The sequence below is a fragment of the Centroberyx gerrardi genome, chromosome 5 (genome assembly GCF_048128805.1).
Source record: "Centroberyx gerrardi isolate f3 chromosome 5, fCenGer3.hap1.cur.20231027, whole genome shotgun sequence".
NCBI lineage: Eukaryota > Metazoa > Chordata > Actinopteri > Beryciformes > Berycidae > Centroberyx > Centroberyx gerrardi.
In genome coordinates, this window is record NC_136001.1 from 28,944,471 (window position 1) to 29,088,649 (window position 144,179).

At 42.4% G+C, this 144,179-nt stretch overlaps 4 protein-coding genes across 4 annotated transcripts; all 4 read right to left on the reverse strand.

Annotated features, from left to right (window-relative positions):
• Window positions 1-4,762: 4,762 nt before the first annotated feature.
• bhlhe40 (basic helix-loop-helix family, member e40) lies at window positions 4,763-8,580 on the reverse strand. The gene is made up of 5 exons (XM_071922963.2): window positions 8,187-8,580; window positions 7,984-8,047; window positions 7,740-7,847; window positions 7,160-7,283; window positions 4,763-6,982 (listed from the first exon to the last, which is right to left on the reverse strand). The coding sequence occupies exons 1-5, from the start codon at window positions 8,261-8,263 to the stop codon at window positions 6,120-6,122; spliced, it is 1,236 nt and encodes a 411-aa protein (XP_071779064.1). The 5' UTR covers window positions 8,264-8,580; the 3' UTR covers window positions 4,763-6,119.
• A 4,380-nt stretch (window positions 8,581-12,960) lies between these two features.
• On the reverse strand, window positions 12,961-100,070 carry itpr1b (inositol 1,4,5-trisphosphate receptor, type 1b). The gene is made up of 57 exons (XM_078283845.1): window positions 99,979-100,070; window positions 96,431-96,501; window positions 85,982-86,097; window positions 85,685-85,771; window positions 84,257-84,415; window positions 82,377-82,475; window positions 81,150-81,233; window positions 80,684-80,830; window positions 80,462-80,557; window positions 80,177-80,221; window positions 79,192-79,346; window positions 76,172-76,271; window positions 75,930-76,090; window positions 75,603-75,744; window positions 75,352-75,510; window positions 75,091-75,263; window positions 74,475-74,594; window positions 74,196-74,387; window positions 73,478-73,729; window positions 73,237-73,378; window positions 72,991-73,144; window positions 72,178-72,371; window positions 71,963-72,089; window positions 71,804-71,858; window positions 71,521-71,686; window positions 71,181-71,348; window positions 70,901-70,945; window positions 70,678-70,815; window positions 70,269-70,394; window positions 69,766-69,966; window positions 69,058-69,309; window positions 68,536-68,661; window positions 68,190-68,318; window positions 66,762-66,882; window positions 66,446-66,630; window positions 64,000-64,148; window positions 61,916-62,027; window positions 52,357-52,490; window positions 50,500-50,677; window positions 41,950-42,133; window positions 41,064-41,326; window positions 39,651-39,851; window positions 38,769-38,879; window positions 37,845-37,940; window positions 37,640-37,774; window positions 36,983-37,090; window positions 36,205-36,397; window positions 33,535-33,657; window positions 28,304-28,479; window positions 27,858-28,022; window positions 26,880-27,069; window positions 26,272-26,364; window positions 25,102-25,250; window positions 24,219-24,384; window positions 22,906-23,066; window positions 16,113-16,274; window positions 12,961-14,358 (listed from the first exon to the last, which is right to left on the reverse strand). The coding sequence occupies exons 1-57, from the start codon at window positions 100,068-100,070 to the stop codon at window positions 14,272-14,274; spliced, it is 8,115 nt and encodes a 2,704-aa protein (XP_078139971.1). The 3' UTR covers window positions 12,961-14,271.
• Window positions 100,071-113,182: 13,112 nt separating this feature from the next.
• Window positions 113,183-116,749, reverse strand: setmar (SET domain and mariner transposase fusion gene). Its single transcript, XM_071922988.2, has 2 exons — window positions 116,624-116,749; window positions 113,183-113,980 (listed from the first exon to the last, which is right to left on the reverse strand). Exons 1-2 carry the CDS (start codon window positions 116,726-116,728, stop codon window positions 113,183-113,185), a joined length of 903 nt encoding a protein of 300 aa, XP_071779089.2. The 5' UTR covers window positions 116,729-116,749.
• A 14,503-nt stretch (window positions 116,750-131,252) lies between these two features.
• On the reverse strand, window positions 131,253-133,695 carry lrrn1 (leucine rich repeat neuronal 1). The gene has a single exon (XM_071922975.2). The coding sequence runs from the start codon at window positions 133,657-133,659 to the stop codon at window positions 131,506-131,508; it is 2,154 nt and encodes a 717-aa protein (XP_071779076.2). The 5' UTR covers window positions 133,660-133,695; the 3' UTR covers window positions 131,253-131,505.
• Between the last annotated feature and the right edge of the window lie 10,484 nt (window positions 133,696-144,179).

Here is a 144,179-nt window from a genome sequence, read left to right on the forward strand (position 1 = left end):
TTGGAACCCAGTCTCTCATCAATGACAATTTTATTTGTTGCCTCTTTTACATTTATATCCGTCCCACATCCTGTCCAGGCTCAATGATCAATTCCCTGCCACAGTCTGTGGCAGCTACATCCTGATAAGACACTTAGCCAAGTGTAGATGTCTGAAAACAGAAACGATCTAAATGAAGAGATCCATTCAAATTATGGTCATGTGTAGCTCAATGTTTAGTGTGTGGCACCAACACTGCTGGGCTTAGAGGTTAGTTAGGTTAATTCCAACTGTAGTCACCCATAGTTAAAATGTACACAGGGATTTGTTCTAAAGCACTTTGGAAAGAAAAGTGTCCAGCAGATATATATGTTGCATTATATCAATATGGGCAATTCAATTTCCTAAACAAAGCAGATGAAAATCCAATCTGCATTGAAGGCATTTCTAAATGTGAAAGCATTGTAGTGACTCAAGTTATGACAGAGAGAAGGTGCAGCTATCATAAAACAGCCATAAAAACTACAATTCAGTGGCCTTGACTGGTTCCACATCCTTTATTCATTTTACCAGGAAGTTTCTCTTTTACAAGGCAGACCTGGCCAAGAGGAAGCACTAACTAGTAAAACTAATAAAAAACTTAAAAATACTTAAATAAACTTAAATAAAAACATTTAAACACAAACACCACACAAGTGACAAATATAAAACAATGACATTTAAAAGATGAAATGGAAATAAAACCTACCAAGTGACACATAATGTAGTGTGATGAAAAAAAATTGCAGCCTGAAATATGAACAGCTTTCAGTGACAATGCCCATTAATTTCCTTTTCACATCAGCCAATGACATGAGTGACTCAAGTTTGAGAGTTCTTCTTCTCTCATTCCAGGACCATGGACCAAAATAAAACAAACTCTCCTTGGCACCTTCTGTACACACACTTGGTATTTTGCAACAGTGCCATCTGTTGTATCGAAGATTGTGCCTTGGACGTAAATAACATTTTAGAATTAATGTACATAGGCAATTTGCCTATGTTGTTGCACCCTACGAGCAGCAAGTGATTTCCAATCAACCAAACTATAAGGTACACAATGATGGGTCCTACCTAGATTTGTAACACATCACAAAGCAGCATCGTATAGTGAGTCAAGTTTGGACAAAGTAGATAGATAGTAAAAAATAAATGGTATCACCATAATCAAACTGTGGCAGGAATAGACCAGAAGCCAGCTGTTTACATGAAGCCACAGAGAAACATGATTTAAACTGGAAAAAAAAAGCCAAGTGTGAACTTATGATAAGCAACTTACTTGTTGCTTATGAGGTTAGAAGCCTTTGTACAGCTGGCAGTGAACATCATTGCCTTTGTCTTATTTGTCCTATTTTTGGCCCACAGTATCAAAGGCTTTGGTACGGTCTATAAACAGAGCTGCACATGCTTGTTTTTTTATCAGTGGCTGCTTTTGTGTCATCCAGGACTTTCAAAGTAGCAGCCAGTCACGGTACTATGGTTTGCTCTAAAACCAGACTGCACTTAATTTAAGACATTGTGATTATACAGATAGTTTTTCATTTGAGCAGAGACTAAAGCTTCCATTGTCTCAGCTAAAAGATCAAAGCTCTGTTGCCACTCCCTGTGAGGTGGAGCACAGGCGAGGCACAGGAACCGCTCCAAACTGCCTGAGACAGTTAACAGCCTCTCTACGCAGAAGCTGACAGATGTTGGCAGCAGCCTCAGCCTTCTTCCCCTGGACACTGCTTGGATCCTGGTAGGTGGCCATGTCCAGGAGATTATACAGCCCACTCCTCAGATGAAAGCTTTGGTTCCTCCAGGAGAAGGTTCAGAACATTCTCCTGCTTGTGAAGGCTCTGCTGTGGGTCGCTCTGAAGTAAAGAGTTATGAGAGGTGTTGTCTTTCTCCACTAGGGGGCAGGAGTGAACATCTCAAACCTTGGTGAAACACTAATACTATACTACTGCATCTATTGCTGCTACTTCCACTACTACTACTACCACCACTACTAGTGGTACTGCTGCTGCTACTACTCCTACCACTATTTCCATTATTACTACTGCTACAGCTACTGCTGGTGTTACTACTAGTACTACTACTACTACTACTACTACTAATAATAATAATAGTAGTAAGAAATATTCATATACCACATGTCAAAAGTGCACAAGCACATCAAGTGCTTTACAAATGACAAAACAACAAAAACAAGAACAGTAAAAAAAAAATATATCCACTATGAATCAAACGTTATGACAAAAGAATCATACATAAGAAACAAAATCAGGTAGAAAAAAATGATATAAAAAAAGACTTTCTAATTGTAATAATGACAATAATGTGGCAATCTCCATAGGGCATTTCAGGTTTGATACTTGCTTAAGCCATAAAGTCCAGTAGGTGGCGGTACATGTCCATAGATGGAGTCTATGTGCCACATACTGTACATAAAGCCTCATGTTGCCAAATCAGTGCTCTCTTCAATAGTTTCACAATTGAATGTTATTCTCTGCATAAATAGCTGCATAACACTGTGATGAAAGTTTATATTATAGTGACATTTAAATACTTTAAGTGATTGTACATTATACTGTATTCCCAGGCTGACTTTTTCTTCTGTTTCTAAAAACTCAATATTTTTAATGAAGCAAAATGACAGACACACACTGTAAAAAAACGTAATTTTTATTAAGTACTACTAGTGTCTTCTGCCCCTGGACTGTTTGGTCTTCGGGGGGATTTGAAGAACAGGCCCTCATCGTTCAGACATGCTGTAATGAAGCTCAAACTCCCCTGTTACTTTCTTTCTGTTCCTGGTTTGGAAACTCTATCACTGTGACCAGAGGGAGAATAGCAGCTGAACTACTGCAGCAGAGACACCAAGACATTCATTGGGGATAGAAGACTTGATTACTATGGGGTGCTGGCGCCTCGCAGATTATAGGCTCAGTATGAGTGGCTGGGTGGGAGAATTCATCATCTGAAGAAAGCCGAAAGTGCATCAATAAACATGACTTGTTTTTGTTGTATATTAAATTTATATATTGAGTGACAATTCTTGGCCAGATCTCTCTTTTTAATCTACAGATGATCCACTCTATACCACCATGCTACATTTCAAGATGCTGATTTACTGTAATGCGTCTCCTTGGAATTGTGGAATCAATCATTGGCAGCTGTAGTTTGTTTCTATGTGGAAAAAGCCTACAGCGTCAGTTCCCAGCGCTCCAAACAAATGAATAAGTATATGGTAAACAAACAAATAAAAAATAGATCTACCACTCACCTGAGTCAAACAATCAATTAAACAACTCATCAATCACCTTCCCTCTAAGATTCATCTCATCTTTTCTTATCTTGTCTTTCCACATTTTAGATGGGGGGAAAAGAGAAGGCCAATGTGATTATTACTGCTCAGAAGAGACTAATGACTGAACTATATTAGTGTAGGACAGTGGCTGCCAAGCTGAGGTCCGGGGACCCCCAGTGGTCCTTGAGGGGGTTCCAGAGGGTCCACAGCAGTATGAGCAGTCGTTTATAATCTCCATTATTTCATTCAAACTGAGTAAAATGATAAGATGTATGCCGATTACCGTTTTTTGATCACAGGTTTCACTGCCCCCTCCCCACCTACAGTATGGACAGTTATGTAATTCTGCTGCATTATTACTAACAATAAAAATCGTACAAATTCCTTGACATGGAAATGTTTGGGATTCAGCACATGGGTAATGGCTGTAAAAACAACACAAGGTGGCGTTGCTGCTGTATTTTTGAGCTCATCAGTGCTGTGCAGACCCCTGCCGGGAGTAATTCTCAAGATACTGAAATTATTTGACTGATCTGCAGACCAAATGACAATACATCTTTTTAATCAGAGGAAAAGGAAAACTACCATTCCAACTTTTGTTTTACTATACACATTTCATATTAATTTTTTTTTTGCATGGGCCTTTTTTATTCTTATTTTCATTAAAACTGCAGTGTTACTACCACAGGAACAACACTCAAACAAGCTGCAGAATGTGGGTGGAGACTGGCCTTCCATATCATTAAAAATGAAAGTAAATCAAAGTCATAAATCTGTAACGCGTTTTCCCCCCCACAACCTCAAATACCATTTCCATCCACTGTGGAGTCCTCAAGTTGCCAAACACTTTTTCTGCACCTCCCCAGAACACTTTCAATATTATTAAAACAGCTACAATATAGTACGAAAACTGTGCAAACCGTGTAAGTTTTCTAAACCACAGTATCGACCAAAATGTCTTTAAAGTTAACCATGTTCATATTGGCGCGTTTCTACTTTAAGTATACATTTTTATAAAAATTTGTGAAAAACAAGAATATCTGACATCTACTTTCTAAACTGATATTGTGGATTGCAGTTATTATTACGTAGTACATGGTAATTATTAAAGTATTTAGTAAGCATAATCTCCTTGTGCATGTTTAATCCTAAATTTGACTAGCTAATATATACCATAAAAGATGGCATAAAAAAATTACCAAAAGTGAATTTATTTTCCTTCAAATTCACTAAAATGGTGCCAAAATGCAGCTTCATTCGATGTATAATCCCTTAGAAATCTTTTCTAAATTGAAATGTTTAGAGCTTGTAATCTAAGACATGCTATTGATTTACACAGGCGCTGCTGCTTTACGGGTTATGTAAGTGTTATGTAAGTATGTGTTGTTATGAGGAGCTGTCAGGTCGGCTGGCTACAACACGTTTAAGCCATCAGGCAGAGAAACACAAACGTTCATTTCCACAGGGAAAAAAGCTTTATTAATATTTTAATATATATCAACAATACTTTATAGACAAAATATGTACAACAAAACAACCTTGTGTTACATCTCAAAATAAAAATCCCAAGTACCTCTTCCTATACAAAACTATTATTTTTGTTTTCAACATTACATTCACTCTCTTCTCTTTGTCACAGACACAAGATTTAAAGCAAATACATTTAAAACATCTGCCATCGTTGTGTCTGCTTTAAACGAGTAAAGGCAACAGCATGAACTAAGATCAGGCTTAACTTGACCGGGAATTTAGGGGCATGATGCAAACCAGGGTGAGCATAACGCTATGTACACGTTCTCTTGGCATACAGCAAATGACGGCCTCAAACTCCCTCTAGTAGCAATGCAAATACACTCAGTGGGTCACGTATCAAAAATAGAGATGTACAAGTAGTATAAACAAAATAATTACAAGACATTACTTCACAGGAACTCCATCTAGTTGCACAAATAGTAATCTGTCACAAACTGAAATCTAAAAAGCATGTATGGCCGCATCACTCTTCCAATAGACATGAGTGACGCGCCTCGTATGGTGACAACGCCCTGAATTCTTTGAACATTAATGAACAGTTGTGTCCATTTAGCTGCAAGGTAGTTGATGGGTGAAAGGAGCGATGTATTTTATGACATCTCTGGCCGGCATTAACCAGACATTTATTTGGTAACATTCTAGTCTAAAGAATGTGGTCTGTTGCAGTTACAGGAGCGACAAATGCACAACAGGTAGATCCTCCAGTCATGGATCTACAGCAGGTAATAATTCAAGCAGCATCTACAGGGGGCTTTTGTTCAATCTTTACATTCATTACAGACCGGTGTGTGTGCAAAGGGTAGGTCCGAATGGTTGGGAATGGGTGGGGTGGGGGCGATCTGCGCATCACATTCTGGATTTACCTCTGACATTCAACACTAAGTGCAGAGAAGCCAAGCCTCGCAAAAACTCCACTCGCAATCTCTTGCGCTCTCATCCTTATCCTTTGAGTTGACCATCGTCACAGTGTTTCTGAGCCGTTCAACGGGCGATCTGTGAGCCTTCACGTGGGCAGCGCCTCAGGGTGCCCCCAACTGTCCCCTTTCAGTGTATGAGGAGCTGAGGATAAAGGGTGGTGACCACTGGGGTTCTGTGTGGGAGTCAGTGTTCGTTCTCAGCAAGAGCGAGAAAGATCTGATGGGGCCAAACAACTGCTGCGGTGTTGGAGGGATACCAGTGCTTTGTGTTTGCCTACCCTCCCCTAGATGCTTTCCAGTGGGTCAGCCATTCAATCCCTAACATTCAGAGGGCAGGATTCAAACAGAGATAAAACTGTTTAGTCTTTGGTTTCCAAGTTCAACGGGGGAACCTGCTTTAAAGCTTGGAGAAGAGCGGGTGAGTCCATGGGGGTGTGGTGGGGTACTGGGGAACCTGCCCTAGGGGACATCACCAGAGATGAGGGCAGAGTCTCTGGAGGCAAGCTAGCTGCAGAGGCACTCATGCCCGGGTACATAATGGGCATGCCGCCGGGATACCAGCATTTCTCCAGCATGGGCAGATACGCTGCGGCCGCTGCGGCCGCGGGGGGGATGAGGTAGAAGGGCATGCAAAATGGGGGTTGGTTGGGGGAGAAGCTCATGTAGCCGCCGGGACCTCCCGCCATTTGCCCGGAGAGAGCCTCGTCGTCCGAGGAGTCGGACCTGGACTTCTTGGCCTGGGGCTCGTCGCCCTCCTGCTTGATGCCGTCGCCCGTCCTCTCGGACGCAGCGTGCTTGAGCTCCCCTCCCTTGCTGTGGTATTCTGGCCGCTGAGCTTTGGGGTCACGCTTTTCGTGTTCCCCCCCATAGCCGCTGTCAGTGTCCGTGTCACTGCCGCTCTGCTCGCTCATCCCGTGGGGATAAGTCCTTTGAATGACAGGCACACAGTTCTTGGCGTGGCCCTCGGAAGCCCTGGGCGGTTGCCCGGCGGGTTTCTCCTGCTTCTCGGGAGCTCTGTGGACGGGCTCCTCGGGGGGCGGGCTGACGCGATGCTGCAGGACCTCAGCTGCTACCTTGTGGATGTGGCTGATGACGTGGGAGGGGGTCAGGTCCCTGCTGCTCTCCTGGCTGGCCAGGTACTGGAGGACCTCCTTTGCGCACAAGTGGAAGCCGGAGCGGAACATCTCCTCGTTGCTCTCCGCGCTATCGCCCTGATCGCCTGCTGGATTAAAAATGCAAGCTTAAACATCATGTTGATCTTTACTGCAGTTAGTTCTGATAAATCCAACAGAGCTCTCAATAGCTCAGTCTGTTGATGATAAACACAATCTAATGATAAACGATAATACGCTGCTTGTCTGTATTTTATTTCTATATTGTACCATTTTATCAAACTTACTGATTTGCAGGCCATTCTGTAGTGCGATAATTTTCTGCTGCTGTTGTTCCAGAAGAGTACTCAGGGCTTTGACATGCTTCAGAGTGAGTTCCAGCACCACGGCTTTCTCCAAATGACCCAGCGTCTAAAACAGGAAGACCTTCGATAAGCATGTTGATCTTTCTTATGTAACACATTCTGCAGCTGAACAGAGGACAAGCCTCTAACGCCCGGGAAGCCAGGCAATGCGCACACACACACACACACAAAAACACAAAAAAACACAACAATAACTAACGTAATATAAAACTTGTTCGAATTTAGACCAATATTTTAAGCGACATAGGCCAATACATTTTTTAACATTTAAAAAAAATTAAAAATAATTTTAATTCAATAATTTGCCATCCGTTTCGCCCTTTTAGAAAGCACAAAGCGTGTAACAATTTTTGAAAACAATTTTTTTTTTAGACTCCGAAACACAGCTTAACTCAATCCAAAGCCTGAAGCAAGGGGCAAACAAACTGTTCAGCAGAACCATGTGGCGTCTCAGATTCTGTGGCTCCGGCCACACATGCCATATGTAGAAGATAATACTCACTGTGAGCTTAAGATGTTCTGGCAACAAATCCTTCAGCTGGGCAATGCATTCGTTGATTCTGTCACGTCTTTTCTTTTCAATCAGTCTGTGTGGCAACTTGTAAGTCTCCTAAAGAGGGATGAAATGTTGTCAGTGAAATCCAGGCTAATAGTTTAATTTGATGAATTGGGCCCTAAATATGGTAAATAGCAGTGGTATTTGTTAAGACACAATGTAAAAATAGAGTAAGTTAACTTTAATTTACCTTGCTGTCATCCCCGCGCTTCATGCCCCTCCTGGGTTTGTACACATACATAGGAAAATCCATTCTTTGGGGAGAAGAAGATAGTCAGTTAGTCATTTGTTTGGTTATTTTAGGATTTAGTATAAAGTGCTTTAGAAAAATAGAATAGAATAGAATAGAACAGAATAGAATAGAATATTAGAGAAAATAAATGTTCTTCTTACCCTTGCATGTCTGCTATATCCAGCGAAGGGTGTTTTGGCATACAAGGAGGTGGTTGCGCACTGGTAATCCTCTCCATTTCGCTCAACTGTGAAACCCGATAACTCAGTTAAAATATCCTTCAAATGTTCAAAATACGCCTTGGCAGTCGCACTTCAAAAGCGAGACCCCAAAAAAAACAAACAAAGTATCTCCTGTCGGTATTGTCGTGTCCAATGTATCCTCCCACTGTGGTGGAGTGAGCTCGGCACGGCGCGCTGTGTGTTGTCACCCCAAGGTCCGGTCTCGGCACTACAGTGTAGAGAGGTTCCACGCCCGCCTGAATGTGTGAGAGCTGGGTGGGTTTTGACTACGTGTTAAATAAACCCTGTGACTGCAGGCACGTCTCTCGGCTGGAGACAGACCCGGCTCCGTCACATGAGCCTCACGTGTTGGACGGTGCTTTCAACGCCTCGCCCTCACCCTCCTCCTCCTCCCTTCTCACCCCCCCTCCTCCTCCTCCTCCCTCGACTTGGTGGAGTACAACCCATTTCTGTAGTACAACCCCCCCCCCCCCCCCCCCCCTCCCGCCTCCCTCCACCGGGGCCGAGTCCCGTGTACCACCATGCTCCGGCTCTCAGGGCGGAACGTGCGAGCCGACCGTGTTTACATAGACAGAAAGTAGGGCAAAAATTCCCTCGTCAACTGTTATTATGCGGTAAAAGCTTGTTAACTTTTTTAAATTGCGAAATACATCAGTGTAGCCTATAAGACGAGGTCACAACTGACAACATAAATACCAACAACAAACAAATAATAGCCTGATACTGCAAGTAGGCTATAGCTTATTGGCACATTCACATCCCGGTTTAGGCTATGAGGTATGGATGGATAGGCTTAGGCTATAGCCCTTGTAATCCTATAATAATTTTTTGAAGGTTATGCTATACAAATATCACATACAAATATAAGTTTATATAGCCTATGTGATACCATAGGAAATATGTGTAATACCATAGGACGTATATAATATACGATAAGGCCAGTGTAAACTCAATACTGAGTGCCACATACACACTCTAAGTCCCTATAGGAATATTGTAGTGATTTGTCATTAGGTCCAATAACAATACAGCAACAAAAACAACAACAACAACAACAACAACAACTGCTATAGCCTACTACTAATAAAAATATTAATAGGCCTAATATCTGGTTTCGACTATAAGATATGAATAGGCTGTAGGAGCGAAGTGGATTTTTCTTATTTATTGGTCTCTGCATAGTTTAATTTTGTTTATTTTTAGCAGAAGTGCATAGATAAGGTTACTACAGTTTGTTGGCACTGACCAGGCTTTCATAAACAAGACGAGCCTCCAGGCAGATCAGAACCTGATATCAAATCGCGTCAAATAATGAGCACGGCTTTCAATAAATTGTAATGACATATGTTACAATGTGGGCAATCATTTATCAGTGTTTCGGCACCGTTGTCTTACATGTGTCATGCGCTCGGAGTGGAGTGGACACCGTGTTATTTCATACTGTACCCATTTGCTGTTGCACGTGCACCTGCAGCGGGATGAGTCTGTCGCTGTAGCAGATCGGTTTGTTGATACCGGCTGTACCGGGCTGTCACGTTGAGCTCCTCATGGCCGAGGCAACCGAGGAGGAGCAGATCCCTGCCGCTGACGTCACCCACGCACACAACCGAGAGCGCCCGCCTGGCCGGTTACACCCGCCGACGTCCCCAGCGGAGACTATAGATAGAAACGGAGGTCCAGCGGAGTTCCAACCCGGAAGCGAGGGAACGGGAAAAGGAAGAGAAGAAAAACACACTTTTCCTCACCTTCTTCGACTCAGTCTGCCATGTATTTTGAGTCTCGGTGGAACGTGTACCATAATAAAAGTGTTGACATTCAACATATCTTCCTGTTTATCAGACAACTGCACGGCTATAAAAAAAAATAAGTGACATGATTCAGGGTCAGCAAATGCAAACAGGCCATGAATATCGCCAGTTGTAACATTTTGAAGACAAAACAATAGCAAACAAGCTAACGCTAGCACTAGCATTTGGTGAGGTTTTGTCTCTTTCCTGCAGCCGGTTTTAAAAATGCCAAACAGTTGCTGTGCACCTGTCTGCTGTGATACAAGAAACTCCGTGGGAGGATATGCTTTATCACACATGATGCGACTAGCTTTCGTTATCCGTAGTTAGCCAATTAGCATATGTGGTTTTTAATTTTTTTTTTTCCACAAGTGGGTTTTTAAAGGCTATGCATTTGTTTCTCAAAAAATAAAAGCGAAATATGACAGAGGACAAGACAAAAATGTCGTTATTATTGTTGGACTACAGGAAAAGTAATAACAGCCTCAGTAGGAACAGGAAAAAAAACATGAATTTGAACCTTTCTTCTTCTTTCAATTCTTTTTTTTTTTTTTACAGTCTATGATTTGAACATAGGCGTTAATAATGGGGTGTCTCCTCATATTGTGTCTGCCTCCCCCCTCTGTGTCTATCTATTCTTGAGAGCTGTGGGCACTACTATAAATAGTAGGCTAAACGCAATTACAAGCACTTTCATGGCTCCAGCAGAGCAGCTTATAACAGGGTGAATTAAGTCTAAAAACAGATTTCTCTGGTGCTACAGGAGTAGGACAGATGTTCCCAAACGTTTTCTTATCAATGGCTGCCAAATAAGATACTGTAGCCATCAAGGCAGGGACCAGCATTAGATAATATTTTGTTTTATATCCCCATCTGATAATATTGTTGTTGTTGGAGGATATGATACAGACAACTGCACTGTAGACTATGTGTGAAGATAATAATAATAATTGATTACATTTATATAGCGCTTTTCTAAGTACTCAAAGCGCTTCACATATCGGGGGGGGGGGGGGACTCAACTCATCCACCACCGGTGTAGCACCCACCTGGGTGATGCACGGCACCCACCTGGGTGATGCACAGCAGTCAGTTTGCGCCAGAGTGCTCACCACACATCAGCTATCTCAGTGGAGAGTAGAGGACTGAAAGAGCCAATTAGGTAACGAGGGATGATTAGGTGGCCATGATGGAAGGAAGGCCTGTTTTTTGGGGGAATTTTGCCAGGGCACCGGGGTTACACCCCTACTCTTGCGATGAGTGCCGATGGGATCTTTATTGACCACGGAGTCAGGACCTCGGTTTAACGTCTCATCCGAAAGACGGTGCTCACTCACAGGACAGAGTCCCTGTCTCTGCCCTGGGGCATTGGGGATATTATTCATGAGGTCAGAGGGAAGAGCACCTCCTTCTACTCCTCCAACACCACTTCCAGCACCAGGTGGTCTCCCATCCAAGGACAAACCACAGCCAGACCTGCTTAGCAGCCCAGACAAGCTAGCGATGTGATGCAGGAGCTATGGTGCTGGCAAATATAATACTGATACTGAGATAATACTGATAAAACCTCTGATCTGAACAGTCATTGTTCTAGCTGGTCTTGTGTTCAAATCAAATAATAGAGATATCATTCCATTCCAACAAAACCCCAATTCTAAAGTGCAGTGTTGTGTGTACATTATGAGTCCAATCTGTTTTGGCAGGTGATCCCACATTATGCCTATTTTCATATCAAACTGTTTAAATGTAAGGTTATAGTGTAAAATTAGTAATTTTCAAGGGCAGGAATCACGGTGCTCTTATGAACTGATCTATAACTGATGGACAATGACTCTAATTGGCCCAACAGGCATTGACAACAATTTGTCATTTAAAGACAATCATCAGATACTATTAAATCTGTTTAGTTTGAGGAAAAAAAATATCAAGGAACCCCATAACAGGGGCTCACACATGAGGTTCTGACCCTTAATTTAGGAAAGCCTGTGTTTGACTATGTAGCTAATTGGGGATAATCAGTGCAAAGGCCTATTGTTTCATAATGGCTGTTTGAGACTGAAAGACAGATAAGCATCAGCTCAGTCTATTTGAAGACTAACAGAGCTCAGTGAACTCTCGGTATGCAGGGAATCTTTCAGGAAAGCCCCCAATTAATCAGGATGTGCAATTTTAATTCCGCCCAATTACACACATTCCCCTTGTGTGGCAGACAGCATTTGTTAGTTTCAGTCTTGCATGCCTACTTCCAGTTGACAAAGCTGGTTTCTCTGAAAGCTAAAAACTAATTCAAGACTTGGCCTAGTTTCATTTTTCAATTGTCTGAACAGCAAAACTGTGGTCAAACTCCTATAGTCTGAAACAGGCTGAAGAAATAATAGCTGGCATTTAGCTGGAGCTAAAATCTCACTCATTTCCTACTGAAACCTCCACATGCAACCCATCTTACCTCCATTTTCTGATATTGAGAATTTATTCATTTATTTATTTTTTTACTGTATCTTTCGGGGAAAAAATCCTATAGGTGATATTTACACACTGCTTATGGAGCCTTACTAACTTTATAGGTCTATATAATGAATTGAAAATGGCACAACACCAGAACAGAAAGCATGGGGCACGAGTCATTCTAAATTCACCGTCTACTATCAGTCTGTGACAGCAAAGCAGGACTTTTGAATTGGGGGTAGGATAAACTATCATACATTCTACCAACAAAACACATTATTCAAGAATGTAGGCCCTCATATATACAAGCAATAAAACTGCAGTTTGAGGGGTTTAATATATTATATTATGTATATAATATATTGTGTAGTGTGGTGCCAAAAACTCAGTACATGAAGTAAAGGATAATTACATTGATTTTAATAAATAATTCTACTTTAATATACAAATTGACAGTGCTTAGATTTTTAATTATTAATCTGAACATTGACTTTAAGTAACACTTTTTTCCCCCCATGTCATTTTTCTATACAAAAGCAATGATATAAGCAACAAACCTTATGTACACATAAATATAATACAAAAAAAAAAAAATTAAAGCCATTTTCTAACAAAATAATTGAAAACCAACTTCTATACATGACATGAACATAAAAGACAGTCTCTATGCACAAGTAACAAATATGTATCAACCTCTAAATTAAAAGGACAAAAACAGGCACAAATGGAACAAGTCTGCTGCAATACAAGAGAAATCTGGGAAATGATGAGAATGATATTTATTACAATACAACTCCTGAGCAAATTATAATAGCATGACTGATACTGAATAAATTATAGGTTTGACTGACAAGCAAAACATCCTAAATGTCTTTTAGATCCCAATTAAATAAGAAAGCAAATTTATCATAAAATAAGTTAGCATTGTGATATGACACCGTTGGATTTACATAGGTGAAAGAAAACTATATATCTGTATATATTGCTCTCACACAGTATGCTATCTCTATCAAGTGCATTTAAGACTCGAGCAGTATGCACATTTCCAAGAAATAAAACAAGTCAAATTAAAAACAAGTTAAATTAAGAAGGCCAGCATATTAATTATTATCTCTATATTTGCTTAAGTAAAGACAAAACCAACAACTCCCTATTTTACCCAATGCCAACCGGACAAAACAAAAAACAGAACAGTCCAAACAAAAAAAACACTGGCTCACGCTATCAAATAAGATATGATTTACGGAACTTAACGACGAGGTTGCATATTTAAGTTTGGATATTGCACAACATACAAAAATAAGACATTAAATACTGCTTGTTATACCAGAAATATAAATACAAAAAAAAACCCAAACAAACAAACAAAAAAAAAACAACAACAACTTTGAATGGGACTTATTCTTCCTGTCCAGTCAGCTCCGTTGTGTTTCAAGTTCACCCAGTAAAGGCCATGTATTGAGAAATCCAATTCATTTCTACATAGAAAACATTTGGCACCAATCCCAACTGGACCGAACAGAACGGGGTGGGTGGGTGTTACTCTCTGGAGTAATACCTGCGTGGGGTAGACTAGCTACATATCGCATTATGACTACCTATGATCGAGTGTTTCCCTACCGTTACATGTTACACTCACACTCAGTAGAGGCTACAGTATACATGATGTGAAACCTCTGAGTAAGGACTCTGTACTCTGTCCGCTATGCAAACACAAAGCCGGCGCTGAGGTGCTTCGGGGCCGTGTGGAGGAGCTGGAGCAGACGATGACCCTATGCAGGCTGCTGGGGGTTGACGTTCATGTGCTGAGGATGTCCTAACAGGCCAATCCGCTGCTTCTGCTTCCTCTGTTCTGTCATCTGAGGGCCACACACAGGACAGACATTTTGTTTTAGCATCCTTGTCTTAAATCAAACTCACTCACAGTACCTGTACCTCTGTTGATGTGCGTGTCCTCTTCCACTGGACTATAGGTCAGCGTTGGCTATTACAGTCCTACTCAGTTTGTGTTTCGTTTTGCCATATTTCTAGTTTAGAGAAACTAACAAACGCTGTGCAAACACTGCACAGTACTGAACTGAAAATAGATTCATCTGAAATCTTGCCGCTCCACTCATCCAGAATGCCGTCTCCTCTGACGAAAGCTGCAGTATACATATTACTAATACTGAAACTCCGTCAAAAGAAATTTCAGCGATCAAGCAAAGCCATCAGTCATAACACAAACGTTAACCTTTATACCAACAAGAAAAAGTATGGTGTTTCTGTTAAGTATTAAACCCATTACCTGAAGATGGTGCTTTGCACCTCAACACTGAAACACAACAATATCAAGAGTGAGAAGAAAGAGTGGTCCTGTAATGAGTGTTCTAATAGAAATAATTCTGCGTAGAAGAACGTGATGAAAAAAAATATTAAAACACACGAAATGTCCAAACAGTGCCCAGACAGTGTTTGAAGTCAGTTACCAGTAGAATGCTGGCCTTCTTTACACCATGATTAACTAATTAAGTCAATTTTCTTTGGAATGATGTAACAGAGAGGACCCTTGTCTGGCCTTGTTGTTCAGACAAGTTTCTTGTTTGTGCTCGAGTCCGAATGCCACAGGGCAAAGCCAAGATCCTTCCAGACAACACAAAGAAACAGAAGGTGGCCATTTGGGAAAGGAATTAAGTAAAATGAATACAATTTTAGATATATCTATGCAATTGTACCTTGGAGGGAGTTGCGTCTTACACAACTGAGTAGACTCTTAACCAATAAAAATGCAAACCATATAAACCCATAATCTGGAGTAAAGTGTGACTGATACTACTGTGCCCTTCAAAGCATTCGGCAACACAATAATCGTTTCCCCCTGTCTGGGTCAAAATGTCTCAATAACATTCACTTCCTCATAGATACTTCTCATTTCAACAGTAGAGCCATTTTTACAATTCTGTTTACTAGAAACAGCGGACAGTCACACTTCAGCAATTTAAGTGCAGAAGATAGCATTTATAGATAATTATTTATGGGATCTGTAAACTAGCTAAAATAAAATAGATTCAAAACTCAACGTTGGCAGCAATTATAGTTAAACGACTTGATAAAAGAGTTAAATACATGCATTTAAAAGGACCAAACTCTTTTAAAATAATACTCATAATTAGGAGGCAAACTATCCCACTAGCCAGTCTGATCAAAACCAAATAATTATATTATAATGTATTAATTAATTATAATGTATGCTTTTCTAAATACCTCAAAGTGCTTTATTTATTAAAAAAAACCAAAAACGTTCCCGTTCCAACTAACGGGGCCACAATGAAGTCCATGCAAACTCAATATGGGTCCTTGCTTAATGACGCAAACAGAATCAGGTTGAACGCCTCATGAGCTGTGTTGAACTATGACTCATTGCCTTCTGCATTTAGTAAGCTCTACATCTAAAGGGCAAAGAACGGCAAACAAACATACGCTGAGCAACATTTGCTTCCACGTCAACACCAAACTTGCCTCTTATTGTTCTGACGAAATCAAAAACGTCAAAATGTATCTTTGACCAAATGAAGCGCCCACCTGATGAAACGGTCTTTGAGCTCCTTCAGTAGTTTAGTTTAGTTTCACCGACCTGTTCTTTGAGCTCGGTCAGCTGGCCCGACAGGTTGGACACCAGCTTCATAGTGGACTCCAGTTTCTCCTGCAGGCTTCTGATCTCGTTCTGCTCCCCGTCTGCATCGCTGCTGACCAGGGACATGGCCCTCATCCGGGGGAACCAGTCCAGGTTGTGTTCCTGGGTCAACAGAAGTCTGGATGGTTATGATCAGTACATGTCTCAAAGCATGAAACAAATTAATTATTATTGAAATATTTATGATGTTCCTTTTATGTTTTTATTTGTGGAAAGCTGTGCATTTCTAGGAAACTCAAATTTTTCCTTTTTTTTTTATTTTTTATCAAGCTCTCCTCTTTCTAAATTTATTTTCTCAGCTAAATTGGTCAAATCCTTCAATTCTGTGGACAATGCCTTACACATTACATTAACTCAGAATGACATCAAGCATGCGCTACTGCCAACGACTTGGCAGACCAAGCTCTCTTTGACTTGTGTTTTTCATCATAATCCCTGTTTTGTCTCTTTGCCTGTTTACACTGATATCAAGCCTATTCTAAAAGCGTAATCAAACCAATCTTTGAGGGACTTTCCATATTAGAATCACATGGGAGTTCATGGCACTCTTGAAATCACTGTTCACAAATAGTCCAACTTACAGTATGTGTGATCATGTTTAGTCTCATGAGACAATACCTGCCGTTTAATCCTGCCGTTACAATAAAACTGAGAAACTTACAAAGACCTGTAGACTAAGATGGAAGAACAAACTTCCTCCTTTGATTATACATGCAACGCTGAGATACACACACGGCTCTTGAACGCTCCAGTGAGCTACAAGCAACCACGGGTGCATAAATATGACCCTGTAACCACAAGTTGAATACAGGCGTCCTAGCCACAGCACCTGAGCTGTCTCATACCTCTAATGTAGTAATGGGAAGGAACTGAGCTTGTGTGCTGTCGCTTGTTGTGTCGTCTACGCTTTTGTCTTATTCAAGAGTGCTGTGGACTCTCTGGGAAGGCATTCACCCTCAGAGGAAGCTGCAGGCCTTGCTAACATGCATGACACTTGTAACAATGGCGCCCTGACCCAAATCACATGGCTGAGTTCAGCTTTTCAGTCAGGGTTGTTCAGTCAGGGTTGTTACAATTATGTGTGGTATGCGCTTCTCTTGGGGTCGGAGGGTAAATATAACAGATCAGAATAAATTGGTTAGTCTCACTCCTTTGGTACAAATACTGTACTTCATTTAATTTAATTTACTTAATTTAAGAGTGTTCTCTTTAATTAGTCTGATGGAAATTACAGCATCTACTATACTGAGAGGTACACTAGTCATGGGGTCCAGACTGGGAAGTGATTCATCCTGAGAAGAAGCTACAGTATTTGCTAGCATGAACAACACCTTTACCACTTGCATTGGCACACTGTAGTGCTTTGAGGCAAACAAGAAACATTAGTCATCTGAAATGACATTTAGGTTTTATCAGTTCTTTTACAGCTCTGACGTAATTGTCACACTGCTGTCAGAATGGAAGGACGGATGAATTGCCAGTGAATGCTCTTTTAATGCACAACTTTAATGTCACAGTAAAATGGCGTTTTGAGAACATCTTGTAACGTGGCATATTTCCGGTTGACACAGGATGTTGGGGCGGGACGTGATGCGGGGAGGGATCGGTCAAAAGTGACCGACTGTGTAAACCAATGGGAGAGCAGTATCTGTAAGGGAGACAAAGGCAGTTTTACATGATGGGAGGGGCGGAGGGGGGGACTTTTGAAAAATCTGTGATGATAGTATTGTTAATGTTCGCCTACTGGTGTGTGATAAAGCAACCACTAAAAATACATTGTTTTCCAGGAAGGAAAGTAATGTGGTTTTGATATAAAATTGTGAGAAAATAAAAATGTTATGCCACATATTGTTAAATGGGTGTATGTTGACATGAAAAAAAAATAGTTAACAATGTGAAAAAGTCATTTTTCATTTCATTGTGACTTCAATTCAAGAACTTTTTTTAAACTTTCTTCCAATTCAAGAACTTTTTTTAAACTTTCTTCCAATTCAAGAACTTTTTTCAAGAACAATTTTGTACATAGGCGAAAGAGTGACAGTGACATGAAACGCAGGAGCCACCGAGTGGGTTGTGCTCCAACAGGCATGCGGCCAAAGGCCACTCGGCTGAATTCTTTCACCCCTCTATCTCCTCCAGCACTAGGCCACCACATGCCAATGTTATTGTGCACTGTCTGAACCTGTCTGCAAATAAGCCAAGGTCATGTGAATGTGTTTATCTTGAACTCCTTTTCAACACAAACACACCCCAGATGCTGTCACCGCCATGTGCCCTCACTCACCGGTGTTAAAGCATTAGCATAACCAGCAGCTCTAACGCTCTGAATGAATGGGAGGATGCAGCATAATACCTGGGGCTGGTGCCTAGCGACAGCAGAAGTGCTGAAGAACTGGGCTGGAAAGTTCCCGAGGTTTCAGTGGTTGAGTTTGAGACGTGGGAGCAAGTGCGGTGGCCACAGCGCACCACAAACCAGTCCTGGGTCAGACAGCAGCCCGAGGGGAATCACACAACACTAAGATAATGAGCAGCACGTACTCATTCTGAAAGGAGGAGAGGACTGCTGTGTGCAGGTTCCACTTCCTGAATGCAAAGAGACACAGGCTGTGTTTACCTATTCTACTTTCTGCCCCCCCTCCCTGCCTACTGTATCTGATCACAGTTCAGTTTTTACTCAATATGACTTACTTGAACATGTTGGATGTTTTTAACCTTTTAACCTGCACCATTCAGTATGTGTACTATAACACTATATTGTAATAGTTGAAGACATAGAGTAAAAATTGACAGTTTTTTGTCATTGGTAGATTTTCCATTTGTCTAATATAAAACCAGCACAAGTGTGCTACTCAATCATAAAATTAACTTGCTGCAATCAGTTACAGATTAAACTAGAAGGGCACTCGGAGAGCACAGACCTCTGCCAAGGTTCGTGCTATTATTGCTTGTTCGTTAGTCGTTAGCTCCAAAATGTAATGGGTTCTTCCTTGGCCCATGCTACACCCTTCCACAAAGTTTCATGAAAATCGGGCCAGTAGTTTTTCCGTAATCCTGCTAACAGACAAACAAACAAACAAACAAACGGCACCGAAAACATAACCTCCTTGGCGGAGGTAATAATTATCGATGTGATATTTTTTGAAACAGCATTCTGACAATAGTATCTTTTGCACTCAATTCTGTTAATATCCCATGCCCAAAGATGGGTAAAGCATGACAAAAGTCAGTTCCCCATTTTGGAGTCTGTCTACCAGCTAAGGCACACGTGTGTTTGTTTGACAACTCTGTCATCAGCAGCCCGCCCCCCTTTCCATCCTCAGTGTTTACAAATGAAAGCACTTCCAGTAAACTGAGAAGTGCTGTCACGACTTAAGACTCCACCTCACTCCGGTTCAATGGAAATGACGGAAGTACATTTTTCATTATTAAAACCGCACGGGCCATGACAGAGAAACAGGATGTGCTGTGGTTTACACAGCAACAGAAAACGTCACAGTCATGCCACAAGCCACCTGACAAGTTAGCAGCCCACTCCTTCTACAGATATGCAAATATAATGCCACAAAAAAAAAAAATCATGCATCAAAACAGACTTGGAAAATTCTTAAAGATTATAGTGTGGTAATGGACGTTCAAAGTCAACTCGTGGAGCTGGGGTACCTTGTAGTGTTGGACGCAGTAATAATGAGGGCAAGGGTGTGTGCTACCGCTGAACTGAACCAAGCAGCATCCATTTATGCCTTAGACCTGACACTTCAGCCAGAGCCCTCCACCATTGACGTCAGTCCCAGTCATTGTCAGAGTAGTCTGACTTCTACGCCCCCTGCTCTCCTCTGCCGCTTCTGTCACATTACTGCGGCATCAAGTGAATCGAAACATGGTGGGAGAGAAGGTGTACAGATTGAAGGGCTTTCAAATCAAATGTCTAACGTAATAATCAAGATCCACTGTGAGAGAATTTTGTGATGAACTGCATTATAGAAATACAGAAAAAATATGAAAAAATGCTGCACCGTGACAGACGCATTTCACCTATAATACATCTGAGCTCTATTTTGTCCTAGCCTTTTCATTCATTGGCCCAAAAAGACTTTTGCAATGGTCACAGACATTCAGTTGAATATATTTTGTTATTTAGTTAATTTTATTTGACTTCTCTATTTATTGTGGTTTGTGTCCCTTAGCGTGGCTTTATGCCATGCGGCTTTTATCTTTATTTTCATCATTTCAAATCTGTGCAAGACTGATATGTTTGAGATTCTGCACATGAGTCGGCTTTGATTTTTGGAGAAATGTCTCTTTTAGTACTTTTAAGTTAAAACGATAAGATGAGGCTTGATTGATCCCTGTTGGGGAATTAGGTCATTGTAGCAGCAAAAGTCAAATTGAATGCAATTACACACATAGAATATAAAATAAGCAATACAAGGAGAAATAAAATAAAATGTAAATAATAATTGTGTAGCTATATAAATGTATGCTGGTGTCAATTTAAACACATTAAGTAAACTGTATTGGTGGGAAATATGGGGAAAAAGTATGGACTGCTAACATGTATTGATTTAGTTACAGTTACAATTGCTCACTCAAATATTAATTACTAAATTACAAATGTATAATAATATAAAAATATTAGTATCTATAATATATTGTATGAAATAGTGGAACCATTCTGAAAATATCCTGAATATATGCAGAATATATGACTGATGAATTCATATATTCTGAACTGATGAATTTCCTGCACTGGGTGCAGTTTCATGAAACCGTAGTCAACGGGCCATCTCCTGATTACCCTTGAATTCAATTGAACTGTATGAAATTTGTGTGGAAAAAAATATTCTGTGCATGTAAATATGTATATATGTTTATATTGGCAGCTTGAGTATCAGCTGATGACTGTTTAATTTAAGGACAAAATATAATCTCCATGCCATTGGATTGTAATAAATATCTAATTAGTGGGAAGAAGGTCTGTAAAAACTGGAAACTTTGTAGACAACTCAGCTAGCTACAACAGGCATCAAACAGTTGCATGTGAAGCTGAGAGCCAGAGAGATGACTGGGTCAGCTGATGGGTCAACGGGGTCTTTCACACCATGTGTACCTCCCTGCTCGGGGTTCCCTTAAACCCGATGGCCATAACGTGCCCATGACAAGCTGATTTTGGCTCAGTAGGGTGTAAGGTTAAAGGGAGAGAGGATGGGGGTGGTTAATCCCCAATCAGGTGGTTCCTCACAAGACTGAGCGTAGCTTGCTGCAGATCAAGGCGAAAGTCTATGAACTGGCCCAAATAGCACCTAAATTGTGTCAACCGACAGCAGTGTAAGTGCGTCAGGAAAGTAACCACTTCTGAAGTAGGGGCTTTCCTCTGGCAGTTAAAAAGCTCTCTCTAATGGCTCAAAAGTTAAAGACAGCACAACAGTCATGGCTTAATTTCTCCACTAACTTATTTTTGCATGGTAAATTTCCCCAGAGGTCCTCTGGTTGCGTCAACCATGATATAATAAGCCCTCTTGCTGGAGAAATATAATTGATGTAATGCTCATTTTTTGTGTTTGTCAAACACAAGCAAATCTTTACTAATAAGGATTCAAATTGTTTTACATGAATAAAAATGTATTTATAACTTGCATCACTTATTGATTTAATTGGACTTTAAAAAAAAACCATGTATTAATTACAATTGCCCTCTGGTGTGACTGTCTAAGGTAATGTTTCTGAACTTCAAACATAACATCAAATAAATTTGCAAATAAAAGAAAAAAATAATTTAAAAAATCTGACTTCTGTAAGTATAACACATAAGCCTATTTCAAAGAATGACAATCTCAAGGGCAATTCAAATGATATCTAAATATTTCTAGGTATGTTTTTTGATGACTCATTGTCAATAATTTATTTCACTCAAACCCTAACCCTGTGATTTAATAAAACAGGTCCAGAGTAGCTACTGGAATAAACACCGACTAGCAGACATAGGTGAGGCATCCTCACAATGCTGCTCAACAGCAATCATGAGGTCTGGCCATCATTATGCAACGTGCAGACCTGTGTGTGTGTGTGTGTGTGTGTGTGTGTGTATATGTGTGTGTGCATGTGTGTGTGTGTCCAATGATTAAGGCAAGGCATGGCTGCTTTGGGGGATTAACACATACCATGCCAGCGGCAGGTTCTGTCTGAATGTTAATTCTCCATTCACAAAGCTGACCGATAATACTTTGGAAGGATTCAAGGTCACAAAGGCAGGGGTTACATAATGCAGTTCTGGTACTTTGGGGTAGATGAGGACAAGATTTACTGACAATTGTTGGTGCGCAGAAACAAAAAAGGCCAAAGTAATCAGCTCTGTCCAAACCCATATAACCCTCATCACTAAAGTCACAAAGCACCCGCAGTGTTGTTCAGGAGTTAAGGTTAACCTCAGTAAAGACTGCAATAGTGCCTGACAAAGTCTTGCACACTGTTGCTGCATGCATCATCATTATGAGGCATGCATGAATCATTATCTATATGAATTTCCTCGGCAGGGGAGATGAGAGAATTGATCAAAGCCAATAAACTGAACTGAACAATAAACAAGACATAAAATGAACTTATGCTCTCCCTGTTACACCCACCAATAACAACATCAAGCCCTGCACTGCTCATTTGCAGGACAAAGCCTGTGGTTGGACGTAGGATGTTTGAGCAGTCAAAATGCAAAAGGCATTTTGGATGACAACATTCTTACCCTGATCATCTCGGCCACGTAGCTCTCGGGGCCAGTGTACTCCGTCGAGTCCTTCACCTTCACCAGGACGATGAAGAACAGGTAGTGCCACATGTTGTGCTCCACTTTGATGTGCTCTTCAAAGGTCACGGTCTTATTGTCAAACTTGTCCCTCTCCAAACCTGGGAAAGAAGGGATACAATGCCGTGCAAGAGACACACACACACACACACACACACACACACACACACACACACACACACAAAAATATTGCTATTATTCAACAGGATGTAACTGTTTTTTGTGAAAGTGAAGAAATACCCTTGGTGTGGCAACAATGACTTCATCCTTCTACTTAGTGATTGTTGTGACCTTAGTAAGGATGACTGAATGACAAAACCAAGAGGAAGTCGGGTCATGAGGGAATGGACAGAGCAAACGTCAGAGGTAGAACTGGCTAAAAATATTCACACATTGCATGTCTTCAGTTCAGTATAAAAGCTTTCAGTATAAAAGCTTCCAGATGTCAATTCATTCACACCTAATAGAGACCTGTGATCCATATATCGGCCCACCATGCATTTCCAATAGAGGAATAACCAACTAGATAGCAATACCTAACACAGACCAGGAATGACCAGAAATGACCAATGACAGATAAGGTGCAATGCCAATAAGTGACACTATGTTCCACTGAGGGAGGAGGTTAATGTCTGAGGGAGTGTACAGTCTAACATGGTCAAGACCCATATGGCAACAGGAAGAAACACTCCTCCTCCACAGCAGCACCTGCCATGACTAACCAGCCATTCTGGGAAGAGGAGGCGTTTCGTTGTTTACACTACCCAGAAAAACAGCCCCCATTTTGCAAGGCGCCCTGATGCGAAGCTGCAACACAGCAGTCGCACGCTCATACAGAAGCAGGTTCAGACCAGACCACTCCTTTGCTTTCTTCATCATCTGCAAACCTTGACATTCTCGCCTACTGCAGGCCTGATACTATACAGCACTGTACCAATAATCAATTATAGCTTTGATTTGGTTGCACTTAAGGCATTTCTGCTTTATTAAATATTATCAAGTGAAGAGTACTATGCGGTGAAGATGGGGCAAAGAGACGGAAAAACATTCGTCAAAGGTCATGAGTCAGATTCACATAATATTGACAGCACATAGTGTGTGCCTTAACCTGTTGAGCAGCCAGAATGGCTCTGATTGATCATTAGTGGAGTAGAAATGGATAGAAAATATGACCAAGGCACCAATCCAAATGGCTTAGAAGGGTTTCACCTTGCAGGACAATATGGAAAGTGCATCGCTGTCTGATCCCTCACCGCAAATAAAACATGTTGTCTTCAGGACTTCCTCCTTCTTCTGCTTCTCACTCCTCAGGTCGGCGAACGTATCGATGATGACACCAAAGATGAGGTTGAGGACAATAATGATGACCATGAAGAAGAAGAGCAGGTCGTAGATCACTCTGGCCGCGAACAAGGGCTCCTGTTGAAGCCGAGGCGAGAATACATGTGAGAAATGGCAGAAGACACATCCGCAGGTGATTGATAACAGTCAAAAAAAACAACAAAACAGATTAAGACGCCTGGGTACAATGTTCTGGGTAACAATCTTATCACACCAGCAACACCTAGGCCCTTTAGTCTGTGTGGCCTTGCCTCGCCATAATATTTATGCACCCTGCCCTCACTGTAGCGGTCACGTTGCTGATCTAATGCACATGTTCTGGCACTGTCCAGGCCTGTCTTCTTTCTGGAGAAGTATCTTCAATGCTTTTTGTGCCACGTTTGGAGTTATGACGGCCCCTGACCCAATGTGTGACCTCTTTGGCCTCCCAGCAGAGGATCCCCATATCTCTTTACCACACAGCGCCCATGTGATCATAGCTTTCACTACACTCCTTCTGATGTAGAACCAACCATGACCTCTATCATTTGCCCATTGTGTCCTAGATGTTGTGTACTTCTTATTGCCTTCATTAAAACATTTTTTAGATAGTTTAGATAGTTTATCGTTTCTCTGTATATGGGTGGGGGAGATGTCCAAATTTTGTGTACTTCCTGGACTATAATTTTGTGAACCAAAAAAAAAACAATAAAGGATTGCTTTGGAGGTTGAATGATAGTGGTTTTTCACACTCTCAATCTAGACTTGTAATCGGGTGTGTTTTCTCCCTTGCTGTGGTGTCCCTGTTGTTTGTACCTCCTTGGATGGCTTCCGCAGGACGTCCCCGACACCTCCTCCACTCCTCAGGCCGTGACTCAGGACTGTGACGATGCACATGAGCAGGGAGTCACACGATCGCTCCTTGTCCTCGATCACAACCGCTGATGGCTGGATGGCAAGGGCAGCTATGGAGTGACACCAACATGTTAACTGTCACATAGTCATTTGCTGTACACAGCGAATGCAAAGCCCCGTCTGCACAGTCGGCCGCATTCCCATTTCTCTCCAACAATGCCGTTAAACCTAAATTTATCACAGCAGAGGCCAGCGAGAACTATCTTAAAACACAACTGCTCTAAAACTAGCAGAATTTAGGTCTATACTACAGAGACACTATACATTTGAACCCATATTTCATCATGAAGAATCTATTATCCATTTATTGGATCAGCCTGCTTCATAGAAGACACTGAGAATTTTCCCAAACCATCCCCACAAAAACAAGTCACCAGACCAGCATAATTAGCCAGCCTGGTAGTGATGGATAAGTACGCCTAGGCGAGGTCAGGCCTCAGACAGTTTGAAGAAGTCAACAAGGTTGGCTGATCACATTAAGGCAGTGCATGGATTCATCTGTGAGTGGAGTGTTTTCCATGGAGGTCAGTAGGTTTGCTAGAACTCGTTGTTTGCGGTGGGAATCCCCCTGCACCCTCGCTGAGTGCACCCATCGACCTGCTTGTGCCTGATGGTAATTAATCCCTGACCTTTGCACCCTGGGCCCCTAGATCAGGTCTTAGCCCTGGTCCCTCTAGACACATGAGGAGTCTAAGCCCCCAGTGTGTCACCCAGATCCCCGCAAGCCCCCGGTTAGCCCAGCCAGGTCTAATTCCCATAACCACCCGGCCGCCCAGATTTGCAGCTCACTGGGACTCTGGGAAGAATCTCCTCCGGCAGAGTCAGAGGTCTATGGGGACAAAAAGACCTTCATGCCCTTGTGCATACGACCATGCAGATACACAGACACAAACACACACACACACAAAACACTTTGGAATCTCTTCACACACATGCATGCACAAACACGTGGATTCAGACTCAAAAGAACCCTTTAACCCTCTCCCTTAACCTCCACCCCACTCACACACACACACATACATCCAGAAACACACACACACACAAAGTCACCTTTCACACTTGTCTACCTACCATCCACCATAGTCTCTGCTGAACAGTTCTCCCCGTTTTCCTTTTGACACACTCCACCAGAGAAGAACTCTCCCATCATACTGGCTCCATGCTCTACCCACGGGGAACACAAGATATGAGAAGGAACTGAATTTGAAAGTAGGACATTGTTTTTATTTTTTATTTCGTTTGGCAAATAAGCTCTTTCTACTACTTGCCATTGCGCAATGATAGAATTGGTAACAGTTACACCTATGTGTGTCTGGTATTTATTTTGTTTTTCACAGTGCACACATAGAATGATGCTACAAGCTAGCTTTGCATCATCTCAAAAGCAAAGGCATGTGCACTAAACTGGACACACAAAGGAGAAACCTGTACCAGTCTTCTCTTGGCACTACAGTGGGTTGAATCAAAGAGCTTATTTTTCCAATAAGATGGTGTATTCCTTAAATAGAGAGAACATCTTCACTTTGACGCCATGTATTTTCACAGCCATCCAGTGCAACTTTGCGCTGCAGAAAAACATACCGCCTTTCAGTCTGGGCTTGGCAGTCAGGGCCAGGGAGTGCGGCTGATTTATGTTCATTCCAGTTAGGGAATGAGAAGAGACCTGTAGTCGAACGTACCTAGTGTTTTGTTGGGTATCCTGTCCACGGCCAGGATGAAGTCGTCCTTGAAGAAGATGTAGCCCACGATGGAGAAGAGGTAGACGAGGATGAGAGCCAGCACGGCTGTCAGAACGATGGAGCGGCCGTTGCGCGTTACGCTCTTTATCACGTTCAGCAGCGTCTCTTCTCGGTACACCAGGTCAAAGAGCTGAGGCACAGGAAAAGAAGAAGAGTTCAGAGTTTATGTGTGTGGTAAACTAGTGTGTGTAAAGGAGAGAAGTGTGTTTGTAGAAGTGAGCATGGTTGGTTTATATGTATAAAGGCCACGGTTAACTTGGACAGAAATGAATTTTGGCAGGTTCGTATGGACAAAAGCAGACGTTTGCAGAAAAAAAACTAAGCACTGCATTAGCTTCGGACTCCACAGTAACTAGTCGAATTCTTCGCAAGGCAGCCATTTGTATTTGGTCTAAAATATCACGTAACTGGTTGTGGAGCCTTGTGAAAGAGCGTCTGGGTTTTCTTTTCCGGATCATTACCTTTGTTTACCTCTCTGTACTAACATCTTGTGGTGAACTCTTTCAAAATGAATCCTTTGGAGGCTCGGCTTGCTGAGCTTGTTAGAGGATATCTGCACCTTTTATAACTGATCAAACGGCTTCTGAATCCTCATATTCCCTCAGCCGCCTTTGTCGCTCTTTCACCACAGCCATTGTTGTTGTTGTTGTTCTGAGTTTTTGTCACCGCTATTTCTAGCTTCCCTATAGTTGCGATTACCTCTTTAGTCTTCATGTGCCTCCACTGGCTTGGAGTGTAAATACACGAACAGTATGAAGCCACAATGAGTATACACAATGTATGCAGCCATTTTTCAACTGCGTTTCTGTTTCAGGCAAGTTCGACTTCGCTGTTAGAATACCGCCACCTTTACTGAGTATGCCTATGTGCTTATGTATATGTGGATTACATTGTGTGTGTGTGTGTGTGTGTGCTCACCAGCAGGCTGTAAAAGAAGACGTGGACAAAGACCCCCAGGCTGCAGATGATCAGGTAGAGGAGGTGATATAGGAACTCTACATCCATGATCATTGCTTTGTAGCCCCGGGTGAAGGTTCCCCGGTTCCCCACGAAGCTCATTAGGAAGATAACCTTATTACACACCTGAAGAACAAGGGACATCATAGAAACATAATGTAGACACCGAAGACATCTCATGATACATGTTCAAAGTGAGAATGAAAGTCTGACACCTTGTATCGTCGTCATATTCAAATGCTCACTGATGAGAACACCTAGAACTTTTACAGTTAGAGTTTAAGCAGATGTGGTTGACAACCAAACACCTACCCGACACCTAACAGCTACGAGTGACACTGAACCTGGGGCTGAGGGCGCAGGGGGCTGCCTTGAAAAACCCTGTAACCAGAGGGTCACATACTCACATTGAAAGCCCCCAGCAGGAGGAGGGTGGGCTCCAGACCTACAGAGAAGATTAGACGCAAGATAGTGGAGGCAATGAGCGCCCGGATGCCGTGGGGCTGAGGCAAGATGATGACAATAGCCAGGGACACCAGCATGGCCGTCCACAGCAGGGCAGACAGATGGGGCTCCAGGGTACCTGAGGAGGAAAGAGAGGAATGAAGAGGAGTAAGGGCGTGTATGAGGGAGAGGTGTGAACCCTTTCATTGAATCAATGCTGATATTGTCCACCTGTCCTCTATGCCTGTGTGCTATCAAACTTCATCATGGTTATACAGCACAAATCATGTCTTTGTGTTCTTTATTGAACAGTATCTAATTTATAAAAACGAGATAAAGCAGGTAAAAGGTCAATTCTTTTTCTAGGAAAATGTTATCTATGAATCTTCACACCTTGGTTACAAATTTTCACACAGCTCCCACAACCCTCTTTGCATATTCAGAAAGAACTGTGGCATGATCACCATAAATGTACAGTTTTACAGTACTCAGCAACTGCATGCTGATCATGTGTGCTCTTGCTTCATTCAGTTACACACATGCCTGGGAACTGCCCAGTACAACCACAGTCTTCCACCGGTGGCCACAGATCAGCTCCACTGGAGCAGTGAGAGATGCAGTGCCATGATAAGAGTAGTTTTTAGGGAGGAGGCAGGATTTGTTATCGACTCGCCATGCTTCTCTAACATTTAGGCCGGCATCGCCCCAATAAGACAACTTTAAACAAAACAGGGTTGCGCCATTTCATGCCATCATGATATAAAGGTAAACCGAAGTCAGTCAAAGGAACAAGCTGACGTGTCCAGCAATTGCCCTAAAATATTCAATCCTCTAATGAGACAAAGCAGGCAGAGCTCTTTGTCTGTGTGTGTGTGTGTGTGTGTGAGTGTGTGTGAGTGTGTGTATGCGCATGTGTGTTTGTTTTTACATAACAGCAAGTGCAACACATTAATCATTGTAGCTCAGTGAGGCATTATCATGAGCTCACCAGGCACCAACTCGATGCCAAGTCCCAACCTGCACGTAGTGGAAGGGCAACATTACTTTGTTAATGTTAATTTAACTCCTGTGTGCGTGAACACCTGTGCATTTGTCAAGTTGGAAATGAGGTCAGTCAGGTTTTCTGTCCTCTGAGGCACCAAGGATGATACTTTGACCGCCTCCCTCTGCTCCCCCACCCCCTCCCCTTCTGAGGCCTTCTCCTCCTCGCCTCTCCGCGCGGAGATCACATGACAGGTACTCGTTACGTAACCCCGGTCGGCTAAAAATACACTTGGCTCCAGCTAAATTCACGAGGCATGGTCCAACAGTGATCCTGGGTTCTGCAGCCTAACGGGGCGCGTGGACTTGGCAGCCAAGCCAGACACGGCACGACATCACACACCTACTGTCTTAAGGCCATTCATCTCTCTTACTAGCTTATTCTGCAGCGATGAGAGAATGAGAGACTGATCTTTCACTCTTCCCTTACACCAAAACAATTTCTCAGTAAATTTTACAGTCTCTTGCTTGGCTGTACAGTGAAAAAGTGAGAATTTCACTCTGTGCACTGACAGGTGGCACACACTGACGCAGCTCTACTGTCTGCTCTTTCTTGCATGGTCACATTCAATCAGGGCCTGTGGGAGGGTGGAGGTCCTGGCACTATGAGTACATGCTGGTCCGGGTTTACAAATACACCTCTCGGGATAGGCTGACTTGGACCAGACCCTGCAGAAGGTGTGCAGCCGGGGCTATTTAAGGTGCTTATTCCTTGGACTTCAGCACATCTGCCCAACACTTGGCAAAGTTCCCAAGTGCAGCCTTTCTTCTAACAAATCACCTCGAGGAAATATCCAAAGTCGGTCATGTGAATGAGTCATGCACCTGCTGCAATACTGTTTAAGGTGATTTTATGGTTAAATTGTGTCTGCGCAGGCTGCCAATGAAGCAATCCTTTTACAGCTATAAAAAAGTTCTCAATGTCAAACTTTCATGGAATACCTGGCATGCCCCAGGTAAAGTTCACTGGAGGACTTCAGTTAATTTCAGGTTTACAAGCAGTTGGCTTGAATATTAACAACAAACACCTGAGCTTGTAAGCATCCAGACCAAAGAAAAATGTGTGTGTGTATGTATCTGTGTGTGTGTGTGTGTGTGTGTGTGTGTGTGTGTGTGTTAAATATTCACCATTGAGCAATAACAGTGGCAGGATTTTTTTTTTTTATTCACATGATAACTGGCTTGATTTTGAAGCCGACATCACTTCCCCCATCTCGCACCGACTGACATGTCCTGGAATGAACTGCTAAGCTCTCGAGAGACCTTTGACACTGGAAACCACATGAAAGTTTCTAGCACTAAGCTAACAACTTCTTTTTTTTCTCCTCTATACAGCTCTGAGGAAGTTCAAACAAAAGGGACTTCGCCGCTTGACCCCAGACAGAACAATTGAAAGTTTATGCGAGTCACAATGTGTGTCTTCTCTCTGCAACTCTGCACTGGAACAATGGAGGCCTTAATGGCTGTGGCTTTTCACATCACCACAAATACTGCCCTCAAGGAGAACTGAGAAAGGAATGAGAGACAGCAAAACAAACAGAAAACTGAAAGTGCATGTAAAAACACGCTCAATTCTGTCACTCATGCCTTTGGTTTGTGCAAAAACTTCCTCACATGCAGGTATTGGCATTTTTATTAACATCCTTTGAATGATGAGATTCATACCTCTGAAACAATCTGTTTGGCCTTGTGACCCAGCATCAGACAGATTTTCTTGACCTTAAGCTGTAAATTTGGGCCACATGATAGAGCCAGATTGACCAGGGGTTAATAGGGCCAAGCTGGATCACAGGATGGGGGGGTGGGGGGGTCAAACATGTGGATCCCACAGAGAGGGTGAGTTACTTCTGTTTTTCATCCAAGCCATTCCTGGTAAAGTGTGGTCAGTTCCTATTGTCTGCACTTAATGTTAGAAAGTTGTTCAGGTACTTGTTCTTTATATTCATTAAACTATATTTTGATATTACATTAAAATCTGAGTTTTCCATGTTGGCTACTTTGTGGCATGTAGTTTAGATATTTATTGCAAAGGGTTCTTGTCAAAAAAATGTATTGTGGAATGCAAATGTCAGCAAAGTTGATCAGAGATCATAGTCTCTAACACATTAATGTTTCTCATCCTAAACACTAACTTGAGAGTCCATGGCTGCTATGCTCTGAGTAGACTTTACTGTAGCCATGTTGGTTGGATGTCAGCGTGTAGCAGTTTTGATGTGGTTAAACTACACTTTCACAATTGCTACAGTTTGACAAACATTATTGAACTGCAGTTTAACTTCAGTGTTAAATACTTAGTAGCTGGGTAAACTTAATTTTCACAGTGGTTTCCCCAGCACTGTTGATGCTTAGCTGCAGACTATTCAGAGCTGTAAAGGATGGAGTGCTAGAGATTACATAAGAGAGAAGTGAAGTAAGAGGCCTCACAAGTATCAGCCTTGTTATCAGGCAGGTGTCACTTTCCACGGTATCCCAAACACCGCAGACAGCGGCATGGTGTTATGTTTCCTGCTAGCAAATCTGGGGTGACCACAGCATACAAGTCTGCACACACACACACACACACACACCCAATTAACAGGAGTGATAAACATGGAGGAGAAGACGACTCAAAGCCGTGACCAGTGTGAGAATGAGTATTGGAATCTGGTAACATATTAAGTCATCATGTCGAGTCGAGCACAAAAAAGGTATCAATAAACAGGTCAGGACCTCATTGAGAGCAAATCCGATTGGGCCTTTTGTGTCCGTATTGAGTTCAAAATCCGAACCGTCGGCTTATATTTCATTCTCAGCACACCTCCACTTGTGGTGAAACTGACTTTGGTTAGACGAGGTGTGAGGCTACACCCAAACCACAGGCACTGGGAGGACAGAATGTTCTCCAAGAGACATCAGCACTCTCACAGTATAACAAAGACCGGCTGAGTGACTCTTTACACAGGGCCGATCTGGTAAAAGTCAAATTCAGACTGCCATCTTATTGTTTGACATGTAGAAAAAACATATTATCTTAGTGTGTGTATGCGTTGTCACACTACACTCACTGAGCACTTAATTAGGAACACCTTACTAATACCGGGTAGGTATCAGCTTTCAGCTCGGTGTCAACCGGCTCCCAAAGTGACATCCGCCTCGAGGTTCGACGCGTTGTGCGTTCTGAGATGCTTTTCTGCTCACCACAGTAGTAAAGAGGTTATCTGAGTTACCGTCGCCTTTCTGTCAGCTTGAACCAGTCTGGCCATTCTCCTCTGACCTCTCTCATCAACAAGGCGTTTCCGTCCGCAGAACTGCCGCTCACTGGATGTTTTTTGTTTTTCGCACCATTCTGTGTAACCTCTAGAGACTGTTGTGCGTGAAAATCCCAGGAGATCAGCAGTTTCAGAAATACTCAAACCAGCCCGTCTGGCAGCAACAACCATGCCACGGTCAAAGACACTGAGATCAAATTTTTTCCCCATTCTGATGCTTGATGTGAACGTTAACTGAAGCTGCTGACCTGTATCTGCATGATCTTATGCATTGCACTGCTGCCACATGACCGTCTGAATGGATAATTGCATGAATAAGCAGGTGTACAGGTGTTCCTAATAAAGTGCTCGGTGAGTGTATAGCTATGGGGTAACATTCCACTTACTCATCTAGTAAACTGCATGAAGTGGATTATTTAAGATCTACTACTGTAGAAAAAAACTACTGTAATCTTTGCAAACATGCTATAGGCCAAGTAATCCTCAATATGAGCAAATAAGCATGAGTTTGTCAAATGACTGTAACAACTTACGGTATGGCAGAGTGGAATCACAAGACCTACGGGAAGGGAAACAGCTTAACAGCATTGACCCAATTTCTTATTCAGCTTTCCAGTACAGGTTTGCGATAATGTATAATATGTACTGTAATGCCTCCCACCCCATTCCTGCCCCTGCTTGAACAGTCTCCGTTTTGTGTCACTCGCTCCCATTTCCTGTTTTGTAATAGTCACACTCACTGCATTAACTTCAGCACACGTACAGAGAGAGAGAGAGAGAGAGAGAGATCACAATCTGCCCCCCTTAAACTTAACACAGTCTGCTGATTCTTCATGTGGGGAGGGGCTGAAGGGAGGAGAAGGAAGCAGGGAGAGTTGAAAAGGTGAAGACGTTAGCCGACTGACCTCCGCGGATACCCTCCAGAGGGTAGAAGAAGGCCACAAGCAGGTTCATGAGCACGGCCAGATTGAAGGAGATGCTGCTCCAGAAGGACATGTTCCTGGAGCACCAGTACAGGATGGGCTGGGCTGGAGGACAGGAGGGTGAAGCAGGGTAACAGAGGTCATTGTACTGTCATCCAGAACAGAGAGAGCAGCGGCACTCAATCATGCGTTCACCTCTACGTCTACTGCGCAATAATACACCAGAAAGCAGTCACAGAACACATCACTTTACGGGGGAAATGACACACACCATGACTGATCATTGTTTTACACCAAAGAGGAGGAAAATGCAGAGGTTTTGTGCTAGAAAATAAATTTGAAAATCATTTTAGTCCAAGCTAAGACAAATACCTCCAAAAAAAAAGTAGGAAATTAGAAAATTGGTAGTCAATGGATGCACACTTTCTTTCATGTTTGATATTGGTTAATTGATATTGGCTTCATATCTTTCATTTCATAGAAAATTAACCCCAGTGGCACAAGTCTTAGCATTTTCCTCCAGAGCAGCAGAATTTTTCTCCGCCATTTTTTTTTTACCAGTTGTGTGTCATTTCAGTCATTTGAGACATGTGACAAATTTGGGGTTAAAACACAAATTAACCGAGGAGAGTAAAAACAGGTGCAGTCTGTGTGGTTTTAAGTACCATAAAAACCACCAAAACTGTAAACAAAGGATTAAACTTAAACCTATATAAGGATGCAAAACCAACTGTCATGCACATTATACAGACACTACATGATTTTATAGATTTAAGAGAATACTAATTGCTAGAAGCACGAGAACATGCATGCATACCCTTGTGCGTGCGCGTGCACACACACACACACACACACACACACACACACCCCCCCTACGCAGACATTGGTCAGGAGATCAGTGTCATCATGGCCAATGCTATTTTTGAGCCAGGCTGTTCATTAGAAAAGAAGAACTGAGGGTGGGGACTTTTAGCAACAGAAGTCACCACATTTGTGACTAGTAGTTAGTACCAACGGAACAACATAGTCTCCGGCTGTGCTGATTCATTCAGATAAGAGAGAGGCAGTGTTGTCACGTGTTAACATAGTACACACAGACCACCTCCTGCGGGCCTGGCCGAGGGACAGGACACAACATGCTCCCATTAAGGAGACAAAGAGAGCAGTCACACTTAACAGCAATGGCTGGGGGAGAGGCAGCTGGGGGGTCAACAGGGACATGCCCTGCTGCAGGGGAAACTAGAATAGGGTTTCAGCCTGCGCCACTAGGGGATATGACATTAGTGCAAAACAAAAGGTTAAAATCAGGAGGACTCATCATGAGATTACTCTGTGTGATTTCACTTCACATGACATTTTAGGATTCTCTCTCTCAACGGCTCATTAGGATTTGTTCCTCTTCCCTCTACATGGCTACCGCTGTGCCACATGGTGCTAATAGACCTGGTTGTCTTATCTTGGCTTCCTCCTCCTGGACACACACCTGTGGCTCAGTGCTGCCCTGGGAGCTCCCCACCTCTGTTACCCTGCCTTGATTTCTCTCCAGCAGGGCTGTGCCATGCCAAAAGTAAAGAATGTGTAGACTACTGGACTGAGAATGACCTCAAACTGGCAGGTAGCTGGAGCAAGCCGGGCTGACCCATTAATCTCATAAAGACTGGGGACAGTGTTTGGGCTGTCCTGGTTGCTCAGTTGGCGAAGGCGCATACGACTTTTGGGACAACCTGGGTTTGAATCCAGCCCAGGACCTTCGTCGCGTGTCATCCCCTTCTCTTTCCCATCTTTCCTGTCTGTCTACACTGTTGACCGTCCAATAAAGCAGAAATGCCAAAATATAAACTTTTAAAAAAAGGACTGGGGACAGACTAACCCTCACCAGGCTCACCAAGTCTAAGAGCAGCTCAGTTGCTCACCCACCTATCTATACTGCTGTTCTTCCGGACCAAACCTAACATTCTCCCTCGCTCCATGACCAAACAGGACTGTAGCCAGACAGGCCATGTAAAGTCATGTGTTCTGCTCAGGGTAGAAAACAAGTCATTCCAATTGTGTTCCATTTCTATGGTAAGGTAATCACTTGGACACAACCTCTCAAACCCCAGTTGATCAATTTGTCACACTAGCAAGGTTCCTTACTGCCACTTCACTTTTGTTTCAAGAAAGAAAAAAATATGGGGAGCTGACTCCCTATGCTCCTTTAAAATATGTGGACAAAGAGAGAACAGTAACGGTGTGTGCATTCCAAAGAAAATAAATATTTTTGTATGGGCTTGCAGCATATGCAAATTGAAAACATCTATCATGCTAATAATACACTAAGCCACACATACACATACCTGACATCGCTCTCATTTCAACCTTATAGAGCATATAATTATAGCACATCTTAGCCTTTAATTATCTTATGCTATAATCTAATTAAAATAAGTTAATAAGTTGCTTATCAAGGTTTACATGCCTTCTCCAGTTCCATCCCTCCAGGGTTCAGAGTTAAGGGAGAACAGTATGTGTGCATGTCCCATACAGGGAGAGTCCTGAGGGGCCTGGAGGGATTCCAGGAGAAGGCGTGTAAAGCAGGCACTAAGATATAGAGAGGTAAGGAGAAGGACGCACAGGGAACTGTGTTTGCGTTACCAGTAGCCTCTTGAGTACCTCGCAGCTTCTTCTGCCAGTTCATCTCATTGAAGAGGTCCTCAGAGCGCAGGAAGAAGTCATTGATCTTGCTGCCTTGCTCATCCCGCTCTGTGGTGTAGTAGACACGCAGCTTGGACTCTTGGGTGAGGAACTCGCAGATGTTGGGCACAGGAAAGACTATCTGCTCCATGGTGCGATCCAGCCGTACAATCTGGACACAACCACAGCAGCAGCCACCCATCACACACCCTCTGTCACTGGGCTGGGCAGATAACCCTAGGCCCTGCACTGACTTCTATAAGGCCCTGTGTTTACAGATTATGTGCAACTAGGGTGCCTCATAAAGCGGCCTCACTAGTTATTTGGCATTGGTATCAAATTTACCTTGCAATATCAATAGCAGGTCTGTTTGCTTTGCAAAGGCGGCTGATAAACTGAATCAATAACTTCTTGTTTTACATTTTTCAGCACTGTAAACAACCAGCATTCTTTCTTCTCTTTGAGCACACACGAGAGAACGTGCAAACATGCCAAGGATGCTTGTCATTCTGGCAAAGTTCACTATGAGACTCAAAAGCAGGCCAAGAAAAACACTGACTATCACATGCCTATGGTCAACACCAATACCAAAAGATATGTTGCAATCCTTTCAAGTTAACATGGAAGTGATAAAAAAGGATCTCAGATAAAAAAAACAACAACAAAAAAAAAACCCAACACAATACAGGAAAGGAAACTGGCAGGGGCAGATCCAAAATGGCAGAGTCCAGTTGGAGCAGGGGCCCCAACAACTGACCTCAATCTGAGCTGTGTGTTTGGCATAGAACTCCAGGGCCTCATCACCTTCCCCGTAGGTCCCTCCTGGCTTCAGCATAGCCTGCAGTTCCTTGTTGTGGCGGGCTAACTGAAATGACAACACCATCAAATCAATGATAAACAAATCAATGAGAGATAATCATCAGCTTCAACAAAGATAATGATTTCTCTCACTGTCAGACAGGTTCACTCGGTGTGTGCAAAACTACCAGATAAACAATTTAACCTTATCGGTATTTTACAGCAAGGTACAGCACATGCCACGAGTTATTTTCTGTCTTTAGATGGAAGATACACAGTTCATTCACCCACAAGGCTGCAGGGCGTGATGGCTTTGGATTGACAGTGGATGTTACATAACTATAATTGTTGTTAACCTAGATCACGGTTTGAAGAGACACCCTGCTATTGAGCAGTGCACAGCCTGAGGGTTGAAAAAGAGGAGATGAGTGCAGCATGGCAGGTCTCTGATATAACGCCTTTAGGAAGCATAGGAAATGGCACATAAGAGTGACATAAGAGTGAGGCCATTGAAAATCTATTGGCCACGTATGCTATGTGGTCATGCATGCCCTACAGCATTTGCTCATGGGTGTGTCTGTCTCCATACCAATGTTACGGATAGCTGGTAGCTTACTTGATGTGCCAAGATGTAGATGTTATGACCAACATTGCGTGGAGAAGCAGAGTGCTCTTCCTCCCCATCCTCACCATCCTCGGGTGCCTCCACCTCTATCTCACCCTGCATGTAAGCCTTCTTGATCACTTCCACCTGCAAGAACGCAGACTGTCAGATAATGTTCTCTTAATGCGGTGCAATGTTTGGGTGCCGCCATACACACCAGCTCTTTAGGCCTCATGTTGTAGAGTATCCTCTCAGCGTTCTCACTGTCGTGGCGACTCTCCATAATGGCGAGGAGAAGCTTGGAGGCATTGTTCTAGGAGAAAATGAGATGATGATGGAGTAAGCATTCATTTAGTTTTGCTACCTGCTTAATCTTTTTCAGGGTGGCAGAATAAACAACTACTTTGATATTCAATATCCCAGACTGCAGGGGGTCAATATATCCATCCTGACCATTAAAGGAAAAATCCTCTTCTACTGTTGCATATCATCAATTTGTGATGTCCAATGTATTCCCAGAGTTATTTTGTGATGAAGTGTTGTAATGTACTCTTTTGGTGAACCCACTTTGCTTCACCTTGTCTCGTCTACCTCTACTTCAGTTAATTATTTCCTATGTTTCCCAGAATGCCTTGTGACAACCCCCAAGGAAGGGGCATCCAATCACAGGTGGGTGTATGGGCATATAAATATAGCTAACTAGCAAACTAGTTTGTGAACATTGTGGCGTGTCTATGATCGCGGCTGCATCCCGAACTCAAAACTCAACTTGTGGCTGCATTGCATGCTGGTCTATTGAGGCTACTGTCGGTGGAGAAATTGGTCTCTCTGCCTCTTCTATAATGGATTTCTCCCTGTAAGGTTGTTGAACGTCAGTGCAAAATGGTGAGTCTAGAAAGAAGCCCTCGCTCTTTGATTCCGAGGGACTGACACCAAAACCGTTGATGTTTTAGATCGTTGTCATTTTGCCAAACAACAAAATGGGCCCAGAAATACAAGTTCTATCGCCAATAGCTGTTTTGTTTCCTTTTTTTTAACAATGTTAAATTATCTTAGGGTGGATTTTTCCTTAAAAGCACAGAATAAAATAAAAATAAAATTTCTATTTATAGAAATAAACAGAAATTGATAATGTTCTCACTTTGAGTTCCAGAACCAGGTCCATCCTCTTCTTGCCAAGGGGGTTGATGTCATTGAGGATGAGAGCGATGATGATGTCAATACCGTTGCATTCATGAGTGGCGATGCAGTTCTGAGGAAGACAAATGAAGGAAATGGAAAGGAAAAGGAAAATCATTTTAACCAGTGTCATAATTATTGTTAAGAGACGCAAGTTAAAATATCTCCTTCTTAGCTGGAATTAAATGAGGACAAATTTGTTTAGTCTGAGAGTTTACTTTCTAGCACTGTTTAAGGGGATTGAAATTAACTCTAAAACTCATTCCAGCACAGCTACTGTACTTAGCCAGTTGCATGTTTAGTCATGCCAGTTTCACACTTGCCACAAAACGACCCCACAGCAGCAGGAACAGAGGGTGCCACCATCATGTGAGGAGACCAAACAATGCTAATCCGCCTTAAAGAACAAACACAGGCACGGTGCCCGGAGGAGGCTGGGGTTACACTGTTGAAGGAGGAGCAGCAACTACACAGCGTGGCCTCAATGTGGGTGCTGAGACTTAACTAGAGCTGGGCTTGTAGAAAAACATGTACAGGCCTAATTACAGTGCTGCCTAACAAGACCACCCCCACAATTACTGAAATGAACTGAGGATAATTTGATACGGTGTCAAAAGAAACAGCATTTAAACATGCAAATGAAAGAAAAGCTTTATACAGGTGAGTGAAGTTCAACACAAATACAAACTTGAGTGGTGCTACTGTATAATCAACTAGAGGAGGATGATGGCACAAAACGAATCAAGAGAAAAACTATGTGAAATACAAGTGTGTGTTAGCTTGCAGGCATTGTTTGGTGTTTGGTGTGTGTGTGTGTGTGTGTGTGTGTGTACATGTGTATCACCTGGTTCTCATGACAGGGGCCTTGGCAGTACTCGGTCAGACTCTCCACAGTCTGGTTGATGAGACCTACATTCTTCTCGTTGATGTAGAGCCCCAGCAGCCCCAGACCTCCTGTGGTGCTGCCGCAGATACAGTCCAGGAACTGCAGCGTCTCACATACCAGATTATAGTTGTTCTTGTTGTTCTGGTTGCGCAGAAAGTTCTGGAGAAGGATGGAGATAAAATGGGAAAAATAAGGGAAAAATATGACTCACTATGTGCATATCCCTCCCTCTCAGGACTCACGTGTTATTCCCATGTCCTTGGATAGTCCAGTGTACCTTTGTCAACATAACAAGTCTCCCTCAAAGCTGCAAACAAAGGAGCCAAGACTTTGAGACTTGACTGTGAGCAGATCTCCCGCAGAGTGAAAACATGGGCATATTTTCAGGTAAAAAAAAAAAAAAACAACCTCTATGAGTCTAAAAATTCAACCAATGCAGCATCAGCACATGTCTCTTGATGTAATAGCTGGTTTGAGTCTTTCTCTCCTCCTGTTTTTAGCTTTGGGAGACAGTTGTCCTTGTTCAAGGTAACAATAACAAATGTGGATTCAGTTTTTGGATGGAATTTTCCTTCCATGTAAGCATTTTAAATAAGACAAATTAACAAGAGTTTCATTTGGCTCAGGGTCTGGACAGACATTTGGTACCAAAACTGCTACTTCTACTTCTACTGGGGGAACACTGCACAAATGTTCCCCCTCAGTCTCTCTTCTTCTTTCTCCTGAGGGAGAAGGTAAATGCAACTTGGACACTTGACCAGATGAGAACTAAATATATCACATCCTCACTTGTGTTGGCTTATGCTACTCTTGTCTTCTTTTTAAGCCTTCCAGCCTATACAGTAGCCAGCTACTGAAGTGATAGGCCATGTCTTTAGCAATGTATATAAACATCTCAATGAACTGATTATCTGAGCTGCATGGCTAGCAGTAAATCAATATGACCAACCCACGCCGGGCCAGGATGGGTGAGCCAGAGTGATTCAGCAGCCAGTCAGCTATCTTTTAATGAGGCCCTGCCCCGGCTGTGTGTACAAACAAAGTCAATGTAAGAGGGAAGTCTACTGTCTGGGCTGCTGGAGTTGGTCATTGCCAAACACCATCACACCCCTCATAATGAAACCAGACCAAGACATACCAGATATGGAAACAGCTGCATCAGGATGTTTCGCGTGTTGCCTATTTTCGACATGGTTTCATTTCTGTATAACAGAGTCGGGTGATGGAAATTCACAGCGCAGGTCAGGAAATGTTAGCGTGCCATGGGCAAGGGGAGGGGAGATTTTAGGCAAGCCAAAAGCCCTAGATTACAGCGACAATAAACATTTCAGTTTCTCCTTCTCTGGAGCGCCCCCTGGTGTTATGGCTGACCTGAAGCTCCCTGTTGTGGTTCTCACAGAGCAGCTGCATGAGGCGCAGGATGGGCTGCATGATGGTGATGATGACGCTCATCTCGCCTTCCTCCTGGCCCTTGTCGGCGGTGGGGACGGTGGCCCCCTCGGCCGCCGCCTGGTGCTCCTCGGCCTCGGCCTCGCGGCGGTACGTTGTGAAGGCCTTCTTGGTGACGGCGGAGGCCTCCACTAGCTGCTCCTTCACCTCCTCGGTCACCACCGCCACCACTGGCACGTCTTTCACTGGCCACCGAAATGGGAGAGTATATCAAACGCGTACCAGAGGAGATAATACACCGTTTTACATAGTGACACTGCAAAAAATGTCATTTATTCTTGTGTTGAGCCGTAAAATCATATTTTTTCATGCAAAGCGTCTTGTTTCAGGAATTTGCTGGAATTTTCCTAAAGCAGCATTATCTTGATTCCAGTGGAAAGATCTGCCTTATTTCAAGAAACTGTCATCTGATTCAAGAAAATTCTCACAACTGCAAGAAACTGCATTGGAAACAGGTGAAATGATCTCACCCCATTTTTTTCACTTGTGTTAAGCAAAAAAGGATTTTACAACTCAACACTACATTAAATAATTTGTTAAGAATTTTCTGCATTTTTTCTGCAATGTTTTCTGCAATGTTCAAACTCACAGTTACAGAAAAGGCAGAAATGTAAGATGTGGCCGTTTCAGTTTTCACATAAAGGGCATTTAGACACTGGGTAGGGACTACGACTTTCATAAGGGCCACATGCCATGTACACATTAGGTGACAGATGTTTACATTTATTGGTGTCATGAGTGAATTCCCTGAACATACGACCCAGCACTTGCTTTTGCAGCCTCTGACCCAAACCCCCTGGCCCCTAACCTTTCTTGCGTGCCGGTGTGTCTTTGTCAGGTGGCTCCTCATCCTTCTTCTTGCTGCCCAGGTCACTGGTATTGACCGTCACAGTGGCTTTGATCTCCTGCTGGGCCAGTTTCATGCGCTCATAAAACACCTTGAAGAATTTCTCTGACTTGTTGTCGCCCGTCAAACGGTGGAAGAATGACCGCTGGAGATAAGAAAAACAAAAATACAATGTAAGGTGTTCTTTTTTCCTCTCATCTATATTCCAGTGTGTTTTATGCTTCTGTGCATTTTAATGAACAGTTACTTGTTGGCAGCATCAGACACAGAAGCTTGCACAACTAGCTGCCTTCTCACCATTTACTGTGAAGTGGAACATATAATATGCATCAACATGTTACCAGCAACGTTACTTTCAAAACTCACATCGGGCATGGAACAAGGCTTTTCCCAAACTACTCAAAAGACACTTGTTAGTTATTTTGTGTGCAGAGCTGTACTGTTCTTGTGGCCATTTCTTATTATTGCCTGTCGCTCCAAGCAGTGTTGAGAGCCAGAGGTTCTGTTTGAAGCGGAGTTACATAAGCCTCGTCTCTCAATGCCAGGAAAACAAGCTGAAGGGCCTCGCTGTGCTCACCTGATTTTACACCATCTGCTCTCTGCCCCCCCCCCCGGGCACAACGCGGCTCTGGCACCCTGAGGACTACATGGCGCTCAGCATTTACACACAGACAAGCAGGAGCAAAGACAAAGACACAAGGTTTGGGATCTGCATGCACCCACACATGCACCTACACACACTCCCACACAGACAACACATGCATGCACATACAAACACACCTAGCCACCTACGCGCCCAGCCACACAACCAGCTACAGACACACATGCACATGCACACATATAGGGCTGGATATCATTTTGGTTCCAGTACCAGTGCCAAAGCAATACTTTTTCAGGACTTTTCATGAGGCAACCAAGTAAGTAATGTGAGTAAGCACAGCATACAGGGGCTTTTATTTTGAAGTTCAGCTTCCATGTGGCAGATATGTTTACACGAGGGAATGATTTTAGCTAGTACACACACTTTATTGTTTTTACATCGTCATGAATACATTGCGGGGGGAGAGCGACAAGACCCACACGCACCATCCTGGTAATTTAAAGTAACTCTATAAGCAGTCGTTTTCGCCGAGAGACGCATTTTGTAATTAGCCAGTGTGTAGATGTCAGACCCAATGGGAGGTGTAGCTTGCGTAGCATTCCATGGGGCTGAAGAAGCTATAATATAGGCCATGTCTACTTAAATCGGTGCAAGCTCTGTTTTAGCTAGCATTAGCTTGATTGCTAAAAACAGACACACACACACACTCACACGGGTGTGCATACATGGAAGCATTCACACATGCAGGCAAACAGACACAAACACACACACACACACACACACACACACACACACACACACACACACACACAAACAAACAGTTGTGCAAACATGAAAGCATTCACATGACAGAGCTTTGTCTCACTTTCTCTGTAATAAAAACAAATTTAGGTCATGGCAGGAAATTGTAGATTTCTACTTTTATGAACTTTGCAACTATGCAACAAAAGTGTTTGCTTTGCTTCCTCAAGAGTAGGGTAACAAACTATTTAGATTCCAGGGGTTTGGCTCCTGTGAAGTGGAGGAGAGGCCTGGAGCTGGACAACACAAAGGGCAATGTTGTTTTAAAGCTTTGGGATTTGCATGCATGGAGCTGTTGGTTTTTTTTGCAACAGGCTGGTATATCCTGTGCCATTTTTCCTCTTGACAATCCCTCCTTACATAAGACCTGTAATCAGCTGAGTGGTTACAGTGAGGGCACACTGCGCCTCAGCTCAAACACTGTTACATCAGCCCATAGAGGGCGGGTGGTGGGGGGAGAGGGAGGGAGGGAGGGAGGGAGAGGAGAGAGAGGGAGAAGAGGAGGAAAATCCTGCCCTACTTTTCAGTGCCAGGACAGCACGAAGTGAGTGTGTGGTGTGAGAGGGAGGGGGGGGGGGGGGAGGGGGGGGGGGAGAGGGCAGAAAGTGGGAGGAGGGGTAGGGGGGGATTCGAGTTATTGCATACATAGATTTCTGGGGCAGTTTTGAAAGCCTGTTACATAACTCTCTTTCCAGGTTCAGCTCAACTCTGTCAGGTTTCTGAGAGAGGGGAGGGACATGCAAACAGTAACACAATCTATACAAGTACAGCGCACAACACTAAGAAGACATAGAAACTCTATCACTAGAAACTAGCACTGAGAACCTCTGCAGGGTCACCTAAGTAAATATAAGTTGTTTTCCTTCTCTCTTTTATGCAACACTGTCTGCTCGCTTGTTTTTCAAACTGCATTTTGAGCTGTTAACATAATGTTGTTGACGAGATGGCGTCATTCATTGATAGTGATGTGATTAAGAGTCAGCAGCAGGCTTATGCAAGCAGGCCAACTTCCCCAGACAGAGACAGCAGCTCCGGGATAGCGGCTTTATAACATTACTATGTTCAAATGATGGGGCCTCATGACCATGGTCATAAAAAAACAATTTCATCTCCAGTCCGAAGGGAATCATTTTGTCAACACCTGACTGCCATATGACAATGTGCAGCAAAACAACAAGAAGCCCAGTGGGCAAAGGGAACAGCTTGCAACAACTCCTGCCCTGTGCTCTGTCTGCATAGGATCAGGTGGAGATGACAAAACACTGAAGAAATCACATTTTGGCTTACTAATGAAACAAAGTCAAAGTGCACACGTACTTTCACATGTTTGGGCTCCAGACCAGAGGCAAGCAAATTCTTCGATGCTTGGTCAACGGTCAAGTGAGCGCACAGGGCCGGTCACGTGTCCCATGCTGCACTCTAGCAGTACACCGCTGCATTGGAGGGTTTGTGTTTGTTTTGAACATATTTCCTAGTAAAGCTGATAAAAGATCACATAAAGCGATAGGATAGAAAGCTAAGATGTACTATCTGACATAAGGACACGGGTCCAGATAACAACTGTGACAACTACCGCTTTCAGTAATGAGTAGCAAACACCTGTTACAACAGCCCCCACACTACCCCTCCCAGAATGAATCAACTGCCGATTCATTCTTTCAAAGAAAATGGCCAGCCAGCCAGTTAGCATCAGCTTGTCCCTCTGAGGCAGCTTAGCCCTCTACATGTCCCACTGCAGAGCCATTAAGCCTCCTGGGAGCTCTGCTGGGGCGGTCAGTCATGTACTGTACATTACAGCAGCTTAGGCCCACTCCTGTCTCCCACTCCACAGAGTCAACATGGTGGGACAGAGGGGCCTCCTTCCAGGTTAGTCTGCGTTCCTGCTTTTCTCTCCTTTCCCCGTCAGCTGCCACCCCGGCTCTTGGCATCAACAAGGGCCAGTTATGTAAGATCTATTTATACCGCCAGCTCCCTCTTTCTCTTCAGCCCTCTCCCGCCTTTCCCTCCTGACACCTCGGTGAGTGACAAAGCCATCTCTGTGCTTATTGGAGGGCTTCTGTGGCGTACTGTGCCACCACCCAGTTGGTAACCACGGAGATCTGCTCTTTCAAGCTACGACAGACAGGCAGATAGGAGCTCCAAGTGGAAGTGAAATACACGTGAGCTTGTGTTCTGGAGAATCTGCAGACGACAAGCAATGTCTTGGACTGTCTTCAACTGACTTTAAAAACAACAACAACAACAAAAATATGCATATATTGATCTGGCTGAAAAACTGCACTGGCTAGACCGAGATGAAAAATAAGTCAACTTCCAGAGGGACTGTGGACTGATAGCTTAGGTGTGATTACAGATTCCCCCTGTCCCCATCTTTGCTGTTAGAAAGAGAATGGGTATGTTGACGCTGATGGCTGGAATCTTATTTTGCAGCGCAGGCTTTTAAAAGCTTTCCAAGAGGTAGCTAAAGAGTGAACATGACACTAGCGGTGGTGGGGGGTAAATCATATAGTACTTGGAAGTGGGTGTTGGCAACAGCGTGCTGCAGCATGCCTATTGAGTAAGAGCGGTGGCACCTGTTTGCCTCTGTGACAGTTTAGGGTCTGAGGTCACGGGGAGAGTGTTGGCTGGATACATGGAGGGTTGGGAGGAGTGGAGCTGCTGCCGAGACAGCCTCAGCTCTTACATAACACACACAAACACACTCTCTCTAGGGGCTGTTTTTAGAATAAGCTCGCTAGCCTCCATGGATAGTCTGGTGGAGTGTGTGTGTGCATGTGTGTAGAGACTGTATAGATGAGTATGCATGACTGTTTTTTTATTTTAAGATATTTATGCTACATGTCTGCTTATGCGACAGCAGTGGTGCCACTAGTTGCTGTTTCTCCATCAGTTATGCTAAACAACAATCCAGGGTGTGTTTGTGTGTGTGTGTGTGTGTGTTTGTCACGCAACAAATATGTTATCTGGTCCATGAAGATCCACACAGACTTAGGCTATTTCTGTCAAGTTATGTGGGTCAGTAGCTAATGTTTGACAGAGTTGCGTGCCGTTGCATAGGTAGTGACAGGTGCACAGTGTGACCAAGGTCCCTGCTAAATGACAGGCATGGCCATTCATTCCAGGATTCTTCCTCTTCTAAGTCCAAATCTGCAATGTCATTATGTTAGCCCCTGTTGAAACACTGTCACCACACTACTGGCATTGTTTATGTTTTTTGTTTTTTATAATTTGAAGTGAAACATGATTCTCAAATTGACGGACAGTATGTGACGCAGCTAATAAACACATTTTGAGGCTATGGAGGGTTGGTTTACACCGGTAATAGTTGTAGTCTTTCAAGTAAAACAGACCTGTATCTTGAGTTATGTAATGTTATGAGAGTTGCAAAATACGTCAAACTTTTCAAGAGTCTATGTGAATATTGCTAAAATTTATATGGCTAAATCGATTCAGGACTGAGTGTCCAGAGGAACCAAAAAATCCAAGAGACAAATTTCATTATTTGATGTTGAGACATAACCAGGATAGATAGACTGTGGCAACAGTTTCCGCCCTTATATCCTACATTATGTCTTTTGAATAATCCCATATATGTTTTGCCATGAAATAAGCATGGCCTTGTAATGCCTAAAATAGGCTTGACACTGATGTGGTTTGTTTCATTTGGTAACATGACTGACAACAGGACACAGGCATTTTTGGGCTAAAAAGCAAATATGGAGAATGCATCGGAAACATTTCGTTTTCATACTTTACTCTGATGATTGTGTCAGTGATGCACCTCACCAGTACACAATCAAACCTTTAGATAACTCTACAGTATTGGCACTGCTGAGAGAAGGGGAGAACCATGGACATTATGTGTGCAGGGTGGTGAGGAAGCAGAAAACCCCTTTTCTCTCAACACACACAACAGACAGCGGAGATCATCTGTCCGCCGGCTATGCTTCAGCCTTTATCCATACCACCCATCAAACAGGTTACCACATACAAACACCTGGGGGTTTGGGTTGACTCTACCATGCCCTGGAGCAATAATGTGGAATATATCAGAGGAGAATTCACTTTCTGTGTAGTTTAAGGTCTTTTGGGCCAAGTAAGCAAATACTGACTCTATTTTTCTCTACCATCCAGAGCATCATGCTGCATGGGTGTACTGTGTGGTTTAAAGGTGCAATAAGTTAGATTTTTACTGCACCATAGCACAAAATGACCCCATCAACCCCACCATTTTGGAACAACTCAGTTTTAATATCTGTATTTAGTCTATATATTATATTTATGTTCTTTAACTGTATGACTGTCACCGTTTTGGACACTAAGTTCTATGAAAATGGACAATAAAGTGCAATTTTGTTAGATAAATGTGTGAGCAAACCTGAGCTGTAGTCTGCTGTGACAGCTATGAAATTAAGTTCTCCAGCTAGGAAGAGTATTCTGGCGTGACTGCGGTGCGCAGCAGTCTCTGCCCACTACTGGGGCTGTAGTGGCCAACAGCGTGGGCATGAGCTTCCAACACAGACAGGCCTGAAAGCCTTCTAGACAGTACAGGCAGCAACATCTCTAATTGAAGATCCTCACCTCGCTCTGACCTGGCTGGCTGGCTGGCTGGCCTGAAGCAAACTCAGGTAGACCGGGCATAATAATGATCAGGAATCAAAAGGCTTGCCTGTTTTCCTTGTGCTATTCCTAAATAGTTCGCGAATGGAGAAATGTTGTTTGTGGCTGCAAAGGGCGTGACTGACAACCCAACGAATGCAATTATGTGGATTAAAAAAAGGATAAACAAGAAATGGCCCGATTCCGTAAGTCGGTTCGCAAATCTTTCCTGTTCTTCGCCTGATGTTGCAGTATGCGGCGCCATGGGAAAGTCCCTAGTTAGTATGGCTAGCAGATAAACATCCCTGGGGAGGGAAGCAGCGGTGGCCTATTCAGTGTTACCCTTACGCATCATATAGGGAACCGGCCTGAATAAGGCTGGTAGGACTGCGAGCTGACCCATTTCTTTTTGTATTCACTATCACACTTAGCCTTTCCCTCAGGGCTGCCACATCCAGCTCATCCTGCCCAGCTAGCACAGAGCTCTGGGCCCTGGATGGATTCATTCTGAAGCCACCTAAATCCCTCGGTCTCCCTCCCTTACTTACTCTTTCCCAGAAAATTTGTTGGCTAGGCTACGACCCTGGATTACCTCGAAAACAAACAAACAAAGTGCTTGGAGAAATCTGCGGGCATGTTTTTGTCCTGCTTTTCATTTGGATAACAAGAACCCTTCTGTCCTAAAAGGGGGGCAGGCAGCCCATCGTTATGTAAGACAGGGAAATGTGATGCATCTGCTGATATGTTGTAAATTCACTCTGGACCATACATGATCCTTCAACAAAGCTCACTTGTCCCTGTACCATGCCAGAGGAGGAGAAAAACACCTAAGTGAAATTCTGAAACAAGCAGCTCCTTTATAATTGTGCCTCCTCCTTGTTTAAGCGAATAATAAAGTGCCCTGCCCATCAGGTTCACTAGCAGGCAGCTTACCTTTGATGTTTTCTCTACCGGCATAATCTACCTTAAAATCCAAAACAGGAATACTGCATTGTTAGGAGTCAGAGGTAGAACTTCGGTCACTTACTGTAAATCCTCTCATTAAATTACTTAGTGCTACAAAGAAAGTCAGGTAGGCAAATGGCTTCAGTGTTATTTTCCAATATAGCACAATCACTGTGACTAATAGCAGTAATTCCAAAGCTGAATACTCTGTCGCACTCCACTGTGAGAGAAACAAAAAAGGACCCTTGCCTGGGCTTGGCAACCCAAAAAACACAGATGACTTTGCAAATATTAACAACTGCCTGGGGTGAGCAAAAACAAAAAACAAACAAAAAAGGCCCACACCCAGTAGAAATGCATGCCACTGGCTACTTTCAGCAGCGGACACAGGGCTTCTTCACCCTGCCCTGACCTCAGGTCAATCAGCACATCAAACAACAGTTATGTCACTGAGTCAGATGGGGTGATCTGTCGTAAGGGGAGCTGCAGGGAGCACTAGGGAGTGGCTGCTCTGCACGTAGCCCAGAAGGCTACTGAAATCTATAGGATTTCTCCTGAGGCTGACAGGGGGCTGTGCCTTTTATTGCCCCCTTTCCACCAGCAAAGCATGACCCAGTTACGAACCCAGTTGGAATGTTGGGAGGCCCGACGCTCTGGGCGTTATGCACCCAGGCAGGGAGGTAGGCAGCCTCTTATGTAACAGGAGTCATGTGAGTGCCTTTGTGCACACTCTGGGAAGTCAGGTCTTGTCAGGTAGCGACACTATGCAAATAGGAGGCCATTATGCAACGGGCCTGTTTACGCAAGAGCACACATACACAGACCACACAAACCAAAATACGCAGATACATGGCCCATAAGCAGCATACACACTCACACGCATGCAAACACACGAGCACACAGATGCACACACGCATGCACACACACCCACACCACCCTGCCAAGCTGGGATAATGCAGTTGCCCTGCAAACAGAGCAGCTCCCTCCCCTCTCAACCTTGCTGTGAGGTTAGCAAAGAGTTGCGTTGCCGTAGCAACCCCTGGCTGGCTGTGGGGAGGCGATGACGTGCTTGGCTGCAGAGCTTGGACCTCTCCCAGCAGACTACTGTTCCTCTTCCTCTCTGACTTGCCTTCCTGCTCTCCCTCCATGACCCAAACTCACTTTCCCTTTTTCTGGGATGCAACTCAAAATGCCAGTGAGTTCAAACTCCTCAGGATGGTTTCTGCGCTGCATATGAAGGCTAGCCTGGAGAATGTGCCCAAGCTGCTATATACTGACAACTGAACATCTCTCATTTTCTCATTTGGAAGACATGCTCTGTCACTTCATTTTTTTCTGTTGCAACCACTTAAGCTGCAGGGTAATAACCTCAATTCTTCACACCACAGCTTCGAAGCCCTGAGATAATATCTACTTGTTGAGATTCTGCTCATGCCTTTCTAAAGGGAGTGCTTTTACTAGTTCCATTCATTTGCAGGCTAGACATGTGAGCGTGGCTCCTCATTAACACTTTCCACCCACCCTCTCGTGCGCTGTGTGCTCTTGAACCCACTGCCCCCACCTACCTGGATGACGGTGTTCCCACCCTCCAGCAGTGCGATGGCCAATAGGATGCTCTCCTGGAAGATCCGGTCGCTGGTAGCATTCATGATAAGGTCGATGACCAGATCGGAGGCCCCCTCCTTATCCAGGTGGCACTGGACCTCTGCCAGGCTCAGCTCCCCTCGACCTCCAACCCCAGAGCTGACAACTGGCCACAGAGCAGGGCAGTTAAGAAATGATCATCATCTGCCTCGGTACTTATGCATTCATCCTCCAGCTGCATGAGAGAAAAATTGAGGCTGGCCACAATCTGTTATCATATTTAATTATTAAATGCATAATTTAGGAGTTTGGCTTTTTCCATCATATTATATATGCCGTTTGGTGGATGCTTTTATCCAGTGCCTTACAGAACCATCGGTGCATGCATATTTAGTGTGTGTGGCCACAGTGGGAATGAAACCCTTAACCCAGGCAGTGTGAGTGTTAGTTAGAGCAGTGTAACCAATAAGTATTTCAATTTCAGTAATAATATTACAGTTACCAATCAAAAAAAATAAAAAATAAAAAAAAGTTGAAAAAGAAATGATCACGCTTCAGATTCCTGAAGGTAAGAGAGGATGAAGTCATAATTTTTTGGTGGTGTAAAGGAAAAGTAAGTAGCGTAAGGAATTACTGCTCTGAGAGAATAATAAGTAGTACTTTTAAACTAATGAATCATGGAAAATAAATTACTTTTGAGTAAAGAGCCCAGAACTGGTTTACAAGAATTGTATTATGTTACGAGAAGTTGCATGCGATGCAGGAACTGGGATACAGAGGAACCACAGGTATCATTCCTCTCCATTCAGCCAGATGGATAACAATATAACACTGCATATATCTCTAATCCATGGATGTATGTAACCTCCTACTGCTGCTGCCGGCTCCTACAGCCACCCATGGAGGCAGTGGTGAGATAACAGCCCCCATCGGAGCCGTCTCTGGCTGGGTGAGCCGGTGCATCAACAACCCATCCCAGTCTGGATGGAGCACGGCTCTCTGGTCGCCTGGCAACAACACGGCCTACGTTAGGCTGAGGAGAGAGCCTGTATGCTCAGCAACAGAGCCGGGGTCCAAGGGCTTAACGGAGGACAAGGCCATGGCCATGAATAAGAACTTATTATTTTTTCTACCCTCTGAAGCGCTAGAAATGAAGAATGAGTCATATCTGTGATTAGAGCCAGGGAGCAACTCACTGGAATGACAGTTATAAATGTCAGTTATCAACAATCCAGTGTATTTGTGAATGTCAGTCAGGACTGAGCGAAGACTGAGAGACGGATGGATGGAGAGAACACTTTTTACAACGCATGTCTACACGCCAGAATACCATGCACATTTGCACATCATGTATATTGCTCTAAATTCACAAATCTGCTTTCCTCTGATTCACATATCCCTCCAATTGTTAGACTGCATATATAGATACTTTTATAATCCTTCCATACATTTCATACTGCACACATATTGATGTTCCACCAATTTCATACTACATATATGTATTATTTTTGTGATATTTTTCATATTATTGCTATGCTGCACTCATCTCACCTTTGCCTGAATAAGTCATACTGCTGTTGTTTTGCACACCCTAATAATTCTGTAATCCAAACTTCCCACTCAAGCATTCTACTTAACATGTGTTGAAACTGTCAATTGCATACAGTATGTTTATATTACCCCAATTTGTTATATTCTTGCTTACATTTTATTTATGTTTATATTGTATTTTTTCCTGTGCTGTATCCCATTACTTTTTGCTGCCACAGTGTCATTAACGTTTTATCTCATCTTATCTTTATGAACATAAACACACAGACACACAGATGTAGGTACACACACCTGTAGGAGATTTCCCCTGTGCTGGAGAAGTGACCGGACCGTTGCTGAAAGTCGTGAGACTATCTCTCCTCCCGCCAGGTTTGAAGTTCCCATAGTATCGATTGACCAAAATCTGTCGGAGGGCTTCTCCCTATCAAAGATAGTGGATGTTAGGAGATGAAGTCCCAATACAGTTATCATGACACAGGAGCACAGCTGGAACCCAATATCAATGTTATTGAGCCAATGTTACAAGGTTACAAAAATTTGCTGTAACAGCTGATGTCCTTTTAGACCTGCCTAAGAGAATCCGAAGATATAAATGACTGCACTGAAGGTATTATATAAATCTAGCAGTAAAGAAAATAAATAATACACAAAACTAGTAAAAAGAAATGTTATTCTGCTTCTCTTATCAGTGCTACTGAAAGAGTTTGCATGATCCATTGTGAACTTTCACCTTTGCTCTTCAGCAGCCTTGAAACCTAATAAGGTTCTCCTCCTTAGACCGAGTGAGTAAGCTTAGTCAAAACAACACACGCCATCTTCTTATTTGACCTTTGCCCTCTGACCTCAGGCATTGCTGAATAAGCCTGTTCAAAGGCCACACTGCGCCCCAGAGATGACCCCTCCCATCTCCACACATGCTGACACTCACTGGACCCACTGTTGCCCCCGTATTGGTCTGGTGTAAATCAATGCTACCCTCCAGGTCGACCTGGACCAAACACATCATGCGCCGTCAAAAACCGTCGTCAACACTGACACTTGATGTGCATCTGTTGAACTATCTCACGTGTTACACATCAATACCCTCACCAGTGGCCTGTAAGTAAGAGAGACATCCTGTCAGTGAGCGGCCATGCTGTGGAAGCAGTGTGACTGTGAGCGCACCAGCACAGCCAGTTGTCAATCAATAAGGAGCGGGCCTGGACCGGACCAGGCCAAACTCAGATTGCTCAGTACCTACCCTCCTTTGATCCTCCAGTTGCTTCTGCGGCTGGTTGGGATCAAGCTCCTTAAACGTGAGGTGAGTTAGCAGAAAGCAATAAAATAAGAATAAAAAGAAACAAATCAAATAAAAGAAGTTGTAAAGGAAATTTGGAAAACAAAGTAGAAAAGAAAATAGGGTGTTAATACAGTGCAAATTAGTCACTTTACTAGCATGCAGGGGAATTGGGGGCAAATTGCATCATGCAGTTAATAGAGGGAAGTGGTTGTGTCAAGGTAGACGTGGGGTAGGGTCGAAGTCATGCAAGGCTCCATGCGGGGGAAAACGTTTGTGTCTTTATAACACATCAAATACCAAAAAGTGGTTCACTGACGATAAATAAAAAGAGCTTATTTCAAACTCATTCATAAAGTCTACATTTCAACATCACCGTTTGTTCTTCAACTTCAAAATGAGATATAAAAACTCTGACTACTCCGCTGCCCACTCTTGACATTTTGGGTAATTTCAAACACAGGTACACTTTGGCATGTGGTGACTCCCTCATTACTTTACAGTCAGAGTGGCTAAAGAAACCATGCTAATTATATAAGAGGACGACAGGCTGCCAGAGGGGGAGAAACACAAGCCATGAGAGTGGGCATGAAAAAAAAAGCCCTGCCCAGGTTACATAATGGAGCTGTGCACTACTGACACACTGTAAGCACTCATGTTCCAATCTGGCATGGAAAAACACCTCACCCATGACTCCAAACCCCCCCACACTGAAAGAAGGTCAGGAAATTGGACTTCACTCAAAAACCGAGGGGTGGACAGAAAGATGAATGGAGGGAGGGAGGGAGGGGAAGGACGGGTGAATGGATGAGTGGGAGGCAGGACAAAAACACGGGTCAATACGTAGCATAAGTTCCACAGAGGGAAAAATATGCGTGCATTTTGGTGTGTGGACCCACCAAAGAGGAAATGTGGGGACGGGTTTTGACTCTTATCCATCTAGATAAGCGAGGGACGTGTAAGACGGAACGCAAGTGTAATGGAATGGAGCTAGTAGGTAGATAGGACGCATGATCTCTGATCAGCAGTGACCCATATTGATGTGCCAATATGGGTCTTGAACACACCTCGGGTGGGACTTCAGGCTCAGGTGGAGGTGCCAGCTGATTGGAAATAAAAGGTTGTTGTTAGTCAAGGTTTGAAGATGTCAAATTAGTCATGTTGTCGCTGCCTTTCAGGACTCCAAAGAGCAGCGTCCTCCCTGAACACCCTACAGTAGCTAATGAAATACTGATACTCCAGGCTTCTAGTTACTGATGCAGCAGTGCCTGGCCCTCCTCTCTGTGCATCTGCCAGTCATGTGCACAACTGCACATCAGAAAAGTGCATGATAAGCCAGGGCAGAGAGAAAGTGAACAAAGGGAAACAAAACATGCTGCTATCTGACATCTTGGTGATGATAGCTGGCTCACAGTATATATGAACTTTGGCTTTACTTTGGTGTGTCGTAGTGTCCGTGTGTCTTCATGGAGCTAGCCATATGGCACATTATGGATGACAAGCACCATTAACCTACTTGCAGTAGGAAAGTAGCTTTGCTTTGGGTCAAGTGGTTGTAATGTGGTGTGGATTAGTTTAAAACGAGAAACTATTTTGTGGGTGTGTGTACAAAAAAAATCTACCTAGTGCCTACACCATATATGCTTGGCTGCCGAAGACCGACTTAGCTATTTAAAAGTGATATGTGTAGCATTTTTTGTTTCGCAAAATGAAGACCACATTTCCCGTAAAACCTCTTGCTTCCTGTTGCAAAGAGGATGTTGTTACTTGACCCCCATACTCCTCCCTGCCGTTGCTCCGAGTTTTCAAGAGCAAAAAGAAGAATTAGAGCTGATAACAGTGTTGATAAAGCCAATATGCATTCTGACCAGGTAAGCCAACATGAAGTTGAAACTATTCAGTTAGAATAGTGGAACTGGAATAAACTTGTGTATTACTTGCAAAGCAAAATGGTTCCTGTTTTGTGCTGTAAAGTAATCCAGCAAAATCTGTGTGTATAGAGGACAGTACAGGCTGTCCATCTTGTGATTGATTGTCTTGTTTGTAATTACATTAATGTCTTAAAATGAATGTGGTAATGATTTATTAATGTTAAAATGCTACATGTACCCTGTGATTCATACCGATGTACAGCTTGGTGCTGCTCCGTTAATAATGAGGGGGCAACTGAGTGTAGACTTTGTAGACTCATACAAAGTTTGTCTGAACTTTTAGATCCAAAATCTAAATGAGTTTGATATAACAGTAGCGACGCCCATCGCAAACCTCAAATTGCACCCTTATCAGTCACCTTTTCCATCTTTTCTATTCTTTAGAGAGCTGCACAGTGATGGAAAATCACAGAGTAGGATGCAGGACAAATACTTCTCTCTTCTCTGTGGCTAGATGAGACAGGAGTGAATGTTGACTAATACTGACAGAGCTGTCATGGGGCATAAATATAACATATGTCAAAGCTCAATTTCAGTGCTATTCCCAAAGTTAGGGGGCTCAACAAAGCAGGTTCTAACATGCAGGAAAAGGAGGTTAAAAATAGAATATAAAGAATTTATATATAGAATATAAAACAAAATAAAAGCTTAGATAAAGCTTAGTGGTCTGCAGTAGTCATTGGCAGGTCTGCTATAGATACAGTTCATGCTTTAAAAATAAATAAATAAAAACACATGCAAAATTGACAACCAAAAAATGGTCCATAAATGAAAACACTGAGCAACTCAGCTGACACATTAAGACTAAGTCACTGACATTGATATTCAGATTTGTCGTTGTCCTCCAGTGGATTAAGACATTTAAATTCCAGTGGCTTGGGGAAATAAACAACTTACTGAACTGAGAGAGCTCATAAAAACGCATAAATAATAATCACTAACTCACTGGTGTTGAGGGGACAGCGAAATTGAATAGTACAAGGCGAAACCCACTGTGGGGATATGTCTCCCTCAGTAAGCCAGTCATGGTGGTTTAGGCTGATTAATTGTGCAACTGGACAGGAATTTCCCTCTATCAAGCCCCTGTTCACGTCAACACACTGATTTCCACAGAAAAAGTGATGATGCATGCAAATGAGGCTACAGTCGAGAACCCTCTCTAAAGTCTTCTAATTCAATTCAAATGTAATCGAGGTACGTCGGAGTCTGACGCGCGTGGCGGAGCATGACAATCATCATGTGAATAATCTGACCTCATTTGCTACCTTAACTGCTGTAAACAGCCTGTGTTTTTCTCATATATTATATGTTGCATCAGCTGGACAGCTGGACCCTGTGACTGCCAACATCAGTTCCACTTTTCCCAGAGTGCCTGAGAAAACCTCCACAGTGGCAACGCCAGGCATTTAAATACAATGGAGTATAAAGGCATATGGGAAAAAGGAGGCTGTTGAGGTCAGTGAATTGACCAGTGGTAGAAAAATGATCATATTCCTCTGTGGAATTTGCACCTGTTTTGGGGGGCCTGCATCCGGGGTGCCAGCAGTCACTCCTTCCTTCTGCTTAGAATTACATAACCTGGCGCCCCGACACCTCCCCGCCACAGTGCCGCCACCTCAACCCTCACACACACACACACACACACACACACATAGTATTCTATCCCTGCCCTGATCAACCCCACCCCACCTCACCAGGGAAAAGATAGAGGAAACAGGTAATCAGACAATCAAAAGAAATGGAGTCTTCAGGGAGAGAGACAGAGGGACGGTTTGTATAGCTCTCCTCTGACAATGAGAACTTGGCACTCGGCCCTGCAACGGCTGCAGACCTCAAACAGTTAACAGGTGTTGTGTTGGGTTAAGTGCACACCCGCCCCCCCAACGACAACCACCCAACCCTCCCCAGGCCCGCTCTCTAGCCCGCGCCGGCCAGGACGAGGCACGGCACTGCCAGTGTCTCCTGCAAAACATCTCCGCTGCACTTTTATTGGCAATTACCACTGAAGGTCACGCATCAGCGGAGAGTCTGAAATTCCAGGGAAAAAAAAAAAAAACCACAAGAGAAGATCGTTGGTTCTTATGTAACCGCTGCCTGAGAGCTGGCTGGAGCCCAAGAATCGTGCAGCATTAAGGTAGGGAAACTGGGACAGTGCTGCGTGGTCCTGGGGAACGTCTGCAGCTCCCCCTGTAGGCCGAGACGGAAAAGGCAGCCCGGAGTCTCCTCACCTCACCCGCAGGAGCAGGCAAGGGGATAGACGAGGACAAGCAGAGACCGACTGAGGCTGTTTGGCTGATGGGAGTGGCAGCGCTGCGTGAGTTGCAGACTGGCAAAGTTAGAGAAAACCAGAGAGCGGAGGAGAGAGGAAAGCATGGTAAAGAAAGTGAGATGGGGAAAAGGATAATAAGATATGTAAAGGGAAAGACAGAAAGACAACCCCCCCCCCCCCCCCCCCGAAACATCACATCCTTTAAAAAGAAACAAAAGAAACAAAGAAAAGACAAATAGGAGAAAGAAGGAACAGAGGAAAGCAATACAGAATTAAGAAAATCATGGGGGAGTAAAAGAGAGCGAGTACAAGTCCAGTGAATGTACCGAGGCAGGTGGTGGCAGTAGTAGTGGGTCAGAACAATGAGGAGATTGAGATCGGCTGGCACTAACACAAACGGTGAGCGAGCTGGAGAGACGCATTCACACACACACACACACACACACACACACACACACACACAGACTGCCATACTCTCCCAGCATAGAAATCATCTCCCTTACATAACCCAGGCACAAAACCCATCGCCATATTATCTCAGCAAACCCGATTACATCACCGCTATATGAGCGAGACATCATCTCCGTCTGACCCCATCAACCCCTCGCCGTCTCTCAAACGAGGGAACACGCGTGCACATGAGGGACGGCACATGAACGCACACGCCAAATGATGCGATCCAAGCTTCGCGACGAGGATCGTGGGCGGTGTCGCCTCTTGGCTCACATTTTGCCTAAGTTCTATTTCTGGAAGAATTAAATAACCTCTGCTAATAGGCGGATTGTCATTCCTCTCTCACATCACTCTGCCTGGATGTGCGCGCACATAAAAACCCACCCAACGGACAGACGGGGCACGCCGGGTGAGAAACCACCAGAGGCACGGCGGGGTCAATCTAACAGTAGTATAACTGACAGCTGCATCCACTCCTAGAGACATGTAGGGGGTGGGGTGGCTCTCCCGTAGCGGTAGGTCAGATGGGAGCAGCGGGCTAAACGCTGCTGTTGAGGGGAAGTTGGGGCTTTGGCCTGCCTCAGGGCTGCCAGAGACACACTAGACCACTGGGGGGCCCTCCTGCATACACACACGTGCTGCCAGCCATCGGTTAGGCGTGTGTGTGCGTGCGTGTGTGTGTGTGAGTGTGAGAGAGATAGAAAGAGAGACAGCATGTGTTGGCGGGGTTGAGGGAGTATGTGTACATTCTTGAGATACTACATATGGGAGGAGCGGGTGAAACAACAAAGCGCTCGTCTCTGAGAACAGTCCTGTTTTTGTGGAAGCTGGGGATTTCCATGACTGAGATACAGCATGTAAGGAGGGAGGGAAAGAGGGAGGGAGGGAGGGAGAGAGAGAGAGAGAGAGAGAGAGAGAGAGAGAGAGAGAGAGAGAGAGAGAGAGAGAGAGAGAGAGAGAGAGAGAGAGAGAGGAAAGACTGAAAGACTCAGAGCATGTCTATTCCTTTCCTGTGGAAAGACCCTTTTGGACAGTTTCTCCATTTCCCCAACCAATATCACTGTTTACTTCCCTCACACTCACTCACCACACTCTTGATTCAGATATTGTACTGTCTGCCTGTTCATCACTCTCCAGTGTTATTTTCCTGCTGGCTCACATATTCATAATAATGATAATATATCGGTATATTTAATAAAATATTCATATAGCTCTTGGTTTTGCTCTAACCACGTGCTTCCTCCCAGTAGTCCTGGCTAAATGACTGAATCCATTTAATCAGAGAATATAAAGAGTAAGCATCCAAGAGAACTCAAATCACCGACATATCACTCTACCTTATCTTTCAGTATTAGGCTGTAAACCAATTTGTGCTATGCTGACCAAGGTTATTTTAGTAAACTAAAAGACAAAAGACAAAAACCAAAAACTAGGTGTTAAAAAACATTGTCGTAAACTAAAATGAAAATAAAAAACGACACAAACGTATGTGAATATGTGTTTGTATTGCACAATACCTTTTGAACTTCTATCATTACACCTTTAAAAATACCACCCTCACTAAAAATACTGCAACTAGAACTGAAACTAAAACTTTGTAAAACTTAAAAACTCAACAAAAACTACCAAACCCACGCTGAAAACTAAAATTAAACTGAAATTGAAGGAAAAAAAAGAAACCCTAACCCAAAAAAAACAAAAAAACAAACGGAAACAAATGGAAAATCCCAATCTATAATATCACTGGTGCTGACAGTGATGAAGGAATGAATAATTATTACGCAACCTCCAGCGACTGTAAACAGATTTGAGCGGGACAGGTGTCCTGCGGAATTTCTCATCAGTCAAAATGTGATGCCTCTTTAGTCCCACCCATATGGCAAAGTCGCCCCTATTCCCTGAGAGGGCCACTCACAATCACAAACCGGAGAGGGGACATCTGTTTTCTCCACTTCCTCTAGGCCACAGGTCATTGCCACACGGACAGCATGCACACCACCACACACAGTCCAGCCCCTGTGGTCTAAGGGCGATATTCAGTTTCTAGTGCTGCATATATGGAGTCGCCCCAGCTATATATACACTCACACCTGCTCTTGCAAACGTGGCAAAGGGCTCAGGAGAAGAATACTCTCCCTGACCACCATCCATCAAAAGGGAGCTGCGCGGCATATACGCTACCCCACACCCCCCCCCCTCACCCCCTCTCTCTCTTCCAAGCTTCCCATAACTGACATATCCAGTGCCTACGTTTCCAGATACAAGCCAACACACCCCAAAGGAATATGACTAAGCCATGTTCAGATCTGTGTGTCAGTATGTCACTGGCCAAAAGGAAATAAAGTGCAATTATTTGTTGAGTAACGCTAGTCTCATAAAAGGACTTTTACGAGTTGTACAACTGTTTTGATACAAACAGTCGTAAAAAAGGAGTCACAAAAAGTAAACCTCCAATCTGGTAAGACTTTGTAGTGGTTAAGTGCAATAACGCTGTTTGCTTTGCCTGAATTCTTCAGTATACTGAATATACTCAATTGAAAAGGATCCTTAATCTGAACGTTAGGACAGGGCTCTAATTCCTAATAACTAACTAGTTCCTTTACTTAAACAGTGCACTCCAATATGTGTGCTTAAAGTACACAAGCACAGAAAGCCACAAAAGACAGACACATTGCATTTTAGTGAAAAATAACGAGAGCTAGACATGCTACAGGTGAACTACATTTTGACATGGAGAATAGGAGGAGTTCTTACAGGCACGCTACAGAAAGAAGGATGGATCAAGCTGCTGACAGATGTCACAACAGAGAAGGTGATGCTGGAAAGTCTACTTGCAGCACAGGCACATCTACGCTACTAGTGGAAGACAGAAATCAAATGTAATAAGAGTAGTAAGGAAAATGATCAACCTCAGCCACATCCATTTCATCATCAAAGGCAATCAGCTGGAAGAGAAAAAGTATAGGGAGCAGAGAGTTAGTAGAGCTAGATTAGTGAGATACAGCTCGGCTTGTCAGAAATGTACACACACACACACACGCACACACCGTGTCAAGTTAGTGAAAACAGTGAAATGACAGCGTGTTAAAGCCCCAAGCCAGAAAAAAATTTGGCCATATACATTTTAGGTGTATACATTTACATTTTAGGAGTTTGAATTTGGGATTTTCAACTTCCACAAGCCTCTGTAGCAAACCTTTTAAAGCATACATGTAAAACTCACAAGTAGCTCAAAAGCTCTGTCTGTCAGTTTGAAAGAGAAAAATGTCATGAATTAAAACATAAAGAAAGCCAATAGCGGGTTGACAGCATTTCAAACAGGTGGAGCCATACTGCCATTGTGGATTGAGGCTTTAAAACGCTGGTCAGAAAACAAGCTGATAGAGTTGGATCTATTAATTTGAGATTAGTACAAGAGGCCATTGAATGGTGTGTAAAATGGTGTGTATTAGTGAGGAAGTTGCAGCATGCTTGTGTTGTTAATAGTCCCAGTTGATGTCCATTACTTAGATCATTTGGATTCAGGATATTCTGTATTTTGGGTGGAAAGCAGTGAGGGAATCTATTTTTCTTAAGTATGTGCCAACATTTGCCAATAATAAAACAGGACACAACGCAACAGAGCATTTAGAAACTCCCCTGGTTACAGTAACTTCAAATGACAGACTAAATAACACAAAGACCGTTTCCTTTTAGTGTGCCAAATGGGTTCCAGGGGTGACCAAGGAGAGGTCAGCCTCTTATATCATTTTGACCCCTTTTACCCCCTCAGCCCTGCACTAAACTCTGCGCAGTGGGACGGGGCAACTGTCTCCTGACATGTCATGACACGGTTTCAACTCTTGGTACACCCATGTGTGGAGGGACCTTGGGGAAGAGTACAGGTAGATGATGTGAAACAGGAACAGAGGAGGTACCTTCTCCCCATAGCCCCGGTCTTTGGTCATCATTTCCCTCAGGGTCTGCAGGACTTTGATACACAGACGCTCCTCATTCTCCTCCAGTAACTGCTTGGTGTGTTTGATCAGTCTGGTCGGGGAAGAGAGAGAAGCGTCAGTAGATATAATTGAGTACAGGAAGACAGCGACTCTCCTAACACTCTACCACCAGTGATCACACCTCTAATCCTATATGATTATCACATTTCCATCCTGCAATGCTTCTCCTCTAGCCCCAAACACGCATATAGCATATTTAAATGTGTTGATAGCCTTGGTAAGACTGTTCGCTTTCAATGGCCTGGTCTAAAAACTTTCCTTAATGCACTGAGCTTCTATACCTTTTCTTTAATAAAACTCCATTACAATGCTGCTCATCCACTCCTTTGTTTTACCTCAGCAGACCTTGCAATTCCCAACAATATATATAAGTAGTGTTCAGAACATACCCAAAATATACCCAATAATAATGTGCAGCGCAGCGCCATGCAATGAAGGAATAATATCCCATCCCTGCTTCAGATGTTTGTGCTATTTGAAAAAATAAGCTTAAGGAACTTGCTTGCCTTAATATAACCATTCAACACTGTGATGTCAACATTCAACATTGTAAAATAGAACAACAAATTTTAGTTTACACAAGGTATACAGGGGTCGATTAGTGCATTGGAGATCATGCACTACTGAGGCATAAGAATCCAAATACATTCAAGCGTCCCTCAATTTAGGTCGAGGGGTCCGGGAAACGTGCTGTCCTAATTTCCCCGGCAGATCTCTTTACCCATCAGAGAACTCTGTAAGGAGCCTGCTGAGTCCCCACTGATTCCCCGGTGCTGTGCGTCAGTGTCCTAACTGAGAGAGAGCTGGTGCAGGTTCACGTGCCATTCCACAAGCTAATCCCCTGTGGCAGCCCTGAGTAGTAGGCTAATCCCCGCAACAATAACGGCTGCAAGTGTCCAGCCACGTCTCCCGTAATCCAACCTGAGGCAACTTATCAGGCACAACATAACACAGATTTTGCATGTGTGCATGCGTGCCTACGTGCGTGCAACACATGTGAGAGTGACGCCCTGGGTCGCTGTTAAGACTTCGGGGTAGGGGTGGGCGATATGGCCCTAAAATAATATCACGATATTTCAGGGTATTTCTGCGATAACGATATTCTTGACGATATGTCAAAATACTGAAAAATATTTTATTATTCATTTCAAGAACACACAATTGCAACAAAATAAGTGTTATAGTTTTGTATGTCAGCATAAACAAAACAGTTTGCCCTCAAATATTCAGTAAAAACTAAAAAATAATCTCTCAGTTATTTTGTCTGCTTGGTTTTGAACTCACAGTAGCTGTTGAGCTCTCCTCGCGGGATTTCGTACTGAACCGGGTGCTTCTGCTTGAGGGGGTGAAATAAGTTTGATGTATTGCCCCCTTTTGTTGTTACAGTCTTCTTGCACTGCTTACATATTACCGTGGTTTGTTGTACATCTGCTCTTTTGTAACCAAACCACTTCCACACTACTGAAGTCGCTCCCCTTTTTGGAATTAACTCCTCCACCGTGGAGCTGCTTTCAGCCATGCTTGTTGTTGCTGTGCGTAACGCACGTAACGTACGTCACACCGTTACGCAGCGTAGCGGTGTGACGTCAACAAGTCGGAATATTGCCATTATCACGATATTAATTTTTTTTATCATATTAAAAATTATACCGGTATTATCATGAACGATACGATATGGCACACCCCTACTTCGGGGTACATCCTGCTCATTTACTGTACTCCGCTAGTGCAGTACAGAGAATAAGCCCACAGCTTTTGTGCATACGCTGCCACAAAGCTGATATTCTGACAAATCTGCCATTCAGTAAAAAAACAAAAGCTTGAAAAGTCCCAAAGATTTATTTGGTCAAGGTGGCCATTATTTCTCAAATCTAAAACAAACTCAGAATCACACATCTAAGACATCTTATTGATCATATACATATTAACAATCTCAGTGTTGATTATTTAATCTTAGGGAGGAGGAAGACTACTTGAAGCCGAGTTGTGTGGTTTAAACGTACTTTGATATGAATCCTCCGCTCTCGCACTTCTTGCGAGCTTCTGTGTTCTCGGGGAAGAGCAGCTCTGGACGATGCAGGACGTCCACCAGCACTGAGAGCTCAGCTTGGACCAGCGGCCTCAGACGGTCCTCCAGGGCCGACACTATGTCCTGCAGAGCACAGAGACATACAACCAGAGCTAAGACAGAGGATGAAAAACTGTATTTTCACTAGAGGACCAACTGTTTGGGAGCGATTCTTGGAAATGGTTAACAGGTACTGTTTGAAAAGTTAAAAGCCTTTATTTTACATTGGCAACCTGAAAAGTTAAAACCGACCAACGCAGTACAGCTCGAATGAGTCTTCATCAGATTAAGCCCAAGTCCCTCTTTGGTTTTTCATGTTTTCTTTTTGCTTTTTTTTTTTTACCACAGGTATTACACAGTATTTAAAATGCTAAAGTCCCTCAGCCATCTCAGTTTATTATTATTATCCTAAAGTGTCAAAACACAGCAGACATTTCAAGAAGATAATACCAAAATTTTTGAATAAACACTTAGCAGCCCCATTGAAAATTGAAAGAATCTCTTGAGATGAATGTGTTGAAACTATACAAATTACTCACAACAGTAACTAATTGTACATCATATTGATATATTATTAGATGCAGTTGACTTAGAACCAACTAGTTATAATCTATCAATTTATGAAGAAAATTGCTTACATATCTTATTTCTTAATGAGGAATCATGCTTACTTACATTTTCCTCTGACTTAAATTTGGTATATAGGTGGTTGTAACCCTATTTTTAAGAATGTATTACCTCATTGAAGTACAAGTAAAATCCTGATTTGAAGTGTATTGTCAGGGAAATTTCAAAATGGTTTTCAAAAGGTTCAACCAATTTTATTATCACTTGTTACAACCCAAAATGAAATCAACCAATTTGATACATGCTGGTTAAAAATGTACATCCAAACAAATAGATAAACCACCTCAGTATAATGTATAGTTGGATGTTTTAAGATGAAAAATAGCATGTCTTAAGTAGTGCATTTACTACAACCATATTAATACCGAATTAGTTCCCTATCTTGGGTCATCTAAATTTGGACTGTCTTGCCGCAGTTAAGTTTTGCAGAAATATTTGTATGCAGGGACCAAGCAATACAACTAGACTGTTACTCAAAGGTCTAACATTACTCCTCTGGCAACTGAGCCTCTGACTTGGACTTTTAAAATCAATTGTACATGTATCTAAATGGGTTATTTCACCCAAGAAATCCAACCGCTGGCAAACTCAAAAGCATCCCCACGATTGCTTCATGAATGAATGGAAGAAGAGCAGAAGTTGACATATCCAGTTCCCCAGACACGACATCAAACAAAACAAAACAAAACATGTGTAAGGTGTCTATGAGCTGTGGCCACAAGGTCCCACTTCTCTACGCACTCCCTGGTGATGCATAGTGTTGAAATATGCAAATCAGTAAAGTTGCATCATCGAAGTCTGCTGGTGTTGATTTTAGTATTGTGTGGGCTATCTGCTGAGGGGGAGAATGGGACACTATAAAGTGTAGAAGTACGCATTTAGATAAATTCACAATAAATCAATGCCAGATAAACAAAGGACTGGCGAGGATGACAGGTTTAGGAATCACATTGTTCTCCTTTCTGGGAACGGGCTGGTTAATATGGAACCAACTCAGACCTAAACCTAAAGAGGATTCTTGAACGAGGCTGGTCTCATAATTATTTATTTCCCAAGAAGATTATTCACCATTCAGTCAAAGCAAACCATTTCCTGTGTAAGAAGCGATAACAGTTGAAGTCAACCAGCCAGGTCAAAGAATGTCCAGACTTCCAGTGAACACTGAGTCATGGGTTACTAGAAAATGAGGCGTATGCAGCTGCTAGAGCCATTAATAACAACAAGTTTTTTTCCCAGAGAGTGACTGGGAACCATTTCTACAGTATTTTGTTCGCCCTATTTGTTACCGAAAGCATGAACTCACAGCATATTGCTCATTATTTGTCTTATTCACTCAACCATTTTTGTCCACGTAATGATATCAGGTGGGTGGTGACAATGGATCAGGCTGCGTCCGTCCGTCCGATACCTCAGACAACACAGGTCCGATTTTGGCAAAGCTTGGAGGGATGATGCATTTTTGCGCTGTGTTCAAGCATTTAAAAAGTAACACTGATTGGCCTAATGAGAGTGATATAATTAAAGTTTAAAAGTTTAAACTCAAACACAATATCTCAGATACTACTCTAATTTTGACAGACCTTGGAGGGATGATGCCTTTTGACACTGTGTTCTGGCGTTGATTGATTGGCCTGATGGAAGCGCTATTATTAATTTAAAGCTCAAAATTTCACTTTGAAACTTTGAAAGGCCCCAACTTCTACACTATTCAATTGACATAATTGTATCTGAATTTTAACAAACTTGAGCCTGACCTGTAGCCTCTCTATGATGTTGCGGTAGTCCTTGGAGGTGGTCAGGCCGGAGTCTCGTCGGGACGTGTTCTTGGCCGACAGCCTCCAGTTCAGGATGCTTTTCTGCACAACATTATTGGACTTGACAAACAGGTTGTTCACCTGACTGTCCAGGTCCACTGGGATGGCAATGGCTCTGCTCTTAGCTGGGTGGAAGGAAGGATGTAAATGTTTCTATTATATAGTCTGAATATGTGCCAGAATGTCCTAATATGAAAACATCCATGAAAGAAGCTTATTCCAGCAGGAGGTGGGCAGTGTTAGTGTGATATCTTACCCACGTCTGAGAGGACTTTGATGCAGGCCTCCACCGAGGCCTTCTGAAGAGGGTTGAGCCAATTACAGTGGTAAACCCTGAACACCCCCTGCAGCAGCTGGACAAACACCGGCTGGCGAGTCTACAAGACAGAGAAAAAAAGAAAAATAAGGAGTGACACAATGAGAGAGAGGGAGAGAAGGAAAAGAAAACACATACAGTATAGAATAAATAGAGGAGATAAACATGTGAATAAGAATTAAACAACCAGTAAGGTGACTATCAAACTCCCTGACTAGCTCTTGAACCCACATACCCCAATGTGTGCCAGACTTTTCAAGGGTACTATTACACCTAGAGTGGAAGGGTCTACAGCTTCAGGTCCAGTAAGCCAGTTGGTTATGTGCATATTCAGTCCCAACAAAGCATATCAGACCAGTGTTTTAACAGCGGTTACGGATTCATCTCTACCACCACGACCAATGAATTCTATCAGCTGGCCGCAGCCCTTGAGTACAATAAATACCTCAGTTATCTTTCCAAGAATGGCGGCCTGTTATGAGAGACAGAGGGTTGTGACGTCATCATGTATTGGAACACTTCATTAAACAGAATTCTCAGAATGTGCAAAGGGTTACATCAAAATCAGGGATTTCTAACGGAGCCAACTTAAAACACAACACCCATAAAAGGCACAACAGGGTCTAGGGTGATGTGTGCAACACTAAACCACAAATTCACTGTTTGAAAATCTATGGAAGATAGTGGTCACGATGTATAGGGAAAGTAGTGGGCTGCAGGACACCAGTAAACCAAGGTCTTTCAAACTAATAACTAGAGTGCCCATGGTGTGTCAGTGCATCATCTGCGCCACATCCCAGCAAGACCTTGTGCAACACACCCACAGATCTGGGAACAACAGAGTCTGTGTGCTGACTAAGCTATGAAAAAGTGAAAACCCACACAGTGAGGATCGGCTACTTCTTAACAATCACAGTCTGTCGATAAGGAACACACCCAAGGGTTGGGAAACCAAACGTGGGGGAGCGTCACCGCTACTTACATACAAACGGCGAGCCATCTACACAGAGGGAAGAATGTCATATTTACAGCACGTATCTGTGAGGAGGGTTTCTTTCCTTAAGATATCTAAACAATTGTCAAACAAATAAATGAACTATCGATTCAAGATTGTAAATGCCAATTGTGAGACCATTTTGTCGCTGTTGGGAAAACCCATGTGTCTCCAAAATGTCAACTTTTAAGGAAAAGCTTTGTTTTTAGCTTGACCGTCATGTATTTTTGAGTTTATACAATGATTTTGAAAGGTTTTCATCAGAACAAGGGTCAGTGGAGAAAATTGGAGATACATGGTCTTCACGGGACAACAGCAATTTGCTTTAAGGTTTATTATATATAGCTCAAATGCTACGCTACAGTTCACATTACCTGCAGACTGGTGCTCTGGTCAGAGAAGGGAGAGCTGAAGAAACATGTGACGATGCTCATGACTGTCTCCGTTACATAACCCTCCAGCATGGTATCTGCATGCTTCCTGTCACTGGTGTTGTTGCACACCTAGGCAAGGACAGAAAAGGGGTTAGCATGATGCACAGTCACTGGATCACACTTCCCGTTTCTTATGTGGGCGACAGGTAAAAAAATGCTCACCCCACGCTGTGTTGGCATAATCATCCAAACCCATGACATAATATCCACATTTAATTCAAAAGAGCATTCTCTATCTATCGATCCCCCTGTCTTACTGTGAGATGCCGCGGGCAATTTGTCTTACCCTGCAAATGTCCACCAGGAAATTCTCAAACAGCTTCCACATATGGTTGGAGGTGTAGATCTCCTTCATCTCCACCTCCGTGTCCACATAGCAGTGGTTTAGGAAGTTGATATAGGCAATCTTCACCTGGAGAGAATGAGAGCAGAAAGGTGTAGACATACAACACTAATGAAGCCTTTTTATCAATGATGGACAGCATCTTGCTCTCAAACACCCAAACATCAATTTCCAAAACAAGTACCAAAAGTACCAAAACAATTTCAACCATAATTGTGGTGTCTGAAACTATGAACATGCAAGATGTATACATTTGGTGTCATTAGAGAGAGATATTTGTATTGTGATTTAAACGCAGTCTACATGACAAACACTGTAATACAGAAGACAAGAGCTTCTCTGTCTATATAATAGACAGCTTCTTTGTGAGTACACACACACACATACATACACACACACCTACACAGACCCCTCTCTGATCCCTATCAGCTTTCTTCAGTACACAAAACCGCTCATTATCCTTACTTCAGGAATACAGTCTTCGTGGGTGACCACCCGAACAATATCGTCCAGCGGCAGCAGGGAGTTGCACTTGATCTCGGTGTACACATTCTTGCCCTCGGTGCAGACGGCCAGCAGCTCCACCAGGTGGATGTGGTACATCAGAGGGCTGTTTTCATCCATGCGGTCCCGCTCCGAACGCATCATCTGGACCAGCGTCTGGAAGGAGGCTCGATCGTTGTAGAAGACCAGGACATCCTCACCTGAGTTCACCAGCTGAGTGGGGGAGAGTCACAGAGAGAGAGAGCTGTTATCACCAAAACATCTAGTTAGTATTGCAGTGCATCTCTTTCTGTTTGCATTAGTATTACCAGTACATCTCTTTCCATTTGTATCACCAGTATACTGTATTTCTTTGTTTCCATTAGTATCGCCAGTATTTTTTTTCTGTTGCCACTATCATCATAGTACAGTTCTTTCTGTTTCCATTAGTATCATCAGTACACCTCTTGCTTCTACTATTAGTATCCCAATTCCATCTCTTTCTGTTTCCATTAGTATCACTGTATCACTGTCACCTGTTTCTGCTTCTGTTAGCATTACCATTACATCTCTTTCTCCTTTCGTTAGTATTACCAGCACATCTTGTTCTGCTTCTATTAGTATTACCAATACATTTCTTTCTGCTGGCAAAAAGAGCATAAAATGACCCTACAGGTCATGGAGCCCCACCTCAGCCATGACAATGTCCTGACACTTCTTGATAAACTTGTTCTCCGCCTTGACAATGGTCTGCAGGAACTTGAGATACTGGACATGTCGACCGTGGGTCTCAGTACAGTGGACAAAGTGCTGAACCACACGCTCATTGATCTCACTGCATAGCTGGAAGTTATTCATGAAGATATGCTGCATGGTGACTGCCTCCAAGATCTGAGAGAAAGGAAGAGAAGGGACGAGGTCCAGCATATCAGTGTAGACACAAAACGACACCTTCTCATCCATAACGACTAATAGCAAAATGGCATTAATTAAGTCATTGATTGACAAAATAGTAACATAGACTGGATAGATTCTTACAGACACTGAGTGAATTTCAGATGTGTTTTCCCAAAATGGATACACAGTGTTTTTGAAATTAAACTCTAATTATGGGCTTAGAATAGCGGTGAACTGCTGGATTTTTCAGGTTTGATCAATCCCAGGAATATCCTTAGAATACCTACAGTACTTACCCCTGGGTTAAGAAACAGGTTGATATGCTTGTGGAGAAGAGCCTGGTTCTGCTGGTTCCCAGCACAGAAATTCTGCAGGAACTCATGAGCCAGCTTCATGATCTCCTGCATGCGGACATCCTCACCCTAGTGCATATAACACAGCATCATACTTAGGAATGCTTTTCAGAAAAACAAGGTACTTATAAAAAACCTACCACCACTACTACTACTACTATTACTACGAATAATAATAACAATAATACTAATTATAAAAGCAATAAAGATTACAATCTTTATATAGCACTTTTCCAAACAAAAATTCAAAATTGTGTTTTACAAGAGGTAAAAGTGCAAATGTACGAAAGCTAAATGGTGCTTTATAAAATCGTTCTGCTCATTTTGCATGTGATACAATATCTGATTGCACCTTCTCATACGGGATCTGCAGGAGCTCCAGCACCACACTGTGAGCTCCCATGTTCCTCAGCAGCCTCTGCTGCTGTTTCTTGCTCTTCTTCCCCGAGGCTCCCTCCTGAACACACAGCTTACTGAGACGCAGCAGGATCTGAACACACACACAGGAGGAGGATTTTAATTACAGCCAACACAGCATCACAAACAAAATACGATGAAAATACAAATTAGTGTACCTCCTTTACAACCCTGTAGTTGTAACTGCTGGTGCTTTCTGTCTTCTTTTTGTCTGAACCACATGAATCACCCTGTAAACCAACAGAGACCAAGGAAGTTTTGTAGAAATATGAATAATCAGGAAAAATGAGACATAGTGTGTGCTTTGTAGCAGTACCCTGGTGTAGGCTATGTCACAGCATATTCATTTTATAATTATTTTATATATATAACTTTTCTTCTTCACTTGTTTACCAAATGTAGTTTGTTTTTTCTTTTTGTTCAGTGATATGGTACTACCTTATTTTTGTTGTCAGACTCTGAAGGTCCATCCCCATCTATCCCATCTTCTCCTTGCCTCTTGTAGACCCACAGTTCAGATTTCTCCACAATGGAACGCAGTTGGTCCAGATCTGACTTGATCTGCTTGTAGTTGTCCACATCCTGACTGGTCACCAGGAGCTGGACCTGAGGTTAAGAGAATGGGTGGACATTTGCACAAGCTGGAACTTAAACTTAATCTCAGGCATCGTTGATTTTCTTGGTTTCTAGTGTTACACTGAAATGTGTACTTATGATTACAAGCCCATGTTTGTACATGATGAGACATTAAAATGTGTTCCAGCATGTTGGGGCCTACTTGTTTGAAGGCCATGAGGACCTCCTGCCTCTGGCTGAAGTGTCTGAAGAGCAGGTGGAGCGCTCCAGACACCAGGGGAGGGTAGTCATGCATGGTCAGGTGGAGCAGGACCCTTAGGAAGGTACGACCACCGTGATCGTCCAGGTCCAATGGAGTGTTCTCCTCACTGAAAGGAGAGGACCAGAAATTACTTAAACTTAAACTTAACAGCAGCTTGTGAGGCATTGCTTCAAGCCTTTGTTAGGCACTGACTAAAGCTTTGGTGAGACCACCAATGGATTACCTTCCTCCAAAGATCCCCTCAGCCTGCTCCTCAATGTTCTCAAAGTCAAGATTTCCTAGAGGTAGTTAAAGCAATTCTTTGAATGACATTTCATTTATTTTTTCCAACATTTATGTGGGAAAAAATACTTATAGAGCGTCTTCATGCCAGGCATCTGACCTGTCACATTGTTGGTTCCATCCTGACTGGCAGTGTTGTCTGCTTGTGGGTTGCTCTCATCAAACTCACGCTTGAAAATACAGAGCAGGCAGGAGATCCTGTAGTCTAGCCGTACATTCAAAATGAACTGCAGGAAAAGAAAACACAAAGTTACAATACAGACAAAAAGGATAGGTCTTCAGTTTCAAAGATGTATCACTTTCCTCATGACCTACCTGTAGAATCTCAATGATCTTGAGCTTAGTGTCCATGACCATGATGTCTTCTCTCTCTGGCTCAATCTGGGTTTTGACCACATCTCCCTCCGGCTGATGAGTTGGTGTGGTGGGCAGGAAGCCGCCTCCTCGCAGGACGACCTGGGTCATCAGCTCCCCCACTCCATGAATGGACTTCATCACATTACTGCCAGCTACATACAGAGAGAGACCCATAACAACCGCGTTCACATAGAAACTTCACATTACCAATGCTTGTCATGCTCACTGAGTGAGCTACCTAGGTACTTGTAACATATTGTGTGTGATAATTTGACATCTTTATACTTTGGATGTGAAATGCCACAATGAATGAATTATCAGTTATAAACAGCACCAGCACAAAAGTATTTGGACAGATTAAGACTTTGTAGGATCTCTGAAGTTTTGGATGCACTTGTATGAGGATTTAGATGTGATGGTTGGCTAAATGAGAAGTGAACAAAGGTCTGATAATCAATCTCTCTTTATTATCATGCTCCGGCTCTGAGAACTTCAAGATTGGCATGATTAACTTTGACAATTTTTTATCCTTACTAATTTTCCTGTAGAATTCAATAGAAAATTAGCAGGGAAATTAGAAGGGTGGGGGGGAAAAAACCCTGCTAAAATTATTGATGACAATCTTGAAGCCCTGCAGAAGATGTATGATAATTTCACATCGTAAGTAATAAGAGTATGGAGCGAAAACATCTGTCCACATACATCATCAAATAAAGGCCTCCTCTCCTCACTGAAGTACAATAAGCTAAGACTACAGAGTTGGATGTTAACCTTTGTTTTCCTCTTCCTTCTCCATCTTGTTGATAGGGTATATGGTGCTGACATGCACACAGTCCAAAATGTTCAGTAAGATCTTTGTCAGTCGAAGCAGGTCGCTGAAGTTGTAGAAACCAAAGTAGATGAGGTTCCTTGCCAGGTTCACTACCTATAGACAAGAAAGATCACAGCCATGCTTTATAATTTATTTAAACGTATGTGAATTCTTATCTCTTCACGCTATTTCCAAGGAAACGGTACCTCAAAGGTGAGCTTGTTTTTCTCCTTGTCAGAGAAGGGAATGTTTTGTGACACCACCTCTCTCAGGTAGTTCTCCACAAAATCCATGGTGAGGCAGAAACGCTCTTTGATCTCATCTCTGGTGGTTCCATCATTGTCATAGCTAGGAAGATCAGACGAGAATCACATATAAGAGACGCACACTGACATCTTTGGAACTGTAATGCCAGTAAACCAAAAAACATCCCTGAGCAGAACTCACTCATCAATAGCGATCTTTGAGGGAATCTCAGACCAAAGACGGGCATATTTGACGGGTGTGACCTGCTCCTGGGGATCGCGGTCCACGTGCATGTGCAGCATCATGCGGCAGAACGAGGCCCGCAGGTCATATGGCAGGTCCTCATCAGACATACAGCGCAGGATCAGATCCACGTCCAGCTGACCGGAGATCTTATTGATGGCCAGGTACTGGCGGTCCAGACACATCCTGGCAAAGAGGTTCAGCTGGTACCTGTGAGAAAACATCATTTTGTGAGCTTGGAATTATAAGGTTCTATCTGTCTTTTTTATCCAAACTGAATTATCCACATATTCATGATCCTTGAATGCTACTTTATACTTGTGTGGTGTTATTATTCTTTTTTAAAGAGCCTTTTGAGCTTAAATATTAAAAAAGATAGACAGTTTGTAACAGTTTTGCCAGACGGTATCTCAAATCTTTGATGCTCAACTGCACTCCACCCAGACAGAACCTTATAATTCAAAGCTCACAATTTACTATTGGGACTTGATATCTGGGTGTCTTGGATTTTACTGCTGTAGACTTTATTTTGATGAAACACTCCCTTCAGTCTAACATTGAGGAACCAGACTAATCTGATCTTTGAGCTTGTACGCAACAATGTGCATACTTGATATCTAACCCATATTTTCATATGGCCTCAGAACTAATGTGCAAACAATTGAAGACATCTGACCTGTAGTAGCTGACCACCTCCTGGTCCTCCTTCTGGCCCTCCTTGGCATCCTGGGCCAGCTCTCTGATGCTCTTACTGCGGATCTCCTTACAGTTGTCCTTCCAGAACAGCCACACCTCCTCCTCATCCTCTGCCTCCACTGGATTCTCTCCATTTACTGTCGTCTCAATCTCAAACCTCGACAGGACCAGTCTGGTGAACAGCACAAAGAAATGATTTTCATAATGTTCATTTGAGCTGAACAGAAATTCTAAAAATGAAGCAAGGTGAGGCGCTAACTTGGTTTCAATGAGGATGTCAGCATTGGTTGGGTCCAGCACTGCGTTACAGATGAGCTCCTGGGTCACAGGGATGGACTTGTTCATGGACACACACAGATCTGACAGGTAGTCCAGGAACCTGGGGGCGGACAACAAAACATACAACATTCTCTATGGGCACTGGAGAGAGAGCTTAGGGACATACAGTTATTCTGGCTTTGTAGCCTGTATTTGCCTGAATGTATAAAAATCCTATGATGGGTACTACAGAAAGCTGATGCCTAGTTTTGCACCCATGTCCCCTCTACCAATATCATTACTCTTCAAACTGTGAAGGCCCTCTTTATTCAGACTTCTGGATCCGCCTGTTTCCCATGTCATTAACAACACTTGACAGGACTTAAACTCAACAGCAGCACACACTAACTGTCAGCAAATTACCTGCAGTGCCAAGGTCGCACACAAACAGTTCCACTCATACTACTCTGCATAAATTTGAATACATTTACATATATTTACATCGCTTAGGAGCTGTTAGACAAACAAATCTGACCCAGCTGCCCAGAACTCACAGCCCTTCCTTCTATGCCAATTTATGATGGCAGCCAAGGCCTGTCTCTTCCTGTGAGTCTCACCTGGGCTCGCGGTTCTTCCTCACTAGAGTGACAAATGTGTCTATCTCAGCAGCAGTGATATGCTTCTCCAGCAGCTTGCGATTGTTATGGAGCAGAGCGGTTATTGTGTCCTCTGCCAACACGTCGTAGCCTATCTGCTTCTGCATGAAGCGGAACTGCTTTGCTATGTACTCCTGTAAAGGGAAGGAGAGCGAGGATCATCACTGCAAGGATAAGGTCAAAGGTACCTGAAGTTGGAGTGGAGTTATTACGCCCACCCACCTGGTTTTTCCTGTAATCCTGCTGAGAGTGGCGTAACACTCGGTAGCAAAGCCTGCAAATGTGCCTAAAAGGAGCATGGCGCTGGTCTCCGAGCTCTTCCAGTCGCAGCATGGGACCATCTCCACTGTCTGTGAAAGGGGCTTGGAGAAGTTTGAATATCTGCAATGGCAATGGAGAATTTTAACACCCAACTTTGTGGATAACCATGAACTGTAAAAGAGTTCATAAAAAGCCTGAGGTTTAAGGCCTACCTGCTTGAGGATATTCTGTTCTCTCATGAGTTTCTGTCTCTCTCTGTTGGGCTTATTAACCATGATCTCCAGGACGTCCTGCCCGCTGTTGGGGATGTCCACCACAAAGAACACTAGGTCCTCCAGGAGCTTGGTCACAAACCTGGAGAGTATAGAGCCCTAGATGTAAGTCCACACCTATAACTCATAGTTGGAGACTACCTTAAAAACAGGGCATCTCTCTGAGTTTTCCTTCAACTGATTAGATGATTACAACAAAGTACCAAATAACACATAATAATGTAGTATGTAAAGGGCCTGCAGTCGGTACTTCCTTCCCACACATACCTCCTTTCATTTTGTGTGATGGTACCCTTTTCCAGTTTGCCAGCAATGGACGCCAACACTTTACTCGCATCATTAGCAAAGTCTAAATCACGCACTTCTGCTGGCGGCACCGGTACGATGGCAAAAGCCTCTTTATCTTCTTTTACTGCTGATGTTCCGATCTGGAAAAATGAAATTTTACAGTAAGTGTTTAGATAACCTCAGTCACGCTGTACTTCTTGATATAACCATCAACTACTCACCCGTAACATAACAGGCTTCTCTTCCTCTTTGTCAATGGGGTTGTTTGTACTGTGAACCCATGTGTTGGTACACAAGTGCCTTAGCCTCACATAGGAGCTCCTAAAAGTAACAGAAGCAAGCACAAAGACGATAAGCTAAAAAGGCACTGTGGGATGAGACGAGGCAAGGGTGACCAAGTGCGCAGAGAATCTGACCTGTGACAGAGAGGTCACAGGTTTGACCCCTGCAATAGCCAATATGGCCATTAACAGCTGTTTGTCCTATCAAAGTGTCCTTTAGCAAGACACTGAACCAAGACCTGCCCCGCTCATTATAAGTAATTCTGGATAAACAATGTAATGTAATATTATTTATCTTGAAATAATAATAAGTCCAAGTTCACATTAATTTACTGATACACAGAAGAGGTCTTACAAGACAAATGGTGAGGTAAAAATGAAATTCACGCAAATTACAAAATTGCTTAGATCATTTAAATCCTTTCCCATTGGTACATATTTTATCTGTCACAAAGGTTTTAAATGGTCATGTGTGTTTGTACAAAGATAAGATGAAATGCATGTTGGTGTATGCTGCTATCGCTGTCAGCTATCACTGTTATCAACTTAATGCTTAATCAGATTTAACAAAAATATGTAAACAAAGCTCTGTGGGTAGTGAAGAAATTGCTTATAATGGCTTCTCCAGCTAACAGGTATTGCTTTTTGAGGCTTAGCTACTTTAATCCATGAGCAGCCTCAATAGCAACAGGGCTTGGCATGGTCACCGGTAGCTTAGCCAGTAGTGACCAGTACAGTATCATCCCTGCTCTTCCATGAAGTAAAGACTGAGCCAGCCACATCTCCCATGCACAAAGCACCCAAACCCCCTCGTGCGTGTGTGTAAGTCAGTGTGTGTACACCTTTAACACGGACAGCAGACACTGGCCATATTCTTGGCAGGCGTTATGTAACCGCCCACTGACGCTAACAGGCTTACCTTTGTGTACAGGTTCTCTCAGGCATTAATTAGTCTCATGGCTAGAGTTTGTCTATGTCCCTGAGATGCAGGGTTATTTCAGGTAGGGGGGGGAGGCGCTAGCAATAGTAGCCTGCAGCATGCAGGCACGCACCTGACGACGTGACACAATGGAGGCTTTGACACAAGGGGGAGAGGCTGCTCTTATCTGATGGTGTGGTGACAGGGACAAACACACAATTGTAATTTTAGCCCTACACATGCCCTCTCATACGATACTGTCAACATGAAGAAAAGACGGAACAAAACAGAGCCTCGATATAGATGCATAGTTAGTTCAAATATAGATGCACACTGGCATGCCATAAGCACACTCTGACAAAGCACCCACTTTCATCCACATAAGGACAATCTTTCGTTGACAAAATATTATATAACGTTTTACACTTAATATGCAACTAAAACGAGTTTTATGCCACATTTGCTGTTGTCAAAATATTTCGCTACATCAAATCTGTATGTCAGCATGACTGTCATTTTCAACTAACTTGGCAGTAAAGAGCAGATGACCTGAGGAGAAATGTATCTCCCAGATGATGTCTCTGTATGGAGGCGTATATGCAGTGTTTATGCAACATCTGGCATGTGGTTTTAGCTTGGGGATATGACAGGGTCCTCCTTACATGGCATGTTGCAATGTTTTTCCCCTGTGCCTACTATCCATGCGTACTTTCAGTCTGATTACCATGGTTTCCTGTTTCAAGCCATAATGGGACTTTCCTGGCTCCCCTTGGCTGGTATCATACCATCTAATGGTGACCAGACGATATGAGCCACACACATACACACACACACACACACACACACATACACACACACACACACACACACACACACACACACACACACACACACACACGCATCATACATTGACAAACAAACAAACAAACACAGAAAATACAGTGAGAAAAGAAAAAAAAAAACCCGAAAGCCTAAATGAAATTTTTTTTTAGAATAATTGAAAGCACATGACAAGCTAGCTTTATAGGGACTTTCCATTTTAGTGAGATGATGTTTTAGGAAAAATGACAAAACTGAATCCATACTATTGTATGAAGTCTGCATCAAAGCTAAAAATCAAATAATATATGAAAATGAATATGTGAGCATCTGCCCAATGAAAATGTCCAGCAATAACACCTGCTAGGTGCTTCTTCTCCCAGCTGAGAGCCAGTGTCAATCAAACAGCAGTCTCGGCAACAATCTCCCATTTGAATGTCCATAAGTGTCAATAAGTGACCAGAACCAACGGGCCTTTGCTTACAGCTCCCAACCCAAGCAAGCCCTCATTACCCGATTTCCCACTGTTGTTCCCAATATTCCCATAACTCTTCACATTAAAGGGCTTTGAGGTGAATGTCCACTGCCCTTACAGTGTGTTTTGTCCCGTTTTAAAATGACCGTTTTTTTACTAAAACTCTTGACATCAGACATTGACATCACTCCTTGTTGACAAGGTTGATAAAAACTTGCTGATGATGGGATGATTCATGTTCGTCATTCGAAATATTTCACCCAACATTCCCCACAACCCTGATGTGATTTTTTGTCACTGACGAGCAGAGAGCTGCTTCTCCTTGAGACAGTTTGCTATTTGACCTTTATATGTACATATCAGGCCTTAGCTGCGCATATCGCAGGTCTTGGGGGTGTTTGTTAGCTGATGGTCCTGATATTTGGCAGCCTTGGATGTGTTCACAATCTTGCTGTCAGAGGCTCACAGGCTTCAGGCCTATCCAAAAAAGCGGCAAACAACAAGCCAAATTCTTTTCATTCTCTGCAGCAGGTAGATGGGCCGTGGGGTGGAGATACACGTTTTGTTTCCTCATATGTCCTTAAGTCGTGTCAACCTCTGTGAGATATTTGAATCCCACAAGAATGTGGCAGCTTCACATGACACATTCCAGGCATGTGTGAGTATGTGTGCGTGTATGTAGTAGTTCATGTCATGCTATTACTGTAGTTCACATGTTGTCCTCTAAAGGTAAGATTGCCGTCATACCTGGGCACCATGGAGTCCCCCCCTCTCAGGGTGGTAGGGTCCAGCTCAAAGATGGAGGAGATGTCCATGCCGTCAGGAACAGGCACCAGGGTGTACATGACTTTCTCCTGGGGGGCCCGCAGACGAGCTCGCAGCGCTTCGTGATCGGCATCCAGCTAGAACAAAAGATACAGTGGGAGGGGAGCGCCCCATTGGCCACAAACTGCAGTGAAGTATATAGAAACAAAGTAAACGGAAACCACTGACAAAATACACCAGTGGTTCTAAACCATGTGTCATTGAGGCCCAGTATATGCAGGTTTTCATTTTAACCAATCATTATAGCAGCTGACTTCACTTAGTTGCTTCTCTGTGGTTGAAGTTGTGCAAATCATTGAAATCAGCTGCAATACTGACTAGGGACTGTTGGGCCTCGATGGCACATGGTTGAGAGCCACTGAAATACACCACATCCCCATTAGGCACAACAACCTCAGTAATACTTTATACAACATTGCCATCTATTGGTGGTTTCCAATGGGACATGCATCAGCTGGATGATGGCATGATGACACCCTGTGGTAATCTACTGTTACTACACCGCTACTTCTCAGACAAATCTAGTGAGAGTATCTTTTTTTTTTTTTAATAAGGCACGTGCAACTCAAATGAAAAGTGGTCTTTATGATAAAGGATGCTTATCTTAAGACCAGAAGGAGAAACTGGACAGAATAGACAGCGGCAAAGATTGTATGACCCAGGTGCAGACATGACAAATTAAGTCTTTTTGCTAGGTTTAATAAGGTCAGCTTTCATGCAATTTGCAGAACTGTAGCCAAGTCAAGATAGTATTTGACAGTACCTGGAAATTAAAGGGTGTAAAGTCCACCACCTAGAGGAGAAAGCAAAGACCCAGCACAGAATTGAACAGATTAGATCAATAGCAGCGGGGCAAATAGGGTGACACTGCTAAGCACACGGGGGGATGGAGCTCAGGTTGACTTACCGAGGATCGCTGCTCAGCGCTCTCCTCCTCAAAGTCTGGATTCACCTGGGAAAGACACCCGCATGTAAAATAGCTTCTCTACTACATCATTAATTGGACGCGGGATGATTTCACATTGTGTTCACCCCACTGTGCATAACTTAATCTGTCTACAGCAGATGGCTCCAGGCAGATTTTAACTGGACTTAATGCATGCATATAAAAACCCATGAACAGTACACATGGGTATAGAACTGCAACAGTGTGAGAAAAGGAGGGGAAGAGGGCCACACACACCTCACCCACCTCAGCAGCCAGGTAGCACCCTGTGGCCAAGTGTTTGAACCTGAACAGGCTGTTCCAGTAGCCTGCCCCTCCCCTACACGGGTCATGGTGGACCACCTGGAAATGACAACAGACATAGAAAGGATGGCTTGAATACATACATTTTGAGAAACACAGAGTCATCAGCAAGAGCCGCACACCAAAAAAGCAAATTAGGAAACCTTAACAACATGTTGTGCTCACCTCTACTTCCCAGAGTGCTTTGCTGCTGGTGGCAGAGGTGGCAGACTGGCGGCCTGTTGTCCTCAGAAAAACATACTGCTTCTTCCTGTGGTCGTCACAAGTGAGGAACTTCTCCTGCTCTGCATGGAACAACCGCACTACATCACCCTGCCATTACACACACACACATGCACACACACACACACATACACAGTGTATCATCAGTAGAAAGTAAAGACAATGAAATATTTTTATTGTCATTTTTATTCTCTCTCCTTTGATTGTGTTTGATTGTTTTATATCTTGTACAATGTGTTTTTCATGTTTTTCTACATTTTACTATAAATGCTTTACTATTCTACAGTTTTATGTGTTTTTATTTTTCTATTATCCTACTGTGAAGCATTTTGCAACCACAGTTTAGGTACTATATAAATAAAGTGAATTACTATACGTTGATTTCATACATAGACTTAAGGGTACCTACCCCTTTTAGTATGGTTTCCTTGTTGTCACTCCATTTCATGAATAGAACAACTTTCCAGCTGGTGTTGCAGTTTACAGAATTCACCTGAAAGGCAGAGGAGAAGTCTATTAATAGAGCATGCAGAGAGAAAATGTAAATGATGTGACTTATCTGTAAGTTTTATGTCCAGTATCAGCAAAACCAACAAGCTTCTCTTAAAGTCCTACTGTGTGGCCGTATGCACAGGCTGGCTGATAGAGGTTATTATGGCCTCTAAGTTTGTAAGTCATTTGTCTTTATGGTGATGAAACTTTTTAGAGGAGGACAATTATTGCTGGTATGAACTGTTTTATATTAGTAGATGGATCGGTCAGCAAGCCAAGTCAGTTTGGCTATTCACAAAATTATCACCATGAGTCATTACTACTGCCTGTTTAGACTGCTTAAGATCTGGATGAATCCCAACCAGCCTTGGCATTCTGTAGAGATTGCATTATCCTTATCTAAGGTGTCAAACCTTTCTTTGATAAGCAATAAAATGATAATATTATTCCACATGGGGCTCCTTTACTCCAAATGAATTCTCTGTATGCTATCAAGTAAACAGGATCCAAGGAGTATTTTAGGATCTAAAGAATATTATTCCATTCCAAGGTTGCTCCTGTATTTTTATTTTCTGGTTTTAGCATCGAAGAGACTGACTATGTGAGGTTATGTGTGTACATGTATATCAATATGTGTATACATCTATGCAAGCTCTTTCTTTGCAGCTCTATATATGCACATGTACTTTATTTTTTTTATGCATTTATGCATGTGTACTTTATACATTAAATGGATAGCCTTTCTGGTCCATCATGAAGCAGAAGTCTTTTGAGTCTGCCAAAGAAGGATTTGCCTCAGTGTTTTGGTTGTTGAGATTTTACCTTGTGCAAGTCAAAGTGACATTTACAATTACTACTACAAATGCTAACAATTTAGTGCTGTAAGCTATATATTTTTTTTTTGTGGGAAAAAAACATCATACAGTGAGTAAAATAAGCTGTGAATTATGCTTTATCCACAGTGTCTACGATACTGTATGGTGTTTACCAGTTTCCTTGTGTTTGTCAGAATCTGTAAAATACTGGAAGCTTAGCCCGAATTTTCAGAATCCAGTTTGAAGAAGTGAAAGTGGAACCTGTCTCACGTAGCATTTACTCTACAGCTGTATGTAAAGCAACCGGCGCAGATGAAGTGTTCATGTACCTCATTGCATCCTGGGTTGTCAACTAGCTGGTGGCTGCTGGCATGCAGGGGCTGCCCAGCGTTCACAGGGTTAAGGACCACTTTATCTCCAATCACCACCTGGAGAAACAACATAAATACACCGGATATATTACATTCAAATGATTATGTGTTTACGCACACACAAACACAGACACACACGCACACATAGAGTAAGTCTGCCAGAGTGTGCATCTCTCCACATTGGCCCCAGGGGAACTGTTGCCGTTACAGACAGGAACTGATACATTAGTGCAGTTTTGTCCTTCAAGATAAACATCTTTAAATACAGACTCGGCGGCTGGCACTCGTCCAGCTTGGGGCGATAGAACATCTTGGGACTGGAACATCGAGATGAAATCCTGCTGCTCTGAAGGAGACTTTGTGGGACTGAACTTAATTTAAATTTCTGTCCATAGCCGTGTGACTTCACAGCATATCAGCAAGTGTTCAAATGTTCCAAATCTTAAAGTCTGGTGATTACGATACAGATGTGTTAGGTTGGCAGATTTGATTACATCGGATCATGCTAGCCACCCAATAAGCACTAGGGGGCATACTGGACCATGTCCTGTGTGAAGAGAATTGGATTAGACGGAGAGTGTCACTAACTAGCCCTGACCCTGGGCATCACTCACTATACCGACTATAATTGTGTACCATTACATTTTCTTCATCAAGTCTTCATAATGTTGGCTTAACTAGTCTACTCCACAGCACATAAATGAATATGTGTTGGCATAAGCAGCAAGAATCAATAGAAAAGCTTTGGTCTAATCATCACCAGGTAAGGTTAGGTAATAGTTAAGTTAGGTTGGGAGTGCCTGGAAATTGCAATGGGTGGGGAGTACGGACTGGAGACTGAGTTCTGAAGGCCAGAAATCTCAGCGCCTGGCAAAGCGATCATTGAGTCATTGGTATTGATCAACAACCCTATCAACACCCCATAAATATATTATGGGCATTTCGTATTGGTCTACAGATGTGTTATTTCATAACATGGCCACAGTAAAACTCTTACTCCTCCCTTAGCTCTGGCTGGATATTTGTCTTTACCCAGTGCTGCAAAAACTTGCTGCATTAGTCCTTAAGTTTCCATAAATGGCTTGTTAGCATTCCTCATTAAACCAAGGAGAGCAAGCTCGACCCTAACCCTAACTAAAATTCAAAATGTCAAGGTATCCCTTAGGGTGCGTTCACACCAAACATGTTTGTGTGAGTGGTTTATTGGAACCCTTTAGTTTGGTTCGTTTGGGCCGATGAGAAAAATGTGTTGCAGTGTGTTGCAGTGTAGTTTGTAAGAAGTGAGAATGTAATCTGAACCAACTACAGGGAACAGTCCCAAAACGTGCACTTTTAATGAGACGGATGGTGACATCTGATGGCAGCAGTTCCTCATGCTTGGAAAGCCTAGCATAACAAAATGAAGCAAAGGCAAACCACTGTTTCTTCACGTGTTTTCAACTGGTATGAGGATCAGAGAAGGCAATTACGCCAAAGAGCGCAGACATGTGACTTTTGTTTACTAGTCCTGATTCACTTGTAATTGAGCAGTGTGAACCTAAACAAACCCAATGCAAAAATGCAACAAAGTGGGGCGTCCCGGTGACGCGTACCATGTAAATGTGACGTTCTGGGTTCACATCTGGCCCAGGACCTTTATCGCATGTCATCCCTCTCTCTCTCCCAGTCTTTCATGTGTCTCTCTACTTTGAACTACCTAATGAAAATGTAACAAAGTAAACTTTTCCACTATGGCTCGGACCAAAGCAAACAAACTGTAGGTGTGATCGCACCCATAGTATCTCCTATTAACTGCAACTGACTTTGACCCCACAGCCAGCTCAGGGCCCTCTACCCACACTGTCTCCCAGGGACCGCAGCTTGTAGAAGGGCTGGATGTAGAACCAAGACCCCTCGTTGCCAGCTGAGTCCAGAGTCACCCTCATGGCATTCTTCTCCAACAGCGCAGGTAGACGCTTGTTCACCGTCAGGTACTTATTGCTTTTCAAGTGCAACAACTGTTGGCAAAACCAGAAACATAGTTGCATGGTTACAAGAAACATAGTTACAAACAATGACATAATGCAGCCAAATGACAACATAAGCTAAATATACTATATTCAATAATTGCTGAAATGTCTGCATAGAATGTTTTATATATTTATTTTTATATGTAGTAAAGCTATACCTTTATATGTAAAGGTATGCAAATATTTTGTTTTATTGTAATATGATGGAGGAAAGTATTACATTAGTTAGAAGGCACATAAAGACGTAAATATGTCAAAGACTGGCACAACAGGACTCAAGGGAATGATGCACTTGAAACTATGCATCTCCCACTGTTTTCTGGCTTGATTTCTCCTCTAAATTATTGGAGTACTTTAAATCTCTTGTCCATACATGCTTCTCATGACCTCTGTTGCAGCTCAGTTTCACCCGCTTAATCAACTGTTCCCAGACCTGCCAAAAATAATATATTACTAACTAATACCTTAAGACTGGCATCACACAGTAGAAGCTCCACATAGTTCTGAGACACACAGCTGGCACTTAATCCTACAAAGTAATATATGGTCTTAGAATTAGTGAATGCCCAATGCACAGCAGAGTGGACCTGATGAAACTCTGAGTTCGCTTCTCTGTATTAGTTGGTGACACGTTTACGATATAATAAAGAGCCTGTTTACAGACTTCTGGTGTGGGCTGGATTATTCACATATTTTGGGCAATATATGGTCTTGTTTTCCCACCCATAAAATGACACACTTCTATTTAATCCACTTTGTTTTCTCTGTAATATCTCTGTAATATCTCTGTGAATATTTCAAGAATAATGTGGCAAAGATAGACCACCCTTAAAAGATGACCACTAAAAACTTTCCCGAAATCTGTCATGCATTTCCCATGGCAAACCAGGATCCCATTAGTTAAATTATTACTGCAATGACTATGCAATGATTCATGGCCACTGAGACACCCTATATGCAGTTACCCCCTTGTGACCGTCACAGAGCGGCCCGCATGACCATTCTTGGTCGTTTCAGAAGCCACATAATCTCATGTCTGTGTGCAAACCATTCCTGGTCAAATGAGCAAAGAATGATAAGGCTCTTATAACAGACTGCCTTGTAGAAGAGCTTTGTTCTGTAACTATTATTTAAAACTCGCCGCTGATGAAACATCCATAGCTAACTTTATCAAACAGACAGCGTCATATGGTGCCAGATATGGCCACAGCTCTGCTGACCTAGATAGCTTATCGCTTAGGTTCCTCCTTCCCATACCTGAATGACATTTCCATACTGGATGACCGATCCCAGCAGCTTACGGTTTTCGGACTCATTCTGCTTCTTCTCCAAATCAGCAGCATGCTAAAACATGGAGCAGGAGACACAGATGCTCAAGAATACACTCAACCATTAGAGTACAGTCGTCTTCATAAAATACTGGTTTTGCAATGTGAACAGATTTCCTATTCCTACACAACAGAGATTGTAGCTCTGTGCAACCAATACACTAATCTTGGTTTCACCACAACAAAAGTCAAAGAGCCACCAAACTAAGGTGAGGAAGACACTTACATGGAGTTTATTGAGGAGGACTGTGTCAGTGGTGCTGTTGCCTCCCGGTTTCGCCGCCTTCCAGAACTGTTTCTGTGCTGAGTATCTGTTCATAGGACACAGTTTGAAAAGGCAGTCTGGGGAACAAAAAGAAGGAGAGAGAAAGGTGAGGAGCCAAACCTCAGTATTCAATAATAGTGCTTGCCTCCACAGTAACCTGCACCACATAGAGGTCCTGCTTAAAGGAATGCAGCACGTTTTTGGGAGATTGGTCCGTTGGCCCAAACATAGACACCAAAGTCATCTATGTGTCCCTGGTAGATCATTCACTTCAGCACTCCACGCCAACTCTTTAGCATCCACTATGTTGAGTGATAGTAGACCAGTACAGCCCACACTGACCGGGTCTCTGCAGCCACGGCTTTACCCAAATTCTGGTTTCGTGTTTGTATATTTTGCAGACAGTGCATATTAATCCATGTTGCATTAATGTGCATATTAATACATATTGATTAATGTTGGATCACGCAATTTCCCACGAGATTAGAGGGCCCGATGTCACTGATGTTTCAGGAGTCAGCAGGATAATCTCAGTTATTTTGTAAGTGCATGATACCCCATCCTTGCCTAATCGTCTAGTTCCCAGCCTAACACATTTTTATTACTAAAAGGTCAGCCTTCTTACTTTGGATCAGGGGTGGAATTTGAAATTACTAGTTGCCCGGTATAAATAATGAAATATAGACCGATCACGCTCTCAAGTTACATACATGCAAAAAAATCACAAGTTTGTGTAAATTTCATATTTTATTATTACTAGATCAGTATAAGTAATGTAATGTCTAAGTTTAACAGTTCAGCTACTTCCATCTGCTACTACAGATGAGTCACTTCCATCTACAGATGGGTCAATCTCCCTACAACTTGGTGTATTCCTTTAATACTTTGGGGAAACACACCCCGTCATAAAAGTAGCCAAGGAGAAAAAGTGATGAATTGAATGGTGAAATTGTGACTCTAAAGAGAGTAAAGATAATCCATGCAACAAGATGTTTTAATTCTCTCTAGTTATTAGATTAATCTGGTCAGACTGAGTGACTGGTACAAGAAGGATGTGATCATGCATTGACCGCTGTGTGTTTCGCGCTCCATCCTCATCCTATTCCATGGCTTCATGTATACATGCTATCTGCTAGCTACTACAGGGGACCTGGTAAGCTGTAACTGTGGTATAAATAGCCACACTGGCAGGCTCTGTTGGAAATGCGGCCAACTCGACTGTGTCCAGGGATTAGCCGTCATAGGGCGCTGGGTGGAAGAGAAGGATGGATAAGCGGCACAGGAGGAGGAGAGGAGGAAAGGAAGGGAGGAGGCCAGGGACCCCTTACGGAGAAAATGGGGCAGTGGGAGAGCAGGGATGCATCTATGTGACAGAGATCAGCAAATGGGTTTAGGGTTTAGGGAGAGAAGGAGAAAAGAAACTAGGATGAATGTGTATTGTAGTGGGACTGGGTGTTTTGTCAAAGGTAATCATACAAAACTTGACAAAACTGACAGGTGAAGTGATGAGGGGATTATGTTAGTTAATTTATGTGAAGATGATAAGGAATACAGGCATGCATATTGAACAATAATACATTATATTTTCAGTTATTCACACAATTTAACATAAAGATGAAAACAAACAAACGTCCAGACATATTTTCATGGTTTACAAATGGTACCACAGGAAAGGGAAATGTTCCCTTTGATTAACGTCAACTATATATTTACACATCCAATCTCAATGCCATGTAGCCAATAGCTAATCCTGTGGTGCATCCTCACAGACGCATCAACAGACTGTCAGCACTGACCAACACACAAAGTCCAGCTGTTATTGAGGTGCTCCGTACCGAGCACCTAAAAACCTATTAGGCGTCTTTGACTTGTTCTAGCTGAGTGTTTATTACTAATGAGGCCCTGCGTTGTTCACGGCATGCACTGTGGAAGAAACTCTTATACTAACGAGCTAGTTGTGCAAGAATGGAACGCCTGTCATTACATCATTGGTACAGGTGAAACTATATAGCAATAAACAATCAAATGAACCATCAAAGGAAGATAAGATTAAGAGAGATATTTTGACAAACCCAGTTTGAAGTCATTGTTAGCAGCAAGAGGCCTAGCCACAGAGCTCGCCGTTACAACCGTCAGCTAACTCTGGAGTCAATATTTTCTGCGGGTCCAAGTACTACTGTATGTAAGAAACAAATTATATATAGGTCCAAATCGCCGAACTTATCCTTTAATGGATTTCAGTCAGACAACTCCAACAACTTATGGCATCTAGGCTCTGATCGTCCCCCCTGGGGGAAACCTAGAAATAAGAGCCTACAGGTGGATGCTGGGGTGGAGGTGAGCAGCAGCAATAACTGAGCAGCGGTGATCGGCAATATGAGCAGCGTAGCGTCGGCATAGACAACGCTAGCGAGAGTGAGCAAGTGCATTTTGCAGCTTAAATAGACGGCCTTATAGAGAGGGGCGCTGGATATGAGTTGCAAAGAGTAGTGTGTATCGTGTCAGCAGCGTGACTCAAGTCTGCCTGAACTAGCTTCGCTTTTTAGGTTCTCAAATTCTTTTACCATCTAAAGATTAGGATGCTGTGTGAAGGAATGCAATTCACATTGTCAAATATTTTCTGTCATCATCAGAGGATTTGTGTCAACAGGTCAAACATTTCAAATACCACCCATTCTTCTCCCATTTCACCAAGAAGTGACTGTACCATTACAGGTGTCACACTTTCCAGTTCCACAGTGGGATTACTGATTTCTGCTAGAGCAATCTACATACATTCAAGCTCTGCTAGAGCAATCAACCTGCACGCACACACACACACACACACACACACACACAGACACACACAGACACACACAGACACACACAGACACAATAAGGCAATTACCATTTCATGTCATAGTATCAGCCTCTCAGAGATCAGAGAGGAAGAAGCAAAGTTTAAAATGTTGTGCTAAAGCTCCCTGGAAACCAGGCCTTTTAAACAGCTTAAGTAGGCTATTAATACTTGACAGGGATCTTAGGACTTAACCCTGGCACACTTTGTCTCTGCACACTTTGTCTCTGCTGATGTGCCGTCGTTCCGGCTTCAACAACCTGGAGAAGAGGTGAGACCAGGAGAGGTGAGAGAGGTGAGACCAGGAGAGGACGGAATGATGTCCAGACTGGAATCCATGGGAGTGCATCAGGGTGAAACAGTATACGCTGCACTAAGTATGTGATGATGACGTAGGCCTACCGTTGCTTTTTAATGTACTTCATACTTCATCAACTTTACCTCTAGCCTTTCCCCTATGAGTCAATCTGCGATGCAAATTCCAGTCTCTGTGTTATTAAAATGGCAGAGACCTTGAAAATGATGATTACACAGGTGAACTTGACCAAAAACCAGCCTTGCAAAGCCAAAGAGAAATAACTGCATGAGTAGTAAAACTGGAAACAATGTACTGTTGGTGCAGAACTGTGTGTGGGTTTTTGATATGAAATCTATCAAAACCTAATCATGACCTTTGACCTTTAAAGGGGCACAGACCACTCAAGAGCTTTCGTCATTTAAAAATGAAAAAAATCCAACGTCATAAAATGAGTTTGTTTATGGAGCAAATGAATGGAGAATTATTTTCTCAGTGATCAGAACTCAAGCCCTTTGGAGTATTTCTTACGTGTGAAAAAAAGGCTGCATTTCTACAATACGTGTTTTTAAGTGGCTTCATATATTTTTAAAAGCTGCATTGCACAAAAGATGCAGGAAGTGGTGTCAGGCATGTCGGCCGGCCTCGTGAACGTGTTCACATAAGAGAAAAATCCTGTAGTGCTAAACTAGCTGATGCTAACGATTTAAAAATGTGTCCAAAAAAAAAAAACTCCATCCTCAGCACGGAGGGATATGTACTGACATTTTCACAATAGAGAGAAGTAAGCTTGCTAATTAGAGCAGCGATCTGGCATAAATGCATAGTGAAGAGGTGATATATCACAGTGCAAAATCCTGTAGTAATACTAATACTGCTGTGTTATTCACTTTTTGGCTTGAGAATGAGAACAAGGCTTTTTAGCCTTCGTGAGTTAAAATCACTCACTCACTGTACCATCCTCCATCATTGAGCAGTTGAATATGCGAGTAGGTGTGGGGGTGCAAGTTAATTGCTGAGTTAGTGGTATTGAGCCACAAAAACATGAAATCCCGACAGATACGTATAGCATTTTGTGCTATGGGGCAGTAAAAAGTACTGTGCGATAGCAGTGGCATTTTTAGTTTAGTCAGTGTCATTCTGCAGCTAGCTGTATGGTGCTACACCACAGCTTTGCATATTATTTGAATAGCTCAGTTAGGACGTGACAAGATCACACCCTTCCTTTGCGTCCTCAAATGGAAATGCAGCGCACCGTGTTCAAATCCATAAAACACCATTGCCTAACTGTAGTTTACGTCATCTGGTCTAGAGCACTTAATATAAGGGGTATAAGGACTGGCGGATGTCTATCTGGACTGGGAGCCAGCAAGTAATAGCATTGCCCTTGCACCTTCACTGCATGAATCCAAACAAACATCATTTTAATAGCAGAGAATAGCTGCATGACATGCTCATCCAAGGCACCGATCAGTAACATCCCAGGGAGCATTGGTCAAGAGGGCGGGAACACTGATCGACAGGCCTGCTGATCTTTTGTTCTAGTGCAGGTTAGTCCCACTAGAAGTGCACAGAGATCACCTCCATCACATTATACAATGTATTGGCAAGACATACGGTACATCTATAGCCACCACACACACTTTGACCTCCACTTGCTAATCTTTCATTTACTCATTTTTCCTGTGGACTGCTGCCATAGTGTTGTACCAATTTGTTCATAACACACATGCACTTGCACACACACACAGGCTTCATATCTTAAATTTTGCTCTCTTGTTTTTATCAGTTGCCATGTAAAGCAGTTTGTGATGAGCCTGTTTGCCCAAAAGCCCATTATAAATAAATTTGACTATACATTTGACTGGACAAAGAAATGGTTCTTACTTTACAGAGGAATGAACGTACTCTGCTAAGATTACTGAAAATAACATTGTACACAGCATGTTGTGTATTGATCAAGCTCCAGTTGAGCACACAGTGCTGCTCAATCAACAAGCATGTCTCTCGGTAGGGCAGACGTGTTAGGATGGGCTCAGTTCCAGGAAAAATATATGTACAATATTCATACTTCAGAGGAACAGCCATACTCTACACTTGCTGTGAGCAAAACTGAGATACTATGATGCACTCCCACAAACAACTGGATAAAACTATATAAATAGGGAGCACACAATGATACTGGACTAGATCACATTTTGTATGATGTTCTAAAAAACTCAAAATGTAGGGCAGTTACTAAAGCTACAATATGTAACTTTTCACCTTGAGACAGGAAGTGTACGGTCAGTCCTGCCTCCCTCCCCCCTCAGTACACTTGTCACTCATCTTGATAAGCTGTCAACTTTGAAACAGCACCCTAGCCTGGGGCTGAGGTAGCCAGCATCCATACAGCCACCACAGGTGCTGAAGAAGCAGACGTCGAACGCATTCAATCTGCAATAAAAAGCAACGCCGATATACACCCATGTGGATTCGCTTTTCTTTCGTTTCTGACTGCTTTCAGCCATTGTCGTTGCTACGACTTCTCTGTACTTGACAGCCACAATCCAGCTCACCGCTGTCCATGACCACAGCAAATGGTATATGCCCCAAAATGTCTCCAACATCATTTAAAAGCCAATTTTTTAAGTGCGATTTTGGACAAATATGAGTATTATATATCAATTGAAAGGTCTCAGTGAGATCTTTTCAGTGCCAAAAGGACTGAAATCATGACCCATAAGTTTTAATTAAACAAAAACTGAAAGCCGTAACAGTAAAAGTAGGGTTTTGTTTGCTGGGTGTAACAACACTTACGCCCTTTTGACACCAAGCAAAACCCCACTTTTGACACTGAACAAGCATTGTGGGTAGAGGATTCTAACAGCACTTAGGTCAACTCAAAATGCATGCTGACGTAAGTAATGCTAGCATGGCAGCATGATCACATCATTTTTAGTATCCTATTCATATCCTAATTCATATTCTAGGTCAATATTAGATGAATGTAAATATGTTAATATTCCCATGAAATACTTAGGCCTATAGATTCAAAATGTTATTTTATAATGTTAGGAGTGTGAACTGGTCAAGATGAGCTCTGATAGTAAGACTGCTGGTAGCTGAAGTTATCCCTCAGTGTTATGAGGAGTTTTACAGGACTTTGAATGTGTCCCAGGACACATCAATAAGTGATGTGTCCTGGGACACACACAAAAATGTATTATACTAGCAAAAGAAAAAAAAAGTAGTAGTTTAGAATCAAAAGTAGTTTCTTATGTCTACAGAGGTTTATTAAAAAGGTTTATTAAAAGTTTTTAACAGAAAATGTATCAATCAATTTGATATGTTCCATGTAGCATACAGTTTTAAAGGCCTTGGTGAAAGTTGCTGAGCATTACTTCAAGATAAAGATATTCATTCTGATCTTGTTTTATATTTCAGTGTTGATTGAAGTGTAATTGCTAGATTTGTATTAAAATGAATGTGTTTTACAATTGTTTACTTACATACGCCCATATTCTGCATGGCTGTATTGGGACAATGTTTGTGCCAAAAAGGCGTATTTCACTCTTTTGCCATTTTTAAAAAAGTTAACAAATATAATTCAACTTAAACTGTAGCAGTATTGTTTTTATAGTAATGCTCAATCTGATAACACAAAAAGTTAAAATATTGTGCTTAGTATGTGGTAACGGCAGCTGATCCAAGTTTGATCAAAATTTGTTTTGGCTCTCCTGTAAAATCTACTGTAACACACTTACGCCCCTTTGGCTCCAAGCCCTCGATATATCCTATTTATTTATTGTTATTTTAAAGTAAAAAAAAGTAGCATATTGTAGCTTTAAAGGTGTTACAAAAAGAGGAGGAAAAAGAGTGGAGTGGAGGGGAATTCTCAGAAACCTTGATGTTATGTTGTGTCAGATAAGTGATTTCCTAAGGGAAAAATAAAAAATTTGGATTTCCAGGGATTTGTTTTTTGTTCAAAACAGCTGACATCCTGACATTGTCAGTGAAAAGAGCACATCCTTTCATGAGTTCTTCCATTCTCCTTTGCACTAAAACCGTATTTCCATTCATGATTTATGGTCCTAGATGAGATTTGAGACACTGAACCAAACTTTTCTCTAATCCATAGCCAACTATCACACCAGCAGGTCAGTTAGTGCCAGGCAGCCACTCATTTAACTACAGATGATAACTAAACATGGAGCAGATGCACCTCTTGAAGAGAGAATACTATAAATGGGAGGGAAACTGAAAAAAAACAAACAATAGAAGTGCACTCAGTACTAAAGAGAAATAACCAAAAGGTATTATTAGCCTTATAGCTGCTGGCCATTCTCTGTCCAAAACTGTCCGTGGTTTACACTGACAGTTTTGGGCCAGATGGTTAGAGGGTAAGATGTGATGGTAGGTTGCTGTCGAGGGCCTGATGCTTAACTCTCCCTGGCATTCTGCCTGACAGGAAACCATTCATTTTGAGATCAAGGATCACCAACAAAAAACACTACCTACGGTAAGATACAAGAGTATTCCTTACAGGCACAGACAACCTGCAGAGAAGTGTAAAATAACAGCAATCAATATGCAAATGTGTCTGTGTTATGGTAAACGGATCATAGAGGATATGGTTCTCCACAGTTAACGGTTGCGTTGGTGAGCCTGTGAGTGTATCTCCACTTCCTGGTCATTGTCACTCAAGGATGACATGAAAGAGAGCGCCGATTGTGACAATGACAGGGACGTGCTAAATAAAGTCCGGCAAGGCTTTTATAATCCCATGGATAAAAAAAGGTCAATTTAATTTCCATTACTTGTTCCAAGTAGATGGAAGTGACACTGGCAATTGCGTCATTTCACTCAAGAATTAATTTACCAAGACCTGCTTGGGAAGCCTGCCAAGTTCTCATTTGGAGAGGGATCCACTATGGCAGCACAGGGCAGTGCAGAAAGCATCCAGAAGCCCATTTGCTACCAAGTGACAGCCACTCTGAAAATACTCTCTCTGCTGTTGCCATAAAACTACCATAACTTTGGATAGGGATGCAGAATACCACACAATAAGCCACTCCAAATAACAGCACTCAATTATTTACAACGGTATTACAAAGGCTTAGCTTACTGAACAAAAAATGACTGCGTGTTCAATTTATTTATTTATTTATTTTAAAACCAGGACAGACCCAAATTGTGCCAAGACTGGAGGAGAAGCCCAAAATGGGTTAATTACACAAACCTACTTTTTTTCCCCTTGCAGAGCAAATCCAGTGCATTGGTAAATATAGTATCATTGTTCCACAAACCATATAACCTGACATACTGTGTTGCATTTAGAATATGACCTTAGTTCTCAGCTACACCTAAATAAAAGCTGGGCACAATACTAGATGAATCACATCAATAATTCAAGCCTGCATCTGGAAAAGGTCAATATGTTCTAACAACGACAACAAGACTAACCTCTGCCATTTCAAAACCTCTAACATGGTACTGAATATCGAAAACCAAAATTTGACCAAAAAAAAAAAAAGAATGCTCATTGAGTGGAAAGTTACAGTGAGAATGGTGAACCGCATGAAGAGGTCAACAACCTATTTTGGAAGCTATACTTATTTGAGTATTACAAATTATGTTACCACCAAGCCCAAACTTCTGAGATACAGGGCTTCAAAGTTTTTACTAGGCTTGTCTCACTCTCTCAGACAAAACCAACTCCCTCTTTATTGGAGACATTATTACATCCTAGTGGCCTTGCCAGACCTTTTCCACACCTTTACTGACAGCACCCAGAATAAAAGCTCATAGGAAATGAACATGGGATAAAAGTACACTTAGATCTGATAGTATGAGAGAAACGGATATGTGGAGGGAATTACTAAATAAAAATGAACATGGTCATAATATACTGACCAAAAAACAGGGACAAAGAAGTCTGGATATGTTTCTCTTGACAAGAGGGCAGGTACAGGTATGTAATGTTGCCTTGTGCAGAGGAGGCAGGTGAACACCAGTTAAATTACCTAAGTACAGTGATGCTTCCTTTTCCATAAAGATGTCCGCTGAGGCTACATGTCATAACACTGGACCATGGGTCATGGCGTGGCATTTCAACAGACCGAGATATATTCACTGATGCTCAGATGAATGAATAGAGGTTGGCTTACTCTAGAAATGATTGTATCTGACACATTTCTAGAGATATCACGCTGACATCACGGGTCAAGACAGAACTATTTCATGAGCTAGAAATACAGAACAGAGCACACTGTTATACACAAAAAAATGTAATTTCTAAACACATTTATTACACACCCTGTCATTACTGACATGCATGGTACTCTATCATGCTGACCATCAAAACTGACCATTAATGTCATTTCCCACCTTTGTGAAATTAAAAGGTAGCAGAGAAAACATCATTTGTTTTTCTGCTGCAAAGTGACATGCATTCTGCAAAGTGATTATGACTATGTATTTTTTTTTGTAACCTTTTTTTCATCCAAGGACGGTCAACTGAGCATGCGTATTCTCTGCTTCACATTCATACAGTTCCATGCATTCACACCTGGGAACTGCCCAGTACAACTAGAGTCTTCTACTGTTGGCCACTGGAGCAGTTGGCACCTTGCCAGTTAAGGGCCTTGCTCAAGGGCACCTCAATGGTAGTTGCTAAGGGTGATGAGAGTGTTTCTCATTCACTTTTCATACAAAAGGAGAGACATACACACCTCCCCTGCTTTTTAGCAGGTGCTGGAGTGTAGTATGCAAGGGCTGATTTTTCACTTTTCTGTCCCATTGGATGGTTCTAATACTGATGTACTTTGTGATTGTTTGATGTAATTTGTAATCTGTATTGTATTCATTCAACTCTCTATGCAAGGAAGTGGTGTCATTGATTGTCTATAAATGGACTCCTATCTCTTCCTATGGCAGAGACCCAATGAAGAGCTAGTGTCATAACGTTTTCCATGATTTCTCATTCACTTTCCCCACCCCAATTTCTTCATCCGATCTGGGGATTCAAACCAGGAACCCTCCAGTCACAAGCCTGCGTCTCAAACCTCTAGACTACTGCTGACCCATTCAATAACAAAACAGATCTCAGAATGAAAAAAGAAGGCAACAAGTTCTTAGAAATGTTTTTAGAATCCAGATTGTTAACAGCAAAGCTACTACAATGATACTAGGCCAATCATTTCTAATATACACTCAAACCATCAATGGTCCTGACTTAAATACATTTTAGTCATTGATATGTCAAGTAGTGGGAAGCAAGGTGCTTTTGAGGACTTACCTCTGAATTTCTTGGGGGGATTGTTGAGGTCGCCTGTGTCTGGTTGTACCACACATCGGTCATCCACAAGCCTGGGGACAGAGACATCAGAACTCAATCAGTCACTCAAGACACAGACCGACTGAACATCAAACTTAACTAGGTCTTCCAAAAGCTTCTATTTTTTACCCACACACTTTTTGATCACACTACCGAAGCACATACATGAGCTGCCTAATGTCCCAACATAATCACCATGATATATTAAACATAGGGATGGGATGATATAAAGAAATTAAATAAATTGCAATACAAAAAAGTGACAATACGTATTGTGGGGCAGAACAATGAATCGCAATATTAGCCACATTTTATTCTGCTGTAGTAATCACAAATGAGAAGGCTTGGCCATTACAATTTCACAAGCTCTCCATCCAAATTATATGATCTGCACTTTGTAATGACATTTTTAAATTGTAGTTTACATTCTAGCAAGACAATGCCATTGCTAGAAAGATTTGTGGCTCAGAAATAAACATAATTCTGCAGTCAGTCACTTTGTTGTCATTGAACTATTTTGTTGTCATTGAACATTTATTACATTGTATCTTGGTTGAATTGAATCGTGAACCCCATATCGCATATTGAATAGTATCGTGAGGTTAGCATATCGCCCCTCCCTAATTGAACATGACCAGTTATGCTAATGAGGCGACTAGTTATGCTAATTAATGAATTAATTAGCAAATATTTTAAAATGTTCATACTTGTCTTCATTTAATACCTGGGCGGTATTAATATGAACTCTCTCTCTTAAAGCATTAAGGAGTTATAGTAGTTTAAAGAAAAACAGTTTTTCCTCATTAATATGCAAAATAATGCAGCAAGGTGCTCCAAAATCTAATTAGATCATCTACTCTATAGGGAGAACATGTGGTGTAAGTGTGAAGTTTCTATCATGTGTTCTTGAGTTATTGTGTTATTGTGTGTGTGTATGTGTCTACACACACACACACACACACACACACACGCAGACGTCACCATGACGACATAATGATTTCACCCAAAATGCATGCTCATTTGATTTGAGACACATCAATAGCATGGAACACAAATTAAAATCTTCAGTATATTGTATTGGCAACACACATCATGTTGGAAAGACAGGGGAGCTTCTGTGAACACTGGCCACAATATTAAACACTCAAAAAAAGCTTAGAAGAACTGAGCTGATCTCCAAGAGCTTAATGGTCCAGACCAGTGGCCCGTTATCAGCAGTCTAAACAGTCTAAATTTCCTCCTTACCTGTTGGAAGAGCGCTAACAGCCAGACTGCTCAGACCTAACTTTCTGAAGCTAAAAATAAACGGAGCAAGAACAGCTTTGCCTGAGATTTCCCCTGCATTCCTGCCTGGAATTAATATATTGTCCAGGAGTATTGTGAAAGGAAACATTCGCTATAGGAGGAGAAGCTCTGTCAAAGTGAATGCCATCAAAGGAAGAAGAGAGGATGAAAACAGATTTTTGACCGGGGGCACAAATGTGAGAATAAACATTTTTTCAGTGACTCTCTTTCATCAACAGTAGATCTGTTTCTCGAAATGATAACTCGTGATCGTAATAAACCTCGACTACCTTGACACCATTATCCCACTGCATAACAGGCAAGCACTATCACATAGTAGATCAACACAAATACAACACCTCAGTAGGATTCAGTCCAGTCCAGTCAGATGGATCTTTTTATAGCTCATGCAGTACACACTGCACTCAAGGGGCACTGTAATGATGTTTTAAGGAAATAAAGCGCGTGCTGTGAGAATCTCCTTCAAAGGAACGAATGGCCATGGCCCCCGATCACATTGATGCACTGCTGGGGAAAGGTCACAAGCGGGTTTGTTCTCCATAAAGAACAGGACTTGCAAGGTTCATCTGCACTCAAGTCAAGAGGGATGAAGCATCAAATTCAGCAGGGAGCAGCCGAGCTTGCTCATATGTTCCAGACTCTGAAGACCTCGGGTGCTGTCCTCTCTGAACCAGCAGTGGTCCAGGTGGTAAATTATACAGCTGTCTCTCAAGGGTCACATACACAGATGCAAAGGCAACAGCGCTATACAATAACGCTATTTATAGCTAGATCCTCTTAGCTCATCTCTTAACTGTGAGCCCTGCCAGCAGCAATGGGGGGGGAAATGATTACTAGGCATAACAGCACCAGACGGGCAACTTGACAAATGAGCTCTGTCATGGTGGCAATCTTCAAAGCCGTGCACACATTTGTTGCCATGGTGGGTGACGCACGACGCCAAATAGTGAAGGAGCGAGCGTTCTGAGGGATGGCGAGGGGGGGGGGGGGGGGGGGCTTGGCATGGCCTCTGCTGAGTGGCAGCTAGTGACGCGGCAAGATTAAGAGGAAAAGATTGCAGCACTAAAAAAGGAGAGAGGGAGGAGAGGGCAACACAGATGCTGCGCTCATTGTCACCGTGGGAGAAGAAAAACAAAACACCCCAGAGTAGAAAATAGAAAGGAAGCAGGGGGGAGGCACCGGCTTCTCTGACGCAAGAGTAGAAAATCAGAGAAAAGAGTCCTAACAGCACCAGAGATGCTGTCAGGTGGATAAGTACATGCACAGCAAAGTCTAATCAATGGTCGCCGCCTGAAAAAAAAGTCTATTGGGTTTTACATTTTAGTCCCTTTTACCTTTTACCCATTTTGTACCCTTTTACTTTATTGCATGTTAGTCTTCTGGTGTTTTTGTGACAGCCCATAGAATTTCAGCGTTTGTTCAATTTGCTCAAAATTAGATGAACTTTGAACTCTCTACCTACAATTAAGGCGGAGGGAAGATGCCGAGTACTTTAATAAATGGGAGTGAGCACTTAGCTGTAAGAGATGGGGTAATTTAAACAGCCAAAGCACCAGTCATTGTATAATGTAACAGCCTGAGCACGCAGTCTGAAGCAAATACAAGAGGAAAGACAACTACTGTAGGGTCCACCGCCTCTTAAATAAAACCAAGTATAACCTACCTCTTTTTCTCTGATTACCCTCTCTACTACAACAATTAATTCAACGTAGTCTTCTCCAAAACAGCTCGCGTTCCCTCTCTGTCTCTCCATACTCCACTACCAAACATACAACATCTAATGTGTTCAATAGGAAACTAATACTTTTATGTCAAGGAAGTCATTCTGCAACCTGGTTTTCTGTGTATCACTGAAATCAGTACTAAACTGTGTTGTACGACCAAGAGAATTAGCAAACGGCTTATTATTCAAATAATGTGGAGGATCAAACACCAAGTGCTTGTGTTAACACTTTTCAGTAAAAGCCACCAGTCAGTTAAATCCATCAATTACTCTACCCTATCAAATCAGCAGCAGTTGCAGCCATCTCATTGGCTCAAAACAGCAACCATGTAAATCATTACACAGGCTACCGTGTTTATTTACAGTAGCTTTGTTGAGGCTGTTCATAACACACATGATGGGACGGTATTGTCTGTAGCTCCATCTGTCCAGCGAGCTCTCTGGGAAAACTGTGAGGGAAGTGGAGGCGGTGGGAACTTACCCTAAAGTGCTGATAAATCCACTGGTGGAGCCCTCAGCATACAGGGAACAAATGTCCCCGATATGGAGGAAACTGGACATCTTGTCCGACATGGTTCCTCACCCTTGACTGCACCTGAAAATGATTGACACCACAGGTCTGTAAAGCTTTGCTGAATAGAGCTGAGCCGAATCAAATCACAAACATTGAACCATTCAGAATTGTTTATTTCACTCAGCAAAAACAAGATGACATGAATGCATCCTGACATCTCAACTAATCAAGGTGTAATCAAAGGATGCAGCATGGGAATACTTGAACGACGAGGCCAACAGTAGATTGACTGGATCTTATTTTAGTTTTGTTTTTTCCACCATACTATATAGGCTATATTACACTTTTTAAATGTTACTTCTCCCACTTCTGTGTCTCTTTATGGTCTTGAGTATCTTGGTCCTGTATTGGCTGTCTTTTTCATGCCCCCTTCACGATTTTTATCCATGTTGGTAAAGCACTTTGAGTTACACTATTGCATGAAATATGCTAAACAAATACAAATTTTATTTGATTTGGATTTGACGTGAGACGTCAAAGGACCCTGTTTGCATAACTGACAGTTGTGTGCCGTGTGTCTGCACTTGATCCTGAACAAAAGACTGTCAATAGGTGATTTTGTCAAATAATTGAAATCCGAGCGTAGACTGTTGACAGTAAACTTATATCAAATAAGCATCTTTAATTAAAGTGCAAAGCAGTACTGATCATCCGAGGGAAACATCATTACTGTCATGACATGGAGCTTGCTAATGCTGGAGCTTGTGGTCGACTGGGTCCAAATCATCTGACTGAATCTTTTCTAGGCCATCCTCAGAGCACCACCTACTGTAAGATCATGAGTAACCTTTGTGTAGCAATTCATTTAAACTGACTGCATTCATCTACATTTATCTGATTAGACATAAATAACTCTAGTGCTGTTTAGGCCAACTATTACTCTTCTGTTCTTATTGTAAATATAGGCTGTGGCCTATTCATATCAAAGCATAGGTAATTGTCAGCTGCTTATAAAAGACATAAATACCATAAATGACTGGATAGGTGATAAACTGCTTAACTTTAGAGTTAGGCCTATTCAGGATGGAAACCTTGATGTATAACACCTGCATGGACAAGGAGTATTAGAAATGAAACAATCAAAAATCAATCACAAAAAACAAAACAATGCTTCTCAACTTACTATAGTATTATTAGCTATCTAAAGCCAACAGGGCTTAAAATGTAGGTCACTCTCCTTTAGGCTATCTGGGAATTAAGAAACATAAGCAGAATCCCAAGTCTATCAGATGACTTAATGCAATGGAAAGACTCAAGATTGAGAGAATATAACCCAGTATAATTCAATCTCATACTATACAAAGAGGGTACATTGTAGCCTATGGCTGTAAACAAGGATGTAGTGTAGGGTATCCCATCTAAACTTAGCCTCAAATTCATAGTATGCAGCATACTAAGTAGCCTAGTATCAAACTGATGTAAGTTAAATGAAGATGGGGTCTTTAAGGAGAATAAAATAATAAATTAACGCTTTTCTGTAAATAAAACTGATCTTTGTTTATACTGGTTGATGGTTATTTGCCATGATTATCACTGACTGAAGGTCATAGTTTAGATTTACATCACTGCATACAACCCAGTGTAACGTACGTAAATGAATGCTACACCCCATAAAGTGGTTGTTTTGTAGCCTGTAGCTGTGTAACATGTTTTGAACGTGCTGTGGCATGTTAAAGCTATTTCCTGAGATGACCACTGTTAGGTTAATAAAAACATTTCTGCTAAAATAGCAAGTCGTTATTCAGGGCTGAATAAAACGGCCGCGTGCCTCTATTTTCATCTTTGAGCTGCAGCAAAACAACCGACAACAATCAGCGCGTGGGCTACTTCCTTGACAGGGATGCTGCTGCTCAATGACAAATGAAAAATACCCTAGCTGGAAAAGTACAAGGCGAAAAAAAGGACTTTACCTGGCAAAACAAGGACGAAGGCGGTAAAAAGAGAGGGAGAGAAACGCGCGAGTAAGTGGGTCAGCAGAGGTTAATTTCCACAGCGCTATCCTCGGTTAAGTCCATGGTAGAGAAACTCCAGGTAAGAGCAGGCTGAGCGGTGTTATCTCTGGCAGCTGAATGTGTCCTCGGCTACAATCCGCTTCTCACCTCCTCCACATGCTCACTGAGGGAACGCCCCTTTCATTAGTACTTATACTGCAGCGGAGCTCTCTGGGAAATGTAGTTTTTGTCTTAGTGAAAGTCACATGCAGTGCTCTTGAATAGAATAGAATAGAATAGAATAGAACAGAATAGAATATGTCTTACTAGCAAAAACTATAATATATATATAAATAATAAATATATATATTATTGGGTGATTTTGGATTGTGCTGTTGCCATGTGAAAACCTCTAACTTCAGTTTTGGTAATATTCATGTTTCAGTCTAAATTAAAAGATGACATGGTCCTCTATGGGTTGAGAAATCTTGGATCTTAAAGTAATACCAGCGATAGAGATTAGATATAACACAACAGTGATTCAGCCTATATCCAGTTCATCAAAGCTCTTACATTTGCTGTTCTAAACACCTGGTGTCTGGTCGGTCTTTCCCGGGCAAAATCCTCCGCATTCAAACCTATGGGCAAACCTATAGAATAGAATAGAATAGAATAAAATAGAATAGAATAAAAAATGCCTTATATAGGGTAGGGTCATTTTGCATTGGTTGCCTTATGGTCTGTTTATTTCCCAGGTGGTTGACTTGAGGCTGTATGTTGGATCATGTGCAGCTTGTCCACTCAGAAGTAGAAATAACTCTCCTTTACACATGTCACATGGCGTCGACCATAATCAACATGTCACTGCATGATCAAATCCATGTGACTTGAATTCTTTGCCTGACCAAAGTCTATTATTTTACGTATGTAATGTCAAAACCAGAAGGACGCATACTGCCTCTAAAAGGGAGCTCCTGCTGTGCATGTTAAAGGGTGAAATGATATGAGATAAAGACCGCTGTCAGAAACACTGTGACTGGGCAATTGGCAGTCAGGTAACTGGGTTCATCCAGAGAAGACTACTTTACTGACTTCACCAACAGAGACAGACTATGACTCTTGGAGGGTCTATGCATCGTTCTAAGGATTTAACTATATGCTTGCTAGAACACATCTTGTGCTTTTTATGCCACCGGAGCAACAGGGATCACAATATTCTTGGCAAAGTTTTGATTGTAAGTTTTGAATAGCTCAGTCCCACAAGTTGGAGTGATCTAGTTTATTTGCAGTTGCCCCATTAAAATCACGTCATCTTTTCAGCTACTGTAATTGGAACAGGCCCCTCAATGTACTGAAATAATAAAAAGCATCATGCAATATTGAAGTCACTAAAAAAACTTGCCAGATGAATAGAATACAGTGTAGTGAACCAGCAATTACCATGTTGATCCCATATAGATGATTAAATGTCATTCTTATCAATGTTCATTACTGTGGGCAAACTTGACTATGGCTGATAATTCCTAATTGCAACATGAATGAGAGAGAGAGAGAGAGAGAGAGAGAGAGAAAGAGAGAGAGAGAGAGAGAGAGAGAGAGAGAGAGAGATCTAGCTCTTTCAGCCCCAACATGGGCTCAGTAACTAATCCTGTTTATTAACTGCTAATTTGGCTAGTGAGCTACAGGTTTTAAAGGGATAATGAGAGCGGAACATGCGGGGGTACATGAGTGTCCATTACCATATGAGTGCCTTTCCCTTCCCTTTCTACATTCCACGTCTAATCTTACACTCGGCTCTCTCCTGGTCCACTGAGGGCTTTGAGATGTAAATAGTTGCAGATTGCTCCGTTTTACAGATTGCAGCGGAGCCAAGTAAAACACAAAAAAAAGCTTGTGGTGAAGTAGTGTGTCTTCGCTCAGTGATTCATGTCTTAACGCTGTACATTAGGAGTGTCATAAAATCCAGCTCTGCTCTGCTGAGAGAAACACTTGTTACCCATACAGTGCCAGTCTCACTCTCTCTCCCCTCTTAGTGGGTTATACAATCCACTCAGCATAATCAAAATGTCTTATTCATTATCACAAGAACACTCAAAACCATTTAGGTTAAAAATAGCCCATGCCATTTTCTTTGTTGCTTAATAATCAATGTGAAAGAGGGGATGAAAGATAAGTGTTTAGTCTCAGAACATCGGTGTCTGATATAAGCATAATATACCTTATGTGTCTGCAAGGGATTATGTCATACTGCGTATGTCAAATTCCTCAGGCCACAAATATGTATCTGAAAGACTAACCCTTATTCCGCTGAAGTATTTCCAGGCTTCAGTTAAATTAAACGTAAGTGAAGTGCAATACAGATCATCGTGAGTTCTCAGTTGTCATGGATACAGTGTACAGAGGACTGGCTACCGTTCTGCCACAGAGCAAAAATGGATTATATATAAAACTGTACGCAACTGCTGTGTTTGTGAATCACAGGAATTCTGATGACAGTGAAGCTTTCATTTGCATCAAGTGTACAGTATTCATTGATCAGCTACAAGTACAGTAGATCAGTATTGCTCTTAGTATGTGAGACACTGGAACATAACGTTTCCTTTATTCTCCAGATACTATTTTTTATTATATGCTGCCTGAACTGAAGAGTTAGTCCGTTGTATCTGCTGCCAGAAGGCTTTTTCCCTCTGCAGTGCATGACTGCACCGAAACAATTAATTCAGATTAGAGATGGGATGGATGTGGAGACAGATTGCTTTCCCCCGTAAGGGTCATGAGCAGCAGCACAACTTTGGTGGGAGGGAGAGGTGACTCATCCTGATTGTTAGTCTGACTCTTCGCTGACTGTGATTTGGCCTGTGAGACTTTGAGATATGGGATTAACGCATAACCAACAAATTAACGAACACAGCATCTACATGCTCGGAATGTACAACAGACAGTGGGATGACAAAATGCAGCAACCATCTGTGTGGGTGCGCAGTTTGTGAGATTCATCATTGTGTGTGTGTGTGTGTGTGTGTGTATGTGTGTACTCTCATGTACAGATTCAGGCCTTCCCTTTCCAGTGATGTGTGGGCACAATAGTTGATAGTTTTCTCGTCTGAGGCTCAGATAGTTCTCTGTGTGGGCCATGTCTCGAATCTAATCGCCACATTCATCGGAAATGTGAGAGCAGGGCTAAATATAATAGCAAATGCAGCAAACAAAGAGTCTCTTGAGTTTTTAACTGGCTATTACTTCAATCCAGAGAAAATAATCATATCCCTCTGATGAAGGATATTGCATATTGATTGTCAGAGATCAGCTTTCAAAATCCAGAGCTAAGTTTCCTCCCAGTCTCTTTGTTGAACAGAGTCAAAAGGCTCCATAAACAATGTGGTGGCCTCTCACTGCAGTTCTGGATCTGGGACAGTGAACCACTGAAGACTGAAGATACCGTTGGGAACGAGAACTGGAGACACTGAGTGATTAGCCATTTCAAGCTAAATGTAGAATACCGATAGATGTTAACTTCTTTCAACTTCAGCACTCTCTTCCATCCCTAATCTTATTTTCTGTTGAATTCATACCTCATTTGCCTCCATTAAGCCCGATGAATGGAGCTCTGAACTGGCAGAATGAATCAAGGCCTTTTCTCAACCTCAGTATGTGATGCGTTCAACTGGAGGACAGAGCTATATTAAGATGTGAACAAGAGTGGAAAACCACACAAAACTAGACTAGAGACTGGAAGGTCATACAAACAACAGTCAATAATATTTATCTCTCTCTCTCTCTCTCTCTCTCTGTATCTGCCAACCTTTTGTATCTATATGACGTACGCTGACTGTAAATGACATCATCTCCCTGTAGAGTGTCAGTTTCACATTCAAAGCCGTGATCTCCTCAGATCTCACACAGGACTCAGACAGGTGGGCTTACCACAGCTATATGCCCCTCCCTGGAAAGCTTGCATGAAACCAGGGTGCCGAAAGAAGCTTCCTCTTCCTCTTTTGCACCCCTCTGCAGAGCAGAATCGACCAATGAGCAAGAGGTGGGGTGGGAGAACATACAGCTGAAGCATCATGCATGAGATGACAGCGTGTAGTGTAGTTTTTTTTTTTTCACTTGCTGATCCTCCCTTAAAGGTCAAAGTCTAAAGAGAAGTCTCACCTCTAGTCCAGCTAGCATGATAGCAGGTATCGGTTCTGCGCCCTACAAGGTAGAGTTCTACCTCACTAAAAATAAAAGACAATTACGCTGGTTTAATGGCCTCCATATCCCCAATGGAAATAGACTGATTAGACCAGCTGCAGAGATATTCTAATTAGGCCTTGTGCTTTTGTGGTATTACTTGTACTACTGTTATCAATGTGGGAAAAATAACATAAGTTACACATTCTGTCCCGTACCTCGCAGCTATCAGATTCACTTGGACCTTGAAAGCCAGTCTGCATCAAGAAGTGTATTGGTGATGATGATGCAGATGATGATGATGTGTATATAAGGGTGAAGGATGGGAGACTCAGATATTAAAGCTTGACATATTGATGCTCCGTCCCAAAATCAGCCCTTACAACAGGTTTTACGAAGACAATAGCATTCATTAAATAGCCAACTTCATTCAGCTCGACCCCTCTTCATAAGCACTGTGTGCAGATTGGAGGATCACTTCATCACATCCCCTTGGTTACAGCATAATCAACGTGACAGGCCATACACATATGCCAGAGGAAATTATCCGCCAGGTGTTTGATTCGTGGAAACAGATGCAAGTAGAGTTTTGCACACCGGCGTTCCTCAAACACTTTGCCATTTGAGCTAATCCCGCTAAATGAGGACAACATCCAAGGGGGCATTGGTCATGAACTCACCTATTTAACCTGCAGAACATGCTCTGTAATCTGCTTTAACTGCAGGTAATCCCTTAGGATCAGGGCAGGCGGGTGGACTCCTAGTCTCACTTTCACCACACGCTGTAGCTTACCTGTCTGTGTACTCAAGCAGATCATAATACAAAACAAACTCCACACCTTCTTTAAGAGAATTAGTCAATTTGATCCACCTTTGATCAGAAAGTAAGATTTACACATATTAGGATACTACATAATACAAAGTCTGTATTATCAGACACTGCAAAGGTGAGACAAGAGCGGTAATAGGATTGTCACAGCTTAGTGCTTGGGATCCGCAATTTGCCAGGGGGCGTTTGCACAATAATTCAAAATCCTAACATTCAGAACAGAAGTATAACACCTTACTCATTACTGTCATTGGCATAACTGGCATGTCTCAGCTGGGCACGTAGGTGTCATCTAAAATCCTAAAACCGTAGTCAAGTATATAACATGCACCACGGAGCATGTAGACGCAGGGGGTCATTTAGGGTAAGGTTGGCTCATTATGCAAGATAGTGACTGGTGTGGGTTAATAATGGCAGTAAATACCTCATGCAAATTATAGGGATTTACATAGGCTATGATCAAACCCATCCTTATCAGATCCTTTAATGAAGCAGAGATCACCCAAAATTTACTTCTTTTCCAAATTCAAGTCTATCAGCAGCAGACATACTGAAGACATACTTAACACCCCAAAACAACACGCCAAACCGGCTTTGTTTAAGAGTAGGTACAATGTCAAGGTGTAGTGTAGATGAGTATAGGTCTGATCAGTGTGGAGAGCAGCTGTGGAGGGGGGTGCAGCTGTGGAGGGGGGTGCTTCTGCAGCGCCAGAGCTTCCTGTTGAGCCTTCTGCAGGTGTCATGGGTTTAATTCAACTAAACATCTGTGATGGGAGGAGCCCACTGGAAAACCCCAATGACACTCCTTTCCCCTAACTGGTTGCTACCCAGTCTGAACAGCACATGGTGGAGTTACATTGGATCCTGCGTGTTGGTGAACGAAGGATCACACGAACCTCTGAAAGGCTCTTTAATTTCTTTTTGAACAATCAGTCGTTCCATGGAACACCTAATCCGACAGTCCCCACCTCCCACAGACTTCACTTTGATGGTGAAGCAGTCTGAGCATCTGCCCACTGAGCAACTCAGTCATTAATGACCCAGGTTCAAAGCCTGCTTCAACACATGCTGTTTAGTCCTTTGATATTTAGTCAATATATCAAAACAATGCATGTAGGCCAGAAATGGGAACAGGCCATTGGAAATAAGCAACACCATTTGGTTCTTAACAGGTTTCATTTGATGCAGCTGATTTCACACACTCTAAATGGGTTCTTTATTCGAGCAAGAAGCCAAGGGAGAGTGTACTTTACAGCAATTTTAGAGCCACTAAGAGGCGTTTTCAGGCACCACGTGAAGCAGACTGAGCCTCCATTGCTTTCATACACTGCAGTAACACACCATAGTAATACATTAATAACAATTCGATAATAATATTTAAATGTCACTCTTCAGCCAAGCAATATGGTTCTTGAACAGCAGCTTAACAACACTGTTGATAAGCGACACATAAGTACCGGCATGAGTGGTGGTTTTCAAAAAGTGTTTCAGCCAATCAGAACTGAGGACTGACACTATCCATTTTATAAAGCACTATAAAGGTTTCATGAAGAGCCATTTGAGTACAGTTATAGTACCAATAAGGGTTCTGCTACTGTACAAGCCAAAAGACTCCTTTTCTTTAAGAGCGTAGTCACTATTTTCAGGACTGCGTCATTTCAGATCATTTGAAACCTCTCTTCAATACCTATAAAGGTTCTTAAAATTAATATTGGGATCAACTTGAATTTGTGTAAATAGGCTACAACTTCTACCAATATAGCTCTTTCCTTATCAGCAGTTACTAACATAACAACAAAGTTAGGAGTTGAGAGCCTAGTTTCAAATTAGATTTTTAGATGCCTTTGCCAGCTGTGGCCCAGCAGATAGCTGTTCTTTCATCTCTGTGGTGACTTTTTTCTTGATTTGGCCACAGCATTCATGGCAAGGACATCTGTTCCCTCATTAGAGAGGTGCTCCATTTTTGAACAAATGGACTGCCAGTCCTGATTTCTCCACTGGTCATTCACCCTGAAATAGTGTCTATTCCCTTTATTGATGTGATGCATGACGCCCATAAATAGATGGGGTATCTTTGTATCTTATGCCTTAAAGCTACACTAGGTAAGATATTTATGTAAAAATACATCAGTCTTATCAGCCTAAATCACAAAGTGGGGCTGCAACAGAGAAGAGCGTCCCAATCCCCATAACTGAGACCTCGTAGATCTGCATTGTTTGCTTAAAGGATAAGGCTGGTGTTTTTTAATGCATTGCTTACCGTCAACAAATCCTATGAAAATAACAAAATCAACAATGCGTTTGCTCTACTCCTGTTACTTTCTGACATGCCACGTACCGTTTTTAGCCATCAACCCAGAAGTCATTGGCTCCAATTGTAAGCTAAAAACCTTGAAATACAGCTCACAAAGATGTAGTTTCAATTTTAAAAATCGCTAACTGTTACCACGAAAAGTCAGGCTGTTGTAGTTATTACCAAATCAAATTCAAATGGGAACAAATTCTTCATTACGCCGGGGACTATTTTTGGTGCTACGGAACTACTTTCCTGAGATCGCAAACGTGTTTACAGCCGGCTTATTACGTTTTTTGAGGAAAAACTCGGCTGGCCCGGTGCATCGCGATGATGAAATATGTTGCCCAGAGCAACGGCATGGCTCTTTGATGTGTTTTTAACCGGTTTTTTTTAATACAATGGAGTTCTATGGCTGCTGGGACATGGCTGCATTAGGCACCGGCTACAAGGACGAGACTTGTTGGCAAAACAAAATCATTGCTGATTTTGTTATTTTCATAGGATTTGTTGACGGTAAGCAATGCATTAAAAAACACCAGCCTTATCCTTTAAATTCAATTCTGGTGGACTGACCAGCATTAGATCTTTTTCCTCTATTGTCTCTTTAGTATCTTTGGTATTACGCATCACAGACCGGCTGGGTTGGTAAACATGAGCGTGCTGTGAGCAGTTTACTGACGTCACCTTACATGATTGCTGGGTATTCAAATTTTTCAAACAGTCAGCTTTTGCTGCCATTTGGAGCCACCAAAGTGCAATACCAATACCATCAAACACCTAGAACAATATTCTTCTAAACATTTCCATGTATTTTTCTGAAGAGACTTCTTTTCAGAGATGCAGGATGCTCTAAGTGAAATAGTCTTTTGGTACATCGAGCAGTCAGGAGTCCTGAGTTCTCACCAAAACACAACCGCAAAATCACTAAACAGCCTTCTGTCGGTGTGTTGTGTACTCATGCATTGTATAGCATCCTTGACATGTGCATTTTGTTTTGCTGTGGCCATCACCACAAGGGGGAAGTTCACCTCATGTGATTAACTGCTGGTTGCTAGGTGACCGTCCTGGAAAAGAGCCATTCATTTGCAGCTCAGCTTCTGAACAGTCGGAGAGGAGAGGAGCCTGCTTGCACCTCCGAACAACTGCTGTCCAATCACCTACTGTACACAGACCCAGTTGCCATAGGGATTTGAGGGACAGCTGACTCAAAAATGACACGAGTCATGTATTAGACATGAGACTTGTTCTTGTCATAGCTGTGGCCGATGTGTTGAAGGACTATGGAATCTGCTTCTCTGTGCAGCCACAATGAAGAGCAGAAGGTTCCCAATTCAAAGACTGTACAAATGGTCGAGGTAAAATAATAGGTCATCCAGCTTTATAAATCCATATGATTATATAGCATATCGAGGGCTTGGAGCCAAAGGGGTGTAAATGCGATTTTGGGCAAATATGAGTATTATATATCAATTGAAAGGTCTCAGTGAGATCTTTTCAGTGCCAAAAGGACACAACTGAAATCATGACCCATAAGTTTTAATTAAACAAAAACTGAAAGCCGTAACAGTAAAAGTAGGGTTTTGTTTGCTGCCAAAACGGCGTAACTGCACTTACGCCCTTTTGACACCAAGCAAAATCCCACTTTTGACACTGAACAAGCATTGTGGGTAGAGGATTCTGGTCAGGAACTGGTCAAGATGAGCTCTGGTAGTAAGACTGCTGGTAGCTGAAGTTATCCCTCAGTGTTATGAGGAGTTTTACAGGACTTTGAATGTGTCCCAGGACACATCAATAAGTGATGTGTCCTGGGACACATACAAAAATGTATTATACTAGCAAAAGAAAAAAAAAGTAGTAGTTTAGAATCAAAAGTAGTTTCTTATGTCTATAGAGGTTTATTAAAAAGGTTTATTAAAAGTTTTTAACAGAAAATGTATCAATCAATTTGATATGTTCCATGTAGCCTACAATTTTTTTAAAGGCCTTGGTGAAAGTTGCTGAGCATTACTTCAAGATAAAGATATTCATTCTGATCTTGTTTTATATTTCAGTGTTGATTGAAGTGTAATTGCTAGATTTGTATTAAAATGAAAGTGTTTTACAGTTGTTTACTTACATACGCCCATATTCTGCATGGCTGTATTGGGACAATGTTTGTGCCAAAAAGGCGTATTTCACTCTTTTGCCATTTTTTAAAAAGTTAACAAATATAATTCAACTTAAACTGTAGCAGTATTGTTTTTATAGTAATGCTCAATCTGACAACACAAAAAGTTAAAATATTGTGCTTAGTATGTGGTAACGGCAGCTGATCCAAGTTTGATCAAAATTTGTTTTGGCTCTCCTGTAAAATCTACTATAACGCACTTAGGCCCCTTTGGCTCCAAGCCCTTGATATATTAAATAGCCATAATCAGATGTTAACCAAGTTTTTTTTGCGTATCCTTGTATGAGACATGTCTTGGTATTTTTCCTCTTCATTTTCTCTCCCAGTCCTCTCCGGCCACAACACACTACACAACTAACATATCTTTCACATTCCATTTGAGTTTTTATAAGATTTATTCATTTTTTTTAATTCTTGAAAATGTTCCAGAAAGCTCAACGCAGATCTGATCAGGGACACTGAGCAAGGAGCAGTCCAATTTGAAAGGGAAAAACAAATCCTAGGTAACCCTCACAGAGGAGAAAATATAGGTCGATTTACAAAGCCCTGTGCCGTTCACCCCTCTGCTGGGTGACACAAAAACCAATCAACTTGACGGTGGTCTCTGATAGGCAGAGGGCTTCCAGCTCCCCACCGTTTAGTCTCTCTTAGCCCCAACGTAACTGGAGCACTGGTCCCATTTCTGGATGGAACATGGTCTCCCTTCTAATTAACCCAGATGTGGATATTAATAAGATGAAAGCAGGTCTAGACTGGAAATGGGGCAGATTGAAAGGAGAGGGTCCTGATTTCAGAATGGTCACACTAAAGTGGGACACATTCGCCCCTCCTTTGACAGGGGAATAAAACCTGTTACCATATAAAAAATACCCTCTGGCCCTTTTTAATTGCTCCCACCCCTCTCGAGGTTTGAGTGCGATGAGAAGATGAGAATACCTTCAAGGGGAGACTACATTGCAAGAATACAGAAAGAATTGTCAAGTTGACGGGGAGATATGACATCTGTTACTTCAATTGTGAATACAGAGGTTTTTTTGGGATTGAGACAGCTTCTCTTTGCACAAAACTAGTGCAACTCTAAGGGCATACAGATCAGATCAGGAACCTATCAAACTTAATTCTTTCCATCTCTGTCAATCCAGCATGGATGCTCCTGCTGCATCCAGATTGTTGCTCTGTGTGAGAAATTGGGCTTATATGTGCTAGGACAAGATGACACTTACAAGACTGCAAATCTGGTGGGACATGCCCTATATAGCACAAGCATTCCCTCATAGATTAAATAAACAGTCGGACTTAAAGAACAGTGAATCTACTCTTTTACAAAAATAAAAGCTGTTTTGCTTGCCTTAAGGTTTAGTTTTTACTGCACCCTCTCATAGAGAGTGGGTGACAGCAGTAAGACAGTGTCAGTCAGCGGAGGCCTAGGGAAATTAGCTGGCCAAACAGGAAACACTGACAGGCACAGACATGACTCAACCAGCTGACTGTGTTTGTGGTGCCACCAACGTGTCACATTGTCTCATTGTTATCATGGTTAATGGATAGTTCCATTAGCCAAGAGCTTAGAGGAACTGACAATAGACATGAGGCAACTTAATAGAGGGAGCAAGCATTCAAAACAAAATTAAAGGGGGAAAAACTGCTGGTTTGACAACAATCATCTGTTGAAAATTCACAAACCAATAAATCTCTTGACAAACATCTGCAGATCAAACGTTGAGAACAGATAGGTCCAGTGGAAGGAATCGGGCACAGTTCTGGGCACCGCAGTGGCACGCTTTCCTCTGGAGTGCATCTGTCCTACTGGCCTGTATGGCAGCGTCACGCTGCGTGGACGGCTCTGCAGGAGGCCGGTTACTGTAGCCTCCCGCGTAATCGAACGTCAGCTCCTCTTGGGAATCGACGTCCCGGCCAGCAAACAGTGCCAGTCTGGGCACCGCGGAATGCACGCGCACCGGCACCATGAACAGGTTGGGCAGGCAGGAGTGGTTGAGGAAGCGGCCCACATTCCCCACCGCGGCCGGGTCCACGAACGTCTCGGTGACGGAGCCCCGACCCGCGTGCTCCCTCACGGCGATGATGTAATTGTTTTCCTGGGATCCCTGGGCGAGCTGTCTGCGTCTGGCCTCCTCAAAACTGATCACCTCCCCTGCATACTCGCACACAAAAGTCCCACGAGGAACGGGCTCGAGTGTCCGCGCCCCCCAGCCCCTCTCCTTGGTGCGGTAAACCTCCAACCTGAGCCTCAGGCCTCTCTGGACCACCCGGTTCGGGCAGGCTTCACTGCAGGCGCAAAGGGCATTGCACTCAAACACAGGCGTGCAGTAACCAGCATTTGCACTACTCAGGTCCAGCAGTGTGCCAGTGCTGTCATATGCCTGCCCATATGTCTGCAGGCAGGAGCAGCTCTCAGCCAAGCAGGAGTGGGAGAGGCAGGAGCACCCAGGAAGGGTAAGTTCACTGGGGTCGATGGCACATCCTGGTCCCCAAACATTATCTGGCGAATACTGAAAAATGACATCACAAAACATGAACAGCAATGAAAGAGTAGGAGCCTTAATGCTACACAGGATTGTAACAAACTCTCAAAAAAGAGTGTATTCTCTGCAAGTTAGGCCATAATACCCCTAATTTTTTGCCAATATGCAACTTTATATACATTTATGTGAAGTAAGTATTAGAGCAGAAACCTGAGTGCCTTGCAGCTGCCTGTTTGAAACCTGTCAACATGAGAGTTGAAGCTACATACAACTAGGCTATAGCCTACTCTTCCATACAATATCCAAAACTGCCTGCATTATTATGCAGCCAAAAAAGTCTTCTAGAGAATCACGAACAAGGAGTGTAAAGTAGGCCAGCTCCTTTGGTTCAAGAGAGTGAGTTATTTTTTGATTCCCTGTAAAGCAGTTAGCTGATTCACTGGTGGCCTGTGATGGTTTGCTGCCATCGAGTGGAAAAACGCTGCAGTTCATTTAATAGAGTTTATAACCACCATGTCATGCTTCCTGACAGCCTAGCCCACAGCTGTCTGGACAAAGCTGCCTAGTATGTTTTGTCATTAACTCTTTCTTTGTGTATTTTTGGCATCCCAGTATATCGAGGGCTTGGAGCCAAAGGGGCGTAAGTGCGATTTTGGACGAATATGAGTATTATATATCAATTGAAAGGTCTCAGTGAGATCTTTTCAGTGCCAAAAGGACACAACTGAAATCATGACCCATAAGTTTTAATTAAACAAAAACTGAAAGCCGTAACAGTAAAAGTAGGGTTTTGTTTGCTGCCAAAAGGGCGTAACTGCACTTACGCCCTTTTGACACCAAGCAAAACCTCACTTTTGACACTGAACAAGCATTGTGGGTAGAGGATTCTAACAGCACTTAGGTCAACTCAAAATGCATGCTGACGTAAGTAATGCTAGCATGGCAGCATGATCACATCATTTTTAGTATCCTATTCATATCCTAATTCATATTCTAGGTCAATATTAGATGAATGTAAATATGTTAATATTCCCATGAAATACTTAGGCCTATAGATTCAAAATGTTATTTTATAATGTTAGGAGTGTGAACTGGTCAAGATGAGCTCTGGTAGTAAGACTGCTGGTAGCTGAAGTTATCCCTCAGTGTTATGAGGAGTTTTACAGGACTTTGAATGTGTCCCAGGACACATCAATAAGTGATGTGTCCTGGGACACATACAAAAATGTATTATACTAGCAAAAGAAAAAAAAGTAGTAGTTTAGAATCACAAGTAGTTTCTTATGTCTATAGAGGTTTATTAAAAAGGTTTATTAAAAGTTTTTAACAGAAAATGTATCAATCAATTTGATATGTTCCATGTAGCCTACAATTTTAAAGGCCTTGGTGAAAGTTGCTGAGCATTACTTCAAGATAAAGATATTCATTCTGATCTTGTTTTATATTTCAGTATTAATTGAAGTGTAATTGCTAGATTTGTATTAAAATGAATGTGTTTTACAGTTGTTTACTTACATACGCCCATATTCTGCATGGCTGTATTGGGACAATGTTTGTGCCAAAAAGGCGTATTTCATTCTTTTGCCATTTTTAAAAAAGTGAACAAATATAATTCAATTTAAACTGTAGCAGTATTGTTTTTATAGTAATGCTCAATCTGACAACACAAAAAGTTAAAATATTGTGCTTAGTATGTGGTAACGGCAGCTGATCCAAGTTTGATCAAAATTTGTTTTGGCTCTCCTGTAAAATCTACTGTAACGCACTTACGCCCCTTTGGCTCCAAGCCCTCGATATTGTACATGGGATCTTGCATAGCCCTGTGGTTATGAATATATGCTGTAAAAAGGAATTTTGGGGAAAAAATGATTTTCGTGTACACTTTGGTATTACTCAAAAATTTTCCTATACATGTATGTCAACTCGGCTTTTATTTTGAAGGTTGTGAGAGGAAATCCTGTATTTTTATTGAAGCTAGCTTGACAAGCCCGCTTCCAACGTCATGTGGACGTTCAGCTAAGTTGGCTTTTGATTTATCAAGTTGAAGGCCTTTTACAGTAAAACATTGCACGGACAAAAAGACAAAAAAGGTTTAGAGTAATCGGTGTCGCTTGGGTCGATTGCAATTTAGCCCCGATAGGTTCCAATTTCTCGGACAGAAAATATCTCACGACAAACTCTATTCAAACATCTTGCAAATTTCATGTGGCCTCGGTTATCGGCAAGTGCACGTACCTCATAAAATATACTCAAGATGTTTTTGAATCCACAGGGGACCCTCTTCAAGTCGGCATAAACCCAATATATCACGCAGCACTTATTTAAATACATTTCTACTTTTAGTTTAGGTTCGCCTGTTATTCTCCCACATTCCTCTACCCAAATCGACCGTCGCGCGCGGTAGCGAAGTAAAGGAAACAGTGTGAAGCTATTGTAATTAAGTAGATTTTTTTTATTGGAATAAAGTGCTGCTTGCTTTAGATTTATGCCGAATATACCAGAAGACCCTAACGATTCGTAAAAGGTCTTAAATATGTTATACAATGTATGTACGCTTGCTGATAAGCAACGTAACAATACATTGCCACATTTTTGAATACGTTTTGGCGTGATGGTCTCTCCATATAAGGGCTAGCAATACATTGGCTATCTTAAATTTATTGAAGTTACCTGGAATTCAGGGTATTCAACTTTGTCGACTTTTCCTTCTATTAAAACGGGAACATTCTCGAGATCGTTGCTCAAATCCAGAGCAGAGCTGTGTTGCAAATTCATGACACATCTGCAAGTTTTAAATGAAACACAACCAACGGTAGCAGGGGATGTCAACAAACCACAAACTACAAGGTGGAACTTCCGGTGGATTTGTTTTGCTTTAGCTCCCTCTAGCGATGTTGTTGAATCATTACACCACTAAAATTACAAACTGTGTGATCTGGGAGAGGAAGGCTGGAAGTGTGCAGGGTCTCATTTAGCAAATACCAATGTGCATAGCATAGAATATGTGGTTCACTTCCTGAGATTTCAAAGAAGAAGAAAAAAGTTATCTCACTCACTCATGCTACTATGTGGCAATGATAGACTTCCATAACAATGATTGGAGTGTTTTCAGATTGCATGGTGATCTGTTCCAATTTTATATCACGAGGTATCTTAAGCACACTCAGAATATAAAAGCATACTCAGTATATGAAATTAGTCTGTGATTGGATTCTGGAGACTTTTTAAGCTGGAGAGCTTTTAGTACACCACCCATATGCTGTTTCTTTGTTTGTTTGTTTGTTTGTTTGTTTGTTTGTTTGTTTGTTTGTTTGTTTCTTTCTTTCTTTCTTTCTTTCTTTCTTTTCTTTTCCTTCTCCTCCTCTCATCTCTTTTGTTTTTTTCAGCTTGATTTTAAAATACAAGAACCTGAACATACTGAGTGCTTACATAGGCTACTCTGCCATTGCTCTCTACACACATGCACACACACCATATTCTTGCAGAAAATGTCCAATACTGTGATTTAATTCACTAAACTGTAATAATGCAACATGGGCAGCAGGTGGCAGCAGTAGATAGGGGAATTATTAGTTCTTCTGTTTCCACAAGCTAAAGCTCTGAGGTAAAACCTTTCACAGTGAGAGAGACAAATGAATAGGTGCAGATGATCGAGGGATGGGAGGAATCACTTCAAATACACACACTTAGGTTAATTGCAATTGTAAAGCACCAGAAATACAGTATGTTAGCTACTGAATGTACCAGAAAGGCAGGGTGTTCTGCTTTGGTGCCACTGCCCTCTATTAAAGTGGGAACTCTCTTCATCTCACTCTCTTTTTCTCTCTCTCTCAGCCATTCAGTGCAATCACTTTAAACATCGACAGGGGAAATAAAAGCTTGCTGACTAACTAAATGCAACGTATTTACCCAACCCAAGTCAGAGACCCGTCCCAGCAGCAGAGTGAGTGAGTGGAGCTGGCCCGGCACTGGCACTGGATGCTCTTCTCCGTTGCCTGGCTGGCTGGCACTCCGCAACTTTGGAGGGGGGAGCCGCATTTGCCTTGGAAATGTCGCACCGAAGGGACACAAATGGGGAGTGACCCCGCTGTCCTGCCAGTGGCATCATCCATCTATCCTCCAACGACGGGCCTTTGGACGCCCCGAGCTCCATCTGTTCCCGAAGCCTGTGGGGAGCGGAGAGGATACGGAGAAGAGAGACGAAGAGTCAGGATCCAAGGCTTCAAGATTCAGCAAAAAGTTTGAATATATTAAACAAATTATTACCTGCAGGACAAAGTTTCTATCACTGCAAGGATATTTGACTTGTGTTGTCCAATGATTATTTAGGGAAAAACAGTCTATGGACTGGACTGTGAAATATCTGCAAAAACAACAAAAAGGGCACTTAAAACAATTAAATCTTACATTTCAGGCAATTTCAATGTGTCAATCGGAGTTAAACAGCCAATGACGTACAAGAAAATTTGGGGTGGCACCAATGGTGGCCCACCCTGGCCACCCTTTTGGCTCCGCCCCTGGCAGACGATTAGTCTCTGATGGGTGAACTTTGTCTTCTGCTGCCAGAGAGAGAGAGAGAGAACACCAGATGAGCGATTCCAGGCTGATCTACCTTCACAGTGCTTCGTTTGTGACTGACAGCTCTCTTGATGGGGAATAAAAAGTCATTTTGTTGGAATGTCACTCTTTTTGCCAGGGGACGCCAGTAGGTTGTGTAGCATTTCCAGGCCCGGCCTTTGCTGTGATGTTGTTTCCGTGTCGTCATGTATAATTGATGCGCAGAGGTTTATTCTCTGGTGGGGGAGCGGAGGCAGATGGGGGGAGGTCACATTGTCAGCTGGCATTTCCACGGCGCACACAAGTGACCGAGGATCTTCCTCTGAGGATCGGCCCGCCTCTTCCTCTGTGTCCTTGTGCCAAACTCATTTTGTCGTTTCGCGTCAAGATTCCACCAGAGATTGCATATTCAAGCAAATGTTGGGGCGTTAAAAGTCAAGAGGAACAAGGATATTGTGATTTATATTATGATATCATGAGGCAATTGTCAGTTGTTGGCAATGCTTGACATTACACTGATTGCTACATTGTCTGAAATGACAACAGGAGATCTCTACGCTGAGGAAAATAGGCTCTATAACCTTGTGCATCTCGCCCTCTGTTCCATATAATTCATATATAATATAGTTTATGATACAGTTGTTCTGCTGTACTCCAGAATCACCCATTTGACTTCTTTCTGTTGCATTCATTAAACGATGAAATATCATTCAAAGCCACACAATGGACCCCTAAAACCCTGCTTTAAGTTTATTATCATGAATCTCCCTGAGGTGTTAGCCCACCACAGCCAGCATCAATACACATTACTTGATACAATGAAATCACTTTCACTGAATGGTTTGTTCATTTGCACAGACACAGAAGGCTTTGTTAGTTTAACAGTGAAAAAAATGTGTTGAGTGAATGTGATGAATTATGAATTGTGTCCCGTGAGATGCCACAAACACAGGCCTGTTTTCAACATTTTCAGCACTTTCAAAACAATGAGTAGCATTGTCATGTGGCTTGTATTTAGCTATCATCTTAAATGCTTAACGAGCCAGGTGCCCGTCAACATGTAAGTAAGGTGCCAGACTCTATGCCAAATAACCATAAAATAAATAGTATTTGGACTTTCTGACAGCTGACTTTAAACATTAATAACTCACAATGTCAGCGACTTATTTGAATTGAAATTAGACCGGCAATTTCTCACCTATTTTCACTTGATCATAATTACAAAATAGCACCCAGAGGAGACTAGAAGTGCCATAGCCACGCTGTTTCTCAGGTATAAAACAATTCCTCCCACACACTCTTGAAAGAAACATTGTGTTCATTAAAGCCTTTCGATCTTAAGGCCAATTTACTTTGAGGATTTGCTGAATAAGCTGCAAAAACTGTCACATGTCCCATGGCAGCATTAGATAGGAAAACATTTCCCATCTGTCAATCTTGGTCTCCTTGGTGTTGTTTTTAGCAGCACTCTGAAGATTTTAGCTTCTTTTTTTTCTTTTTTTTTTTTTTCTTCATTAAAGAATTAAACTTGTGTTGATTTTGTGTGTAAGCTTTAAGTGGAACTTTCTTAGAGAACGCAATATGACTTGACACTGTAGTTCTCACTATGTTGGTGGACAAAGGGGTGAAGCACGCCCCCCTCACACTTCCCTCGCTCCAGATGAGGCAGGTTGTTGGAGGTCCTTTGGATTTAATGAGAACACACACCAACACAAAGGAGCTGAACTTTGAGGGTAGACTACAATTGGTGGGAGAGTTAATGAGCCGAAGGCATGATAGAGCATGTCCTCAGGGGAGATTATCAGCAACAGTCCAGCACTCCCTCTGCTGCCGCGCTGATTGACTCGGCCTCAAATTGCCCGCGATGCTTCCCTCGGCTTGTGGCTGGAGAGCTGCGCAGCGGCCTGCTGGCTGCACTCTCGTCTGGCCTGACAGTGAAGAACAAAGGAAATTTCAAAGGTTTCCCTCATCTGCCTTTGTCAGCTTGAGTAGGCTTGATTACGATGACTTGACCCAGGAGGTTTTTAAAAGGAGGCCTTGTCCTGACTGCTCTGCTGAGTTCATCTAAAGGCCCGGGACAGGCGCTGAAACAAACGGGTAACCGAACACACACACAAGATGAGTCATAGAGACGACGTGAGAGCGGAAGACATATTACAGAACGACAGAAATAAAGAAAGAAACAAACAAAGTCTGCAAACTTTCTCTTGGGTGAAGCGACATCCACAGGAGGATGACTTCAGCCTGCGTTTGCAAAACCCCGGAGCAGCCGTCCCACGAGACTCCCGGGTGCCTTCCTCCGCTGCCAGGCAACTGCAGCGACAGTGTGATTCACTCACATGACAAGATTTTGCAAAGCAATTAAGCGGAGTCAGGGGGGGTTCGTCGGCCTCCTGAGGGGAGCAACATATTTAGCCCATCACGCCGAGTTTGAAGCATCAACTTAAGTTTTATCGGAATTTTTAAGGAGGCAACAGTCAAGCGGAATGACTTCAACACAGCTGTACTTAACTGAAGAGGATCTGCAAATATAAACGCTTGCTTTGTCTAAACTTTGAGCTTTTTCAGCTTTTAAAGCTGTGCTAGGCAAGGTGTTAATGTAAAAATAGACCCATCTTATCAGTCTAAATCATAAACTGGGGCTGCAATACAGCCGAGTACAGCTTTAAGGGATAAAATGCACAGGTGTGACTACAAGAGTTCTGGTCTGTACTTAATAACGTGAAACTTTATTAATCTCCATATGGAAAATCTTTTGGCCTTTTAATTTATTAAAGGAAAGGGAGAGTTGTCCTCTCCCTTTCCCAAATTGTACACACTCACATAACAATTTGCGTATATCAAGAGTATTTTAAAGCTTGCAACTCAATCTGTGTACTGCTTAAGAATCATCAACATTTGTTTATTTCTACCTGTATACCTATATACCAAATGTACATATTAATAACACCTTAACCATAAGGACCACATGGAAAGATGTAGCATTTTCATTTTCCAAAGATGTGGGAGAGCTTTGGGCAATGACGAATTCAGGCCTTCGCATGCTTTCGAATCCTCACCATTTCAAATATTGAATATGTAGTGTGAAAATGTAATAAAAAATACATTGTGTCCTAGCTATGGAAAAGCGTGTTCTTCTTCATAGGCTGAGAGACTTGAATCAACTGAATACCTAGAGAAAAGCAGCTTTTTACCCACTTGCCTCCATCACTGGTTGGCACTTCATTGGCAAAATCGACTGAGGTGCTGCCAGTCGAAGTCGCCCGTGGTGAAGTCATGTTGTGAGCTTGAAGGTAGTAAGCGGAGGACAGGCTGTCTTGCTGGTGTCCAGTCATCTTCCCTGACAAACCCACAGCGACCAGCATCGTTGGCTCGGTCGTCTTGTCCACAGAGCGCTGTGGTCCTGTCAATCCATGTCCAACAGCAAGAAACCACAGGAGAGTTCTGTTGACTCATTTTTCAATATTAAACTACTTGAGAATATTTATGCTTCTCATAATGAGTTGTGCAGCAGCATTGTTTTTTAAAGAGATTAGAAAGGTTACAGATGGTTTTTATAAGATGTGGAATCATTTTTATAAATTGACTTAATGTCAGGTAATAGTTCTATTAATAATACTGAGAGGCATGTATTGTGAAAGTGATTTGGAATCTGCAACATATGGAGGCTTCAGTACTTAGATAAAATAGAAATTATTATTGTTCAGGCTAATGAGGACAGATTTAATGCAAATTAATTTACAGAATATAACAGATCTACTGTGGGTTTGGCAGAGGGAAATGATTGGTCAAGCATTGGAAGTGCTGATCTCTGCATATATAGAATGTATTGCAAGCATAGAAACCTACAAACAAAGCAAAACCATTAGAAAGTGTGCTGGAAATACCAGCATCTCACTTTTTCCATTGTACTCCACCATGTAAGACGTCTATTAATAGAATACATGTGGATATACAGTGTGTCCAATTCAATTTCATTTCATTCTCACCAGAATGAAATACAACAATACTACACTTGCTATATTTTATCAAACTAAAGGGGAATTACTCAAAGCCCATAACCTCCAGCAATCAATGAGTAGCTTTCACAAATCAAGTCCAGCCAGACGTGTTCCTTGTAAAGAGCTTGATTCTCTCAAGAGGCTCCATTCTTTGAATCCAATCGATACCCTTTGTCTGTTTCCACTTAGCCCGCTATGGGTCAGAGTCCGTGTTTTAGATGGGGCGTATTAACCGCTGCACACCTCCTCAGCAAGCCCCCCTGTGCTGCGGAGAGACGAAACTCTCTCTCCCCTCAGCCAGTCTGTTTGCATTTAGCTTTGCTCAATGTCAAGTTTTTTTTTTTAAACATATAGAACAGCATTTTTCATTGCATTGAGTGTGAGAACTTGTGTGTCCCTTTGACCTAGTAGAAGCCCTTTGCCTTTAAAGACACCCTATCATAGTAATTGAAATGTTCCTCTTTTTAAATATGCATGTGACCAAAGATGTTTAAGGAAGACATAGCTACAATTTTGTTTTGTTTGAGTGGTTTGATTTTTAAGTTTTTGCATTTTCAATAATACACTCTTTTTTTTACAGACAAACTTTGGACAAACTCCAGTCAACGCATCACAACTGGACTTGGTCTTGATTGGCTCTCCTCTCTAAACAATTGCTAAAATCCTTCCAATTAGATATGTTTGCAGGATTTGAATGTGGCTTATGAAGAATAGACACACATGTACCCAACTAAATCAATAGCTGACCACAGAAACACAGAGGTAGAAAGGCCCATGTTTGATATCATGTCATTATGTATATTTCCCATCCCAGTGGCTGCCTTGTATATTCAGTAATTGTCAGTGATGATAACAGGAAAAAGTGGACATACTCATTGCTCAATGCTGCTGTCCAGCCATTCATCAGTGATGACCATGCAACCACAGTGGCTCCATATTTCTCTAAGCAGTCTTATACTATGCTGCCTTCACGAAGCACACAAGCATGAAATGGCCTGTCTATGAGAAGTCAATTTACACCAATCACAGCGGAGAATGATTGCAGCAGGCAAACACTGTTGAACATTTTCAATGTCATGTCATCCTGGAAAGTGGCAAAAGCTCCCACTTTCTGAACAATGCCAGGCAATTAGCCTTTGTTCCTCACCTAAACTGATAACAGAGTTAACATGCTCCTTTGTACAAATGCTTGCAATTAAGACTGGGACGCCAGGGAAAAAGCAACAGCTAGTCCCAAAGCAGTTGATATGATGTTGGCTGGAACAGCCACAGACTTCAATAGCACTGTTGCCATGCAAAAACCTGGTAACCATGCTCCTCTATGGGTTGAGAAAATTCTTATGAAACCTTTTCAAAACCCATAGAATAAACTCAAAATGCATTGTCATTAAGCTAAAAACAAGGCTGTATTTCTCAGTTCTTGAAAAGTTGACATTTTGGAGATATGCGACAGCGACGATATGCTGCCATACTGGATCTATTGTGATCCAAGATGAGTCAGAACCATTTGCTGGAGTCCGTATCATTAATGTTACACTTGAGCGTCCTGACAGTATAACAAAAATATTACCATATAGTGGCAAACACTTCCAAACTCAGTGTCTCACATGTTCTAATGCAAATGAAGAACTTCAGAAAGGCTAGGATCGCAGATGGTTGACCTTTTCTGACCTGTTTTCTAATGCCACCAATGTGCTAGAGGAAAAGTCAGAGGCAGCATAAGGTCAGGCACAAATATGCTGGAAAGGTACAGTCACGCAAGGCTGAAAAACGACTGCATTGTATTTATTGTAACACTATTGCACAAATACAAATATACATGCACGCGTGTAGTCACTCACACACACACATGACTCGTGAGGCAATCAATATGACTGCCATTTTGTATTGTTTTGATAACTAGGCAATCAATGGAGTAATGGAGCGAAGCCACCTCTGACTGTATCATCTGTCCCATTAATATTTCACCTTCATGACAGTTAAAGCCACTTAAGTGGAGTATTGTCTGGTCATCAGAGTTGGCTTGACAGTTAGGTTGCTTCTCACTGCAGTGGCAGATTTACTATCAGCTCCACTGTGTGTGTGTCTGTGTGTATTTATTCGTCTTGTTTATTTAGTGTACTTCTTAAATATGCTGTTTCTGAATTTAGACGATTGTTCCCATGGATTTTGACTGCTGTTACTGGGCTTTTTAATAAAGACGCAACGGTAAAGGCGAGAGCCGTGTCTAAGAAGATGGAAATGAGCTTCAAGCCTCTGTGTTAGCAGTGAGACTTAACACACATACACGCATATGCTGCAGGCGAAAAGCAAAGCTCTTTAATTGGGCCCTGGGAGAAAACACCAGCACAATCCGTCCAACAATTCATTATGCATTTAACAGATGATTAACATTGCTGAAATGCATTATGTTGCCACACTCTCACGCTCGCTTCTGTTTCAATTGTGATTTTACCCTTAATAAACCTCCGTTATTCACACGGTATGGATGCAATAATGTCATCGCAATAGTGAGCAAAAGAAGCACACACACAACTAGCCTCCTTCTCCCTAGGTTATTGTATTTCACACAATCAAAACTGAAATACTGAATGTGATTGAATTTCAATGTGACCAACCACTAAAATAAGCAGCAGCATTACGTATCTGAAAAAGGAGTTGGGTCACTGTTTGCCATCCAACTAGCCTCCCTTGGAAAGACACGGCACCTCTCTTAAATGAGAAATGTCATGATTTGATGTTTTGTTGATGCTGGTGGAACTCATTGCCTCACATAAAGTTGATAGCTGGTGACTGAGGTTGCATTTGATTTGCAGTCATTTCCATACTCATCCCACCATTCAGGGACCACACTTGGAATAGGCCATTCCCATTAGGAGAGAAATACTTCACCACAGGATGAAGGCGTTCTCTCCAAATGGCTTTGTATTTATTGCCGTTTACCATGCCCATCCATTCAGGGGCAAAGAGGACTTTAACTGCGCCAGGAAAAGACACCTCACAGAACATTGTGACGTTGAATTAGATGTTGATATGACGGTCTGCACTAACGTTGAAAATGACGTAAATATAGTTTTAAAATGAAAGTTGAGACAACGTCCGTCATTGTCCGTAGCTGCTACCTGCATCGTTTTGTGAAATCGGGACCGGAACATCTTTCTGAAATCAGTTCAAGACAGTTTCCAAATATTCCATAACATCATGTTGTGAAAATTTAATGTAGGTCATGTAAACCCGAGGGGTTCGACTTGGCTACCTTCTGCACGTCGCCGTCAAATGCTTGCTGGGTACTTTCAACGTACTTTGCAGGTAGTTAAATCCTACTTGTGTCTGTATGTGTGAGAGAGTGAAATAATAAGAGAAGAACAGGCTGACAGGTGCTGTCTCTGCAGGACAGCCAGTTGCACTCAGGAAGGGGTGTGAAGTCACACCCACATTCTCCCTGGAACAATGAGAATAGCCGAGGTCGAGCCAGCTGGATATCTGGCTCCAACAACCCAGCCATGATAACTTTGGTTATGTGTGCCTTTGCAGCCAGCTTGGATAAACAATCTCTGATGATGACCCTCCCTTGAACTTGACAGAACCCTGTTGATGATCATCCTTCACGAGGAGTGCAGCTCATCACATAGTCCAAATACAGACAGCGAGAAGCCAGGCCGCTCTCAGCCATCACGAGCGCACTGAGTGCCCTCTTTATTACACAATGCAGTGAAATGCTCGTTGCTTTTCTCACAGCGATTTCAGGTGCTCTAGCTGCCTGTGCCAGCACTCAGCTGTGGAAGAGGCTCTCGTGTTTTAAGCGTGCGCAAGAAGGCACTGCGCTGAAGTGGAGCGTGCGGTGTAAAATCGGTAGCAAACCAACATATACAACACTGAGACTGTCCATGTTTCTGCACAGTGAAACTCCTTGTAGGGGGAATCGATGTTGCCATAGTAACCCCTCACCCCCACCCCCACCCGTGGGTGGCTAGTGAGGACAGGCCACTTGAGAAAAAGCACCTTTCAATTAGGAAGAGAGAAATGTCACCGGTTTTGCTGTCAAACGTGACCTTGTGTGTGGTGAGGCTGGTAATGCATGTCATTAGTGTAATCAGAGGGGGACGTGGGGAAGTTAATGCACATTTCATATCACTTCTCGGTTGCATATTGAATAGGAGTCATGTCGAGTGGCTATTTCTGCTTCTGTTACAGTGGTTGGCGTTATTTAAATGATTACAGAAACCAGGATTCATCTGCTGGCAGCAAAGCCCAGATTCAGATGTGAATGAGCAATTGCTGTGCCACTCACTACATCATGAAGGTCAATTTGTTTAGGATTTATGAGAAACTATTTTGTTTCAAGGAAATCATAGCCTGTATCGAAGTTGACAGGCTCGTGGACAACTTTACGGCTGCATCATGAAAACAAATAATGCCTGCGAACCTAATAAAATGCGTTTCATAAAAATGGGTTTTGTGTCAATCACAAATGGTTGAATTAGCATAGGCTTTTCTCTTGGCTGCCAGGCAGTTTGAAAGAGAGTCACAGCAGGCAGCAGTTTTCACAGAGGGGCGGTGGTTTTCCATGCTTGCTGTAACTGTAATATTTAACCCTACTGGACAAATGTCTGCTTTGTTTATGGACTGCCTACTCCCAGCAAACATTAGCTAAAGAAACACACTCTAATTGGTCATAAAAGCAATATTTAGCATGCCTTTGTGTTGTATTTCACTGATTGTCAATACTCTTCAGTTGACATTAGCATTGGAAATTAGGCTCCATTATATCACACGGCCCATTACAGAGGGAGGTGATAGTTTGATGGTTGAAGATGCTCTAGATCTATCTATCTATACAGGTGTGGGTAATGGAAGACTACAGCTAAAAATCTCTGCACAGCGTAGGAATCAGTGGTTGCTCACCTGAAATAGTTCCAAAAATAAACTGAATGGCTGCGTCAGCTATGTTGAGTTAGATGCGAGATATTTTATTTTTTAAAGTTTGTGAATGTACAGCTACAACTTTTTGTTAGTAAAAGTCAGTCTTCTTACTTTAGATAATGCTAGTCGCATACGATCACGATAGTATAAGCATGGAGCACCGGAGCCAATGATCTACCGGGGACACATGGATGATTTTGGTGTCTATGCTCTCATCACTTAATGGGTAAGTTGACCAGTGAAGCAATCTCCCAAAAGCTTGGTGTATTCCCTTAACTTAATAATTACATTATAACACAAAAGCTGATGACTCTCTGATGAGAATGACATTAGAAACTTGCAGACATTCCTCCTGGTGGAGGAGCATCAGAAGCTGAAGTGCACTGTTGCAGGCAGTGGATCCAGATACCAGTGGGACTTCATTTGAAGTCATTCTCCAGTACTCTATATAGCTAAAATATTCCTTTGCCCTTCCTGTGGTTTATCCTTAATTCTTAATGCAGGAACTCCATCTCTAAGGCTTTGAGTGCCAGTTAAATGTAGAGTGTCAGGTTCTGGCTCAGACTTGCCTTTTGCCTTCACACTGGGCAGAAAGATTAAATTTTGATTAATTTCTCTCTGCCCGTGGGTCTGTTGGAAAGGAGCTGAAAGCTCTGAAATGGAGACAAAAGGTCACCCTAGGCTATGAGCTATGGGAGCTCAACACCCTAACAGAGCAGTGAGGTGAGGCCAGACACAGGCACTGACACCCCATCATCAACCCACCAACAGCCTAAATGAAATGAAACTTGCTCTGGGCTGCTATATGGAGACAACAGATCTCCACTCACATTCACACCAGTGGAGCATAGAATTAGTCATGTGATTTATTGTTTAATCTGATTTCTTGCCAGTGTTGCTGACCCTTGCCTGATGTATCTCTTTAAAGTCGACCTCTGATGGCTACAATATTTTTAAGGCTGGCCCATTTTTGTCAGTTGTGAGAAAGCATAATTAGACTACATTCAAGCCTTTGCAGAAATGGAGATACTAGAACTAAACTTTCTCTGAAATCTGCATCACTGCATCTACTTGAAACATGAATTGCCTGATAACTCAATAATCCACAAACATCAGCCCAATGTAGCTTTGCTTCCAGCACAATTTTTGTCCAGGCTTTGACCCCCAGGGTTTTGCATAGTTCACCCAAAGCATGGCAGAACATGAAGGCTGGAATGGGAGCGCTCAGTGCCGTTATACTTCACCTTCAGTGCCAAGATGGAGCTTTTCTCTCTCCACACCTTTGAAAGCGTACATGATGTTTTAGTGGTTTCCCACCTGCGGGGTGTTGACCTTGTCAGTGGTATTTCAGGCTCTGGGGACTCCTCGCGCTCGGCTGCCAGCATCCGCAGGTGGATGCAGGGAGGGGTTGTCATGGAAACAGGCCACTGAGATGGGACATGGCGCAGACTCCAGCACACGCTTTGAAAAGCTTTCATTGATAGCTGTCCCGCCGAGCTAATTTCCAGTCTCCTACTAGGCTACCCATTGAGGGCATATAAAGGGGTGTCCATGCCTTGTAGATAAAAGGAAGGCAACGGGGTTGCTCAACGTAGCGATATCAATGTACAGGTTTGACAGTAGCCCAACCTATTGCTGTCTTTTCCCTCTGTCCATCATTCTCAGCACATACGCAAGTCTCCCTGAAGGGTTTGTGACATTCACTGACATTCTTTTTGCAGCGCCTCCTGACATCTCAAGACAAAGAGAGGCAGTAGTAGGAGAAAGTGTTTCGCCTTAGCCTATTTCACTATCAGTAAGTCTGAAATCTAATTTTTCAGCAGGGTTAAGAGTAGTTTTAAAACAGCCTGAACAGACACACACACACACACACACACACACAGGAGGCATTTCTGTACTGCTTCCTCAGTAAAACCCAGAGATACTGTAGCTATTACATCAACCATTGTTAAAAGATGGCCATCACACATTTGTCAATATTGTCATTTCAATCGGATCCTGTTCTACAAAACTGTAAACTTGGATGATAATCAATGATGATGATAGAACAGCTGCTATCTACAAAGGCAAAGTTAAGAATGCTTGAGGATTTGTACATTGTTTTCTCCGCACAGAAGAATATTTGTCTCAATTCCAGCAATAATCGAGGAGAGGAGGGACGGAGCGGGCGTGCAGGAGAACAGGAGAATGAGTATGTTGTCAGGGGAAACTAAACGGAGATCGTTTGATTGCACCACAAAGCCCAGAGCTGTCAGTCAACATCAGAAACAAACAGAGCTCCTGGCTCCCAATGGAGATCCACTTTTCTAGACAGTGAGCCACTGAGATTGGGATTTGCATTGAGGTGGAGTTATGGGCCTCGCAGAGACTTTGATGGGTGGCAGGCAATTCGACATCAGAATCCAACATCAGCCTTCATAATACTGCATCTTTGGATTGTGCAGAGGAAGCAGATACAAAATGGTTGTTTCATCTCATCTTTCTGACAAAGATGAAGAAAAAACAATCAACATCAATAAATGGCACAATTATGTGTAATCTACAGTCTCAGACCGGTACTGTAAATTCCATGCTATAAAAATGGTGTTGAGAATATGAAGCGGCTAGCATCTGGCTGATTACAACAGGGTTGCTTAGTGTCAAATAATGCTGCAGTCTCTGCTTGTTATAAGCGTCCATTATCCATAATCACCATCTTCTTTGATCTTGTCCCAGTCACATCGTATCCTTCTAGCATACTCCCTACTCTCCTTCCTTTCTAATGCTTTGTGGTGCAGAAGGGTTGGTATCATAAGAATGACAGCGGGCAGGATGTGAACACAAGATACATTTCCTGATTTGGAGTTTTTGCAGAGTTGTATACTCGGAGGCGTTTGGTGCTGTAATTGAAGTCTAAAGGGGCTGGATTTTTAATTATTCTCTGATAATTGCTTTTGCAGAGGCACATACACTGTGGTTTGCATCTTCCTTTCTCTCTCTATCAAAATTTACATTGTAGCCTACCTCGAAACCTACGGCTACGCACCATCACACTGTTATAATATCCTAATGTAAGACATTAATGTAAGACACTAATTTTATTTGCATTACATTTGTATTATGTAGCTATGCAGCAGAGTAGCCTGGTTTAAGGGTGTAAACCTTTATTTTTAACCTGTGAATGTTTAATGTTTCTCCAAAGCATATTTATTAAATGTATGTAAACAATGTAAAAATGACACTTGATGTTGAAATCATGGTATAAAAAATATGAGGAAAGAAGATTTTATTTTACTTGTTCCTTAATAAACAACATGTTTGTGTGTGTAAACCACAACAAAACCAGTGATTGTAGACATATTCTAGCAAAATAAAAAAGGAAATATTTGAGAAATTTAAAAAGCCTTACATCTACTTACCTAGTTTATAACATTCATATTTCTATTGCTGGTTTACAGTAGTTGCTCTGCAAACTTAAATTCTAAATCAAACTTACTGTTTGTTAATGTCCAAAAAAAGTAAATGAAATCATAGCTGATACAACATTACAGAAGAATTGCTAACATTATTCAATAGACGGTATATCAAGTCTAAACGTACTTTGTCAGCTTATATTTGAGTTGATAGACAAATTTGTATATATATTTCAGTGCACAACAGTCAACAGTTAAACTGTTTTTACGAGAGAAAGAAACATTGCAGTCTCTAACAATTCTGCCAGAGACACAAGTCAAAATGGATCAGATTTCAGCTTCTCCGCTCACCCATACTGAATCCATGACAATACTCATGCTGTGCTAATCAAAACAAGTACTAAAAATAAAGCACAGTGACTACCAAGTTCAGGAAGCTAAACAAAGCTGCCATATTGAGTGTCAATAAGGGGCAAGAGGGAAAAAGGCAATATGCTAAACTAAAAATCTGAAATATCAGTTTGTCCTTTGCCTCAATGAGCAAAGCCGAAGGAACTGAAGAAAACAAACAAACCGAAACAAAACAACTTCATTTCACTTTTACACAAAGAAGCAAATATGTATATTTGTGCTCCTGAAAGAACCGTGTCTCTGGATTTTCCATAGGTAGTAGTAGCTCTCACCACATGTAATAGCTGCGTGTAGTGTCCACCTGGCTAGGTTTGGTCTCTGAGGAGCCCTCTTTGTCCTTCTCACTGTCTGCCTCCCACAGGTTGATGAGAGGAGGGTACAACTCATTTAATGGGATGGATGAGGTTTTCTGCATGTACTTTTTCAGGGAATGATGATAGTTTTTCCTCTTCCACCTCTTGGCGATGTACACGCCCAAGGAGGCCAGGCTGACGATTGCAAACATTGTTCCCATTACTGCCGCAAGAGCAGTGTTGGTCCCTTGGTCAGATATTTCCACAGCAAAGGTTGCTTGCTTTGTCGTAACGTTTACACATGACTTCTGTGTCTGTTGGTGGATGTTGGAGACAGTGAGGCAGACTTCGTACTCGGTCGCTGGTTGTAAATGTGTGAGGTTGTACTCGTGGACATCCACAGGTACCCTGGCAGTGTACGTGATATGCGGGTTGTCTATTTTCATGGTGGCAGACGACCACTTGAGGTTGGAGGTCATTACATTTGAGTTGATTTTCCAGGAGACCAGGATTGAGTGAGACTCTGTCTGTTTGACATAGATCTTCATAAGCTGAGTACTGTCTAGGAGAGTACCGTTCACCCGTATGGCCGTCACTCTTGTGTCAGCTCCCTCTGAATTCTGAGCCACACAGGTGTATCTGCCAGAGTCCTCTACCTGGATATGAGAAATTCTCAATGTTCCTTCATTGTTGAGGCTGTACTTGTCAGATAGAGTGTCCATCATTACCTTGTTCCCCATAGGTGTAACCCAGTAGATTTCAGGCTCAGGCTGGGACATGGCTCTGCAGTCCAGGTCCACAGTCATGCCAATGTCCAGGTTGAGGTGGTTGGGGAAGGTGTCATGGGAAATCATGGGCAGACATTGGTCCAGTGGGTCCTTCTGCAGCACCTCCCTCACATGCTGACCCCTGACCTCTGTTGGCATGGCACAGAACATGGACAGTGGTTCCATAAAGCGGATGCTGGTTTTATTGGAGCTCATCCACTGGATAACGCAATCACAGCGGAGCGGATTGCTGTGGATGCTGATTTCACGCAGGTTGGGCAGAGTGTCGACGGTGGACTGGTAGAGGGCGTTCAGGGCATTGTTGTTCAACATAAGGCTCTCCAGGGCTGGGACATCACGAAAGGCCTGGCGGTTGACGTAGGAGAACTTGGGGTTGTTTGTAGCCTCCAGCTTGGTGAGCTCAGGAAGGTTGTCCAGAGCGTAACGGTCAATAGAGACCAGTTCTCCCATGTTGTTTATACCCAACTCTTTCAGTCTCAGCATGTTCTTGAAATCTCCCTCCTGAATCTTGTGCACAGGGTTTTTGTTCAAATCCAAGAACTTGAGATTAGGTAGTTTCTGCAAGGCTCTCTGAGGAACTCTGACCAGCTTATTGTCATAGAAAGAGAGGCTCTCAAGATTGTCAAGTCCCACAAACGCATTTCCAGGGACGTCTGTTAAATCCATTCCAGCCAAAACCAAGCTTCTCAGGTTACCCAGTGGCTTGAAGTTAAAGTCCATTATTCCAACAACTGGGTTCTCCCCAATCATAAGGATCTCTAGACTGGGTGTAGAGTCAAACCAGCGGCTATCAATGGCCTTGAGCTTGTTGGAGTTGAGGTGAAGCCTGAGCAGGTTGTGGAGCCCAGAGAAGGCGTTGGCAGAGATCAAATTGATCTGATTGTGGTTGATGTAGAGCTCCTGCAAGTTGCTAAGGTCCTGCAGGCAGTAATCGGGCATTTCTGTGATCTGGTTTTCCTCCAGGTGAAGGGTGGTGAGCTGGGACATGTTGGTAAGGCCCACATCCCGAATGTTGCTGAAGTTGTTTTGGGACAAGTCCAGCTCAGTCAGGTTAAAGAGTTGCTCCAGCTCTTCACTGGTCCTGGCAATGTAGTTACTCTGCAGGAGGAGAACCTGAGTGTCGCTGGAGAGGTTCCCTGGGATGCGTGTTAGGCGCAGGTCATTGCAGTCCACAGTAATAGCTTCTCTGTAGGTGGACTGGGGTGTAAACCAGGGTCGGATCTCACACACACACAGTTGGGGACACTCATTGCTCTGGACAAAGGATAGTCCAATAGATGCCAGGATCAAGCCAATGAACAACTGGCCCAGAAGACAGTAGTCTAACCTCCGTCTAGCCATGCTGGGGAGGAACAGGAGGAGGGGCAGATGACCTTGGGAGATAGTGTGTTACAGTCATCAACCACTTTCCACTAATTAGTTCTTTCAGCCCAGTGAAATGGACGAGTTGTGTCCCAGTGTTTAGTTTTTCTTACAGCAAGATCTTGGAGCGGCAGGATAAATCTAGAAAAGAAACACAAAAAAAATATGTCATTAAAAGGAAACTAACAATCTCTGCCCCACTTTTATAATGACAAGGGTATAGTGTACAGAACTATTGTGTTCTAGTATGTAACAATTATGAAATTATTACATAATATTACATGTTCCTTGTAACTGTAGTAATTACTAAGACAAAAGAGTGGCTTAGAAGAACAACTGTTTCTCACAATATTCTTGTGAGATTGTGAGTTATATGCAGTATCATCAGTTTTGAGAAAACGCTAGATCAGCTCATTACAATGCATGCACAATGGAGAAAAACACTGCTGTGAACTACTTGGAAACACATCAAATTCCATTGAGGGCTTTCATCTATCCAACAGGCCCATAAGGACTCGATCATTAGCTTCTCCGAACATCATTAAATACTATGAGATATTAGTATGTGCCATGCCTCAAAGAAAGAAAAAAAAGACACGCATCTTAATTTTTAATGAAGCGTCCTCAGCATTCTGAATTTGGGGCAAACATGAAAAAAAAAAAAAAAAGTTTCAGCAGTTTTAGGATTTTTTCCAAAATGATTGGGTGGAGAAAGAAGAATTTCAAAACTTTAAGCAGTTTCTATAACTCTAAAAAATAATGTATTTTTTTGTGAGAGGACTAAAGACCCTTATCCAGCCCAATCGCTCAGTTCAGTGAAGGGGAGCTCCTGAGAGGTGCATTGGGCATCTGCTAGCCCATATGGCACTAACACTAACTCCAATGACTTGGAAGGTAAAGCATTAACTCTGGCTAACAATAGGAAGCTTTTCATCGACATCAATGCCACATTTGCTACAGCATACGCATGGTGTGGAACAGGATGGAACAGGATAATCATTTCAAATGCTTAATGATGTGGTGATTTGGCGTGCACCCTGCCTTTGCTAGTCATGTTTCTTTTGTCTTTTTTATATCAGATATGTGTCCCGCTAATTCTGCTCACATACTAATATATCCACATACTTGTGCAACAGTCTTATCCCTTATCACTGCTGCAGAGGAGCTTTATTAACAGGATTAGGTTACAAGCATTTCTTTAACAAGCCTGTGCACTGGCAGTATCCTGCATGGCACATTGGAGCAACACTTAAAAGATCCCATTACTCAATTAGATCTATTTACTAAAGGAGGTACCCCACCCAGTGCAGGGCCATACGGCAGCGCCACAGTGCTGCGGCCTTCTCAACCACACAGCTCTACGGTCGACGCTCGCTTAAGAAGATAGCGCTTAAGAGGCTTTCAAACAAGAGAGCTGACTAATTCATCTGGATGCAAACTGCCTGGCAACAGGGCCAGGGAGACTCCAGTCCTCCTGTGCTGGGGATTTCCTATGGGAGAGGGCGGAGCATGGGTGAAATAAGGGTAATGCATACAGTATATCTGCTCTTTAAGCTAAAGCAGTGTATATGGTCAAGATTGACTGTGCCAATCAGGATTAGCAGATGGAGATGCTGAGGTGGAGATTAGCTTGAGGCAGTGTAATGGGTTCAAACCCAGAGGAGAGAAACAGGTCACTGTGCACTTTAATTAAAGCCAACACAACACGGGAATCTACACCAATACAGCATAGTCCAAGTGGAGTATGAATGCAATGTTAATCTTGTCACGAAATGAATGACTAACGTGCTTGTTTGTTATTTCATCAGTGAAGAGTATGACGAGTAAATATTCTGTCCCATGAAGATATTTGAAATAATTTTATTTCATTGTAGTATTGACGAAATTGACGTTTTTGAAAGTTCTTCTGCCCATTCTACTATATCATAGTGAAACCATTAAGAATGATCTCCTCACTATCTGTGCTTGGAACTACTTTTTCCCTTCATCATTTTGAAAAAAATTCTTTCAATGCTTGACGGTATATTGATAAAGGTAAAGTTCCTATATTGATAATAGTACGGACACATGATGTTTTCTTATTACCTGGGTACTTTGCTGATTCAATTTAATGTTTCTGACATTATTCTCACAAAAAATGACTGTTTCATTTTATAAGGTTAAGTGTAGAGTTCAAAAACAGAATAGATAGGAAATTGTTGAACTGTTGATTTACTGTAACGTAATTATCTAAGTAAAAAAAAAATCTTAGCCCATTTTAGTAAGTAAATAATTGACTTCATTTAATCAATATGCCATGACGCAAATCTGTTTTTAAAATTCAGTACTGGCTTCGGAGTGGGTCTCATGAAACTACACAGCACATAAACACTTTCAATTCCAGCAAAAATGAAAAACATCAAAAACTAGAGTTGAGAAGGTTTTCACACCACATCAATATGTGCTTTTTAGAAAACATGAGATTGTAATCTTGAGGTTATTACATATTATTACATTTCAAAACATAATATACATTAAGTGTGTAAACATGCCATAATAATTCCAAGCGGCACATATGGCTTTAAATCGGCTATATTGATACATAACTGCACGCTCTCACATGATTCAGTGTCTATTTACCACAAATGGGGTTAATCTTAGATTCTCCCCATTTGTTAAATGGTCAGTCTGAAATGCTTTTGTGTGTCTGTGAGTCTAAAATGGCACATTGTAAATTTGTCTTGTAAAGAAAAACCTTAAACATTCTCATTAAATGACAAAAAGGCGACAAAAGAAAGGCACAACAGGTCTGGGATGCAGTAATCCATTATACTGACTCATCCTACAGCAACACATAAAAACTAATTCATCCCCATTGTTTTTTCTTGCCCTTTGTGCAAAACTAACATTCAGATTTATTTGTTCCCATTTGATACTGGACACACAGAAGTGACACTGCTGTGAAATTGTGCTGATGTATAAAGTAAAAACTATTAAAAGTGGGTTAGCTGAAATTTTGGAAAACGCAGTTCTGATAGAGCCACAGCTACTTATGAGACTGTAGATAAAAGGCAGTGTCAGCCATCATGCTGGTTCTGTTTTCAACAACAACAACTAAGCTGTCTGGGAAATCCTGATACAGCCTTAACTGGTCCCTCGTGTCCCTGCCAGAGGCCAGGAGCCAGAGGAAACCTTAAAACACACAGCGGGGGGAAGAACACCGAACAACACAACACAACGCTGAAGGAAGGAAGTGCAGGAAGCGCAGGAAGCGGAGAACCCAGAGGTTTTAACCATGGCTGCCTTTGAACCTCTGAATGGGATACTTGACATAAAAAACAAACTACAGACATAAACTCTGTAGTGTAGCACACCGTTTATCCATACATGCTGACGGATGTGACATCACTTTGTATCCCAACATATCAGTAGGTTTAATAGAGGACCATGTAAACTCCTGCTAGAGAGATATTTTGGGGCCTTAGATTCTATGATGTGATTCTATTTTTGCTGTTGATTTCTTAAAGAAAATGAATTGCCTTAAAATACCACCAGACTGATCATTACTGTTTTAGTCCTATATGTTTTCTCATGTTATTTCGCTTATTTTAAAGAGTAACTGTCATAATATCTTGCCAGTAACGACAGTGGGTCCTGATTTCACAGACTAATCCAAATGCAAACCAGCTGGGGACTGCTCCTCTATGGCATGAATGGCCACAGGTAATAAGAGCATTTGTGCTGCCATTTCAACTCCGGCAGCATATGACAGCCATGGAAATGCTTAAATTCATTCCATGCCGTGAAAGTAGACACCTGCCATTTCCATTTGAAAAACTGTCACTTTTAGAGTGCGGCTGCAAGTCCACTTGTTAATTGACATCCCGACTCTTGGCTTTTACATAATGTCCAAAATTGGTGACTTCCAAAAGACATTACCTATAAATATCCAGACATCAGTACAACACCCCCCTTTTTCTCATAAAGTGCCGGTGTTGGATGTTATGTCATGAGCCCCATTTTAGCTATAAAGAGATAATGAATGGACTGTGTGCCCATAAATGTATGATAATGACACTCCTCTCAGTTGCCCTAAGTGCTCAGGATATGGTATGGTATGAAGTTCTGCTACAAAAACCTTGGAACATCTCTACTTAGCGTTAAATGAGAAGTGCTGACTAAAAGCAGGTTTTTACCAAGACATTTGAGGGAAAGTTCCCTTAACCAAGGAGACTTCTTAAAGGAGGACGCACAGATCCCACATGCCATGCAATGTTCATGATGTTGCTATCACATCACTGGAAAAACAATATTGGTGATAACATTGTTTTGATTGCAATGTAGGGTGCAAGTAAAACAGGGGGAAAATCGCATGCATAAAGATCAAAATGGGTGTTCAAAAAGATCAGAACAAGAAGATTCTTTAGAAATGCTGATGAGATGAGATTTTTTCCCCCTTTGTAGACACCAAGTCTGTGATGTGTACTGAGAGGAAAAGAATATTTTTTTTCTTTGTGATGGATGTTTACTTTCCCGATCCTATGAAGTCAGTGAGTAATCCGAGCTGAGATGTGAGCGATGGAAGACATGAAATCCCATCTCCTAATTCACACATCTCAATAAACTAGATAAGGCCTCCCTCTGAAACACCGCGAAGTCCAGGGCTCACTTTTCAAATCCCTGTAGAAGTCTATTTGAGGACACTCAGACTCATAGTCAAGGAGAAGCTTCCTTGAATGGGATAAAAACTGAGTGTGACATGAGAAAATGAAAATGCGATTTAAACTGGATAACATGAGTCTTGCATTAGGGTCTCTTGGGAGTGCCTTCTCTGGAAGAACATATAAACCTGCTGGCCTAGCATTGCCTTTGACTTTTAGTTTATTCATTTGCACACAATAAAACAAGAAAAAAAAGAGAGGAGGGAAAAGAAATTACAGAGGGTGCAGGTGAGATGAACAACCCCAAGGGGCTTCTAAAAACATCCCACCATAAAAGAAGCAAAGAAACGGAGAAAAAAAAAAGAAGACGACAAAAACACAGCTGAATTGGATGACAGAAACTAAACGAGAAGGAGAAGGAGAAATACGGTATGTCAAAAAACAGACTGGCGATGCATCAAGTAAGGGAAATAAAATCAATTAAAACACATCTAATACAGAAAAGTCAAATCTTGACATTCCTTCTCTCCTGCTGCTCCGCTGCTCTGTATCCATCTCCGCTCTCCTCCTATAAAATATTTAAAAAAAATACCAGGAGGACTCGACTGCCCACTCACTTTAAAATTAAAAAGAAGGAAAAAAAGAAAAAGTAGTCGCTTGGGAAACACTCATGAGTGGTGCCCAAAATCTAATTTGACTCCAGCAGACACATGAACAGTTACACCTCCCTGGGAGACTACGTCAGGTAATATAACATTGTGCAAGGTAATTAGCACAATATAACAAAAGAGACACTTCCTTAAAATTTGCAAACACATCACCAATTGAAGAGGTGTGTTGAGTTGCACATTACAGCGTACACACTGCTGGAATTCATGCTTGCGTATGTGTGTGTGTGTGTGTGCATTTATGTGTGTTTGTTTCATATTAGGTAACTCACTTTGGGCCTTAGAGATGACTGGGCCACTTCATCATGAGCAACACAAACACGATATTGATTTTAGAGCAGCTTGATTGCAACGTCTCTCAACGGAGTTCACCTTCAAAGGATGGGTGAGATCTCAATGGACACTTCAGTGGAGGTCATCAGCTCTTCTACTAGCTGAAGGAGTTGATTCTTTGCAGACAGGAGTCTTAGTTGTACAATAATTTCTCTGAGGCACAAGAGGCAGAAATAATCTCATTGGTTGGGTTAGGGGGCCAGAGATTTTCTATCTGTTAAAAAACGGATCGAGCCAATGTATTCTCTGTTGAGCTGATACATGACAAATGATGGAGAGAACGGAGGGCTGTCTGTCTTTTTATGCAGCGTTGGTTCATATTTTTTCATACTTTTTTTTTTTGGACCACAGTCTACGTAATTAGAAAGTGAAGCTCACCTTTTCTCTCTCCATATTCAAAACGGAAAATCAATTAATTTCACTCGTACACAGCTTCCCAGAGTTGTGCAGTATGCACCCACAGCCTAGAGCTTTTTCTTTTCTTTTGTCTGTGAACGAGAATAGCAATAGCAAGGAGCTTGCGCTTATCGAGATCCCTGTTTCTGTGTTTACAGATTATCCACCTGATGTTTTACACCTCCTACACCTGCATTTCTCATTCCAATCAGACAAAGAACGGAAAGTGATGGATTCTTTTATGAACTTCATGCGTTTCATCCGTTTCTGGACGCCTTAGACCTTTATGGGCGGAGCCAAATAACCACAGTTTTTCTGGATAAGTAACATTAGACTGAAGCCCAGTGAAAAAAGGCAAGGGGTAAGAGAGAAAGTAACCAATAAATGAAGCCTAGTGCTCTTGCTACCAACTGAAAAAATGCAATCTAGCGATACTCAATTATCTAGGTTAGCTAGTTAGCCTAGCTGACCTTCCAAGTTCAAACTAGCCAAACTAGCATGTAGCTGTAGGTAGCCGGTCATTGCCGTTTATATACATATATATATATATACATATATTATGTATTGACCAGAGTTCCTTCTTTGCCATTCAAGTTTACCAGTTACCAGAAAAATGGTGGTTCTTTGGCTCCGCCCACTGAGGTTTAACTCAATGAGATTATTTCTGCTTCCAGAGCAGCTCTATCCCTGAAAAATGTTTGTATATCTCAAACTCCAATCTGTTGAGTCTTACGTGTACATAATTAAACATGACATATTAACCTCTAAAATCTATTGTCTGCAACCTGACACATCAAAACGAAACATATACCTTACTTAAGCAAACTTCCATGCCACGATGTGGCCTCTGGACGACTGCACACCTCTTGAGGACTAACCCTTGGCACTTATGTCCCTGAGCCTTCTGGAATAGTTACAATACACAGAGTGATTTCCTCAGGAGATCATAGAGGGCAGGATGAGCTGAACTGCTGCTGTGCCTGTTCCACCCGTTGTCTCTGTGGCCTGGCCCGTAGTACAAAAGACTAATGCGTTAGCCCTTCTTACAGGAATAATGGTAGAGGCTTGTGCTCAGACACCCTCCACTCCCTCCCCCCTCCCCTCCCCCACCTTTCACCCCCCCCTTCACCCAGGCCTAGACCCTCGGGACCTCACTCCTCTATGGGGGAGGGTGGTGAAGCCCCCCCCCCTCCCAACCCCACCCCACCACCGTCATCTCCTAACAACCCAGCCCACTGGACAGACACACACACAAGCACCCTATTAACAGGCCTTTGTCACGCTCTGTTCTCATGACTTCAAGTTAAAACAGCATACGTGTTTGTGTGTACTTGTGTGCCTTGGGTGTATGAGGGAGTGTGTGTGTGTGGGGAGGAGGGGGGAGGGGGGGATTGCCCCCAGGGGAGAAGAAGAAATAGGAATCAGACAGATGATCAGTGCCACAAGCACCTTGCTGATCCTGCCCTATCCTGTTCATTCAGTTTTGAAAAATGATTTAGTCTTCTGCTCACTGATAAATCTGCCCTCCATGAGAAGGAGCCTGCAGCATAATAGCAGCAAAGAGCACCAAGTTCCAAATAAGATGTCAGCATTTTGAAAAAAAAAAAAAAAAGAAGAAATGGCACATGCTCTTGCAAAATGAATGATGGCACAAGGCATGAAAGTCTAACTTGTATTTTAGAGGAGAAACATTTTAGAAGATAAATCGTCTTTTCATATAGAGTGACAACACAATATGAACAGCAGGTATTTTATTTATGTAATTCTTTATAATATAATATAATACAATATAATAATATTGTTTTCATATATTTGTTTGTTTTATTCAAAATGGATAGAATTTTGACCCAGTGGAATTAGAAAGTAACCAACACACACTTTGATTTGCCCTAGAGGTCCACAAAATGAGATGCTACTCAGCACTTGTAAAGAGAGACTGGTTGGACACCAGAGGCCATAAATAAAGTGCTGTGGGCGATGTAACTGATGCTGAAGAGGCCTGACAAAAATCCTCCCACTGCACAATAAAATGTAAGCAACAGATACATTTGGACTCCAGGAGGTTAACCTTTAAATATGCCTCTCTCCAAAGTTGAGTGATGCAAGTCAGCAGCAGAGTCTCCATCACAAAAGCGCAACAGCTGCAGCGACAGAAGCAGCGTTTCTAAACCACAATAGACCCCCTGCCAATGCAGCCTCATTCTCCCTACAACATCTTAAGAAAGGGGCTTGTCTTTTCTCGAAGAAGACTCCGCGACTTTTGCTTAAAACGGAGGAATCGAGACATCTGCCGACATACTTTAACATTAATATGCATCATGCAAATCACATTTGCACAACGTTGCGCACACCATACGCAGCCTATGCTGGCACGGCAAGTGGTGCCGCAGGAAGATCAAAGTTTGTTTTCTGTGGAATATCATTTGACGCATTACACAGGGTCGATTCATTTGATCAAATCCATATTATATAGCCCACTGTAGCCTGGAATAACTTAATAATTCTAATGGCAAGGCAAGGAATACCAGATTCCTTATGGCCTTATAAAGTGAGAAACATAGATGCAGTCATGTTCATAGCTTGACCCAGACTGCATTTTCAGATATTTTGGTTACATGCCCTTGAGTGTGTCTGCATCCTAACTCATCCCTATGCCCTTGCAGAGATTTTATGAATGGAAAACAGACTGAAATAGACCTTACACACATAAAAACATCACTATTCTTCCATAGATAACGTTTAAGTGAGGGCTTGGATGATACGGCTATCAAACATTGAGTTCCATAACATTGATCCACCTGTTCTTTTTATTAATTTTTTACTTTGCAACAGAAAACGCAGCCTCAGATGAAACTAATAGGCTACAGCATTGGAAACCCTAGCTGAGTGCTCTCACCTTGTTGGCATTCCAGTCTGACGTTCCCAAACGCACAGGTCCTTTATCCAGATAGCCTATACTCGTAAGCTACGCGTCAATAAATAAATAATAAATAAGATAAATATTTCTGCGTTAAGTAAACGGCCTCAGCAAATATCAAAATATATATATCTATTTATTCCTTTATCCTATGGGTTCAGCCGGCGGCTATTTACAGCGATTTGTCGTTTCTGTATCCGATCAGATGCGAGTCCCGAGGCGCCTCGGAGAGAGGCATGGTGCGGTCTGCAGACAGAGCTCCAACCTGCAACCCAGCGACCGGTTTGTTGCCCCGATATGCCTCCTCTCCGCTCCCACTGCTCCTCCTATGGATGGAAAAGGAAAATGATAACAACACCTGGCGCTGTCCAGACCAGTCAGCTGATTCCCGAGCAGGCTATTGGCCGAGAGCTGCTGTCTGTCACTGTCGGCCGAGCAAAGCAGAGCACCATCTGCTCCGGGCTTGTTGTGATGAGAACAAAGGCAGGCGCAGGGGCGGCGGGGCGGCGGCGTGGGGCGAGGAGGGAGACACACCAGGGGGGGTCGGGGGGTGGGTGGGTTGTATGGGGTGGGGGTGGGGGGGGGGGGGGGGGTTACACGATATTAGTGGTGGAAAAAAGTCTCTCTGCTCAGCCTCCTCCTCCTCCATGCTCAACCCTCGACGGAAGCTTCTGCATGGTGCCATAGTTTGTTCCACTTTGTCAAGAGGACAATGTACCTTTGTTTTACTAAGGGGGAAACATCTGTGATCTGTGATTTCTACCAATAGTACCAATAATAATAATAAACTTAAAGGCTATAGTACTTATCTAAAATCACAGTTCACAAAGTGCTTAAGGCAATAGGGGTCACAAGGCAATAAAAAGGTTATAAAAATAGGAAACACAAATAGTTAAAAATAAAAATAAATTCACAAAATCACATAGAAAATGTAAGAGACACAAGATTAAAAAGTGGGCAAAAGCAAAAACAACCGCAAGTCTCTAAAAATGTGTTAGTAATAATCTGTGCAATTTTCATAAAAATAAATGTCCATTTTGCTGCTCTACTGCCCACTGATATAACACCATCGTGATTCAACCTGTATATCCAGTTCATGAAAGTTTTTACATTTGCTGTTCTAAACACCCGGTGTCTGGTAGGTCTTTCCTGGGCAAAATCCTCTGGCGCACAGGAAGTGATGCATTTCTGCCAGTGCGTTTGGAATAAACAGAAGAAGAACTGGGTAGTTAGCATGAGCAGTGATAGCCACCATGGCTGAACAGACAAAGAAAAGAGCGCCACCTACAGAAACTCGAACTTCATCAACAGAAAATCCAAGGAACAAGCAGAGATCCTGTGCAGACCCACAGCGCACCCTCTAGAGGCCATCTGAGGAAGTGCAAGCTCCTGCAAACTGTACATGAGTGAGCGAGTGAGTGAGTGACCTGACTTTGCCACTTTCTGCCCCCGGCCGCATGGCAAGCCGTGGGAAAAAGACATCACAGTACCGCCCTCACTGTTTGATTGACAAGTGAACTCTGGGAAAGTGTAGTGCAACAACAT

Excerpts from the sequence above, each read along its gene's own strand:
- bhlhe40 (XM_071922963.2), bottom strand. The coding sequence starts at position 8,263 with ATGGAGAGGATTACCAGTGCGCAACCACCTCCTTGTATGCCAAAACAC. Across the intron at positions 8,048-8,186 it reads GATATAGCAGACATGCAAGG|AATGGATTTTCCTATGTATG; the intron begins GTAAGAAGAACA and ends TTCTCCCCAAAG. Across the intron at positions 6,983-7,159 it reads ACAGAATGGCCTGCAAATCA|CAGGCGATCAGGGCGATAGC; the intron begins GTAAGTTTGATA and ends TTTTTAATCCAG.
- itpr1b (XM_078283845.1), bottom strand. The coding sequence starts at position 100,070 with ATGTCGGACAAGATGTCCAGTTTCCTCCATATCGGGGACATTTGTTCC. Across the intron at positions 75,511-75,602 it reads AACAGAATATCCTCAAGCAG|ATATTCAAACTTCTCCAAGC; the intron begins GTAGGCCTTAAA and ends TTGCCATTGCAG. Across the intron at positions 70,395-70,677 it reads TGCAGATCCCGTATGAGAAG|GGTGAGGATGTCCGCATGCA; the intron begins GTGCAATCAGAT and ends TATATGCACTAG.
- setmar (XM_071922988.2), bottom strand. The coding sequence starts at position 116,728 with ATGAATTTGCAACACAGCTCTGCTCTGGATTTGAGCAACGATCTCGAG. Across the intron at positions 113,981-116,623 it reads TTGAATACCCTGAATTCCAG|TATTCGCCAGATAATGTTTG; the intron begins GTAACTTCAATA and ends GTCATTTTTCAG.
- lrrn1 (XM_071922975.2), bottom strand. The coding sequence starts at position 133,659 with ATGGCTAGACGGAGGTTAGACTACTGTCTTCTGGGCCAGTTGTTCATT.